This window comes from Haliotis asinina, chromosome 11 (assembly GCF_037392515.1).
Source record: "Haliotis asinina isolate JCU_RB_2024 chromosome 11, JCU_Hal_asi_v2, whole genome shotgun sequence".
In the NCBI taxonomy this organism is placed as follows: Eukaryota; Metazoa; Mollusca; class Gastropoda; order Lepetellida; family Haliotidae; genus Haliotis; species Haliotis asinina.
The window spans coordinates 34,665,253-34,798,086 of record NC_090290.1 but is presented as its reverse complement, the minus strand read 5'-3'; the positions used below and the strand labels follow the sequence as shown (position 1 = coordinate 34,798,086).

General features: G+C 42.4%; 7 protein-coding genes across 7 annotated transcripts; 2 read left to right on the top strand and 5 right to left on the bottom strand.

Annotated features, from left to right (window-relative positions):
- Nucleotides 1–29,488: 29,488 nt before the first annotated feature.
- Nucleotides 29,489–52,785, top strand: LOC137255691 (asparagine synthetase [glutamine-hydrolyzing]-like). Its single transcript, XM_067793179.1, has 9 exons — nt 29,489–29,739; nt 44,779–45,013; nt 45,857–46,027; nt 47,019–47,111; nt 47,506–47,633; nt 47,972–48,098; nt 48,415–48,622; nt 50,042–50,279; nt 51,165–52,785. Exons 1-9 carry the CDS (start codon nt 29,491–29,493, stop codon nt 51,363–51,365), a joined length of 1,650 nt encoding a protein of 549 aa, XP_067649280.1. The 5' UTR covers nt 29,489–29,490; the 3' UTR covers nt 51,366–52,785.
- An 8,222-nt stretch (nt 52,786–61,007) lies between these two features.
- Nucleotides 61,008–75,752, top strand: LOC137255773 (asparagine synthetase [glutamine-hydrolyzing]-like). The gene is made up of 9 exons (XM_067793297.1): nt 61,008–61,260; nt 61,426–61,656; nt 62,616–62,798; nt 63,284–63,376; nt 66,011–66,138; nt 67,534–67,660; nt 70,939–71,146; nt 72,908–73,145; nt 74,391–75,752. The coding sequence occupies exons 1-9, from the start codon at nt 61,008–61,010 to the stop codon at nt 74,622–74,624; spliced, it is 1,695 nt and encodes a 564-aa protein (XP_067649398.1). The 3' UTR covers nt 74,625–75,752.
- A 342-nt stretch (nt 75,753–76,094) lies between these two features.
- LOC137255857 (asparagine synthetase [glutamine-hydrolyzing]-like) lies at nt 76,095–88,783 on the bottom strand. The gene is made up of 9 exons (XM_067793433.1): nt 88,535–88,783; nt 87,110–87,344; nt 85,508–85,690; nt 84,982–85,074; nt 84,325–84,452; nt 84,019–84,145; nt 79,498–79,705; nt 77,414–77,651; nt 76,095–77,072 (listed from the first exon to the last, which is right to left on the bottom strand). The coding sequence occupies exons 1-9, from the start codon at nt 88,781–88,783 to the stop codon at nt 76,830–76,832; spliced, it is 1,704 nt and encodes a 567-aa protein (XP_067649534.1). The 3' UTR covers nt 76,095–76,829.
- A 6,710-nt stretch (nt 88,784–95,493) lies between these two features.
- Nucleotides 95,494–112,596, bottom strand: LOC137255854 (polyribonucleotide 5'-hydroxyl-kinase Clp1-like). The gene is made up of 13 exons (XM_067793428.1): nt 112,451–112,596; nt 111,132–111,209; nt 109,550–109,663; nt 108,755–108,880; nt 106,192–106,305; nt 105,292–105,319; nt 104,547–104,717; nt 103,796–103,885; nt 103,016–103,116; nt 101,251–101,389; nt 99,895–99,975; nt 98,979–99,072; nt 95,494–97,792 (listed from the first exon to the last, which is right to left on the bottom strand). Exons 1-13 carry the CDS (start codon nt 112,469–112,471, stop codon nt 97,681–97,683), a joined length of 1,269 nt encoding a protein of 422 aa, XP_067649529.1. The 5' UTR covers nt 112,472–112,596; the 3' UTR covers nt 95,494–97,680.
- Nucleotides 112,597–116,642: 4,046 nt separating this feature from the next.
- LOC137255853 (tubulin alpha-1A chain-like) lies at nt 116,643–119,017 on the bottom strand. Its single transcript, XM_067793427.1, has 3 exons — nt 118,872–119,017; nt 118,109–118,331; nt 116,643–117,954 (listed from the first exon to the last, which is right to left on the bottom strand). Exons 1-3 carry the CDS (start codon nt 118,872–118,874, stop codon nt 116,825–116,827), a joined length of 1,356 nt encoding a protein of 451 aa, XP_067649528.1. The 5' UTR covers nt 118,875–119,017; the 3' UTR covers nt 116,643–116,824.
- Nucleotides 119,018–120,937: 1,920 nt separating this feature from the next.
- LOC137255387 (uncharacterized) lies at nt 120,938–121,966 on the bottom strand. The gene has a single exon (XM_067792830.1). It carries the CDS (start codon nt 121,964–121,966, stop codon nt 120,938–120,940), a length of 1,029 nt encoding a protein of 342 aa, XP_067648931.1.
- A 2,800-nt stretch (nt 121,967–124,766) lies between these two features.
- Nucleotides 124,767–127,484, bottom strand: LOC137256189 (tubulin alpha-1A chain-like). Its single transcript, XM_067793906.1, has 3 exons — nt 127,360–127,484; nt 126,223–126,445; nt 124,767–126,062 (listed from the first exon to the last, which is right to left on the bottom strand). Exons 1-3 carry the CDS (start codon nt 127,360–127,362, stop codon nt 124,933–124,935), a joined length of 1,356 nt encoding a protein of 451 aa, XP_067650007.1. The 5' UTR covers nt 127,363–127,484; the 3' UTR covers nt 124,767–124,932.
- Between the last annotated feature and the right edge of the window lie 5,350 nt (nt 127,485–132,834).

Here is a 132,834-nt window from a genome sequence, read left to right as displayed (position 1 = left end):
GATTGTGCGTTTCCGGCAACCTAAAGCAGGGTCTGTTTGCAGTGAAAACGTACCGAAGACTTTCAACTTTAAGCGAAAAGGTAAATAGAACAAAGTGAAATTAAGATTGCGAATTATCATAATTTTACTTCAGTAGTATAGGGAATGGGGGTTCTGGCTCACTTTCAAGAAATGTCTCTACAAAGCCTTATTTACTAAATAAGGCTTTGGTTGGGTCATTAGCTCTTGCTACTATTACCCCTACTACAAAAAAGTTGGCGGTAATTACTGTGCCTTGGTAGGAGGTAACACTGTGCCGTACGGTACGATCAATAATTCTTCTCTTACAAATCCCCTACCCGGCCCATCCCTCAAGTAGTACAAGTTAGGTTCGTCGGCTTTCATATCCACTTTATCTATGTTGTAAGTTTTGACTGACCATATAGGATCGGTGGCTCGCTTACGGCTATCGCCCTCGTGTTCCCCCGGCTGGTATAGATACCTCACTAGGGCCCTATCTGGTATCTGTTTCTCCTTCCCACGCAATGGAGCGGCCGACTCTGCAACTATTGATTTTAGTTTGATAGCGTCTGCCGGTTTCTTACCGGTGAGACGGGTGACTTCATGGTTGATTGCCGACACCACCTTGGGTAACCTCGTGACCCATTCAGTCGATCGTTTTCCAGGGGTGGCCATCTCCCTAGCATACTGATAGCCGAACAAGCGCTCAGCCAAAGTCCTATTAAATCTCTCAACTATGGCTTGGCTGCGATGGGCTCCGGCCGTGCCACGCCTGACCTTTGTATCGTGTTTGGCTAGCAGTTGTGACACGGCACCCATGAACTCCCGTCCGGGGTCAACTTGCAGCTCTGTTGGCCACATCAGTGGGCTGCGTTTGTATATGCGTTCAAATCCTCTGGCTACCTGGGCCGAATCTTTCGTGGTCAAGGGTTCGGCTTCCTTGTAACGACTGGCTACATCCACTACGGTTAAGGCATACTTGTACCTCTTGTCGTGGGGTAGGAACAGTAGGTCTGCCTGGTGAACGCTATTAGGTATGTTAATACCGAACCTCCTTCTAGGCACGTAGCGTGGTGCCGGTAAATAGATCTGCCACAGGGCTTGTTTTTCAAGCCACGCTTTGGCTTCCTCCGGGGGTACTCGCGCTAGTTTAGCTAGCTTATCTACTGCGTTAGCTCCTTTCCAGTACCCACGCGGGCTGTAGTAAATAGCCTCAAATTTTTTCATGCCCATACGCGTATGTGTTTATACCATCAATAGCTATCCAACGTTTCGTGTCCATAGGCGACAGGGACGTCTTGTTTATAGTCAGTCCGTATATCTTACGCCCATCACTTCTAAGTGTGTTCATTTTATGTCTAAAGGTACGGGTCTTGAACAGGGCTTCCTTGAATCTGGCGTGTTTGATGTGTTGTTTCACCACATACTTCTTAACCCCCTTAGCCTTCCGGATCTCACTATTGTCGGCTTTCAGTATGGAGTACATCTTAGGTCTCAAACCTATGTACTCGGCTATGGGCGTGCCAGCACACTCGTCCTTCATCTTACCTAGGACCTTTTTATTTACCGTGCTGTGTAGGGTATGGGTCTTAGGGTAGTCGCTGGTGTCGTATAAATCGAGGTGTTTTTTCATGTCCTCGTACACGTCCTCGGTTCGAATCTCCATCAGCAGGGAATCCGTGTCAGTGTACAGCACTTCACACCTATCGCCGTACTGTTTCTTGAGCTCGTTGTAGTAAAAGTCGTACATCAGGTGTTTGGATAAATCGAGGATGCTCATCCCCACGTAAACAGGCCGGTTGAATTTTATGTGGCTTTTCTTCATGTGTAGGGCAACCAGGTTGTCTGTGAATATCTTACTACGGTTGAATGCCGGACTGGCTATCAATTTCCTGAGCTTGTCTTCCTCACTCGACCGAACCAGCTTCACGGTTACGCGTTTCCTCAGGTTCTCCATAGTCTTACCAAACACCGAGTTGTTCATGAGCTTGTAGAGATTTTTCTCAAAATCACTGGTGGCTTTTTTTCGTAGGTCTGTGTTCATTCTGATGTAGGGTTCCATCCATGGGCTCTGGTCGAACATGAGCACCCTGTGTATTTTGGTCAGCCTCATACCCAACGACAGGTACAGCTGTAGGTTGCGATAGTGAACGATGTACTTGGTCTTATTCATTAAGTTAGGCACGAGTTTTTCAACGTCTGTCACACGCCCACCTGACAAGTTATGTTGGTACTCAGACATCCAGTCTGGGTTAACCCTCATACGTTCGGGTGCAAGGGGATAGCTGTTGTGCGATGTGTGTAATTCCTTGGGATACTCTAAGTCAACTTCGAGGATATACCCTTTGTTCGAATCTGGTGCAACCTCTATAACATCAACGTGGGGTACCCATTCGAATCCCCCTGTAGGTAGATACTGACTCATGGCCCAGCCGTACAGGTTGTTTGCGTCGAGGTAGAGAATGTGATTGGTTGGTTTGTTAGGATCGTAACCTTTCACGTATTGATTATTTGCTTTCGCGTATCGTTTGGATGCCATGGAAATCCCACCTCGCAAGCCTTTCTCAATGAATAGGTGCATGTCGTAATCTGTGAGCAATTCCAAATTAACTCCGGTCTTTTTAAGCAAGGCGTCCCACGACAGACCTGGGCTGGTGTAATACCATGCGGGGTCGAGTTTATACTGCTTTAAACAGGTCCGCCTGAACGTTTCAAACACGTCGGCTAACAGCAGTACATCTGTCCTCAAGTATAGGTCGTGATAATCACCCAGGTTCTTACAACCCAGTTTATTCCATACGTTAGTCGCGTGCGAGTAATCATCTCGTGAGACGGACGCCTCATTCAGCTTGCTATAAAAGCAGTCAATAGGGGGTAGTCTGGTCTCGGTGAACTTGGCCCAACTATCCATGTACTCATAGGGGTACACACCCTTTCTCATAAGCAGGGGTCGAGTCTCGGCGTCTGTGTATCGATCGGTGATAGGGAAGGTATTGTTGGCCTTGACCAGACTGTCGAGTGACGACAGGAGGAACTGAAACGAGTCAATGAACCTAAGTCCGTTTAAGCTGAAGGAGATGTATCTCTCCATGTTGTTGGGGATGCACGTTATATTACCATCGACTTTCGCGATGGCCTGCATGATCAAGTGTGAGTCGTACCCTCTCAAGTTGTGAAAGACAACGGGGATGTTTATTGTCTTAGGGTTGATTTTAAGCTTGAGGTTGCACGCGTTGTGAGCGGCGCCTCTATACTTACCAGTTATGTGACAGTGATCTCTCACCGAATCACCGTTAAGTGGTGAGTCGCACACGTGACAGTTAGTGCTACTAGCGTGAGCTAGCCTGTCGGCTCGGGTCATACGCATGGGAGCGATTTTATACAATGCATTCCTAATAATTTTTTCTTCCTCCTGCAAACACTTTAGAAACTTTTCAGCCGCGTCAGGGCCCCTATACACTACCGGAGCTTTAGTTTCCCCGTCACAACGGACGACAATGTATCCAAAACCGCAGGCCTTATGTTCCTGGGTTTTGTGGGTGAAGCTACCCCCACTAGGGGGTGTGGGGGATTCCCCAACCACTAAGGCTTCGAAGTCGGCGTATATAATATAAGGTACAGACATTTGGTTCTTGTGGTTACTGAATTTTAGGATATTTTCACCTTCCTTAGGCATGTCGACTCGTATGGCCGTCTGCCCCACACCTTGACAATCATCCCGGTGGGATTCTAATAAATCAGCTCGACTGAAACCGTGTAGGCATCGTTCACAGAAGTGGGTCTTTTCTCTGTGTGCCGATTGGTCGTGCAACAACCGGCTGAGATGTTTTATCCATGTGTAGTGATACTTTTCACCTCGCTGGATCATGAATATATTGATAACTTGACGATCCTTCACCGGGCTGACCCTGTGTACTATTGTTGTGTTACCTTCGTGCCCAAAGACATTTATAGCCAGATTATTCTGTTTTTCTACTTTAGTGATCTGGGATATTGGGGTGGGTTCATCTATACCATCCCAATTAAGCCCATCATCTTGGGGATAGCTAGAAAGCCTATCTGAATTCTTGCCAGCTGGAAATAAGGCTGACCTGATAGCTAACCTCAGGCAATCGTTTCCTCTATTCTTAACGTTTACTATGGCATGTTTGTTTCTATAGTAGGGAGGCAAGGCTAGGTATGACCCGCCTCTGAACGGCACGTAGTTAGCTATGTCTAGATAGACATTATCGATTTTATCTACAGCCCACCCGGACCCCAAGTGTGTATAGCGTTCTAGGTATTCTCGTATCTGCTGGAAACTTGTATCGATTGATGCGTCAATGGTCTCTGCATGTGTGACGACCTCTTGTTGACCTCGGAAGTAAGGCTGAACATACTCAGTGGCCCCTGTGGGGCCCCCAACCTGCTTATCGAGCGACATTTTCACTGTGATCTGAAACTTGATACTTCCTAGATTATTTAGTTCCTGGTTGACCTTATCAGCTATCAGAGGCTTGATATCTATAATGTCTATGTTTCTATCAACGTGCATGCGCCAACCTCTCAAATAGTTACCTACAGCGCGCTCAGTGCTCACGAACTGTAGGTCAATAGCTCTATTCTGCCGTAATAATTCTAAAAGCTGTGGTTTTCTCATACGGGAATACCCGCCTAAACCCAAATCGTGTGCCTCGGCTTTCAGTTGTTTTACAGTGGGAGGTTTTGCTACGGGGGCATGTGATAACAATGCGGTTAACCCGGCTCTCCCCAGGTTTGAATAACCCGTGTGCCCAAGCTGTTTTGCTTGAGCTTTTAATTGTTTTACCGTAGGAGGGGCTTCTAAACCTAGTAATCTCAACAATGCTGACTTCCGCATTCTAGAATACCCGATAACACCTATCTGTTTTGCGACCCTCTTGAGCTCGCTTACAGTAGACATCGTGTTTACACCTAAGAGAACTAATGTCTAATTGGTTCACAGTAAGGGGAGGTAACTCTTAAGTGGCTATCTTGAGCAGTCGCCTACGTTCTTTTATGTAGCCTTTTTTATTCTCGTAGATGAGTTGATGTCTGACTACGTTCGCTCCGTGAGCTTTACATAGACAGTAGTGTCCTTTAACCCCGATACCACACACAGAACACGTGTAGTTAGGACTTCCCATATGGAAACAACAGAACCCCTGATTCCTGCATTTCCTACCACAGGCCTCGGTCTTCCCCATAAGTATGTATTCGCATCGGTATGGAGCGGGTCTCATGTTTACTTATATAGGTGTTTTAGTTTAATTGCTTCGCAACCAACGCAGTAGCTGCTATACCCAACACTATGAAGCCCAGTTCACGATTCATTTGTCCCTTGGATGGTGTGTAGTACTGAGCGAGTGTGGGTTTATTGAGCGGTTCCAATTGTTTACCAGTTAGTAGATAGTATTCTTTCATTGCTTCATCGACATCGTAGAATGTTTTAATGGCATGGTTTTCACGCTTGAGCTGTTCATTAATAAAATCGATCCTCTGGAGGCGTTTTTTAACGTACTCGTCCTGTGCCTTTTGTAAGTTCTCAGTAGCGAGATCGTGCCGCTTCCTTTCTTCCTGTATTTCAGCCGCGTGATCATCTCGTAGTTTCGAGAAGAGGAAATTACTCCCGGAAAATGCCAGGGCATTCACTAACGCCCCACCGACCATCATAGCTATCGTGGCCATCCCTATATTTATTTCATTATATTATCAGGTATTATTCCTTGTTTTACTAGGATGTCTTTTGTGGCCATCGCCATACCAAGGTTCATTATGAGCATACCCATATCCTGCAGGTTGAAATCTAGCTTGATAGTTGGTTGTTTAAGCACCATTTTAGTCAACCGAGCGTACCCTACAGCTAGACTGGCTACCACTGTGGCGTGGTATGCGTCGTTGACGAACGTTTTCCCCTCAGACATTATGTATATGATATAAAATATTAAAATTATAACATGATATGCGGGTCTACCGTGGGGGATACCCCCATACCCCCACTGTTGTGGGTGGGTGGTGGCTCACTGTGGGAGGCGTATAACCATGTTATAACCACGGCAGCAGTTACACCTACAGCCAACAACAGTCGGGTTGGGTTGGCCACTTTATGTTGGTTACACCACCGTTTTTTACCGGCAGCTACTCTCTTAGGATTCTTCTGTCTGGTTACTGTTGAAGTGGTCTCCACCGTCACCTCGGGACTCACTGTTTGGGGTGTGGGGGGTACCACCACTGGGGTCTCCTCCACTGGGGTTTCCTGTGCAGCATCCATCTATACTATTATTATTATTCTTTCTCTCAAATTGACAATGTTTTGCCGTGATAATCGCCGCCGTCACTGGAGCCAACAACATACCATATTTGTGGTACAACCCGCAGCTGATAGAGCTCACGGCGTGTTCGATAAAAGGGTCTTTCTCGAGGTCTTCCCACAGGTAAAGTCGGCGCTCTGGTGGAATGGGAAGGAATTGTGATACAATACCGGTGTATATCTGGGTCATAGCCGATCCTATTGTCTTTGTCATTTCTGCTCCGAGCCGGGACTCGTATCTATTGTACAGCTTATCGATTTCTTCGGCTGACATTTTGTGAATTTTATCCGGGGTGTAGTCTCCAAAGTAATGTTTGGCTTTGCCGCCAACAGCCAACGCCACCAGTTTCTCTCGTTTGGGGGAATCCCCAGTGGGGGAACCCTCCAACGACAATTGTTCGAGCAATTCCTCACACTCCATCTTATAATATAACAAGTAAGATTTAGTTTTAACTATATAATACCCGATACAGACAAAACACAGAGAAATGAAAGTTAAGTTGCACACGACAAATACTTCAAATATCATAGCTTTGCTTAGCTTTGCTTAGCTTTAGCTTAGCTTTAGCTTAGCTTTGCTTAGCTTTGCTTAGCATACTATATATGCTACTGGTTGGTCGGTCTTTAGAACGAGCTTAGCATGTTTAGTTTCAGCGAGCTGTTTCTTCACCCGTTCCCGTTCTAATTTACTCATCACATCGTTCTCTCTCAAACACTCCTCGAACGAATCCCTGTCCTTGCAGTGAAATAAGGCCACCCATCGCGTCTGCTCCCTGAGGTCTTTCAACACCGAGTTGAACTTCTGCGTTAGCACCCAGACGCTGTGATTTGCATGCCGGCCGGAGAAGGCCAGGTACGATAGCATGTCTCTCTTTTTTGTTATCTCACGATTAGCGCTGCAGTCGTCCAGTATAAACAGCGTCGGTTCCCCTTTAAATTTCTCGTGAAGAGCTTTCAACCAGTCCTGCAGGCGTGTTCCAGGGTTGATTTTATGTACGTCCGGGTCCGTCATCACCCAAGGTCGCGCGTACGTTTTATTCATGCTCAGAGTAGGGCACATGATAACGATGTTATCGAACACATCCTTGTAGTAACCCTCCAACATATCCAACACGAAAACGGTCTTCCCACAGCCAGTCTGCCCGCATATGATAGCGCAGTGTGGGTCAGTGGGTAGTTGTGGGTACCCCTGGGGGGTGTGGGGGTCTCCCCCACTAGTAGATGGCTTGCACGAATCTCCCATTGTCTATATTAAGTTGCGCGTCCATAATTACGTACAGATATAATTTCAACTTACCAGCGGTTTGAGCCTTCTTAGTAATCTGGATGGTTATCCCTTCGCTGCCGTTATCTATACGGCGCCCGCTACCGTGCAGTTTATCATCATCCGTGGATCGCATGTCCAACCATAGGGCGTACTTGGTGGTCAGGTATTCACCGATCTGCACGGAGCCGAGGTCCAGGTCCTTTGTTATGTAGTCCCCCACTGGTAGCTTTTTTATCTCATCCCACTGCTGGTGTGGCCTCATACCATGACTGAACAGCTGGTTGGGCACGCCCTCAATGGTAACTTCCACCTTTTCAATCTCGGGGTTAAAAAACTTCTCGCTGTCCCTCCGGAATGGATCATAATCCTCCACGGGTACGACCAGGATACCTTTCATCGATCGCGCCGGCACGTTCAGGTTGATATTCCACACAGTGTCGCTCTTATCTCGCACGACTGATCTATGCCTCAGTACGCGATCGTACAGGATAGCCATCTTCCCAGAGTACTGGCTTCGAACCTGCCTGGCCAGCTCCGGGCTAGTGACCATGTCGAACTCCAGAGAGATGTTGTCTATGGCATAACTGGCCTCGTCACCGTTCGGCGTACGCACTACTTTGCTATAGTCGTTAAACGTGAGCTCGTATTCGAGCCTATCACCCAGCGCGGCCTGGTAAAACGGCGCGTGTCCCGTGAGCAACTCGAAGTCGAGCGGCACGCAGAATCGATTCCCGTATGCTAGAGCGATGGCCTTTTCACCGTCCGATAGCTTGTCTTGCTGGTCTGTCGTGAAGACGTATCCTATGCGCGCCCGGGTTGATTTGCTGATACCCTGGTACACATCATTGACTCGTTCTCCCTCGCTTTTCCAGAGATCCTTGTAGCAGTGAAACACGTCGCTGTCGTCGATGCTCAGCACCTCGTTACCGCTGATCTTGACGGTCGTTTTCTTGATGATAGCTCGACCCACGTTCCGCACTAGCTCGCGTTTGTCGTTGTCGGAGGTCAACGTGATATTGAACGCCAGTCGAACAGTGCCTGGTACAATGAGGTCATTCTCACCAAGGTTTGGAAATCTAACCAGCAGAGTTTGATTCTGGTCTATCTTGCTGGGATTGTTGGTGATGGTCACCGACTGGCGCACGGCTCTGGCACCTAATGGCTCTCTCAATCTTCTGAAAGGATCTAATTTTCTACCGTACATTGTTATATAAAAGAAATATATTTTTAATACTAATGGATGAAGACATACCTATGGATGATATGTGGGACGATAGTGCCCAGGCATTCAATGATGACCAGGAGACCTCATTCTCGCAAGGTGACGAGCTCCTTAAAGGCGCCGTCGACGATTATTACAACGCAGTTGAAAATAAATCCAAACTCAAGCCGTTGGGAAGGAACTATTCCGATTTTACCCTCAGCAATGGCACGCTGCGTTTGAAGTCTCGCCCGGAGATCGATCTCATGAATAAACGCACTAGAGAACCGCTTGCTTTATCAACATTAGCTGGTAAACATGGAAGTCAGTTGGTCCAAGATGAACTAGGTTTCATAGATTACGGTGGCGCGCGACCTAAGCAGTATCCTCCGAAGTTAGTTCAAGGTCTGGAAGGTATCAGGGACGCCACATCAGATCAAAACATGACTTATGATATTAAAAAGATGTTGGCCGACTACGAGAACGAACCCTTCCCGGGGCTCGAATTTACCGTTCGGGAACTGAGGGGGTTGGACCTGTTGATGCAAACCATTCGTGGTCAGCTCTGGAAAAGCACAGCCAAAATGAGTGAGATAGACGACCACATCGCCTATGAAAAGAAAAAACTCGGTGAAACTGAGGACGAGTCTATGAAAACCACCATTGAGGAACGAATACGTAATTTGGAAGATGAAAGGCAGACCTGGTTGGAGACAGCGTCCGGCTACAAAGAAAAGCTTAGATCCCAGGTCAGCCGTATACGGGAAACCATCAATCAAGTCCTCCACCGAGACACCACGTTAGCAGACAGGATTAGGATATTGTTCCGGGAGCAAGGGATCACCATCGCCAGCATTCTGACTGCATTGGGTTTCATTATATCAACCCTGGTGGTGTCACTAACAGGGGGTACCCCTGTTAGGCCTACAGGAGGCGGTGGCGGTGGGGGTGTTAAAGACTGGATTAAAAAACTCGGGGGAAGGCCTAGCTAAACTGGCTGGTAAAGCCGCCGAAGCCCTTCCCGGCATACTGGGTAGCATCGTCTCGTGGTTGTTGAGCGCTCTGTCTAAAACTGCCATGTGGCTCAGTCAAAACCTGTGGGCAGCCATCGTCGCCGTGGCGGGTCTGGTGTACGTAGCGGCTAAGAAATCTTTAACCAAATAAGTCCCAAAGCTACCCCACCAACCACCAGGGCCGTTTTATTATCAATATGCTGCTGATTGGAGGCCTGAATATGGGGGTGTGTGGGGGGTACCCCCACATTAACTTTAGGCTCCGGGGGCGGCGCAACTATACCCGTTTGACGTGGTTGGGTGTGTGGGATATAGGTGGTGTTAATATCGGGGTTGATACCCAATTTTTGGTCCGCCGTGGCTATGACTATTTTGTTGTTATAACCCACCACTTTTTTTACTCTCAGTTGCATATCACTCGGAGCCATGTACAACCCCACGCCGAATACGTAATTGACTTTCGATCTGGCGTATTCTAACACGTTTTGGTAACGGTCGATGGCCCTCGGGAGATCAACTGGAGAATTGATAGCATCCTCAACGTTGGAAACGAATTGTGTCTGAGCGTCGTAAGCAGTTCCCTTACCGAGGATGTTGGAACGCGTCATAGACTGCGCACCCAACAGCGCCCACACGTACGTTCGAATCGAGTCGTTCAAGCGTATTGTACCAGCACGAGTGAATTCTTTCGATGTTTTTGAGATCATTTTAGTCCAGGCTGTGGCTGCATCAGGACTGGTTTGTTTTATACAGCTGACATGGATCTTTTCATTCGTTGTGGGGCCTGTAAATGTATGACGGTTTGGGTTGTATGAACCATCTTTAGAACCGGCATAATATGTTCCGGACCTGTAGAAGTACACGAGAACTATACCGAGACCATGGTTCACACCAGGAAGGCGAAAGTCTTTATTCGTTGGAATCTCAAACTCCCCACAAATACGTTCATAAGCGCGTCTATCATAGGGGTTATTCGTCATACTCCACGCTTTATCTTGGGGAAGAGGAGCACTTATTTCCTTCAATATTCGTCTCGTTTGATAATAAATATGAAACAAAATAACCGCCTTACTCAGTTCGTCTATACCGTAGTCTGGTGCCACACCCGACCCTGACGTCGCACACCACACAGCAAAGTTGAGTTGGTTCTGCCAAAACTGCATTGGGTTTTGATTCCAGTTTACCACCGCCTGCGCGTTATTAACGGACACGATATATTTTTCAAAGATATCAATAAAGGTTGTTTTAAACCCCGTACCATCTGCATTCACCACGATTTTCAAGTGTGCTAAATCCATATTATAATATATAAATTATATATTATAATATGTACATAACACTTCCTGGAATAACGAGCGGTGAGGCCGTTCAGCTGACGCACGCGATCGATAACACGTCAGGTCAACTCGAAGTCGCACTCTGCGATATCACCTACCTACCGCAATGGACTAACATTAATATCAGCAACAATAAGCTATTCGTTAGTGGAACTCGCAGTCAGATAACTGACGGTTACTACAGCGTGTGCTCTCTAAACGACGAGGTCTTCAAACCCCTGGGAGCAGAACTCAAGATGAACGACTCAAACGGCACAGTGGTGTTAATAAACAACGGAAGAACCTCCTTGAGGCTCGGCCGACCATTAGCGAGGATACTCGGTATGTCTCCTGACGAGATAAAACCAACAACAACCGTCACAGGCACGAAGTTACCCGACCTAGTACCGTACCGAGAGCTGTACATTCATCTCAGTCAGGTGAGCACAACGTACAACATTCAAGGAGGTCACCCTTCCACTATACTGAGAGCAGTGCCGGTGAAAACTGAGAAATTCAACGACGGTAGAACCGAGTCGTTTTCACCACGGCAGTATAAGAGATTAACCCAGGGCAACATACCTGAGTTGACAATATCGGTGTTAGATATAAATCATAATCCTGTAAATATAGGATACCTCAGCTTAACACTTCATGTAACATGACCAGCGCACAAGGGCCCGGAGTGAAAAAATGCGTCAATATCGGGATCTCCGACCTCGGAGACACACGCGGTTTCGACGCTCCCGGAGTAGATGGTAAATCGTATGCCTTGCAACTGAAAAACAACATTTACAAACGCGTTGAAATCCCCTCCGGTGGAACCCTAAGTGATATGATAGATACCACAAGAGCAACAGTAAACACTAAGTACTCCCTTGTCAACACCGGTGATAATAATTGGGTAATATACCCATCGTTCGGGGGTAAACTGTTCGACTTAGACGATGTTGAGAGCACTACCGTCGCCCGAAACAAGCCATATATGCTCGTCTTCACCGAAGATGACAAGTGGGTGTTGTTACCCGATAAAGACGACTGGTTTCTCAATATTAGACTCGTCTCCCCTTACGTGTTCACGGATAACAAAGACAACCACCTAAACAAAGTCGTGAACAATGGAACCCTGCTCGTGGCTTACGTCCCAACTCAGAGACGTAGCGTAGTCGTCAGCCCAGTCAAAACTGTGGCAGCCCACATGCTATCGAGTAAACCGGCCATACAAAACGTGAAATTGCAGTTGGTGTCTGAATTCGAAGGCGTGACCAAGGTACTAGATAATATAACGATAAACGGAACACTGATCATCAAAGTATACCTAGGGGAATCATCGGGGAATAATATCGAGATCGTGAAGGGGATCAAACTCGGGTGGGGCAAACAACATCAGTTTCAAATTTGTAATGTTTACGTGCTGGAGGGTGTCGGCCCCAAGACCAGTCTGCAGGGGGTCAACGTGATCGTGGAAAACAAGATATCACTAATCAATATCTTCCTGCCTGACAACATACACTTCATGGGTATGAAGTTAACCCCTGAAATATTATCAGAAAACCAGTTGGAAATTATATCATAATAGTATAATAATGACCAGTCATCATCCCAACACTACGCTTAACGACCTAGGAGACACGGAGGGATTCGATCAGCCTGGTGAGGAAGATGAATTATACATCCTGCAATTCAAAGACAACGTGTACAGACGGGTGTCGTTATCAGATTTTAAAGAACCCAAATGGCTGATCAACTTAACACTCACCTCACCTTATATCACATTAAACGAACATGGGACTGTCGCTAAGATTAGGAACAACGGCATCTGGGCCGGGGATTTCATTCCGGATAGTGTAGCCATAGGAACTAGTAATACCGAAAAAAATAGGTTAAGGAGTGAAGTAAAAAATAAATTAACATTTAGCAATTATCCTGCTAACTTAAGGCCTGATATATACACCCCTTTCACACTCATCATAGAAGTCTTATTTACGTTTTTACAACATGAAAACATCTCAAGAGTACACCAAATATTACCCGGGGTGTCAATACACTGGTTTGACGAACACAAAAAAAAATATTGTCGTATTGTTATACAACAGGATACCCACGGGGGTCCTATAAACCGCTTAATAAACCTCAGTGGGGTTTTTATTACAACAGGAAATTCTATTAGCCTCTCACCTATTACCCTTACTAGTAATCTAGACCTTATAGACTTCAAATTAATTGATAGAATATTAACTGAACCCCAATTAAAATATCTTTCAAAATATATATTATAGGATGGGTCTGTACCCAGTCGTAGAGGAAGTAGCGAAGACGTTGGAAACCGTAGATGGGTTCCGCTTGAGGCAGTTATGTGATGTGAAACGTCAACTAGAACAAGACCGTGACACGCGGAAAGCACTATGTAAAAAGTATAATAGAGCTTTCAATATCGTGAACGGGGCTGACACTACCCTTATGGCAACCAGCATGGGACTAGGGGCGGCAGGCGTTGGGTTGTTAACCACCATCGTGGCTGCACCTATAGTGCTAGGTATTGAAATAACGGCTGGGGTGACAGGGTTGGTAGGGTTGGCTCTTAAGTTAGTATCACGCAGACTTAATCGTAAGGCATTGAAACACGACGAGATCAGGGTTCTGGCCGAAGCAAAGCTGAACACAGTGAGTGAGCGAATTTCCACGGCACTCTCTGACAGTAAGATCTCAGAAGAGGAGTTTCGTTCAATCCTATCTGAACTCACAAAATATAACGGAATGAAACAAGATATTCGGTCCAAGTCTCGTAAGTCTGCTATCAGCGAGGATGAGAAAAAAAAGTACATAGAACAGGGGATACAAAAAGCCCAACAAGCCTTTATTACGAACACCAAAGAGATCATAGGCGGTTCACGTTAAACTGTTTCCTCGATATAAACATAACATAGGGGCGATAGCCGTAAGCGGGCCACCGATCCTATATGGTCAGTCAAAACTTACAACATAGATAAAGTGGATATGAAAGCCGACGAACCTAACTTGTACTACTTGAGGGATGGGCCGGGTAGGGGATTTGTAAGAGAAGAATTATTGATCGTACCGTACGGCACAGTGTTACCTCCTACCAAGGCACAGTAATTACCGCCAACTTTTTTGTAGTAGGGGTAATAGTAGCAAGAGCTAATGACCCAACCAAAGCCTTATTTAGTAAATAAGGCTTTGTAGAGACATTTCTTGAAAGTGAGCCAGAACCCCCATTCCCTATACTACTACTTCCACTTGGGCCTACCTTTAGAATAAAGCACCACAAACTTTAAAGACACGTCATAATACTATTTTACGTAATTGCAGGTGATTTTGTTCAAAAGCACGTTCTTGAAACAATGCCCCTCAGCGAGTGAGTATAAGCTCCGCTCGCTGATGTTTCATCTCTATCAGCCATGTCATTACAGAAACCCAACGATGTTGCGAGTTTCCAGTAGTATTTCCCGGCGGATGCGCAACTTTTCGAAAGCGCCAGTTTAAAATATTTGTTCTCTCTCTTTTTTTTGACTAACATGCTCATATTTCTTTGTATTAAGAAGGTGCCGTGATGTTATATTTTGTGTATTTATATATTTAGCAAGAATGACTTACATAGGTCACATTATGCTATATTCTATTATTCGCAGTTTTGGTCAATTTAGATAATCTAAATATATTTTATATTTCGGCTTCAGGCGTAACTATTTGGATCAAATGAATTATAAACTAATATACATATGTATTTTTGTCATTCAGTAATTTGCACCATTACACTGAAATGGTTTATTCGTAATTAGATCTATCTTTCGAAGCGGTAAGAATGCATTACACTGGACACGTCAGCCATTTTCGTGGCGGTTCGGTCAACGTATTCTATTTATTAGAATTATTTCAAGGATTTAGGGTTAGGGTTAGGTTTAGGATTAGGGTTAGGGACCGTAATCCAATATAGTAGGTATAGATGCATGAGTACCAGTTGTTTTCCTTTTCCATTTTCAATACTTTGTTCAAACACACACACACACACACATACAAAACAAAAAAACAACAACAAAAAACAAAACAAAAAACCCAAAAAAACCCCCAAAACAAACGGGAGACCAAAAACGTCAAAAGTTAAATAAACGATGAAATGTTTCAATGTAGTTGGGCAAATGGAAATCGTCCTCGAACTTGCACTCCAGTTATGTTCTAATTCGCTTCGCTCAAACGAACATAAATTATTTACCAAGTACAACATACTCGTAATACAGGGTGCTGTCTACCGCGCCTCGAGAGCGAGTAGGTTTATTTCAAAATTTACAATGTAAAAGCACATCAAACCGTATCGGAGACGACGGCATACGACAAACGCGAGTCTGCAGGCATCTTCCATATGCGATCCAACTGGATAGCCTTCAGTAGTAAACAAAACAACAGCTGTAAAGCCAGGTCTCCACATAATATATATCCTGGAATCTGCTGAAGATGAACGCACGTTATGATACAGTCCTTGAGAATAGCGAAGAAGCATTATCATATCCACCTGGTAAACGTATCAGCTTAAACCACGGCCTTCTTCACATCCAAGATGAATCAACCCAGATCTGAACTGCTTCTGAAATAAGGTGCACCAATTTTACTTGAAACTTCATCGATAACGATATTAGCTTTAAAGATGACAGACACATCCAAGTGAAAAAATAAATAAATAAATAAACCTCTTATTTACTAAGTATTCGGTAAAATAAACAATCATCACCTTAAACTTTTGCAAGTACCAACAAACGTTACGACACGTTCGAGCCTACACAAGAATTGCCTGCCTGAGCATGAAGCATACTTAACTTAAAACAGTGATCGTTCCGCTCCATAAGATTCATCGCTGTTGGGTCCTTGACTGTATGCCTGTCAGCAGTCCCTGAGTATATACGGCATTTCCTTCTTTTAACCTCTGCTCATCCTCAATGAAACAGCACCATACTTCATACACACTGTCCATAGTCGTAAATGTATAATACGACCCAGTGGCTTAACACGGCCCAGTGGCCTACATTTGCAACAGCCCAGTGGCTTAACACGGCCCAGTGGCCTACATTTGCAACACAGCCCAGTGGCCTTTTCCCCCAATAAAAACATGAAAACCAAGGCAAAGCTACTCGCCTGAGCAACGCGTAGACCTCGAGTGACGAAACAATGTCTTCGTCCCACCTTGTAACCTTCTGTCACGTGACTAAACAAGCACAACTTCTCGTGCAAAGTCTGCATCCACGGTGATCGGCTTTAACTACCGTATTTACCCTAGATAAATTTATCCACTTTCACCTCTACATCTACATATTTTCAGTAATGATTCGAAATCTAACTCACCCCCGTGCCGTCACGAGACATGCCCATGTCTCACTCATTCCTTAGCGCGATCCACATTATCCTTACTGTGTTCCCTACAACACTTTTTTTTGTACAAGCACGTCATTCATGCATGCACCGTGAAATCGACGTCTGACGCCTGCCGTCAACAACCGTTTTCAGTTCGAACCATATCGGCTCATTCCACACAACCTGTTATCTTGTAGAGTACGGACTAAATGATATCGGTGCCATTCGGCAACCGTCTTAGATTGAAATCACAAAGTCTACCCGTAACCTTCGTAATTGTCCGCAACCAATTCGACTCTTTCCGTTCATTTCCGTGACATCACAGGAAAACTAGCTAAATTCGCAAAGTGTTCAACAATGTGGACGTAGCTCAGTCGGCTAGCTGTCAGGCTATCAACCAGGAGGTCGCGGGATCGCGTCCGACGGGTTCTCACAAACTGGATGCCTGTCTCACTGACATGTGAGTTTACGAGTGAGAACAGTCTAAGTAAACTCATCCTCAGTACTTTTAGATACACACCACTACTGAGTCGAACAAAACCATATGGGAGGTCGCGTCAGGTAACCTTTGAGATTGGCCAATCAGAACACAACTTACCAAATCGCGAAAGTGGACATTCGCACATACCTTTTGACCTTTTTATCTCGAAAAGGTTCGTACCCGAACGATTCCGAATGCTATTAGCGTACGATCGCTTCCGGGTGATGCACACGGCGTACGTACAACCATAACAAGGGTGAGTAAACAGTCGCCGAAAATAATGTTTTTGGCAATATTCAAGGATGTCATCATGCGGAAATATTAGCTAATGGTAACCATGCCAACAGAAAACCAAAAGCGTATATACTGCAGGTCAAGTAATTGTGTTATATGCGGATATTTGTTTGTGGAGAGATCTGTGTCAGTGACCTGAATATTTTCAAAGTCCCTCCGATCCCTCCTAAATAGTAACCGTTGTCTGATTAGTTAAATCTATTTAACCGTCTCGCGTTTGATTGGACGGTCATTGGTCGCTCAAAGATTACATGACGCGACCTTCTACTAGGTTTCGTTAGACTCAGTGGTGGAGTGTAACGAAATACACTGAGACTAAGTTTAAGTTTAGACAGCGAGTGAGAACGTCCTCACGAGAAATTGTGGTGCTGAATTTTATAGGTGCTCCAAATTCTATTCACCGTAGGATATAATTATAAAAGTTGTTTAACAAAGGATCAAAGTTTCACATCGTTAGTGTTGGTTTGTATTACAAGGAGGTACGCTTATAAAATGAAACACCGAGAAGAAGTGGGGTTGGTCTAAGTTAATGATATCACGAATTTGTTTCACTGTTCCAACTACTGCGCTTACCCCCTTGTAATGCAAACCCATAATAGCGATGTTTTTTTGTCAAAAGTGAAATTCGTTGGTACGTTAGCACACAGACTATAGGTGTATTTGTTCCTGCAAAATATGTACCGAATCCGTGTTTTCACTGACATCAGGGATGTATACTGTTCAAAAAGTCTTTTTTACACAGGTAGATAGAGCAACAGTGTTTAAGGCTTGCGATTCATGTGTACACATGGATATCTTACTTTTCACTGTAGGGGAACGCATCAATATATCCATGAATAATGTTGTTTTTCATGTTCACTTTAACACTGCTGTAAAAGAATTTTTTGAACAGCATATTTGGCAGCTGTTGTGCAACAAACTCATACCGTGTAAAACTCTCTCGACCTCTATCTTATATACAAGGTGTTCCTTTTTAGTCGTGTAGCTCCATAACCGACCAGTGTAGCAGATACTTTCTGACCAAATGGAAGAAATCAATTTTGATTTGAAGAGAAATAACGTTTCTGGTTAGAAAGCAGTGACATATGTATGGATCGGCAGTTTCTTTGCGGGAACAAAATTTGTTTGAAATATGCTATCATTTACAAAATCCATACATAGTAGGAGCTAATTTATCTTTATTTCTCACTCTTTGCAGGAAAGGAAGAACACAAAAACTAAATTTCAACATTGAAATGGTTGCATCCACGTACTAGATATACACTCTTAAAAAGAAACGCATAGGTGATTTTGAAAATATTGAGCTCACGTTCAAAACAAATGTAGTAATTTCCTCCATAACGTCAGCTTTGTGTGATTATAAATAGCTTCAATTTCCGACTAAACTGGCATGATTCGATTGCGTGAAGTGGGGATTCGACCAACAGTGACAGTTGTCGCCCATAAGTTTTCTTCCATCGGCGCTTGCGGAGAGTCCGGAACTGGAACCTTAGAAAATGGAGCCGAGTCTGGTTCAGTGATGATTCACGGTTTCTTCTTCATCGACGAGAAGGGAGACGACGTGTTTACCTTCGGAGAAATGAACGCTTTGCCCCTAATTGCAGTTGGTAAAGTCGGTATCATAGTGTAGGGTACGATATCCACCACACAAAGATATGATTTAGTGGTAGTTCAACCAAATACACGATGCAAGATACAAATGCAAGACCCACGTAATCAGAAAATACACAAAACCATTAAGAAAGTGATCACATGTAACATATGTCATATTCAGGATTACACTTTCTTTGTGTAGTACTTTCATTGGGAGGAGTCCCATCCGGGATTCGAACTCCACCCTAAGAATCAGGCGCCCATTAGTGTTCCCCTAGGATCTTTCTATGTGTCTCTATTGTTCACCTTGCACCTGATTCTTTTGACTGGCCGCATAACATAACTACACCCATGTCGGTGATACTCAGCTGGGCAACTGTCTGTTTGTTGAGCTGTTTGTGGGACGTCATAAATACCTCAATACCACAACACTGCATACATTGGGATAGGTGAATGAGTATTACTCTGCTCTTAGCATTATCACTGCAATGTAAATGCGGAAGGCACCGGAAATGGGCTCACCCACTGTACCCTCGTGGGGAAAGGTTTGATTGGAAGCATGCATCGACGAATTCTTGATTGCCTTGCCAACAGTGAGTGAGGTTTGTTTTACGCCACACAGCAATGCTATAGCTATATGGCGGCGGTCTGCAAGTAATCGAATCTAACCAGACAATCCAGTGATCATCATCATCATGAGCATCTACTTAAGCGGTCGGGATGTTATGATTCTGAGGCAGATTCACACCACATTATTGTGTCTGATGTTTCATGGTAAATGACGTGACGGACAGTATGCAGCCTTGGACAGTCAACAAATGTACTGTCATCTGACGTTCAACAAGTAATGCAAATCTGATTCAGATGCCTCTGTTAACTATCCGCCTCATTAACGATATAAAATATCAATAGTTGTGACATGCAATTACGCAACACTTGATGTAATAAGTATGAATGAAGTGTCATAATTAATTCCGAAAAAAATTGGAAACTAATATGATTCAACGTTAAAGGTAAATGCTTCCAAATGCCTGCAACAACAATAATAATATATTCAAAGAATCAATAATTTTTAGCAGAGTCTCAAGAGTAAAAAATGTTGATTTTGTTGATGGTTGTATGCGGTATTTTATGTCTATCTGCAATAATACATTATAATGGGCACTTTTGCACACAATTCTGTGTTTGATGTTCCTTCTCTGAAGTACACCGCCTCCATATAGTTAGTGGTTAGAGCGTTCGCAAGGAGAGATCGCGGGTTCAAAGCCCAGCCACGTCGTACCCAAAATCGTTAAAATATGGTACTTGTTGTTCCCTGTCTGGCGTGAAACAGAAGGCTTACTGTCAATTTAAATCATTTATCAATGCATTCATTGAGACTTCTCAAACATCTTGTCAGTATCTTAGCGACATTAACCTAAAATTTAGTATCTAAGTCATATGAGTGAGTGAGTTTAGTTTTACGCCGCTTTTTGCATATCATGGCTAGGGGACACAAGACATGGGCTTCACAGACTGTAACCATATGGGAACCCCAGGTCTTCGGCGTGACAAGCGAACACCTTAACCACTGGGCTACCCCGCCGCCCTCTAAGCCAGATGAAGACATGGCCAATCTTTTTAACTGTGTTCGCCATGGTTGTGACTTTGACGCAGAATCCCCCCCCCCCCCCCCCCCAACACAACCACCCTACGAATATGTAGAGGTCGTTGTGGAAAATGAAAGTGATAAACTTCTTTGCAACAATCACGTATTACTCTCAGATTATCCACACATTGTAAACCAAAAGTTACTGTGTTCTGTAATCTGATTGGTTGAAAAACACAATCTATCCGTATCCCGTTCGATAAAATCAATGACATCATTCATATCATGAACTTCTCTGTTCCTTTGACACTCGTGGGATAAATATAATTCAGGGCAGATGGCAAATATACGTATCTCACGAGAGGTACGATAGTATATCGTACTATAGCCTTTGTAATATGATGCAACGTTTCAGTAGACCTATGTTTTCGTTGTCAAGCGTGGCTGGAGTACTACAGAGCAAAACAGACGCCATCTGAAAGACAGTATCTAAAACAACGTGGTGGATGAACAACAGCAATGGATATAGGTAATTAATGCAGTAACAACTGGTTGAAGCCAGCTGTGCGTGAGGTAGAATAAAATATACTTAGTTCAGGATATGAACAAGCCATGATGGCCGTTGGTTTTAGCAGGTCATTGTGGGTGAACTGGATGACTCATCTTTGATTAGATGAGATATCCTTGGTCCATGTTGAATGATCGGTTGAGCTGGCGGATTCGAACTGCCAGTTTCTATTTCTTATTGATAGTTTTTTTACCTGATGCCGTTGTTAGGACAGTTGATGGTGGGGCCTGAGATGGCTAATTTTCGGTCTGATATGGTGGTAGATATAAAGTGTTTCAGCTCTCTGGCGACCGTCTGTAAATAATCGAGTCCAGACCAGACAAACACCTGTGATCACCCGCACGAGTATCAGTCTACGCAACTGGGATACACGTGAACCAAGTAATCGAGCACCCGATCCCGTATATCACCTTTTCATTGGGTTCCCCAATTGTCAGTTCTTTTGATCTTCACGGCTTTGTCACCTTTTCAGTGGGTTCCGGAAAGATCAGTTGTAACCCAAATCTTCACGGGTTCCTTGTGTGAGTAAAACGGCAAGTTCTTAGATATGGATCGTTGAGTGTTTCCTCTCAACAAACGTTTTTTAATGGACATGGGGCACAGGTGATACATGCCGTCTCACCTGAGGCAGGTGACATTGTTTAGAATTACATCTGTCTAACCGGCAGAAAAATGGTTACCCTGTGGGATAAATCATGCAACTATTAACCTTTCGGCGTATCACTGGCAGTAAGGTTATCCAGGGTAATGATAATCAGATTGTTTTAGCGGTCCGTGCATGTATTATACACGAAATGCGCATGATGATGTACTATTATTATTATTGTTATCATAAACAAGTCAGTTTTTCAACCATTTTGTTGAATTTTCAATTTTGACTCATCAAACCTCTGGAATTCGGATCAAACAATGACACTGATCCATTTAAGAATATTTATTGTACGTTTCATTTGTTTCTAGTAATTCAACAAAATGTGATGGTGCTGTGAAAAGCCAATAAATATTCATATACTCGTAAATGTTTAACGTCACAAGCTGCTGTCTCTATGCATTTTACGTTCTAGTCTTCTGCTGTCAAGGTAGGATATTTTATCACGTCTCTGTAATATTGAAGTGCGTATGATTTAGGAATACACTGTTTTGCTTTCTCTTGCAAATACTTACTAAGAAGCAGATTTCGCAATGGGCGGCCTGGTTAAGTAATTTATAAATGATGTCGAAGGCACTGACAGATATTTGGTATGACTAGTAAAATCTTCTACAATCTTGCATTTCTACATTGAATGAAAATTTCTCAATTCAGTTAAGTGATATAGTTTCAGTTTTTCAGAACCTAGAACATTCACGCCGCGAGCGACTCTGAGATGTTAGTCGCGCCCCCTTACACCTGAGGTGAAGTGAAATGGGATATAAACCCCTTGGGTGCCAAATGACGTCCATGTCGTTCCTCTTCAACTCCCACATTGAAGTCTAATAAAATTCCAAATAGATCTCGCCCACAAATATACTTCACAGTTTTAAATTCTGTAGGAAAATTCCTGTTCCTTGATACCATTCATTATTACTTCAGACAAAGCTGTTCAAAGTGCTTAAAATAACCTGTCAAAATGGGCTTCATCGTAAATGTCACCATTGTTTACAGAACACGAAATCGCGATTCAAAGCTTTATTTGATCTATTTATTTAAATGTGACGATCGTATAAATGACTGGAATGTTGAATTGTAGAAATAGCATATTAATTATCACTGATAAAAGTGTTTCATGAAATCACTAATGCGAATTCTGAAACGTTGAACCCAGAATCGGCTGGAATGTTTACGAAAATACGCTTATTCGAACGCCGAAGTGTACTGTGCGCCATACTGGATAGTGTTTACAAATCACGTTTCGCCAAGGCCGGTATTGAGACGCCTAATACATACGTATTCAGTAGTGACAAATGCATCACCGAATTCCCTACACATTTTAGAATCAAATTACAAATGGTCTCTGTCACCAATAGCAACTGAATATTTCGCACGATGTATGTGTGTCTCCTTCTACTGACTTAAGCTGGTTTTAAAGTGCTAGCTCACTGAGATACCATGCCGCACTTAAGGGTCCATTGCCACCTAGGAAAACTGTCACCTAGGACAGGTACCACCCATGGCAATTGAGTAGCAGCCTGGGTAGCAATTGCATTGGGTGGTAGTTGTCCCATTGCCCAGGTCCAGGCAGGAACTAACAAGTACCATAACGTCTTTGACGTCTCTTAGCGTGACGCGACTGGGGAAAGATACAGCTCGAATACAGTCAGAACGTTCTGAGATCTCTTCAGATTAAGTCCTGACGTCATCAGAAAATCGCCGAATCGCCGAAAAATGTGACCAATCATCACTGAAACGTCAGACAGCATTTAGGACTACATTCTTAAAAATATTACAAAATTGTCCATCCACTGCTCAGTCAGAAGTGTTCATGACCTACTCATTGTTCAAATCAGCCCCACCACGTCTGCTCTCCCATGTTCTCACAAGTGACGTTCTTGAAGCTCTAGAGGCAACCTGTAGTTTGCAGTAGTGGGCCTTCAGCAGGATACTGTTCAATTCAAATACATTTACGAAAATGACAGACGCAACCATGCAGCTGGCATTGAAACGCTTGGGAGACAGTGTTTTGCGCAGTAGCATTGAAGTCTGTGAACTCGGTTGTTGGTGCACGATCGATGTGTTCATTCGCACAACGTCGTAAGCTGTCAAAGAAGGCATGATGTGACGACGGTTTCCTATCGGGAGGTACTAAGTACACAAAATGAAATATCTTGTCTTGGTTACAAAGGCGTGACTCTTGTAGAGTTGGTAGTACGAGAGTGTGGAGTTGTGGCTTAAGGCAAATGGTGCAGATGTTCCATGACAGAAGAGTGTTTGGGTGATGGTATATGGTGCAGATGTTCCATGACAGTAGAGCGTTATGGCTGATGGTAAATGGTTCAGATGTTCCATCTCAGTAAGTGTTGTGGCTCATGGTATATGGTGCAGATGTTCCATTACAGTACAGTGTTGTGGCAGATGTGGTAAATGTTCGGCCGTGGCAAAGATGACCATGTTGTTGTCAGGACTGGAATCTAAAAGGAAGTTATCTAGTCTTGTGAAGTCGTGGCGCCTCCAAAGTTCTCCTGAACTTGCCTGTTAAAGTGCGTCAGTGTGGTCTGTTCAGTGTTACTTTTTTCAGTATCTTAGGGGCGATTCCAGCGCGTGCAAGGTTTGCTTTCACACAGTCGTTGAAGGGTTTGTGTGACCTGCCCTAGTTGCACTTACCTGTACACAGTTCACCTAACAGCAGCTTGTTTGGGCAGCCAGTGATCGTCCATTTGAACAACGTGTCTCACCCGTCGGAGTTGGTGTTAAGTATCATAGCTTACATGCCGAAGGATTCTGCTCGTTCAAGAACATCGAGACTTGCAACTCGGTCCTGTCATCAAATGTTCTGATAGGACCTCAGACAGCGCGTATGGAACCGTTCACCGTTGTGTGAGATGTTGTCTGTACAGGATCCATCACTCACATCCGTAGGGGAGGCATTCTGAACCTTGTTTTGTGGAGAGCTTGATGTTGTGCTGGTCTAGGACCGAATACCTGGCTGGTCAAGCTGGAGTTGATCTCTTTGTCCAGGCTTCCGTTGTTGCTGATGATACTGCCAAGCTGAAACAGGACTTCGGTCTTGCCAAACAGTTGGTAAGATTCAGCAAACTTTTTCACGATAGGCTGGAGGTTATGCCTTTTGTGGGCCATGAATGCACAGTCATCAGCAAACGACGCTTCTACGTTTTTTCACAAGTTTTGTCTTTGCACTCGAACAGTGGATCCATCGAGTCTGTACCACAGGTACACTCCAAGGCCCAGGGCCCACTTGCATAGAGCAATCTTCGTTACAATCAATCTTAGGCCCCTACAATCAACTTTACAATCACCATACAATTGCCTTAATCCACTTGCACAAAGACGATCTTAAGATAGCATGGATTTAAGATCGCGATCTTAATTAAGATCGAACTTTTCAACTTTGAAGGTAGAAATTTCTTAAACTCGACTCCTGTCTACAAGTGCGCATAGAGTGCAGCGCAAATAAAACGTGGAACTGGGTACTGCACACAACTGACATTCCTTCCTTAATCGCACCTTGCAGAATTTTCATGAAAAAAAAAACCAAAGCAAAACAAACAAGCGAAAAACAAACAACACAAATCTTTGAAGGAAATGAGATAACATGGAAGAAGGAACTGAAAACGTGTAAGAGTGAAATGATAATCACTCGTACCTCGTGGGTTATTCTATAATTTTTCTACATTCTAATTTGATTTATGAACAAAGGATGTGATACTGCAACCACAGAAATATCATGTTCTATCAAAGTATTGAAATTCAAACAAATACATTAACAAATTTGGGTCTTGAGTTATTGACCTAATAATCACAGAAATTAATAGATAACAAATAAATAAAACCTAACTGTACCATGATTTGTCAATGGCTGTCAATGAAACATAGTTTGGCATCTGTTCGGTGTTATTTGGAGTAAAATCCAAAATATATCCCACAAGCATTGTAAAGATATGAAAGGGTGACATGCCTGTGGGAGTGTTGTGGAAAGTACATGACAGGGAAAAAATATGAATACGATATTATTCCGTGTGTGTTGTCTGTGTTGTTAAATGCTTATCCACAGTATGTTAATTACTTTGCGCTCTATTGTTGTTGATTATTATTATTATTATTATTATTTGTTAAAACACTTTTTTACGCAAATTTCACATACCTCAGCAAGTGTATTTTTCCTGTTGGAAGAATACTTGTATTATAATTAAAATGCATAGATTAAAACTCTTGTCTCTCGTCAGATTTAATTTTAGATTTTAGAATTAGAAGAAAAAAATGTGTACGTTATCCCACTGTAGATTACTGTAATGATAAACTAAGACAAAATCATTGACCGAAAAGAAATATATGTGGAGATCTGTGCTTTCACAACAGAACATGCAATGTATTTGGGCATGGCAGATTTTACGGCAACAGCATAATATGCAAAGGGAAACCACCCCCATCTTGCATAAGAACCAAGATTAGCTGTCCTTGAGTTATTGAAAAGTTCATGGCCACTGCTGATCCCATGCAGACACCTTTCGTTACTATCCTTTCCTTGAGTATCACAAAGGTATGGTGTTAATACTTTTTCCAACACTGAATCGGGTGAGAATTGTACTTTATGATCTCGACTGGATGATGATTATGTTCACTACCGCAAATAACGATATTTCTGACGTTAAACTGATGTTGCATTCTCCGTGTTGTTGAGGTGTCGAGGCGAATCATGACTGTAACTTATCCTACAATCGCTTTGTTCAACTGGATGTCGATTATAACCGAAATCTAAGATCGCGATCTTAAGGATTTACAATAATTGTAGCTCTAAGACCGTTTTGAACGAGTGGGCCCAGAACGTAATGGTTGAGTTCGCACGCGAAAAGCAGGTTGAAGAGGACTGGGGCAAGCACGCACCCCTGCTTCACGCCGTTGGTGACGCCGAACGCCGACGAGGAGAGAGTGGACGGTCACAGGACCGTCTCACTTAAAATTCTCAGCTGGGATTCCACCCGTATCAGGCGCTTTGCCCAATATGGCCTTCAAGACTTCCATCAGTTTATCTTGAGGTACGGTAATTGGTAAATAAATCTGAGTCAGTACAAAGTGTTAAAGCCACAGCCGAGAAACATATCCAAAGTTTACAGTGAACCAATGCCATGCAGATTTACACTGATGGATCAAAGTGATTTCACAGCGAGACTTGTGGTTACTCATGACAGCCTGAATGCTGGAAGATACCGGGATGAATGTCTGCGTCCTTTTCCACAAAGCGATCGCAGCGCACTCTTGTTAAAGTACGAGAGTTACGTTCATCTTGGCGCTTTGATCGCTCTGAGGAACGGGTCCCAGTTGTGTTGCTGTTTAATGCATCAACAATCACTTGGCATTGTCTGCCAACACGATAACGCAAGCCCTCATTGACCCAGATTGACAAGACGACGCTCTGCATAACGTTGCCGTGGGCAGCATTTTCACCCTACATGAATCCGACAGAACACGTATGGGACTACATGGATCGACACAATCAGGAGACTACCAGTGCTATCTCTCACGGCTCAACAACTGGAACAATTTCTCAATTTGTCCAACAGGAATGGCAACGGATCACGCCTTACATCATCAATGCGTCGACGTTGTTGACGTCTATTGAAGCCAATGATGCTCTCTCTCTCTCTCTCTCTCTCTCTCTCTCACACACACACACAGAGTTTGATTCAATATTTGATGACATTTTGCAGAAAAAAACGCCTTGTTGATTTGAATACTAATAAAAAATGAAACACAGCTGAAATTGTTATCAATTTATACTCCTAAGATTCAGTAATACAGGGCAGGCATGACGAAAACCTGAATGAACATTAACGGTCCAATGCTGAAAGAAACTGTACGTCACAAATGACAAGTGTTCCAAGGTTAAGGTCGCAGAGCAGTCAGTATGGGAATAAGTTGGTACTCTTCCCTCAAGGCCACAAACAGAACAGGTAATATCTGTGACTGAGGTGATCGCGAGGGCCAATCAAGAGTCTCGGCAAGGGAATCCCTGGTTATTCTTGCTGTATGCGGCCGAGAGTTATCATGCTGAAAAATGACGTTCTGTCAGTTCATGAAAGGAAGGACATGATGGTTTTATCACGGTAACGTCGAGCTGTCAAATTGCTCTGGACCTGTATGAGATCTGTCCTGCCACTGTATCACATGCGAGCCTAAACCATGACACTGTCACCACCACATCTGTCCACTTCTTGTGCACAAATTGCAGCGTAGCGTTCGTTACGACGTCGATATACACATGTTCTTCCGTCGGGACGTCACAGCGTGTACGGTGACGTATTACTGAAGGTAACAGTTCTCCACCTAGCCATGGGAGATGTTGGCGACACCACTGGCTGCGTTGTTGCCGATGTTGACGTGTAAGGGCAGGTCCTCGCAAAGGTCCTCTGGAACGAATACCAGCCTCACGTAAGCTGTTCCTCACAGTCTGATCAGAAATTGTTCTCAGTCCTTTTACAACCGATGTGGTGAAGGATGCTGTGGTGAACCTGTTCCGCAAATGTCGAAGCCGAATAAATCTGTCCTGAGCGGGCGTGGTCACACGGGGTCGACCTGACCTGGGGCGCCCAAATGACCAATCACATTGTTGCGTTGAGCATCAGTAAGTCTAGGTATGACTTTGAGACTAAATTTAAGATTGTCAACTGTCGCAAGAGCATTGAAACCCCCGACTTTTATTGGAAATGATGCATGGAATGTGCATGCAAAAGGAAACGCATGAATGTCTTCCCGTTCACAATTTATTGCATTTATTGAGGACAACAGATTTTTGTGCGTTTTGGCAAGTTGTCCTCAATGAGAATGGATTCAAACTCGGAAATGTTTGCAGACAGCGTTCACCATACATATACTGATTACATAGCCACCAATGATTCAAAATAGAAAAGTTACATGGAACTTCATAAACTGCTTCTGGAAAATTATTAGTGTTGGGATGCTGTGACACAAGATGGACAGTACCAAAACAGCCTGAATATTTAGTTCTTTAGTGGCGATACAAGTCAATATATTTTCTTAATGTGTGAAAAGTATTTACATTTTACAATATTGAACCCACTGTGAGTGTCCAAGTAATCGCAATATCACTTTATTTACACTGAATTCACCGATTTTAGTTTAGGATGCTAGGGTGCTGGTGGCGATGAGTTTTGGAGACATAGTGCAATATTCATCCTGAATTTCAGTGTCGATAGAGCTCGTGAAAAGAAGAAGATGACATCCATAACATTTTGTCGTATATTAGAATACCGACTTCTAAATGCCTCTCAAGAACCTTAAACATATTCATATATGCATGCTTTTGCATTTTTTGAAGTTTGGTCAAACACTTTGTATACTTTCTTGTGAGCACTAGTCTATATCAGACATCATGCTTGCGTCAGCAATAGTTGAGCTACGCACACAAAAATGTTGTCATGACCGTTATCGCATTTTAAGTCGTAAGCTACAAATAACACCTTTAGCATTAAACCAGGAAATGAAATTCACACACATATCGTTCCCCGAAACTAACTTAACCGTAAAAATTTGCAGTTGTTTAAAGTAGACCACTTGCAAATGAATGACAATATTACTATGCGTTCAGTTGTTAAACTCTCAGTTTTACAATCCAGCTTGAGAAAGATAGATGGCCATTTGCCTCGATAGTGCTAACGCACTATGCAACATCGCTGCGATGCGTTTCTCAGTGCTTTGTTTCAGAATTTTCTGGATCCGTTTTCAGACACCAATCAGGATTTTGTGTGTAAAACCAGAGGCAAAAATATTTTCTATCATTTTCTTGAACCCATTTTAAAATATAGAATTAATACAATTTTCAGGTTGCGCCATGTGTGGGATCTGGGCCGTATTCGGTAGTGAGGAAGATGTCTCCATGCAGTGTAAAATGTTCCACAAGGTCGCACATCGGGGACCGGATGCCTTCAGAATTGAAAACATCAACCATTTCCCAAACTGTTGTCTTGGATTCCACCGATTGGCCATTGTTGATGACGTCAGAGGGATGCAGCCAATGAGATTGTACACTCATCCTCACATATGGATGATATACAACGGGGAGATCTACAACTATAAATCAGTATGTCGGTACAATATTATTTTCCATTTGTTGATTCAAGAGCTGAAATATATAAACACTTGTCGAGAAAATCGGTATCTATAGAACGTTTTGAAATCAGAATGCACCTTCAAAGATCTCTTTACACTTATTCAAAGGCTCATGTAGACGAAAACATTTTAAAAACATGTAAGCTAGCTCGCAGTGGAGTCCTGTGACGAGCAGTTAAAATGGTCACACACGCTGTGGATGTGTGTATTTATTTGGGTCATGATCAATGATCAATATTGTACGTGCGCTTCAATCAGTTAGCTGCCATTTGCAATCATACTTATATTTCCGTCTATGTCATTGGTCTGTATGCAGCCCGCCATGATCTGATGGGGACAAAGGGGGTTTTACCATTACACATGGTAATCAGTAGTATAGGGAATAGGGGTTTTGTCTCACTTTCAAGAAATGTCTCTACAAAGCCTTATTTACTAAATAAGGCTTTGGTTGGGCCATTAGCTCTTGCTACTATTACCCCTACTACAAAAAGGTTGGGTGTCTATGAAACAGTTTACCGTGTATTGGTTGGAGGTAACACTGTGCCGTACGGTACGATCAATAATTCTTCTCTTACAAACCCCCTACCCGGCCCACCCCTCAAGTAGTACAAGTTAGGTTCGTCGGCTTTCATATCCACTTTATCTATGTTGTAAGTTTTGACTGACCATATAGGATCGGTGGCCCGCTTACGGCTATCGCCCTCGTGTTCCCCCTACTACTTAACGTCTGTGCCTATGTCACGTTTATATCGATGAAACAGTTTAACGTGAACCGCCTACGATCTCTTTGGTGTTCATAATAAAGGCTTGCTGGGCTTTTTGTATCACCTATTCTATGTACTTTTTTTTTCTCGTCCTCGCTGATAGCAGACTTACGAGACTTGGACCGAATATCTTGTTTCATTCCGTTATATTTTTTGAGTTCAGATAGGATTGAACGAAACTCCTCTTCTGAGATCTTACTGTCAGAGAGTGCCGTGGAAATTCGCTCACTCACTGTGTTCAGCTTTGCTTCGGCCAGAACCCTGATCTCGTCGTGTTTCAATGCCTTACGATTAAGTCTGCGTGATACTAACTTAAGCGCCAACCCTGCCAACCCTGCCACCCCAGCTGTTATTTCAATACCTAGCACTATAGGTGCGGCCACGATGGTAGCTAACAACCCAACGCCTGCCGCCCCTAGTCCCATGCTGGTTGCCATAAGGGTAGTGTCAGCCCCGTCCACGATATTGAAAGCTCTATTGTACTTTTTACATAGTGCTTTCCGTGTGTCACGGTCTTGTTCTAGTTGACGTTTCACATCACATAACTGCCTCAAGCGGAACCCATCTACGGTTTCCAGCGTCTTCGCTACTTCCTCTACGACTGGGTACAGACCCATCCTATAATGTATATTTTGAAAGATATTTTAATTGGGTTTCAGTTAAAAATCTATCAATGAATTTGAAGTCTACAAGTTCTAGACTACTAGTCAGGGCAATAGGTGAGAGGCTAATAGAATTTCCTGTTGTAATAGAAACCCCTTGGAGGCCAATTAAGTGGTTTATAGGACCCGTGGTATCCTGTTGTATAACAATACGACAATCTTGGCTTATGTAAGACCAGCGTATTGACACCCCGGGTAAAATTTGGTGTACTATTGGGGGGGTTCCATCGAATAAAGCCGTAAAGAAGACTTCTATGATGAGGGTGAAAGGGGAGGATATTCTATCAAGATTACTGCTAAATGTTAATTTATTGTGTGGATAAGCACTTAACCCCTTTTTTTCGTAACCAGTAGATGGCATGTGTACTAATGTATTCTCCGGAATGAAATCCCCGGCCCAGATACCGTTGTTCTTAATCTTAGAGACAACCCCATTATTTAATGTGATATAAGGTGAGGTGAATGTTAAGTTGATCAGCCATTTGGGCTCTTTTAAATCTGGTAACGGCACCCGTCTGTACACGTTGTCTTTGATTTGCAGGATGTATAATTCATCTTCCTCACCAGGCTGATCGAATCCCTCCGTATCTCCTAGGTCGTTAAGCGTAGTGTTGGGGTGATGACTGGTCATTATTATACTATTACGATATAATTTCCAACTGGTTTTTTGATAATAATTCAGGGGTTAACTTCATACCCATGAAGTGTATGTTGTCAGGCAGGAAGATCTTGGTTAGTGATATCTTGTTTTCCACGATCACGTTGACCCCCTCCATACTGGTGTCGGCTCCAACACCCACCCGCACGTAAACGTTGCAAACTTGATACTGGTGTCGTTTCACCCACCCGAGTTTGATCCCCTTCACGATCTCGACATCATTCACCGATGGTTCCCCTAGGTAGACTTTGATGATCAGTGTTGAGTTTGCCGGTAGACTCTCTAGTATCTTGACCACGCCTTCGAATTCAGACACCAACTGCAATATCACGTTTTGTATGGCCGGTTTACTCGATAGCATGTGGGCTGCTATATTGTTGACTGGGCTGACGACTACGCTACGTCTCTGAGTTGGGACGTAAGCCCCGAGCAGGGTTCCATTGTTCACGACTTTGTTTAGGTGGTTGTCTTTGTTATCCGTGAACACGTAGGGAGAGACGAGTCTAATATTGATAAACCAGTTGTTATCGGGTAACAACACCCACTTGTCATCTTCGGTGAAGACGAGCATATATGGCTTGTTTCGGGCGACGGTAGTGCTCTCAACATCGTCTAAGTCGAACAGTTTACCCCCGAACGATGGGTATATTACCCAATTATTATCACCGGTGTTGACAAGGGCGTACTTAGTGTTGACTGTTGCTCTTGTGGTATCTACTATATCACTTAGGGTTCCACCGGAGGGGATTTCAACGCGTTTGTAAATGTTGTTTTTCAGTTGCAAGGCGTACGATTTACCATCTACTCCGGGAGCGTCGAAACCGCGTGTGTCTCCGAGGTCGGAGATCCCGATATTGACGCATTTTTTCACTCCGGGTCCTTGTGCGCTGGTCATTTTATATGAAGCGTTAAGCTGAGGTATCCTATATTTACAGGATTATGATTTATATCTAACACCGATATTGTCAGCTCAGGTATGTTGCCCTGGGTTAATCTCTTATACTGCCGTGGTGAAAACGACTCAGTTCTACCGTCGTTGTATTTCTCAGTTTTCACCGGCACTGCTCTCAGTATAGTGGAAGGGTGACCTCCTTGAATGTTGTACGTTGTGCTCACCTGATCGAGATGAATGTACAGCTCTCGGTACGGTACTAGATCGGGTAACTTCGTGCCTGTGACGGTTGTTGTTGGTTTTATCTCGTCAGGAGACATACCGAGTATCCTCGCTAATGGTCGGCCGAGCCTCAAGGAGGTTCTTCCGTTGTTGATTAACACCACTGTACCGTTTGAGTCGTTCATCTTGAGTTCGGCTCCCAGGGGTTTGAAGACCTCGTCGTTTAGAGAGCACACGCTGTAGTAGCCGTCAGTTATCTGACTGCGAGCCCCACTGACGAACAGCTTATTGTTGCTGGCGTTGATGTTAGTCCATTGCGGTAGGTAGGTGATATCGCAGAGTGCGACTTCGAGTTGACCTGACGTGTTATCGATCGCGTGCGTCAGCTGAACGGCCTCACCGCTCGTTATTCCTGGAAGTGTTATGTACATGTTAGAGTATATATGCTCATTATATAATAGTTTTAAAATGTATTCCCCTGGTGTGTTTTACCCTAAACTGGACGTAGATTTCTCCACCATGAAGATCGTGGTTGCTCCTGGGTTGTATTTCAATGCCCAGCTTTTAGATGTGTTCGATAAGTATAAGCTTTCGGTGACTAACGTCAAGGCAGTCCACGCTTGGTTCAACAACCCTATGCAGTTCTGGCAGAATCAATTCAACTTTGCCGTGTGGTGCGCTACAACGGGGTGTGGTGTGACATTGACCGACACTCAGCGTGGACCGCTGAGTCAGTCTGTGTTCAAGTTCCACGTGTACTACCAGGTCAGACGTATCCTTAAAGAGATCAGCGCCCCCCTCCCACAGGACAAAGCGTGGGACGCAACAAACAACCCGTACGATAGACGGGCCTACGAACGTATTTGCAATGAATTCGAAATAAACCCGAAGACGGATTGGCGTTTACCGGGCCAGAACCACGGGTTGGGTATTCCTTATGATGGGGGGCGACCAGTGAAAGAAGTCAGTGATGATTTACTGAAACGAGATATACTACGTCAGGATTTTGCTTTGTCGAGTAATGAATGGAGGGATGATCGTATGAATTTTAAAGGTGGTGTTGCTTTCACAGTCCAGAAAGTGGAGCAGTCAACCGCAGACGGGTGGAAAATGTTCATGCTGGACACGTCGAAAGGGTTTACTAATGCCGGGGTAGTCAGGTTGAACGACTCGATTCGAACGTACGTGTGGGCGCTGTTGGGTGCGCAGTCGATGACGCGTTCCAACATCATCGGTAAGGGAACTGCTTACGACGCTCAGAAACAGTTCGGTGTCAACGTTGAGGATGCTATCAATTCTCCAGTTGATCTCCCGCGGGCCATCGACCGTTACCAAAACGTGTTAGAATACGCCAGATCGAAAGTCAATTACGTGTTTGGCGTGGGGCTGTACATGGCTCCGAGTGATATGCAACTGAGAGTAAAAAAAGTGGTGGGTTATAACAACAAAATAGTCATAGCCACGGCGGATCAAAAGTTGGGTATCAACCCCGATATTAACCCCCCCTATATCCCCCACATTCCACCACGTGAAACGGGTATAGTGGCGCCACCCCCGGAGCCTAAAGTTCATGTGGAGGTACCCCCCACACACTCTCATATTCAGGCTCAGCAGCATATTGATAGTAAAACGGCCCTGGTGGTTGGTGGGGTAACTTTGGGACTTATTTGGTTAAAGATTTCTTAGCCGCTACGTACACCAGACCCACCACGGCGACGATGGCTGCCCACATGTTTTGACTGAGCCACATGGCAGTTTTAGCCAGAGCGCCCAACAACCACGAGACGATGCTACCCAGGATGCCGGGAAGGGCTTCGGCGGCTTTACCAGCCAGTTTAGCTAGGCCTTCCCCGAGTTTTTTTATCCAGTCTTTAACACCCCCACCGCCACTTGGAGTTCCCCCGCCGCCGGCAGGCCCCACAGGGGTTCCTCCCACCAGTGACACCACCAGGGTTGATATGATGAAACCCAATGCAGTCAGAATACTGGCGATGGTGATCCCTTGCTCCCGGAACAATATCCGAATCCTGTTGGCTAAAGTTGTATCCTCGTTCAGTATTCTATCGATTGTTTCCCGAATGCGACTGATCTGGGATCGAAGCTGTTCACGATTCGAGGAAGCGGCTTCCAATCGTGTACGTCTCTCGTCTTCTAAATCACGTAGTCGTTCATTGATACGACGCTTCATATCATCGTTTTCAGTTTCGTTGAGTTTGGTTTTTTCCCTAGCGATGTGCTCGTCGATTTCGTTCAGTTTCCCCATGTTGTTCACGAGTTCTCCACGCACGCGTTTCACGGCTTCGTCTAAGCCGCGCAGTTCCCTTACCGGAAAGTCAAACCCCGGTAACGGTTTGTCCCAGTAGGTGCTCAACAGTTTTTCTATGCTGTCCGAGGCTTCTGTAGCACGCTGTGGTGTCATTTCATCTCTAGTGGTGAGGTGGGATCTGGTAGCTTGCAGATCTTCTTTAACGGCCTTAGGTATTGCACCACCGTAATCATTCATGTTTAGATTTTTACGGATAAATTCAACACCATGGCGGCTGGCTAGAGTTGACAAGGCCAGTGGTTTTTTATTGCTCTTGTTAAAGAGGTCAACCCCTGGGTCAGACTTAAGGCGTAGAACACCCTTTGTATCAATAAAAAAATTCTTATGGTATCGACCCTGTGGTTCAACGTAGTTTTTATCTCTTCTTAAACTTTCGTAATAATCATTTACCGTTGTTTCCAAGAGTTCTTGGTTCAATGGTGAACTAGTAAATGAGGTCTCCTGCTCATCATCGAATGCCTGGGCACTAGCGCCCGGCATCTCCGTCATATCTATGTCTTCATCCATTAGTATTAAAAATATATTTCTTTTATATAACAATGTACGGCAGAAAATTAGATCCTTTCAGAAGATTGAGAGAGCCACTAGGTGCCAGAGCCGTGCGACAGTCGGTGACCATCACCAACAATCCCAGCAAGATAGACCAGAATCAAACTCTGCTGGTTAGATTTCCAAACCTTGGTGAGAATGACCTCATTGTACCAGGCACTGTTCGACTGGCGTTCAATATCACGTTGACCTCCGACAACGACAAACGCGAGCTAGTGCGTAACGTGGGTCGAGCTATCATCAAGAAAACGACCGTCAAGATCAGCGGTAACGAGGTGCTGAGCATCGACGACAGCGACGTGTTTCACTGCTACAAGGATCTCTGGAAAAGCGAGGGAGAACGAGTCAATGATGTGTACCAGGGTATCAGCAAATCAACCCGGGCGCGCATAGGATACGTCTTCACGCAAGACCAGCAAGACAAGCTATCGGACGGTGAAAAGGCCATCGCTCGAGCATACGGGAATCGATTCTGCGTGCCGCTCGACTTCGAGTTGCTCACGGGACACGCACCGTTTTACCAGGCCGCGCTGGGTGATAGGCTCGAATACGAGCTCACGTTTAACGACTATAGCAAAGTAGTGCGTACGCCGAACGGTGATGAGGCCAGTTATGCCATAGACAACATCTCTCTGGAGTTCGACATGGTCACTAGCCCGGAGCTGGCCAGGCAGGTTCGAAGCCAGTACTCTGGGAAGATGGCTATCCTGTACGATCGCGTACTGAGGCATAGATCAGTCGTGCGAGATAAGAGCGACACTGTGTGGAATATCAACCTGAACGTGCCGGCGCGATCGATGAAAGGTATCCTGGTCGTCCCCGTGGAGTATTACGATCCATTCCGGAGGGACAGCGAGAAGTTTTTCAACCCCGAGATTGAAAAGGTGGAAGTTACCATCGAGGGCGTGCCCAACCAGCTGTTCAGTCATGGTATGAGACCACACCAGCAGTGGGATGAGATAAAAAAGCTACCAGTGGGGGATTACATAACAAAGGACCTGGACCTCGGCTCCGTGCAGATCGGTGAATACCTGACCACCAAGTACGCCCTATGGTTGGACATGCGATCCACGGATGATGATAAACTGCACGGTAGCGGGCGTCGTATAGATAACGGCAGCGAAGGGATAACCATCCAGATTACTAAGAAGGCTCAACCCGCTGGTAAGTTGAAATTATATCTGTACGTTATTATGGACGCGCAACTTAATATAGACAATGGGAGATTTGTGCAAGCCATCTACTGATGGGGGGTACCCCCCAACACCCCACACCCCCCAGGGGTACCCACAACTACCCACTGACCCACACTGCGCCATAGTGTGCGGGCAGACTGGCTGTGGGAAGACCGTTTTCGTGTTGGATATGTTGGAGGGTTACTACAAGGATGTGTTCGATAACATCGTTATCATGTGCCCTACTCTGAGCATGAATAAAACGTACGCGCGACCTTGGGTGATGACGGACAAGGACGTACACAAAATCGACCCTGGAACACGCCTGCAGGACTGGTTGAAAGCTCTTCACGAGAAATTTAAAGGGGAACCGACGCTGTTCATACTGGACGACTGCAGCGCTAATCGCGAGATAACAAAAAAGAGAGACATGCTATCGTACCTGGCCTTCTCCGGCCGGCATGCAAATCACAGCGTCTGGGTGCTAACGCAGAAGTTCAACTCGGTGTTGAAAGACCTCAGGGAGCAGACGCGATGGGTGGCCTTATTTCACTGCAAGGACAGGGATTCGTTCGAGGAGTGTTTGAGAGAGAACGATGTGATGAGCAAATTAGAACGGGAACGGGTGAAGAAACAGCTCGCTGAAACTAAACACGCTAAGCTCGTGCTAAAGACCGACCAACCAGTAGCATATATAGTATGCTAAGCAAAGCTAAGCAAAGCTAAGCTAAAGCTAAGCAAATGCTAAGCATAGCTATGATATTTGAAGTGTTTGTTGTATGCAACTTAACTTTCATTTCTCTGTGTTTTGTCTGCATCGGGTATTATATAGTTAAAACTAAATCTTACTTGTTATATTATAAGATGGAGTGTGAGGAATTGCTCGAACAATTGTCTGTGGAGGGTTCCCCCACGCCGCCGGCAGGCCCCACTGATGACAAGCGAGAGAAACTGGTGGCGTTGGCTGTTGGCGGCAAAGCCAAACATTACTTTGGAGACTACACTCCGGATAAAATTCACAAAATGTCAGCCGAAGAAATCGATAAGCTGTACGCTAGATACGAGTCCCGGCTCGGAGCAGAAATGACAAAGACAATAGGATCGGCTATGACCCAGATATACACCGGTATTGTGTCATACTTCTTTCCCATTCCACCAGAGCGCCGACTTTACCTGTGGGAGGACCTCGAGAAAGACCCTTTTATCGAACACGCCGTGAGTTCTATCAGCTGCGGGCTGTACCACAAATATGGTATGTTGTTGGCTCCAGTGACGGCGGCGATTATCACGGCAAAACATTGTCAATTTGAGAGAAAGAATAATAATAATAGTATAGATGGATGCTGCTCCCGAGGTGACGGAAGTGACACAGGAACCAGTGAGGGAAACCCCTCCCGAGGTGAGGGAAGTGACCCCTTCAGTGGAGGTACCCCCAACAGTAACCAGACAGAAGAATCCTAAGAGAGTAGCTGCCGGTAAAAAACGGTGGTGTAACCAACATAAAGTGACCAACCCCCGACTGTTGTTGGCTGTAGGCGTAACTGCTGCCTTGGCTATCTCGTGGTTATATACACGTGAGGGACGTGAGGTGGTACCTGAGGTGGTAACCCCCACTGTTGGGGGTGTGGGGGGTACCCCCACCGTCGGCCCGCATATCATGTTATAATTTTAATATTTTATATCATATACATAATGTCTGAGGGGAAAACGTTCGTCAACGACGCATACCACGCCACAGTGGTCGCCAGTCTAGCCGTAGGGTACGCTCGGTTGACTAAAATGGTGCTTAAACAACCAACTATCAAGCTAGATTTCAACCTGCAGGATATGGGTATGCTCATAATGAACCTTGGTATGGCGATGGCCACAAAAGACATCCTAGTAAAACAAGGAATAATACCTGATAATATAATGAAATAAATATAGGGATGGCCACGATAGCTATGATGGTCGGTGGGGCGTTAGTGAATGCCCTGGCATTTTCCGGGAGTAATTTCCTCTTCTCGAAACTACGAGATGATCACGCGGCTGAAATACAGGAAGAAAGGAGGCGACACGATCTCGCTACTGAGAAATTACAAAGAGCACAGGACGAGTACGTTAAAAAACGCCTCCAGAGGATCGATTTTATTAACGAACAACTCAAGCGTGAAAACCATGCCATTAAAACATTCTACGATGTCGATGAAGCAATGAAAGAATACTATCTACTAACTGGTAAACAATTGGAACCGCTCAATAAACCCACACTCGCTCAGTACTACACACCATCCAAGGGACAAATGAATTGTGAACTGGGCTTCATAGTGTTGGGTATAGCAGCTACTGCGTTGGTTGCGAAGCAATTAAATTAAAATACCTATATAAGTAAACATGAGACCCGCTCCATACCGATGCGAATACATACTTATGGGGAAGACCGAGGCCAGTGGTAGGAAATGCAGGAATCAGGGGTTCTGTTGTTTCCATATGGGAAGTCCTAACTACACGTGTTCTGTGTGTGGTATCGGGGTTAAAGGACACTACTGTCTATGTAAAGCTCACGGAGCGAACGTAGTCAGACATCAACTCATCTACGAGAATAAAAAAGGCTACATAAAAGAACGTAGGCGACTGCTCAAGATAGACTCCAGTGCGTGAAAGGGTTATCTCCCTTTACTGTGAAGCAATTAGACATTGGTTCTCTTAGGTGTAAACACTATGTCTACTGTACGCGAGCTGAAGAGGGTCGCAAAACAGAGAGGTGTGATCGGGTATTCTCGAATGCGGAAGTCAGCATTGTTGAGATTACTAGGTTTAGAAGTCCCTCCTTCAGTAAAACAATTAAAAGCTCAAGCAAAACAGCTTGGATACACGGGTTATTCAAACCTGGGGAGAGCCGGGTTAACCGCATTGTTATCACATGCCCCCGTAGCAAAACCTCCCACTGTAAAACAACTGAAAGCCGAGGCACACGATTTGGGTTTAGGTGGGTATTCCCGTATGAGAAAACCACAGCTTGTAGAATTATTACGACAGAATAGAGCTATTGACCTACAGTTCGTGCGCACTGAGCGCGCTGTAGGCAACTATTTGAGAGGTTGGCGCATGCACGTTGATAGAAATATAGACATTATAGATATCAAGCCTCTGATAGCTGATAAGGTCAACCAGGAACTAAATAACTTAGGAAGTATCAAGTTTCAGATCACAGTGAAAATGTCGCTCGATAAGCAGGTTGGGAGTACCACTGAGTATGTTCAGCCTTACTTCCGAGGTCAACAAGAGGTCGTCACACATACAGAGACCATTGACGCATCAATCGATACCAGTTTTCAGCAGATACGAGAATACCTAGAACGCTACACACACTTGGGGTCCGGGTGGGTTGTAGATAAAATCGATAATGTCTATCTAGACATAGCTAACTACGTGCCGTTCAGAGGCGGGTCATACCTAGCCTTGCCTCCCTACTATAGGAACAAACATGCCATAGTAAACGTTAAGAATAGAGGAAACGATTGCCTGAGGTTAGCTATCAGGTCAGCCTTATTTCCAGCTGGCGCTAATTCAGATAGGCTTTCTAGCTATCCCCAAGATGATGGGCTCAATTGGGATGGTATAGATGAACCCACCCCCATATCCCAGATCACTAAAGTAGAAAAACAGAATAATCTGGCTATAAATGTTTTTGGGCACGAAGGTAACACAACAATAGTACACAGGGTCAGCCCGGTGAAGGATCGCCAAGTTATCAATATATTCATGATCCAGCGAGGTGGCAAGTATGACTACACATGGATAAAACACTTTAGCAGGCTGTTGTATGACCAATCAGCATACAAAGGAAAGACCCACTTCTGTGAACGATGTCTACATGGCTTCACCCGAGCTGATTTATTAGAATCCCACCGGGATGATTGTCAAGGTGTGGGGCAGACGGCCATACGAGTCGACATGCCTAAGGAAGGTGATAATATCCTAAAATTCTGTAACCACAAGAACCAAATGTCTGTGCCTTATATCATATACGCCGACTTCGAAGCCTTAGTTGTGGGGGATACCCCCACACCCCCCAGTGGTGCCGCCGGCGAGGCTCCCAGTGGTAGCTTCACCCACAAGACACAAGAGCATAAAGCCTGTTCGTTTGGATACATTGTCGTCCGTTGTGACGGGGAAACGAAAGCTCCGGTAGTGTATAGGGGGCCTGACGCGGCTGAAAGGTTTCTAAAGTGTTTGCAGGAGGAAGAAAAAATTATTAGGAATGCATTGTATAAAATCGCTCCCATGCGTCTGACCCGAGTCGACAGGCTAGCCCACGCTAGTAGCACTAACTGTCACGTGTGTGAATCACCACTTAACGGTGATTCGGTGAGAGATCACTGTCACATAACTGGTAAGTATAGAGGCGCCGCTCACAACGCGTGCAACCTCAAGCTTAAAATCAACCCTAAGACAATAAACATCCCCGTTGTCTTTCACAACTTGAGAGGGTACGACTCACACTTGATCATGCAGGCCATCGCGAAAATCGATGGTAATATAACGTGCATCCCCAACAACATGGAGAGATACATCTCCTTCAGCTTAAACGGACTTAGGTTCATTGACTCGTTTCAGTTCCTCCTGTCGTCACTCGACAGTCTGGTCAAGGCCAACAATACCTTCCCTATCACCGATCGATACACAGACGCCGAGACTAGACCCCTGCTTATGAGGAAGGGTGTGTACCCCTATGAGTACATGGATAGTTGGGCCAAGTTCACCGAGACCAGACTACCCCCTATTGACTGCTTTTATAGCAAGCTGAATGAGGCGTCCGTCTCACGAGATGATTACTCGCACTCGACTAACGTATGGAATAAACTGGGTTGTAAGAACCTGGGTGATTATGACGACCTGTACTTGAGGACAGATGTACTGCTGTTAGACGACGGGTTTGAGACGTTTAGGCGGACGTGTTTCAAGCAGTATAAACTCGACCCCGCATGGTATTACACCAGCCCAGGTCTGTCGTGGGACGCCTTGCTTAAAAAGACCGGAGTTAATTTGGAATTGCTCACAGATTACGACATGCACCTATTCATTGAGAAAGGCTTGCGAGGTGGGATTTCCATGGCATTCAAACGATACGCGAAAGCAAATAATCAATACGTGAAAGGTTACGATCCTAACAAACCAACCAATCACATTCTCTACCTCGACGCAAACAACCTGTACGGCTGGGCCATGAGCCAGTATCTACCTACAGGGGGATTCGAATGGGTACCCCACGTTGATGTTATGGGGGTTGCACCAGATTCGAACAAAGGGTATATTCTCGAGGTTGACTTAGAGTACCCCAAGGAATTACACACATCGCACAACAGCTACCCCCTGGCCCCCGAACGTATGAGGGTTAACCCAGACTGGATGTCTGAGTACCAACATAACTTGTCAGGTGGGCGTGTGACAGACGTTGAAAAACTCGTTCCTAACTTAATGAATAAGACCAAGTACATCGTTCACTATCGCAACCTACAGCTGTACCTGTCGTTGGGTATGAGGCTGACCAAAATACACAGGGTGCTCATGTTCGACCAGAGCCCATGGATGGAGCCCTACATCAGAATGAACACAGACCTACGAAAAAAAGCCACCAGTGATTTTGAGAAAAATCTATACAAGCTCATGAACAACTCGGTGTTTGGTAAGACTATGGAGAACCTGAGGAAACGCGTGACCGTGAAGCTGGTTCGGTCGAGTGAGGAAGACAAGCTCAGGAGATTGATAGCCAGTCCGGCATTCAACCGTAGTAAGATATTCACAGACAACTTGGTTGCCCTACACATGAAGAAAAGCCACATAAAATTCAACCGGCCTGTTTACGTGGGGATGAGCATCCTCGATTTATCCAAACACCTGATGTACGACTTTTACTACAACGAGCTCAAGAAACAGTACGGTGACAGGTGTGAAGTGCTGTACACTGACACGGATTCCCTGCTGATGGAGATTCGAACCGAGGACGTGTACGAGGACATGAAAAAACACCTCGATTTATACGACACCAGCGACTACCCTAAGACCCATGCCATACACAGTACGGTAAATAAAAAGGTCCTAGGTAAGATGAAGGACGAGTGTGCTGGCACGCCCATAGCCGAGTACATAGGTTTGAGACCTAAGATGTACTCCATACTGAAAGCCGACAATAGTGAGATCCGGAAGGCTAAGGGGGTTAAGAAGTATGTGGTGAAACAACACATCAAACACGCCAGATTCAAGGAAGCCCTGTTCAAGACCCGTACCTTTAGGCATAAAATGAACACACTTAGAAGTGATGGACATAAGATATACGGACTGACTATAAACAAGACGTCCCTGTCGCCTATGGACACGAAACGTTGGATAGCTATTGATGGGATAAACACATACGCGTATGGACATGAAAAAATTTGAGGCTATTTACTACAGCCCGCGTGGGTACTGGAAAGGAGCTAGCGCAGTAGATAAGCTAGCTAAAATAGCGCGAGTACCCCCGGAGGAAGCCAAAGCGTGGCTTGAAAAACAAGCCCTGTGGCAGATCTATTTGCCGGCACCACGCTACGTGCCTAGAAGGAGGTTCGGTATTAACATACCTAATAGCGTTCACCAGGCAGACCTACTGTTCCTACCCCACGACAAGAGGTACAAGTATGCCTTAACCGTAGTGGACGTAGCCAGTCGTTACAAGGAAGCCGAACCCTTGACCACGAAAGATTCGGCCCAGGTAGCCAGAGGATTCGAACGCATATACAAACGCAGCCCGCTGACGTGGCCAACAGAGCTGCAAGTTGACCCCGGACGGGAGTTCATGGGTGCCGTGTCACAACTGCTAGCCAAACACAATACAAAGGTCAGGCGTGGCACAGCCGGAGCCCATCGCAGCCAAGCCATAGTTGAGAGATTTAATAGGACTTTGGCTGAGCGCTTGTTCGGCCATCAGTATGCTAGGGAGATGGCCACCCCTGGAAAACGATCGACTGAATGGGTCACGAGGTTACCCAAGGTGGTGTCGGCAATCAACCATGAAGTCACCCGTCTCACCGGTAAGAAACCGGCAGACGCTATCAAACTAAAATCAATAGTTGCAGAGTCAGCCGCTCCATTGCGTGGGAAGGAGAAACAGATACCAGATAGGGCCCTAGTGAGGTATCTATACCAGCCGGGGGAACACGAGGGCGATAGCCGTAAGCGGGCCACCGATCCTATATGGTCAGTCAAAACTTACAACATAGATAAAGTGGATATGAAAGCCGACGAACCTAACTTGTACTACTTGAGGGGTGGGCCGGGTAGGGGGTTTGTAAGAGAAGAATTATTGATCGTACCGTACGGCACAGTGTTACCTCCAACCAATACACGGTAAACTGTTTCATAGACACCCAACCTTTTTGTAGTAGGGGTAATAGTAGCAAGAGCTAATGGCCCAACCAAAGCCTTATTTAGTAAATAAGGCTTTGTAGAGACATTTCTTGAAAGTGAGCCAAAACCCCTATTCCCTATACTACTTAATCACCTACATCGAAATATTTTCTTTTCAATTAATTTAAATTTTTAGATATCTTTTTATCCTTTGTCTAAATAAACAATTCTGTTTGGTGTCCAATATCATTCTCAGAACGTGTTATGTTTGCAAGTATGTAAAGGTTTTAGGGGTAGTGAGGTTAGTCGTTTCATTGTGGCGTTAGGATAAATGGTGACGTCACGATGGTATGCAAAGGATTGTGATGCAATTTCAAATACACTTATCTTCCAAAAGGTAGCCAATCAGCATGGATTTCACCTGACCACAGACTGCGATGGAGAACCAATCATTCACCTATATGCCAAATATGGTTTTGATTTTCCCGCCCACCTGGATGGGGTGTTCGCCTTCTGTCTTTTCGACACAGCCAACAGGAAAGTTTTCATTGGTCGAGATACGTTTGGAGTTCGCTCATATTTCAAGCTTGTCACAGACAGTGGCTTCCTAGCTGTGTGCTCAGAGGCTAAAGGTAAGATTTTACAATCTCGTATTCTAATTTCAGTATCAAAAGTATTAAAGGTGTGCTTATTTGTTTGAAAGTGTCCAGCTAAATGACGGCCGTCGAAAATGATCGAACCTGAAACAAACTGTCCAGTGATCAACATAATGAGTATTCATCTAAGCAATCGAGATGCTATAACAGCGAGCCTGACCATAGTCGTCCCGTCAGTCGCCTCTTACTACAAGCATTGGTTGCCAACTCTAAACTAGATTTTCCCGGGTCTCGTATAAATGTGATCAAATGAAAAAAACCCATAAACCAAAAACATTTAACCAGGAAAAACACGCAAAATGTTCGTATGTATGGCTTCACAATGACCTACAAATATACGTTGTCTGTTGAAACACAACTAATGTCATATAATAATTATCATATCACATGTCCACATGTCACTTTTGCATAGCAAAAATTGTTTCTGTATTTCGTCGTCTGTGACGTCATTAAACAGTTGAATGTGACGCCAATAAAGAGGGCTGGCACACTTGTTTGCCGTGTTTTACTGGACAAGTGTACATGAATATAATAAATTAAACCGTAAAGAAATTATTACACTCGCAACTTATACGGAACTGCTGCAAAAGTGTGTATTGCCCTCGCTCTCGCTGGCAATACAAAATTTCAAACCCGTTTCATATAAGTCCTACGAAACGCTTGCTCGTGTAATAATCTCTGTATACGTTGTTTCACGTGAAGAAGCACACCAACACTTGCTTGCGTCAGCAATGTATCGGTGACCTGTACTGGCTGTACATTCATCCAAATCTGGATCTGCATTACTGAGTATTCTGATTGTGATTATAATATTTATAGGTTTAATTGGAGTAAGCGACAAGCCAGCTGACATCGTACCAGTTGCCCCCGGTACAGTGGAGCAGTACGACCTCGACAACAACGGACGAGCCACGTTCCGGGAAGTGAAACAGTTTCACTTTATTGGTGACACCCCCCTGTACAAAACACCCGTCCCTCCAGACTCAATTGGTAGGTGTCTCACGTGCGTGCTTGTAGTAGGCGATGGTCACGTTAGTGAAAACTCTGTGTAGTCTACAAAACGATTCACGCTCCATTCTGAAAAGTACCGTTGTAACTAATTTCCAACTTAATATTAGTTACAGTATAAAAAGAGGATATATTTGACCGTCAATAATTAAGTAAAACATATTTAACTTTTGCAAAATCTGTTACATGCAAATGTATGAGGGATATACCTCTATTCTGTATTTGAGGGTCACTTGGACTCATACTCCTGGACAACAAAATGTGGGCCCCAAATACTTGGATATTATCATCAATATTGTTACAGTATTGTGTATCATTATCATTACTTAAACCGTTTCAGTTATCAAACTGCAAATGGTATCATAAATCAGCTAATGCGCAACTAGCAAAGTGATAACTTTACACGACTGGCATTTTACAGTATTTGGGCTGTTTTCTGAAATACATTTAGTTGCGCCCATTGTCATTTTTTATGCGTTTTGGACGCATATGTTGGCATAAATTTGTTCAAAGTTGTTTTACCATAAGTTGGGAGTTTCAGTTTTATATTGGTGAAATGACTTGGTCGACTTGTTTTCAGCGAACCACATAGATGTCCAAACTGGGATCATGCAGTACTTTGCCTTTATTGACGTATACATAATAACATAACCAAACTGAATATGAGTCCGCTGGCTGATTGATTTAGCAAAGCCAGGCGATTATATTTTTAAGACAGAATTCTACCCGGAAAATAAAGATAAATATTGAAGACGAATTACTCGATCCATTTAGTCAAGTCTTTAGGATTGGTAAATATTGTCTCGGACTCTTTAATCGTACATGGAAGCTCCACGCAATTCTTACTGTTGTGGTTTGCTTATATTCAGTTAGAATTAGCCCCACTGGTATAATCTTTAAACAATGGCACAGAATACTTATGTTGCATACAGTAACATAGTCTTGTATTCCAAATAGAATCTTGTTTTTACAGGAAGTGACGTGTCAAAGAACATTCGGGTACTGTTAGACGCGGCAGTCAAAAAACGACTAATGGCCGACAGAAGGATCGGTTGTCTTTTGTCGGGTGAGCTGGCCTGCAAAATGTGCAAGAATGGTGGTTACCTATCGGGCTAAAATCCATAGTTTTGTTATTGCGTTCACACGCTAGGGTCAAACAGAGCTGCTTGAAAAAAATGTAGTTTCCAGAAAGCTGCAAACCACCCCACACCAATCCCAACCCCAGAATATTAAGCCGTTCGTCCCTTAATTAGTTTTCTCTGGATATACGAGGCTGTGTACCCAATATAAAACAATGGAAACGTTCCCATATTGTTTGCAGTAAATAAGTGTATTAAAATAATTACGAGGGACAACCTGAAACTACACGGAAAGGGAAATTTCTAGCATATCCCTCAGTGAAACTGCACTTTTGCTGGGTAGGTGAAAGAATGCAACTTTCTGGTTGTGTCATTCCTAAGGTGGTCTCGACTCGAGCCTGGTAACGGCGTTGATGGTTAAGAATGCCAAGGAACAGAAACTGTCCTACCCCATCCAGACCTTCTCCGTTGGCATGGAGGGGAGTACAGATATCATAGCAGCCAGGAAGGTGAGTGTTAGGGCATTATCTTATCTTACAAAAACCTTCTATGCTCTCATGGAGTGCAAACGGATATCATGGCAGCTAGGAAGGTGAGCCTTTGTGCCTTACATTTCCCCATTCCCCACTGGGTTAAGGAACGAATGCTGAACCAGCCACATCATTACGGCGGAGCTAAACACCTCAGCCAATACAGCTACAGGTATTCATCAAGTTATACGGACAAGCCGTGCCATGCGAATGTTTCAAAAAGTATGGCTGCTCCTTAGAGGACCTGACCTTGCTTACCTTCTACATATATTTTGAGTATTGTTAACATATCTGAGGGTTCACATGTTTCCTTGAAGGTTGCAAGACATTTGGACACTGAACATCATGAAATTTCCTTCACATGCCAAGAAGCCTGCAATGCCATTGATGAAGTCATTCGTCACACTGAGACATACGACATCACCACCATCAGATCTTCAATATGTATGTAGAAATACATGCAAGTGCTAACCAGAAAATCCTTAAGCATTTTGATATTAGAATCTTCCAATATTAGCGGATTAATCCGGATCATAACACGTGATGATGTTTTCAGGTTGACAAAGCCAATCTCTTGGCTAGTTTCCTCACTTCACTGGTTTCACACGTCTAATCCGATAGGATTACCTTTTCATTATATTATATCATAATTGAAATAAAGTTTAACCTTCCAGGTTTGAGTTTATTATCACTGCCTTATATTAAATCAACGCTCCTACATAAAATAATTGGAATGTCACGTGGTAGGTGTTATTTCCAGGTTTGTACCTTCTCAGTAAGTACATCAGCGAGAAGACGGACACAGTTGTCATCCTGTCCGGCGAGGGGTCTGACGAGTTGGCCCAGGGATACATCTACTTCCATAAAGCTCCATCACCTGAAGCTGCTGATGAGGAGAGCCGGAGACTCCTGAAGGACCTCCACGTGTATGACGTGCTGAGAGCAGACAGGGCAACAGCGGCTTGGGGGTGAGTTAACGCATGATTTGGGGTGCCACCCCAACCCATCGTACGTGATAAATCCGATAGGGATTGGGTGCACAGAGACACCAAGATCCATGAGGTGACCCCCACCCTGTCGTAGTTAATAAGCAGAACCTGGGGGCAGAGACACTTGAGGATCTCTGGGGTGAGTTGTGTCCATTTGTAGTTAATAAACAGAAGCAGAGATACTTCATGATCTCCGGTGTGTTCTCTATCTATTTGTTGTTAGTAAGCAGAACAAAATTGGGTGAAGAGAGACTTTGGGATCTCTGGGCTTCACCCATCCATTTGTAGTTAATAAACAGAGCCAGTATGGGTCAAACACTTCAGAATCTATGGGATGCGTCAATTTGTACAGAATAAACAGAACCAAAATTGTGTGAAGAGAGACTTCGGAATCTCTGGGCATCACCAGAATAACCAGAATCAGGATTGGGTGCAGAGTCCTCAGACTCCCTGGTGTGTCCCCCATCCATCTGTAATTAATTAGCAGAACCAGGACTGGGAGCAGAGTCCTCAGACTCCCTGGTGTGTCCTCCATCCATCTGTAATTAATTAGCAGAACCAGGACTGGGAGCAGAGTCCTCAGACTCTCTGGTGTGTCCCCCATCCATCTGTAATTAATTAGCAGAACCAGGACTGGGAGCAGAGTCCTCAGACTCTCTGGTGTGTCCCCCATCCATCTGTAATTAATTAGCAGAACCAGGACTGGGAGCAGAGTCCTCAGACTCCCTGGTGTGTCCCCCATCCATCTGTAATTAATTAGCAGAACCAGGAGTGGGAGCAGAGAGATTTCATGACCTCTGGGGTGAGTACATGAGACTAGATGAATGGGACTGTTGACAAGGTGTTCACAGTCACCAGCATTTCCAACTCATGGTAACCCTACAGCGAGAGTTAAGTCTAAAGGACTGACTGTGACCTGCATTCAATTGAGTGTCGTGTAGATAAATGCTTTACGGATGTATGAAATTCGGACATTAAAAATTATACTACTACGTTCCAAACAGCTCTATCGACACTGAAATTCAGGATGAATATTGCACTATGTCTCCAAAACTCATCGCCACCAGTACCCTAGCATCCTAAACTAAAATCGGTGAATTCAATGTAAAAAAAGTGATATTGCGATTACTTGGACAATCACAGTGGGTTCAATATCGTAAAATGTAAATACTTTTCACACATTAAGAAAATAGATTGACTTGTATCACCACTGAAGAACTAAATATTCAGGCTGTTTGGTACTGTTCATCTTGTGTCATAGCATCCCAACATTAATAATTTTCCAGAAGCAGTTTATGAAGTTCTCAAGACTAACGTGATTAGCACGCTCTTGCAATCGTTAACATCTGCTGCAACAAATATCTATGTCAGTCTTACACACCGTTTGCTCTCATCTAGTCTCGAGCTCCGGGTCCCCTTCCTTGACCATCAGTTCACCAGCTACTACCTGTCCCTCCCTGCTGAGGACCGCGTCCCCAGGAAAGGGATGGAGAAATACCTCCTCCGGTCCGCCTTTGATGGCATGAACCTCCTGCCCAAAGACATCCTGTGGAGGCCTAAGGAAGCATTCAGTGATGGAGTATCGCCTGTCAAGAGACCACTGTTTGAGGTCGTACAAGATTTCTGCGGTGAGCAGGTAAGCGGGAACCAGAAACAGAGTGAAGAACAAACTCATATAATCTGAAATAGTGCTTGAATCCTTACAGGGTCATTCGTATCCTGACGTTATGAGACGTGGTCATCCATTTAGATGAATCATGAAGGTTAGAGCTTTATAATGACTAACGACAAAATATTGTTCTTGTATCTTAATGTCATATTATAAGCTGTGGCTATGTGTTTACGATTCTCTCAAAATGTATTTGTGTTGAACATTACACCGTGACAAGGTCCAGTGTCTAGGCTGAAGGTGAACAGTCAGAGTTGTACAGAGAATGGGCATGATCTATAGACACATTTGACATGAACAATATACGAAGATGATGACACTGCCATCCAATGATGCGAAGCTGTGAACCAACTGTTCTCTACGAAGGACCATTATTAAAATCTAGCAGTCCGTTCCTGGAGATGAATACGAACACGTTGGAATGAACCTTCGGGACTACGACAATGGTTAATGGATCACTGTATCATTGACGTCATCACATCCTCAGGGAGAAATGACCGCCAGACCTTAGTTCACAATCGGCTCTGACAAATCATACTCACGTAGCTCATCGTGACCTGAAATGTTGAATATAAAGACAGACTGAGCTAGACATGTCAGAGGCTACTACTGCCTGAGGCAAGTACTTTCAAAGGGTACTACCACTACTGTCTGAAGCTACTACTGTCAGAGGCTACGACTCTCAGAGGGTACTAGTGTCAGAGGTTACTTCTGTCAGAAACTACTACTGTTCGGGTACTCTGTGATTTGAAAAGAACCAAACACCCAAAACATGGAAATACTAAATAAGACTCATCCTAGGCATGTGGTACCGTTGTCATGAATAAATTGCTGCAACTGAAACTGTTTCAGGTTAGTGATGAGCAGCTGGAACAGTCAGCATCCCTCTTCCCCTTCAACACACCCAGGACGAAGGAAGCGTTCTACTACAGACAGGTGTTTGAGAAGTACTACCCCTCCAAGGCAGCCTGGATTCCATACATGTGGATGCCGCGCTGGACAGATGCTACTGACCCTTCAGCAAGAACACTTTGTCTCTATACCGAAAAGTGATATGATGTGCTGAACAGACTGAACGCATCTTTGAGGCTCCTTTCCGATAGATTAGTTGGGGACTTCTTCAAAGCTATTAAGAACTATAATGTCACCTATATTAACCACGTTGTTGAACAAATTATATGATAGTTCAAATTTCCCTAAACCTTTTTTGAAAAGCATCATATGTCCTTTGTATAAACCTGATGATAAACAGATCCATATAACTACAGAGTAACTTCATGGATCAACTCCTTGTGCAATATTCTAACCTCACTAGCTGATAATAGGTTGAAACACTGGTGTCATATGCATAACAATGATGCAATTACAGGCACAAGCTGATTATTCAACAATATATCATATTTTCATCCTTCAAGCTATGGGCACGAAATATCTGTCAGAGACAAATGGAAGGTTCTTTTGTCTCTTGTAGACTTTTCTATTAACCATAAATTACTTTCCGAGAGTTTCGTAGAAAAGCATGTAAAGGGAACATTTCTTAAATTTATCAAAATGTATTCTACAATGTGTGCTTGTGTAGGAACTGGTTTAGGGTTCACCCTATTTCAAATGTTACGTCGGTGCCAGCTAGGATGCACTTTGAGTCTGCAGAATTTTATGATAGTCATAAACAAACTTGCTCCTTTGTTGGCGGAAGAAGAGGTGTCCTTATATCAACTCATATTCCTGATGTATTCTCTATTATTTACTGATGATATGTCAAACGTATCGGACACGACTTTACTGCTTAAAGAGTAATAATATTACAACTCTGTACAGGTAGAAGAATGTAAGTCAGTATGAACAAAGCCTCAAATGGTGAACAAACAGAAGCTGTTGATATTATCTTGTGTCCATTCCTAAATCTGTCATAAAGCCCAAACCTGAGCTGTAGCTCAAACAAGTAAAGCTGTTTTTCTATAATTACCCCGAAACACGTTGAATGTGTTAATCACAAAGAGATTTTTAAGATATTTGACTCCAATATTACGCCTACTCTGTGTTATCAGAGATTTGGGGAACCACTTACTGCAGACATATTGAAATTGTACATATTACGTTCTGTAAGACTGTTCTCAAAGTCAGCAAGTATACCAACAATAGCATGCTGCTTGAGGGTGTGGCAGACTGTCAATGCAATACCGACAGACAGGTTTTATTAAGCAATTTAGGCCCAGTAGCCCATAGTACAATTGAAGTTTCTCTATAACAAGTAATGGTTATGCCTTTATTCCCCAAATTAAATAATGTACTGGTGCAGGCTGATGTAGCAGCCCTAGGATTCCTTATCCGACCTACCACATGCTCAAGTCTCTTAATGATTATAATAAATCTACCTGGGCTTTACACGTAAGACAAATCCTCTTTCAGTATGATTTTGGGTCTGTATGGATCGCGCAAGAAACTGCATTAAAACATTTATATCGATCTTCAAGCAGCGATTTTATGACTGTTTCTCTCAATTTGGCGTTCCTCATTTGATTTTTCATCTAAATGTAACGTTTATTCACAATTTAAATCTTTGCATGTTCAGCACGACTTGTCATGTGACCTCCTACCATATTAACGGTGATTTATAATCATGTTCCGCTGTAACAGCTTTAGACTACCAGTGAAAACTGACCGCCACACAACTACACACCACGATCAACGTCTCTGCCTTTACTGCCACTCTGTTGGTCTAAACTATGTTTGAGACGAGCCCCACAACCACCCAAATCCACCCTCGAAACCTTTGTGCGTTTAATTACCTGTAACAGCATGAATTACATAATAGCATTACATACAAACACTAACCACAACCCTCCCCGCTGTATTAAAACTGAGAGTGAGTTTAGTTTTACGCCGCACTCCGCAATATTTCAGCTATATGGCGGCTGTCGTGTAAATAATCGAGTCTGGACCAGACAATCCAGTGATCAATAACATGAGCATCGATCTGCGCAACTGGGAACCGATGACATGTCCCAACCAAGTCAGTGAGTCTGACCACCCAGTCCCGTTAGTCGACAAGCACAGTCGCCTTTTATAGCAAGCATGGGTTGCTGAAGGCCTTTTCAACCTCGAGACCTTCACGGGTCATTAAAACTGAGAATTAAACCCAGTACTACAACTAAGTGACCCTGTATTTCAATCTTTATGCTACATCCAGCACATGCGTACTATTTATATTTGCATTGTGCTGTACAATGGACCAAGAGCCTATATTACTGAAATATAATGTCATTCTGTCCGATTAATTTGTAAATCAACTACCGTGGCAACGTGTGATACATAAACGTTCAGCTTTTGTTCGTTGATCTATGGAATAAATGCATAACTGGTCGCCATAGACTGTGTGATCAGGATATAACGAGCTCGCGGTTGCTGTAAACTGGATGATACCGTTATTCTTTGCAACGTGGAGACGTGGTCCCCAATGTACTTTCAAGCTGTCTCAAAAAGATGGGACAAGCTACAACCAAAGAAACACACATCGACAATCGATTGATTAAGCTCAAGCAGCCATAATTTAATAACCTGGCTACCATAGCGTTTTGATTCATTCATATGGGGACAAATGAACTTTTCATATTTTTCACACTTCATATTTGATTAATTACCACTAGTAAACTGGTGCAGAGCACGTGTGAAGGGTAGTGAGCAAAACCATTTGGTTTGTGACAGGTAGAAGAGATGTAGGCTAGTGCACGTGCAGTGCATGTCGATGAAATTGATTCCATCGCACTGTGCTTGACCTCAGATAACCCGGGCCCCTTCAGTCAAAATAGTAAGCACAAGTGGGATACACTCATACATGCTAATACGAGTCCATTGTCAGGTCAGTGCTCAACTTAACCTTGTTTGTCAATACTTTAAGCTAGTGTTTCCTCCAGACCACAAAAAGGTCAGGGTGAGGTTTCTACAGAAAAGGGCACCCTAGTTTGAAAAGGGCACAAACCACAATAAAAACCAAGACAAAATGACCAGATGGAGCCTCGTGCATTATTAACCTACAGTCTCCTTTGCTTTTTGTCTCAGGAAGCTTCCAAGTCGGTGTCATTGTGGCTGTCGGTGTTTAGGCTGATCATAAGATGCTTGTAACAGTTGCTGACTTTCAGTCTGTTCCTGTGGCCCGTCACAACAAGCAAGTACGGGCAGGGTGCAGTAAAAAGGGGTAGGGCGCCAGAAAAAAAGGGCAGGACGCAGCGTCCTTCTAAAACGCTCTAGAGGAAACACTAAAAGCATTTGTATAATTGACATTTCATCGGTAAATAATCGAGTCTGGACCAGACAAATCAAGTGATCGACAGTATGAACGTTGATCTAAGCAAACGGGACTTTGGTGAACAAATTATCTTTCACTTAGATCGTCATTGTATGGAACCAGTATGACACTGCGACTATCATCATTCACTGGATTTCGAATTCAAGTGACGTTGAATACTCTAACCAACAAATAATGAGTGTTTAGAATACTCATTAAGCCAATGTATTCATTTGTTTCTGGTGCCATGGAACAGTTGTATTTATATAGTCGCCTCACATACAGCATGTATTAGCCGAATGTGGGTGGTGTGGTAAGTTCCGGTGTTGTGGACATTTCAGTGTGCATACTGTTCCAGTCAAGGTAGGCAGATTCTTGTTGTACACATGAGAGTATGTGTGTACTTGCGTAAGTGTGTTTGTATGTGTTTAAATGCACGTGTGTATCCATATGTGTGATGGCGTGTCTGTGGGTTCGAAGTTGAGGTAACCTTGGCTCAAAGTCGACTGAAAACCACCCAGATCCACAGCTTTGTTTTCTGCGGGTATATATGGCCGACAGCTTTTCTAGCCGCAATAAATGACATATTCTTTTTAAGACAACTGGATCTAGACATGGATGTCCATGTGTTATAAATGAAGACTTACCACTAACTAGAGTTACATTAAACTCTTTAACTCAGTTTGTAAGGTAGTTGTCACATTTCTTGCTTGCTGGGAATTATTTATTTTGTAGGTAAAATACAGGCCCGACACATTCTGATCCGGACCCACAGGTTTTTATGGTTCTGGTCTTTACCCCTGCAGCGTTTCAGGTTTCAAGGCAAACACTGCTTCCAAGCACCCGACGTAAGTGCGAAATAAATGCAGCATAAATATCTTTTCACTGTCCATGGACAGATATGCTTAGTTTACACGTTGGTTCAAGGTTCTTGCCATCGATGACCTCATGAAGCCAGTCCAGAAACGTTATTGATTCAGAGGAAGCCAGTACGTTTCACAGGGCCCTAATGGGTATGCTGCAGGATGCTTGCCCAAATTTTGACCTTTGCGTGGTGTTACGACATCACTGATACTTACGATGTACCCGAACCGACACATTGCTGAGATTCAATCATTACACCAAACGTAAGAAGAAACGTCACAGTTCGTCCTCAATGAATTTCTTAAAATCTACTCAAGTGATTATGTGCATTCACTTCTTCGCTGTGTACAGTAATCCCAGTCCGTCTGAAGTGCTGTATAAGTCTTATAACCACGATACGGCGGCATCTGAGGGCGATGGCAACAGCATTGTATGCATCCAAACGGCGCCTTCTCTCTCTATCAGTCATTCCATATCGTGCTTGTGTATCAGATCATGCATTCTAGGCTCCCTTTATGCGCTATACAATCATTCTGGACGTGAACACTGCTGAAATATTGCTACGTTTTGGCGATTGATATTGTTATGTGTATATTTTACACCTGCACATGAATGCATTTGAGAATTTGTTTTCGCGATTTGCTCAAAGTCGTGGTGTTAAGCTTTCTTGCAAACTAATACAGTCTAACATATATTTGATAGCTGTAATTCATAAAGGTGGGAGAGTAACGGAGTTTTGGCGTTTAGTCTATTTCAAATGAGGTATAAGAGGGAATGCGCCTTCTTCGAATTATGTGATTTAAGGTTTAATCGAAATCGGTTTTGACTGACATATTCAGAATGTTTTCAATTTTGACCAAACTGTATTCTTGTGATGTTCTTGTCAACGCTTGCCTGTGTATGTATTCGTGACTTATGCCGACGCTGTGGCCACACTGGTATCATAATTATTGCACCTAGATAATGTGCATGATTATTAAAGGGTTGGTTGGTTTGTTGGCCCCCCACACAGCGATATTCCAGCTGTGTGAGGATGTTCTATAGTAATCGAGCCCGGACCGGACGACATAACCATCAACGGCATGACCATCGATCTGCGCAGCCGGATACGATGACATGTATATGTATCAACAAAGTCAACCCACCTGACCACCCCATCCCGTTAGTCGACTCTTTTGACAAGCATGTGTCACTTTAAAAAAGTGATCTACAGTTAAACGTTGTCTGCGAATACTGACCCCCCCCCCCTCCCCCTCCCTCTACCTCCCTTCCTACCCTCTATCTCCCTCACTCACTCTCTCCCTACCTACCTACACAGTGCTAGCCGTGTAACAAAGTAAGGAACGACAAAGAGGTAGGGAAGGAGTAATTCTTGTTTATTCGGCTTGGAAGCATTTCTGCCTGGTCACCTCCCTTTATATAGCCCCTTGGTTAGTCTTAATGGCTCGGCCATCTGCAGCCCCCGTGTTGTGTAAATCGCTGGGCACATGCCATAATTGTCGGTTGATTCCCCATGGATTACCTTATCATTGGTCACAGGTAGTGTTCCTCCATACAAGTGTCACTGCTGTCATGGCGGCTTACCTCCTCGTGATTCGTTGTGTATGTTGACACACATGGGGCTTACATGGACTGACCTGGGACTGACCAGAGTGGAGGTGACTAGCCACTATGTTTACTTGGTTTACTTGGAGCTGATATATAAATCAGTATCATCCACAAATTTATTAAAACGTGTTTAATACACCAGGCAATGCATATGAGTCCCGACAATCTTTTACAGAATGACGCATGTAAGAATGAACATATGCATTTACCCTTGTCCATTCCATCAGTACTATAGGACACGTTGAAATGTGTTATATTATTACTTAACACGTGTTACCAAGAATCGTCACATTCAGCGCTTCTCCGTAGGCCCGTGGCGTATAGCTATTGTGCCGGGCAACATACTTGTATGTGCCTCTGCATGCAGAAATCTACGAGTGGATTTGTTTTGTCTCAAGAAGTTGTATCCTTAAAATGTTGATTGGATTTTATTTAATACTTATTTGTGTGGATGGTTCTGTCTGTCGCCAGCGAGTACCACCTATTCTATTTTAAAACAAGTCATTTCATTGTTAGAACATCATTTATTGTTCACAAAATTTAAACTTTCAAATGTAAATAAGCAAACGAAGATCGTCAATCATGATTCACAGGACCAAACGCCGGATAGTACACCACTGAAATAAACGTAAATACACTTAGTCTAGGAAAAACCTGATATGGCCCGATTTGCGTATGTTTCTACTAGAGATTTCCCAACTTCGGGCATAAATGTCATACAAATCTACTCCTTTGAAACATATGCTCATCGTATATTTTCGTATGCACAAGCACCTCGTGTATGCCTTGACCGGACTGTCATGTATTTCCAAACATTAATTGCAAAACAGATACCCCAGTAAATGCATGATTATGCAGTATTTCCATAGCATTCTCTTGGAGTGTTTCAAAGGGTGTTGAAATTTCCGATTACGTTTTACATTTACTTGGGTTGGAAACATGTAAATTTACTTAGGTGGTGAAACGTACGTAAATGTTCCAATTTGCAAATGTTTACACATCTCAGATATTTTTGTGTCATTTTAGGGGTATGTATATGAACGGTTCATACATCTTCATGTTACCTGTGCACAAGCAAGATGATCATATGTTTCCATCATGTGACTTAGTTGATTCATGTAATTTCATTGTCACATATTTTTAGCACATTTTAGGTTCACATTCCTGGAACGGTTAGAAGAGTTCAAGTCATAACTTTATATCTATAAATCTGCCTTACTGTCATAGTGTGTGGTCAGTTCTACTCAGGTAAGACAGTCACTGGACAGTCGTGCACATGTCAGTCCCACCACTGTACAAAATGCCCGTCGTGTCATGTGCTTGTGGCGCTTGGATGACTGCGATAATATTACTTCTGTACCCAAGAGGGGAGTAGAACACGCTCAATTTCTTCTTTTCCTTCGAGCATGTCTACACCAATGCGAATCTGGACAATCGTGGGCGAACAGCGAGTCATAGTGGTTGTTCATCAGTGATCTGACCTATTATCTTACCTCACACATAAATGTCGTTTTCTGATTGGCAGAGCGTTTTCTGTTATCTTCAATGTACCCCGCTCACAAGCGAACTCACTTTGTACTTCGTAATGGTAATTATCTATCCCAGATAACACTGAATCGCGTATGATGTACGGAACTTACAGATGTTTTGCGAGTGCAACTCGATGGAAGGGAGATAACTCTAAAGCTGCTATTCTTGTCTGCAAAATCTAGCGATGGGTAAAAAAAGATTTGCACCCGTGCTTTAAACAATTCAAAATTAACATTGACATGTTCGGTAAGATAAATACGTTGTTCATTGGTCCCTCGGATCACATGGATTGATGTACATCGTGAGTACATCAACTAGTGTGCCCCTCGTGACCAGAGAAGGACTTATATTGTGAGCGTTAAACCAAATGCTGTGCTTCATTAGGATTTCCTGATTATTCATTTATGTTTGCCTATGTTGACATACAATACTCCTAACGAAAAGTTAAGCAAGTCATAATTTGGTCTCATTACATTTCTATGTAGTGAAATTGCAAATCATGGTATGATGCAACAGAAAGGTGAAAAGGTACACACGATTCACAAAATGGAATGGTACTAGTATTCAGCAATAATAAATTTACAAATCATCATCTACCTGAGAAACAGTCGTGCAAACATATGTTGCAATGATGGAGCCAGATGTTAACGCTAAAGTTCAGGTGAGTTTTGTACAGTGAAGCAGTGTTCAGTAACGCTTATGACCATAACGAGCATGAATGCAAGCTTCTACAAGTCTTTGCATTGAATAGTGGAGCCTCTAAAGCTGCTGTCATGGAATGTTCTGCCATTCTCTCTGTTACGTATGTTATTCGGTTTCAAGAAGAGTCTGCGGGTGAACAAGGAGACCGTAAACTCGACATCAAATAATGTCCCAAGCATGTTCAGTGGGATTAAAATAAGGTGACCTTGTCCATATTTGTGATGTTGGTGGTCTACACAACCATGAAAATGAAGTTGGGATCCGCTGTTGTACCAGAGGAATGATTACATTTTAACCGATCAGACTGCATGTGCAAAATGGGGATCACATTCATGTCACACATTTTGCATGTTGGTCCTGATGGTGGTTGTGTTCTGGTGATAGTATCAATGTGATCAGATAAATCAATTTGACAGCAAATGTTAATATTCATTGAATATTTACCTTTCAGTAACATGCCGTACAAAGTCGCTATCGATATGGATGAATACATCACATACCTGTTGCTTAATTTTTTATGAGGAGCGCATGATTTCATAACATAGATCTGTTGGTAGGTTAGGTTGGGTTGGGCTGCTGTTTTACATTGTATTCAACAATATTCCTGCTATATGGAGGCGGTATGTTAATAATCGACAATCCAACGATCAATAACATAGGATGTGTTAACCAAGTCAGCAACCCTGCTCACCCAATGTCGATAGTCACCTCTTACAACAAGCATGGGTTGCTGAACATGAATTCTAACCGGGATCTTCAAGGGCAGCATAGTACTGTGATAATATGTAAATATCTGTATATACAATGTTTGGTGATATCAGAAACCAAACTAATATTTATGATACTGATATTCATTTGGGTTAATGACTTTATATACGCTTGTCTGTGTTTAACCACCATGTCAGGCCTTACACAGACATGACTAGAATTATGCATACATGTACATGGCCTCGCGTAATTTGGCAATTTAACGCAGCCTGATTGATAACCATAGTGGTATAATCAGGGTGAAGCGGAATTGGAACCAAACCTCACAGTTTCCCGGCGGGCACTAACGATACAACTCTGTATAGTGAATTGCAGAACCTGAAAGAACGGCGCCACCTGTGACATCCTCTGGCTTGTTTTTAATACATTGCCTCGCTTTAAATTATTTTTTAATTAAAATGAAATATGAAAGTATGAAGCGTTAAACTACAAACAAAATATCAGTGCATGATATCAGCCCTATTACGTCAAAGTATTTACTAACAGGGTGAAGAACATGTGCTATCCAGTGAGAAAAGAGTTGCCATTTCATCAAACATCATGTTTGGTATGACCTATTGTGGACGATTATCCAACTATTTAACAGAATCGCCTTTTAAACCATTCTTTTTGCCCTAAAGCATCCAATGTCTCTCCCAAAATAATCTGTCTATCTTGGTATTAGGAAAGATGTAATAGTCACTATATTCCTCCTTCAGGACGTGTACTAAAGCATCCACCGGCTCTCCCAAAATAGTGTGAGGGAAATCATTAATCCATGTATAGCATATCAAGAGTCTGGCGGCAGCAAATGTATCAGACAAAAACATATATACTATGAATATTTATTCATTTATTATGATCTACATTTTTCACATCTATTAATTGGTATTGGGTTAAACATTAGATGTAGTAATTATATTTTTCCCTTCAGGCCATTGGAATTGTGCCGTATCACCATGTGTGGGATCTGGGCCGTGTTTGGTAGTGCTGTAGATGTCTCCGTACAGTGCAAAGTGTTCCACAAGGTCGCACATCGGGGACCAGACGCCTTCAGGTTTGAAATGATCAACCATTTCCAGAACTGCTGTCTCGGATTCCACCGACTGGCCATCGTTGATGACGTCAGAGGGATGCAGCCAATGAGATTGTACACTCATCCTCACATATGGTTGATATACAACGGGGAGATCTACAACTATGAATCAGTATGTCAGATTACAAATGCGTAATAACCACTAACCATACGATAAGTTCTAGGTATATTCATCAAGTATGAATCATCGCTACCTTCGCACTGTCAATTATACAGACGATTTCACTGATAATTCATTGTTACAGAATACTTAATCTTTTAATGTGCGTTGCAATAGGCAGCTGATCAGCATAGATTTCACCGAAGCACAAACTGCGACGGAGAATCAATCATTCACCTGTATGCCAAATATGGAATTGGTTTTCCCGCCTACTTGGATGGGGTGTTCGCCTTCTGTCTTCTCGACGCAGCCAACAGGAAAGTTTTCATTGGTCGAGACACGTTTGGAGTCCGCCCCTGTTTCAAGCTTGTCACAGATAGTGGCTTCCTAGCTGTGTGCTCAGAGGCTAAAGGTCAGTAACTGTTAGACACGTAACAGAACCCGTTTCGATCGAGTGAAAATACATAATTGAATAAACTTGCAGATCTAAATGTCAGCAACAATGACAGCTGTCCTAACAATAGGTCTGGTAAATATGCCTTTTGCAAGGTAATACCCACTAAAATTCATACCCTAGTTTAACTTCCAGACAGAGCATGAATTGAATAAGATTCCAAGTCAAGTGTGGAATGGTTTGGCAAGTCTAGATTCCTTCAGCTGAAATTCAGGACAGTTCTGGACTCCATTTTGATACTATCTAGTTAGAATAACTGCATTTCTGGTAGTTGATATCAACTTAATTATTACCCACGAGTGTACGACTGTTGATTTATGTGGCAATAATCCGTTTATATTGGTAATTCGGTTGAAAGGAATCAAAAACAAAAATACAACAAAACAAGTTTCACCCAAATACCCAGACATTAAAAATCACCAGGCATCTTCAAACCTTATGGACGTCGTAGGAAAGGTGAGTTCATGTGGATCCCAGCGCATGTTGGCATGTTTTGTACCGGACAAGCTGAGCAAGCATCTAAAGCGGCAGTATAAATCACAGAAGTCAAAACAAAAATCATTGCAAAAAGTAACTACCAAAATTCTAATTCTAAACTACACGAAGTCTACACACAGAACCCACTTCCCGAACGCCCAGGCTCTATTCCCCATACGGGTAGAATGTGTGAAGCCCATTTTCTGACTACCTCCCCACCGATCCCAATCCTCTCCCCACTGTGATATTGTTGGAATATTGCCAAAAGCGGCGTCAAACTAAACTCACTCATTCACACACAAGAATAGGACAACTACTTGAGGTATACAGGGTTTCCGTCCAAAAGTCAGGCACGCAATTATAAATTATATCTCATGTACTGTTATAAACCTACAAAAACAAAACAGAAAAAAACACTCACTCACTCACTCCACATGCAGGTTTATTTGGGTTGAGTCACAACTTAACTGACGAGGCAGCAGACATTGTCCAAGTCGATCCCGGTACTGTGGAAGAGTACGACCTCGACAACAACGGACGAGCAACGTTTCGGAAGATGAAACAATTTCACTCTATTGGAAACATCCCTCTTTATAAGACACCAGTGGATGCCGACTCACTAGGTATGGATAAGTTTGAGGATGGATAACTCTATATGGTTGATCAACTTCTGCATTACAGCGAGAACGTTTTGAAAGAAACGGTACTACACAGAAACGACGCTCAGAAACCTACACAGAAAGGCGCTCTCACTGTAAAGAAGTTGTTCATTCATATATTGTTTTCTTTCCTTACTGCTCCAACTCCGAAATGCTCTAAAAGAAGTGATGACTTTGGTTTTCTAATTGTGAGCATTTTTGCAACTGACTCGATATAAGTTTCGTAAAGGAAACATTTCTATCACTTCTGGAAGGTTCATCTTCCATTCAAACAACAGAAAAGAAGACTTTTGTGTTTAAGATATTTCTAAATACAAAATTATGAAACATGCCATAAAAAGCATATAATTAATTATGTTAACGTGGATAAAATGTTAAGTAACAAAGGTATTGACCAACATATCTTCACATATTGTCTTCAACTGAAAATGGAGGTCACTTTTCAACAGGAAGTGATGTGGCAGCGAACATCCGGGTACTGCTAGAGGCGTCTGTCAAGAAACGACTAATGGCCGACAGAAGGATAGGTTGTCTGTTGTCAGGTGAGTTTGTCTTTGTCTCCAGCATCTTAGTGCAAGAGTCCATATTATATTACCTTTACAGAAACATAATTACACAAAAAGATAAATAGTAGGAACAACCTGATGTTACAGTCAATTCACCCTGTGTATCAAAATAAGGTTGATTGGAAAACATATACCACCATTCTAACAGCCTAATCAGCCTTAAAAAATGTGAAGAGAAGACTATTGGATTCGACTGCACAAGAATGTCCTATGGATCTAATGACAAAATTGCAGACGTTGGTAGTCTTTCTAACAGAAGAAGTGACAACGTCAACATAATGAGTCTGTTTCCAGCTTCTCAAAAGACGTCGATGTAGCCATTGTCACACGTTGGGACGAAGGCCAAATGATGGATTCACTTGGAAGAGTTGTTGCCTCTCCTGCGGAAAAAATCTTTGGACTGCAGAAAGTGAGGACAAGATTATGCTCTGTCACTGAAAAAATTAAACGAGTCCACCGACTTCTGCTGACAACAAACTCCCACAATGTCGACTAGAGAGTAAAGTTGTTGATATTGCTTCAAAGCGTTTGGTGAAGCAAGAAACAGGATCACCTGAATCAGACATAGACAGCATGACCCTGAATCTGAAATTTACATACAAGGGACCTTATATATAAATATTAACAAATATTAACAATATGGTTCTCCTGTACGAACAGGATTTTGGTCCTGGCTAGCTATTCTCGAAACGTTCGTAAACCTACGAACTTCTTAAGCCCATTCTTAACACATTGGCTACGATCAAAGTTGAGAGTTCTTAGGGCTAAGAACGTTTCGAGAATAAGGGCGTGGTTGTTTAATTCTAGGAAGATGTTTCAGAACGTGCACTTGGCAAAACACGATATAAATTCCACCTCATGTGGCTGACAAGACTCAAGGTTTTGCAACCAACCTGTGAGACTAGGTGCCTTCTCCAGTGTTGACAATAGCAACCTTCGTCAACCACATAAATATGTACTTAAATATTACAGACAGTCTCCTACCAAATGGGATTACAACTTTGAAATTATTATTGATGCTGTCGAAGAATGTGCCCAAAATGGCCAAAAGAGGAGAACGCTTGGTATCAAAGAGCTTGGTATACGTGACATATGCAATAATGCCACATATTATACCAGTATTTTAACTGCAATTTGCCTAAACCAATCAAAGGTGCTATCAACGTTTGGCTTGGCTGTAAAACCAGAAGACATGTCCAGTCCTATTTCTAGTAGATTCCAAGACTATGTAAGCATCCCTACAAGGAGAGATTTATTGCTGGTTCCAGGAACTGTACCACCAAATCCTTGTCTCACAGATTATTCGAATCACTTATCTAGCAGGGACTTGCTCTATATTCACAGGCATGTTTTGGTGACAAGCTGAAGTTATACTATGTGAATTCTGAAAAACAGAGGTTTTGCATCCACTTTTAGAATCTCAAAGTTCCGTTCTGTCTAAACATTTGATTTTTCAAATGTGTATGCCACTATCCCATGTAACAAACATAAGGAAAAACATTCTCTGGTCCATTGTTTTTGTAAAGAAACGTGGAGGACAAAGGTATATCTACATATATATCTTCAGCAGGTTCAGGACAGTTTGTTAAAAAAGAAAGGAAATGACATTAGAAATGTACAGAGAAAACAACATGTGAAATGCTGGAATTTCTCATTGATAACGTAATTGTAACATTTGTGGGTAAAACATTTCGCCAAGAAGTTGGCATCCCCAAAGACACCAGTTGTGTTCCTATCCTTGCGGATCGGAATATGAAGCAGAATTTCTGTTTGGGCTGTCGAAATAAAAACAAGGTAACTTGGCCGAGAAATTTAACTTAAGGCTCCGAAACATAGATGATCTATTATCGTTCAATAACCATGACCTCTGCATTCTCTGGTTCATCCACCATTCATCTTGAAATGAAGGAGACAAAAGAGATTGCCTCAACTGTTCCATATTTAGATCTCTGCATTAAGATTCAGAGAGAATAGAACTCTCCACCTGGCTGTATAACAGCTTTCCAAAACAAGTCTTCCTTTTCATAATATTCAAACCGCTCCAGCCTTTGGTGTTTACATTTCACAACTATTGAGGTACAATCGAGCGTGCTCTTTATCAGGATTCAGATTGTGCCAGTCTTGCTTAAATGTTGCTAGATCATGGTTACAATATTCAAGCCTTGGTATGGATTTCAAGAAGTTTTATATCAGACTAAAATGATGTCAGATTCCCTATTTTGATTGATATCATACGTTCCCGAATAATTTTAAGTGAAGTTAGAATATGTTTATGACGAGTGTCACCGGTATGGCAGGATAGGCTCACCTGTTCTTGAACACCTGATGTCATCACTATTTCACAGGAATTAATAAACACATGCTCTGTCAATCCGAAGTGTCTGGTTCAGGGCCGATGTGTTGACAACTAACATCACACAGCTGTAATACTGTTGAAACAAATGTCTGCTCATGATATAGTCACAAATGTACAGTCGAGTTTTCTTGTGAATGTGGAAAGGGTTTTGTCGATTCTGTTATCCCACCGCGTCCATGTTTGAAACTGCACCTTTGCTGGGTAGGTATCACAATTAGTATATGTCATTCCGTGTGTGCGTGTGTCTTCCTAAGGTGGTGTTGACTCAAGTCTGGTAACTGCGTTGGTGGTGAAGAATGTCAAAGACCTGAAACTGCCCTACCCCATCCAGACCTTCTCTGTTGGCATGGAGGGGAGTACGGACATTATAGCAGCTAGGAAGGTGAGTATTGGTGCATTACATTACCCGATACAGGAATTCCCTACTGAAAGTACTCGGAGTACATATGTTGATGGGCAAAAGAAACTGTGATATCACTACACAACAAGAACAAGAAATCAAAGGTTTCAAGCTATTACTTATGAAGCAATGACAAAGGCTCGTGATAACTACACACGTTCGCTTGTTGATAGGAGTTTTAATTTATTGAGCATGTTATGGTCGACATGGAGTCAAACTAAGGAATTCACTACCAGAGGGTCCATACGAAAACCACAGCAAAGCGTGAACAGAAGTCTGTAATAGGAGTATGTCCACCTCTGTCTAGAATACATGCAAATATACGTCTTTTGGTTGAAGTTGTTAAGTGTCTGATGACATCAGCTGGGATACAGCTCCACTCTTCGACAAGGGCTTGAGTCATGCTGCACTGTAACAGGTGGATTCTGTCTCCATCGAATAACTCTATTATATGATAAATGATCGATTGGCGACATGTCAGGAGAGCGTGCTGACATTCTGGGCGACTCAAGCAACGGTGTCAGCAGCATCCCTAGGTACGGTCGGTAGGCCCTGATACCATAGGCCCGTAGTGTCTCCTTTCACTTTCCTTCGACTCTCTGGGTGACCGTGTCCTGGTGACGCTGATTGTAAGGTGTAACATCCTCAGGTGGTGGTCTTCCTGCGCAGTTGTCACCTGGTGTCTGCCTGCCAGGGGCCTGTTTTTGGTCTGACCATTCTGCTGGTAACGCCGGGTAAGGTTCCTGACGGTCACGATGGAGCAATTGAAGGTTCTTTCAACGTGACCTGTTGTAGCACCTATTTTACAACGTTGCGATGACCCTCTCTCGCCCTGCTGAAGTTAACATCGGCATTGCAAAGTGGTTTTCTGCCAAAGTACTATCTGTTCTTTACTGTGAGGTGCTTTTATACCATGCATGCGCGTGCATTTTACGGTTTTGGATGCAAAGTTGTCAAGCGGTGCGTTTGGGCGTCGGTGTTGGTCAGAATCGAACTCTTGTAAATCAATATTATATCATGGCAGACTGAAACGTGAATCTTTGTGCATTACATTACCCCAAACAGACCTCTAAAGGCATGGAGAGGAGTGCATGTATGATGACACAGATTAATGTTGAACTATGAAATCTTATCATATCTTCCACCATCAGCGTTGACTGACTTAGCATGACATGTGAATAACAATACGACTGGGATGACAACACCAATACCACCATATTGGAAAGAATAAGCAGATCGTTTACGTATATGCATACATGAGCCACCAAAACGCTGAACGGATGATAGCAAATGAACTCGATTAACATTGAACGTGCGTGTTGCTTCAAGTTTTTCAAATAGAGACAATACAACGTTCTCTCTCTATTTTGTATTCAGGTTGCCAAACACTTGGACACCGAACATCATGAAATTATCTTCACTCGCCAAGACGCCTGCAGTGTCATAGATGAAGTCATTCGTCACATCGAATCATACGACCCTTCAAGCATAAGATCATCAATATGTATGTTCGAATACTGACATATTAACCTTCAGCACTGTTGTCTGAGATTGATTAGAAGTCATCACGTATATAAGTACTTCATGGAGAAATGGCTATTCTGGTTTTGCTATGGACCAAAGTTGTCCCTTGTTTTATTTTCAGTTAGCATACTATATCGGGTAACTATAATACCCTATTTTCACAGATATTACTAAGCATCTGTTTTTCGAACAGGTCATGTCGTTTCGCTGTAAACTACGTCTGATTTTATACATAATAACTCATTTGGATAGCAACTCCTTAGAGCGACCTTTTTATTAAGCTCAAAGTGAACAATGAGGATAGTTGGACATACAACTTCTTTAATATATTATGAGTGACGTTTCTGTGTAACACCGTCATCAAGCAAGTTTATGTACCCAAAGAACTCTCCTCGTCGCACACCAATTTCTAAATGCCACTCCAAGAAGTCAAGCTTAAAGGACCACTAAACTCAATTGTTTGGTACTCTTTTTATCACTGCATATGAAAGACTTTTGGTTACTCATAAACGAAACACCATTTCCTTTAAAAAAACTTGTGGTTAATTAATATCAAGCGCTTAAAAGTTGCTAAAAAGCCGTCTGCTTCTCTCTCGCCCGCAAAAGAAACCGCAGTCAGGTTACGTAACTCTGTCGCCAGAGCCCCAGAGTGACGTCATAGAAGGAACGGCTTCCAGTTAAATGTATAGAAAATGTGCAGGAAGCTCGTTATTTTGCTGATTTCTCGACGTCACCAAAGACATGCCGAATTGTTGTGTTGCCGTCAATTGTTCCTTGGGGTCGGGTGATGGTGTCACTATGCACAGATTTCCACCAGACTCCGTAGTTTGTGCTTAAATTGGTTGTTAGTGTGTCCGAAGTGACCTTTGTGGAAGCCTGTGGTATACACTAAATCGGATGGTTCGCCCCCAACCACGCTCCCAGGATAGAAAATGGAGTTCAAGTTTCATCGAGTTTATAAAATCAAGACTGCTTACTATACATTGCTGACCAAAAGGATTTTGCATGGATATAACGCTTTCTTCCACAAAAGGAGGTTGTGGTCGAAGTGACAATATTATCGTAAGTTATATTATATTGACCCCTTATATTGACCGATTCAATTGTTATGATATAAGCAATGTCATGTAAAATCCTAAAGTCCATCAATAAAATACATATTTTAATACCAGAAGAAAGTAATTTTGATTTTGTAAGTCGGTGAAAACAAACTTAAATAGCATTCATCCTCAGACAGGGCGCCGCCATTTTTGAAAATCGTGAAGTCACGGGCTAAAGTCCGTTAGAATTATTGAGATTATGATTTGTTTTCATCAAGTTAGAAAATCAAAACTACTTTTACTAGTAGTTAAATATGCATTTGAATCATGGCCAAAAGGATTTTGCATGACACAACTTGTAACATAAGGACTTCTTCCAAGGAAGCAAGGTGGGGGTCGAAGTGACATTTATATTGCAAGCAATTTATATTGACCTCCACCTCACTTCCAAGAGTGAAATTGTTATGTTATAAGCAATGTCATGTAAAATCCTAATGTCCATCAATAAAATACATATTTTACTACCAGTAGAAAGTAATTGTCCTTTTGTAAGTCGGTGAAAATAAACTTAAATAGCATTCATCCCAAGACCGGGCGCCGCCACTTTTGAAAATGGTGAAGTCAAATCCATTTGAATTATTGAGATTATGTATGGTTTGTTCTCATCAAATTAGAAAATCAAAACTACATAAATATATATTTGAATCATTACCAAAACGAGTTTGCATGACACAACCTGTAACATAACCTAAGCGAGGTCTAAGTGAAAATACTGCGCTATAAATTTCTTCACTTGCTAAATTTACTTGGTTTGTAACCTTCACTCCCCAGTATGTAGACACTTGTCAAGAAACGTCTTTATACTTGGTCTCATAATCCTAATTACTTTAAAATCATACTTGTATGCATCAAACTTAACAAAAAGAAGCGATTTGCGAATGTATAACAGGAATGTAATATGTAGACATTTTATAGTTTTCCTATATGAATCCTAATACGCAAGCACGCCCTAGTGTATGTCGTCTGCATCATTGCACTTCACGACGAAAACAATGATTCTGTTGAAAGCTACGAAAACGTATTAAAAACTAAAATGCAAATATTAAAATTAAAGTTATAGGAGCAATGTTAGGCTATTACCTTCTTCAAGGAATGTATCCATCAGTATCCACAAAAACAAGTGATATATAATTCATCTGCAGATTTCACAAGTGATGTGTCTTTTAACCGTCTAATATACGAAAACGTGATGTATCGTTTCAGGTTTTTCACATTGCTGTATAGTTTCATTGGTTACCCAAGATAGCACACCTGGCAGCTAATTGCATAATGTGCGTCGTTCTTTTTAAAAAGTTATTTAGTTAGCCAATAATGAGCAATCAATCAATGTATTGGCGGTTAATCCTTTGAAAGAAGGGTGTTGTTTTACATAGACACAAACCCGACAGAGTGTATTCAGTATAGATTAGTAAATGTACATACATAAACACTACCTTTTGACGAATCCCCCATTTAAATCCCCATAAAACTAATTAATCAATCAGCGTGTTATCGGTTAATCCTTTGATCGATCCAGACAAAAGAAATTTCAAATGGGGGCCTTGTCGGGTAATCTAAGCAGCGTTACCACTAATTATACCTGTTATAAATTCATTAACTGAGCATCAAGTGAATGATAGCAAATAACGTGTAGGTTTATACCACCTAAAACGGATTACAACCTAGCGACACCAAGTGATTTTGACAGAATCGTCTATGAAAACAAGGGTTGTAACTCGAAAACTAGGCAAAGCAGGAGACAAAACTAAATGATAGTAGATTGTGAGAACATATAGCTTTCATTTTCTCTATAGCTTTCGCGATTTCAGGTTTGTACAAACCTGTAAACGAAATAGTTCAATCCCTGAAATGTAGATGAATACTGCACAGACCCTCATTTCTATACCCACTATTACGTCACGGAGACGCGCCGCTCTGATTGGTTGAAATTTCGTTTGCGGCTGAGAATTTTGCACTGTTGACAAAAAGGTCGATTTAAGGCAATTAAAGATCGAAATGAGCATTTTTAATGACGGGGTTCATTTATAACGATTTGTATCCAGTTCTACCGCCCAGATTTATCTCAGTATGTACTCTCTTACTGCCCTGATGATATCTTCATGTTGCACACAGGTACTATATTTTATGAATGAAGTCATATGTTATGTGTTATTTTCAGGTTCATACCTTGCCAGTAAGTATATCTCCGAGAAGTCGGACACAGTGGTCATTATGTCCGGCGAGGGGTCTGACGAGTTGGCCCAGGGGTACAGCTACTTCCATAAAGCTCCATCACCTGAGGCTGCGAATGTGGATAGTCGGAGACTCCTGAAGGTCATCCACATGTATGCTGTGTTGAGGGCAGACAGGACAACAGCAGCCTGGGGGTGAGCTAACTCATTATCTGGGATGCCATCCCACCCTTCCTTTTTATTTCCCGCATAGCGTTTTTTTATTATTTTTTTATTATTTTTTATTTTTTTTGTTTTTTGCCCATGTTTGCGTCTGTGCACATTCGTCTTTTCAGGAGTAGAACTTTACAACCGTGCAATATTTCTTCAGCAAACTAGGAATATGGACAGGTATGGTAGTGTACTGGTGTCGTTTAGTATTTTGGGATATGTGAATAATATATGTCTTGCGTTCCATGGCAACAAGCTTCATTTTTATGAAATTAGTGGGAGAACTTTAAAAAATGTTAATATTCTCCTCCCGCTTAGCAAGATACACGCCAAAACCTTGGACATCATCATAACTAGTAGTTATATTCATGAAGAGTAGTTTACCATTGCCAGGGATAGTGATGACTTTGTCTTCCTGTTAAGACAGCTTCAAAAATTTCATTGAGTTTAATGGACACAAATTAAATCAGTTAATGTTGTTTCATATTGGATATACCAGCGGATATACGGTGGCATGAAATTTGTTCACTGGCAGTCTTGTGGATGGTGTATTTGCGTTGGAACAGTCTGAGAAACGCAACCAAGCAGTTGTTCCAAGACACATGACATATATAGAGGACACTGTATGAGAACCCCTGTCAAACTGTTTTACGACGTCAGTGCCTAGATGTTGGTATGAGCAGGGATTACAGATATTTTGGCGCGAGTGTCGTAAACAAAGTTTTGATAATAATAATATAATGGACATGAATATAATATTCTTTTTATCACCGAAGTCGTCAAGCGAGAGCGAGTAGAATACCGATATTTTGGCGCGTGTGTTGTAAACACAGTATGATGCGGGCACGAACATAATGCTCTATATATTACTGCTTCGTCACAGAAGAACCATGGCGTCATGACATTGTTTATTACGTCATGTCACCATGACAAAGTAATATTTTGCCCTAGGGTATCGTATGAAAAATATACCTCGCGATATGTTCGCCCTCCTAGGTAATAATCCATAAACATGATCAGAATTTTAGAAGAATTTTAGCCTTCAGAAGGTTTGAGCTAGCAACCTTTAGCATACCTGGACACACACGTGTGAGATCAGTTCAACGAAGTGCGTCTACGGCATCAATGTAAGACGTTCAATCTACAAGCGCAGTAAAACATGATAGAGGGGTATATTTAGGTGTACTTCAGTCTAATACCTCGTCGTTTCAACGTCCACAGAGACACCATTTATGACCATAACAGACCGGCACTCATGGTGACGTTGTGGCCCATCAAGACATGGCGCATCTCCGACACAGGTTTCAACAATCAACCCTCATATCCCATACCATTCCGCCTTCAAGCAACCCATGCTTGCCATCAAAGGCGACTCTGCTTGTCGTAAGAAGCGACTAACGGGATCGGGTGGTCAGGCTCGCCGACTTGGTTCACACGTGTCATCGTTTCCCAATTGCGCAGATCGATGCTCATGTTGTTGATCACTGGATTGTCTGGTCCAGACTCGATTATTTACAGACCGCCGCCATATAGCTGGAATATTGCTGAGTGCGATGTAAAACTAAACTCACTCACCCATACCATTCCATACAGGAGAGTTGAACTTCATGAGGACACAAGGTGGAAACACTCGCTGCTCCCTGTGTGAACTTCTTGTAAACCATATCTTGTGTTACAGCTCATTTGCATGTGACGGGTATTTGCGATTTAACTGAATATATCAAAACATATCTGGTTGTCCTCCAGACTGGAACTCCGGACCCCCTTCCTTGACCATCAGTTCACCAGCTACTACCTGTCCCTTCCTGCCGAGGACCGCGTCCCCAGGAAGGGGGTGGAGAAGTATCTCCTCCGGTCCGCCTTTGATGGCATGAACCTCCTACCCAATGACATCCTGTGGAGGCCCAAAGAACCCATAAGTGATGGAGTGACAGATGATAAAAGTCCCCTGATTGGAATACTTCAAGAATTCTGTGATAAACAGGTGAGAAAGGACGGATAATATATGGACAATATATATCGTGACATTACCTTTTGGTAGTGAAATTAATGTACTGAGGCAGTCCTGTCTAAACGTTCTAGGTTTCATTATAACTGCACCCTCTTTACAGTATTTGTTCGACTGTCTAATTTCAAGCAACTGGGAGGTTATCACTTCATCCCGCACTAAAGATGGCTGGAAGAATCTGTTTGAATTAATTTTCTGACAACGAGATGCGGAGTCACTGTGTTACGAGGTTCGGATTGACATCACCAAAGAGGAAGGTCAGCCAGAATACAAACCGTCTCATTTCAACACAAGATGAAACTAGCTTCAGCTCTACCTTTTCTGCACTCTCTTCGAGAGCTGTAGTGAATACTGTGACTACCTGTGATGGGCAGACTGGAGCCTGATGGAGATGGATTTTGTGACCACCATGACATATTAGCAATCCATAACCCAAACAAGGAATACAAACTACTCTTATGGTTTCTCAACAAGACTACGAAAAGGGACATTCAGAAGAGTATTCGGGACTCGTCTATCCACGATCAAATGTGTGGACCGTCTAAGTTTGGGGATACTATGTATCAGTTGTAACAACCTTGCTTTTGTCGGCGTTTTTAACATATAACGATGCTTCTTCAACCAAACCTCAACTAAACACACAAACAGCTTGTTCATAATCCACACAATCTATTTTGGGTAATCAAAGTGATCCTTCAACAATACAAAGTCAGGTTCAGATGGAGTCAACTGAACGCAGCTCCAAACAATCCCCCTTCATCATTTAAGTTTTGACATCTAATACCATGAAACAATTACATGATCATTCTTTTTTAAATCATCGATTTTCTGTCTTGCATATTTTTGGTAGCGTACTGTGCAGAGATGATATTCCAATTCCTGCCTGAACCATTTGATCATAGTTGTTCCCAGTACGTTGACAAAACTTTATTAACCCATCATGACTAACCCAACCCGCAACATTTCGTCTCATCCCTCCCCCTAGCTGATGAGGGGCGTTGGGGTAGCCTGGTGGTTAAAGCGTGCGTTCACCAAGCCAAAGACCCCGGTTCGCTTGCTCACATTGGTACCTTGTGTGAAGCCCATTTCTGGTGTCCCCTTTGTGATATTTCTAAAACATTGCTAAAAGCGGCTTAAAATTAAACTTACTCACTGATCACCTTGTCAGGCAACAAAATAGTAAGTAAGACTAAGCATATAGCCTGAAATACCCTGTTTCAGGTTAGTGATGAACAGCTGGAACAGTCAGCATCCCTCTTCCCCTTCAACACACCCAGGACGAAGCAAGCGTTCTACTATAGACAGGTGTTCGAAAAGTACTACCCCTCCAAGGCAGCCTGGATTCCATACATTTGGAGGCCACAGTGGACAGATGATGCTGACCAGTCGGAAGTGAAGAAGTTGACACAGAAAGAAATTAGTAGGAATATGTATAATACAATGTATAATGAATAATATGTAGTTATAAATCTTTTGCACAGGGGACGTAACTCTGCGTAAGAGGGCGGATGTGGTATGCACTAAACACCCGTTGAACATTTTCGGTTCAACATTCACTGTAGTTAGAGCGGAAGGGAAGGATGAATTTTCCACCCGGACGAAATCTTTGATGTCTTTCAATGGAACTCGGAAGCAAAATGGTTGCTATAGTGACACATTAAGTGATACACCGATCCAAAGGTAGATAGTGTCGGTAAGAATTTTGCATTATGAACATCAGCTTTGGCATCTATTAGTTTTGCTTAAATATGGAACAGACAAGAAATGTACCCAAATGGTCTACCTGTAACAAAGGACTGATGATCCAGTTGTTGTATGTATATTTGGTCAGAGATGTCTACCTCAATAAAATGCATTATTAATATTAAGCATATCATAGATTTTTGTACTTTGCAGTATTATTTAACAAAATCTTTTCAACCAATATATAAAAAAAGTTTGCATGTCCTACCATAATTTATTAACTGAACGTGGAAGATATATAATTATAAATGTAAATGAAGTAAAATGTATCAATTGTAATTTTGACATTGAAGATGAATTCACTTTTTGATTTGTCTTGTCAGGCAAAAATATATGTCATATTGCTGGAAAAGCCCATCTGTCTTTAATTTAATAAGTTCTAAACTTAAGTTTAATAAAGAATTTACAATTGGCACATATGTTTCATCTACACAACATGGCAGAACTATGCTGATGTAAATGTGCCCAGTGGAACGGTCATTAGATTCGTTTACAGCATTGGTCCCTGTTAGATGGTCTTAATATGGAACAAAATGAAGGCAATAATGGTCTGAGCATACTATTCACACTGGTAGACGGTAAGACATCAGGTTCTCTTATTCCTGATCATTTTGATCGTAACTTCCGTGAAGAGCATGTAGGGGCTATACCTTTGACAATATTGAATTATTTCTTTTGAAAATGGAGTTCCTTCAACTAACTTTCGACAGTTAGTTTAAATGCTGCCTTGACATTACAGAATCACGTCGAAGTTCATTAATGTATTTTTCTTAATAAAGTGTATATCAAGATCGTGTACAGAAATATTTCAGTGGTGTATTTTGTATAAATAAACAATAACAAGGGTCCATCTCATGTGTTCTATCCCAGTTATGTCGATCGACCGTCCTCAACGTTTAATTGATTAGTATTGATCTAAGATATGTATGAACGTTTTAAGATGACATCCTTTTGACATAAACCTTCTTTGATCCGAACGTTGTTATAAATATTTTGCAACTAGTACATAATTGCTTTTTTGTGCACCCTGTAACAATATGAACTGTATTCAACTTCCGGGAACAAAAACTGAACTGCCTGGTTTTCCCTCAGAAGCGGTGATTCTATTGGTGTCTTTGTTAAAAACCCATGAGAATACCCGCTTCTTGCCTAAAATACTAAAATAACGACAAGACAATGGTCGATTTTCAGATGTTTTCGTACTGAACTTCAGATATTTTTCATAATTGCATCAAATTCTTTTGAACTTCAGAACAGTAACTATGGTCACGGCAGTTGACAAATTTGGAATAAAGGTTTTCCTGAGGTGTGCCATTTTCATTCTCATCCCATAGAAGTTACCTGTCACACCTTCCTACGAACCCGTGTTCTAATACATCTCTTTCACGATGCGAGCATTCAGGATTCTTGATTGGTTCCAATCAGATACAATCAGTTGCGCAATCAACGACGTTGTTTCAAAAGTGATCATTCAGAAGACCTCGTTAATTTCCGTATGCTTCGGGAAAACTAGAACCTCTTCATTTCCCGATGTGCAAATGTTACCTTTAGACAAAGGTACGTGAAGGGGACGTGACGGTCATATTCAGCGTTCGCTCAGATTGGAACTAGAACTTGTTCTTGAATATGCTTGTCACCGGAAATCTGGAAATACCGATAGCAAGCTGGGCCCTGTCTCGCATATTATGAGTTGGCGCACTCAAAGTGAGACGAGAACCAGCTTAGTTTTAATAGAAGTTACAGAGATACATTATAACAAAGAAAATCGTTATACATTTTATACCACTGCTTCTGAAATGACTCTCTAGCTAATTTACATTTTTTGAGTGAGTATGGTTTTACGCCGCTTTATAAAATATTCCAACAAAAGTAAGGCGGGAAATACCAAAAGGCGGCACAAACACTTTTACCCAGAATCTACACCGAATTATATATGGTCGGTTCTTCTGGCGAGTCCAGGCAAGATCCTTTATAATGATTAAGTGTCCTTGCTGAAGGGTCAGTAGCATCTGTCCAGCGCGGCATCCACATACACGGAACCCAGTCTGACTTGGAGGGGTAGTACTTCTCAAATACCTGTCTGTAGTAGAACGCTTCCTTCGTTTTGGGTGTGTTGAAGGGGAAGAGGGATGCTGCCTGTTTCATCTGTTCATCGCTGATCTGAAACCGGGTATTTCAGGCTATATACTTACTGGAATGGGTCGTTGGAATCTCAGCTAATGCAACATTGCCCAGTACCCATTCCATTAAAAGTAATGACATCTAGCATTCTATTTTCTAAAGGTTGAGAAGAAGTTTCAATTCGAGCCAAATAAGCCATTTTGCAAGATCTCACCCTACGTCACTGCTACCAAAACTATTGTTCCACTGTGCTAGCGGTTGAACAGATGGTGTTATTGATATGTATACTGGCGCCATGTACTTGTCACTCGTGTATTTGTTTTGTATGCCAAATAAACTATATTCAGCAAGGATCTTCAACTGACCAAATTACACCTCACCTGATTTTCACAGAAATCTGTAAGAATTACAAAGAGTGATCTTTTGATTGGTGAAACCCCGTCGCTAAATCCCTCCTTCGGTCTCCACAGGATGTCATTGGGTAGGAGGTTCATGCCATCAAAGGCAGACCGCAGGAGGTACTTCTCCACCCCCTTCCTGGGGACGCGGTCCTCGGCAGGGAGGGACAGGTAGTAGCTGGTGAACTGGTGGTCAAGGAAGGGGGTCCGGAGTTCCAGTCTGGAGGACAACAGGACCTGTATACGACTTGAACAGACATTTGTTGTGACATACGTTAGGCGTAGCAGCGCCCGACTAGCACTTCTCAGGGCACTCTGAAGACATGATGCTAAACTACGTCACTGAGGTCAAGGGAATAGAAATTCCACAATGTATTCAACGACAATACACATTTCACAATGTCAGCTCACACGCCTTGGTAATTAGGTACTGTACAAAAGGTTTCATTAAAAAAGCAGTTGTAAGTAAGGGAGGTAATCCTGCACGCACGGAAAGCAACTCTGAGTGAAGAAAGTAGTTTCATAGTCAGTCATTGTTAAAATACATATAAACTAAAATTAATTCGTCATACATGCAAATATTGGTCATATTCGGAGAGAAATAAGTAAAGGTGCACGGGATAATTCAAGCGTCCCTTTAATATTGTTCAGTTTTCATCAAAAGCTTTGAATAGCGCCGTGGAAGGAAATCTCAGAATACGTAAAGGAACACTGCCATGAAGTGGTGCTCCCCTATTTGTTTCCCTCAATATATTTTCACTAACTATTTAGAATTCCATCCGTACTTAAATGACACCGTATCTTTTCAAGGATGGCTTAAAGGTGATTACCAGCTAAACCCATTCAATGACTTGTGGAATTACGAATGGTCATCTAGGGCAGGTAGTCGAGAATTCCTTTACAGTTGAAATTAGGCTAGAGGTTAAATGATACAAGAATTTACAGTCGTAGCGTCACTTTTAAGTGAGTGAATGCAGCGAAAAGCCGCATCCGCAGGTTTCAACAGATGAAATCAACAGAACCCGATAACCAGTCATTGTGACGTGACACACAAGTTTCAGCTAGGTGAAATCAACAGAACCCGATAACCAGTCATTGTGACGTGACACACAAGTTTCAGCTAGGGGAAATCAACAGAACCCGATAACCAGTCATTGTGACGTGACACACAAGTTTCAGCTAGGGGAGATCAACAGACCGATAACCAGTCATTGTGACGTGACACACAAGTTTCAGCTAGGGGAAATCAACAGAACCCGATAACCAGTCATTGTGACGTGACACACAAGTTTTATAATATTTGTGACGGTCGCCAATGGTCAAGAATATCGATTCATGAACACAAACCTACAATAGAGAGACAATAGGACATTCTGCTTGAGAGGCTGCTTTCTAATTAGAAAGGGTTTTGCCTCTTGTCCGTTGGTATGTCTGAATGTCTGAACTCTATTTTCACTAACGACAATTATCTACCATCGACAATACCTTATTTCTAAGCCTTTTACTAAGAAGTACATTCAGGTAAACAAAGAAACATTTCTCTTTACTGTGGTGCCGAGGGGAGGAGACACACCAGAAACGGACTTCACACATTCTACCCATGTCTGGAATCGAACCCGGGTCTTCGGGGTGAGGAGCGTACTCTTGAACCAGGTTACCTCACCGACCCGGGCCCCGTTTCACAAAACTCTCGTAAGCCTAAGATCTCGTAACTACTCTCGTAGCACTGGCCCCTCCTATACTGTAAGACAGGAAGTACAAATGCCACGAGAAACGTTACGAGATCTTAGGCTTACGACAACTTTGTGAAACGGGACCCCCGGGGATAATTGAGATTAGCCTGTACTATTCACTGAAGGAGGAATATAAACCAACATTGCAAACATGTTGCAAGCATCCATAGCTTTTTTAAATGAAATGATTAAAAGAGTTTTTTTCTAGTCTAATCTGAATGACTTCAAACATTTGTGTAAACTATCTACATAAATTTGAATATTTAATGAAACATTATATGTTATTGATTATCTTAAGTCTATGATACATATACATTAATGATCAGCTCTCACCCCCAAGCCGCTGTTGCCCTGTCTGCTCTGAGTATGTCATATATAGAGATGTTGTCAAGCAGTCTCCGGCTCTCCTCATCGGCAGCTTCAGGTGATGGAGCTTTATGGAAATAGATGTACCCCTGGGCTAGCTCGTCAGACCCCTCGCCGGACAGGATGACAACTGTGTCCGTGTGAGCTTTGATGTACTTGCTGACAAGAAACAAACCTGGGAACATATACGGATTTTTGAGTATATACCATCTGCACACCAACTTGACTTGTGTTTCAATTTCAATAAAACAAACAAAACTGAAAAAATAGAGAACAAAGTACGGTTCAACCAATTTCAGCCACTCACCCAATGTAATATATCGGGTGCAACAATATTTAAATACTCATTTAAATCATTTCCACACAGACAGAAGGTGATTTTGACTCCAACTCGAGCAGTTCCGAATAAGGCGATACGTACTTGGTTGACGGCCCCTCTAATTATGCAATGAAGACATCACCAAGTTGACTACCGATTTCATTCATTCATTCATTCAAAAAAAAATATAAATAAATAAATAAAAATAAAAGAAATGCAAAAAAATATAAAAATATTTCACTGGTGCCTAGTGCTGTGAGGACATGCTTTAATATTGCTCCTAAAGAACTGTTAGTTACAGCAAAAAAAAAACTGAAGAAAATACATATATGTATTACAAGCCAGGAGAGAAAAGATGTTGTGATTCCATCCTTGTTACAATGGACTAATGCAAGACTGTTATATCCATGTGAAGTCACTACAAAGAATTCCAGCATGTGGTAGGTCAGCCCTGGGAAGGCCAACATGGCCGCCCAGCATGAAAGCCCTGCCCTGGGGGAAACAGGAGGCACTGACTGCAACCCTGACAAAAATCAGGATGATCCTGATAACAAATAATCTCTGTGTGATTTAACATGTAAAAACAATAGCAGATGCTGTAATGTTGTATTGAAGTCAGGTGTATTTGAAACATACAAAAAAGCAATTCTATCAATACTGGATACAGAGTGAAATTAAAACACAAAGGACAAAACAAAGGGACTCCACTGGTGCTATATGTGAAGAGGAAATAGAAATATCTTTTTCTCCATGCCAGAAAGACAAATTCAAAACGTTAGGTACTCTTCATACACACAGAACATCTAACAGATTGCAATTCCTAGGACAAAGAGCCAAAATATGGTATGCTCAAGAAGTCCCCAAACTTACTTCCTTGGTGCCAGAAATGAAGAAGGTGAACTACAAGATATACCCGTCCTTATGGAAGCTGAATATGAAAGAGGAAAAACCTTCGTCTTCAGTGAATTGAGTGACACAGAAAGTGACAATGATCTCAGTGACACTGCCACCCAGAAAAAAATCCCCCCAATCCAGAAAACAGTACTCAACTAAGAGTCCCAAAAGTGAAAACATTGGAAGTACTTACAACCTCCTAAAACTGTTCGATTCCTCAAAGCCTCTTTCTCAGTTTATGAATCGAAGCTGGACCAACATATGCTGTCAAATGAACAGGACCACAAAGACCATTCAGTTCAATGTGCCATTAATCACAAAGTCTCAAACAATCAGTTTTCAATGTTTCAAAATGAGATCATTCAACGATTAGGAAAAATGGAGAAAGACATCTGAAATCTACAAAGTGAAAAACTGACAAATGCAAAAAAAAAAGAAAAATAAACAGTTCTCAGATTCTGTAGGAAGACTTAGCTATCGGATAACAAAAAGCAGGAAACCTAATTTGACACCAGCATACCAACAGCCAGATGAACCAAAGGAGGTGCAAACCAGAAGAAAAATGCTCCCCCAAAGTTAGAAGACAGAGATCAACGGCCAAATATGCCAAAAAACAAATAAATAATGATCAATAAAAAAAATAAAGAAAAAAAATAAAAAAAGGAGGAAAACAACAGCACCTTTCCAACGCTCCAACTTAATTTGGAAACTCTTGGTGATTCTACTCTGACAAAGATCCTAAACGAAAGTATTATGTTTCCACGGAGCAACTACAAATAAACCCAATGATATCCTGACTCATTCAGTTTCACAACCCAACATTGAGACAGTTGTTCTACATGTCGGTGTAAATGACTGGCGCAGTGCTCCAAAATATTCACTTGAAGAATGCCAGTATGGGGATTTGGTGAAGACCTGCCACACCAAATTCCCCAAAGACACTCTTCACCTGTCACTAATCATACCCAGTGCTACTAGAGGTATGCTATTCAACAGTATATGTAAGGGGAACCGCCTCATTGAACACACTGCGCACGAAGGAACAATCAAAGTTATAGACCATTCGGATCTTTTCATCACATCCTGTGGTTCCCCGAGAAAAACAGTGTATCACGACAAGGTCCATCCCAGCAAATATAAATGTCACAAACTAGCTCAGTTTTTTTTAAACAACTGCTAGGGCAATCACAGAAACACGAATGAAATGAAGACTTCCCACCACTGCCTCAATTCCGTCAGCTTAACTCCCAGAAAGCACCAGGAATACAACTTCCAGGGGTGACTGAGTATAACCATAAGTCCCCTGGCATGTCCCCTGCTCCTACAACTAATCATCACTCACCCCTGCAGTCCAGGAGACATAATAGCAGGACATCTTTTACAAAAGGCGGTCCACAACGCTATATCCCTACTGCTGAATACCCTCAACTCACCAGACTGAATACACCAACGAATGATGATCCACAAATACACCTTCTGGACATCAAAATATTAACAATAGTGCGATGCAGTACCCCAGCTACCTGATTGGAATGCATTTACTGCACTTCAAACTGGCATGGTGAATGATCTTATCCTGAAACTGAAAATGTGTCTGCCACAACAACAAAGTTACTATAGCTAACTGCCCTCACCTACTCTGCTGGAACCTGCAACGGTGTATATATTTTCAGTATAAACTCTCTGTTTTGTTAGTATTTGTTTTTCTTCTTCCCATTTCTACTTAAGTTGTCCGCCATAATATGTGAATACGGTTGTATCAACCAATATCAATATTTCATATTGGAATGTGCAAGGAGTTAGTGACTCCAAATACCAAGCCATAGAGAAGTGTCTCAGACAATATGACTTGATTGACCTGTGTGAAACATGGGAACAGGACAGCCCATTTAACCTGTCTGGATACATTACACTCAGTGTATCAAGACAGAAACAAATTGGTTGTAGCAAAGGAGGAATGACATTGCTCCACAAACAAGAACTAAAGGGATTCCTAAAGCCTATATCAAGCAGTGTGTTTTCACTTTGGATAAAACTCGACAAAGCTATTTCCAAATCTAAGCGTGATATACATGTCCGTGTGCTGTATATTCCTCCGGAAGGACCATCTCTTTGGTCCAAAATAGAAACTAACCCATTCGACACTCTCACTGAGGAAATAGTGAAATATTCCACACTGGGAGGCACTGTTATAGGAGGAGACTTCAATGTCCGTACTGGCATGTCTGATCACTTTATGCTAAGTTTTCAAAAAGCGGTAATGTTAACTTTCCCCCTAGAAGCGTTTGAAGTAATATTCACCAAAAATACACAAGGAATACCTTCAAAGCAGAATGCATGTGCAAGTAAGGGAAAAAGCATGAGGTCTCGATCACTACAAAAGCGCAAACGTTTTAAAATTTGTCATTCGTTTTTGCCTGGAAAAGAGGAAATCAGCATGCCACTTCTGAGTGCCGGCGATCTAAACATCGCCATTGGCTTCCTCGAAGCCGGGGAATCACAGTCTGCAATTGCCCAACATTTCAACGTTCATCAGAGCAGCGTATCTTGTCTTTCGGATCGTTTCCTGCAGACCAATCCCATGGCCGTCCCAATCACCAGATCTAAACCCGAGAGAACACCTATGGGATGAACCAGAGCAAACGTATGTCAGCGTAAAACACGCCTCAGACACTTCCACAACCGGCCATCACATTGCAGGAGGAGTGTGAAAGATTCCACAAGAGCGACTTGGTCGACTTGTCCAGTCTATGCCGCAAAAGGTGCCGAGCAGCAATTACCGCCAATGGTTGCCATACAGAGTACAGATTTTAAAGCCATCTTGTGGACTTGTTTCACCTTTTCACCACTGAAATTACAAGAAATAATTGCAACACTATAATTTGCAATTACGGTGGAAGCCATCTAAACCGGCACTCTTTGCGGCTGAAGAAATATTCCAGTATAAACAATGTGCCAGATTGTGGAGCTGATGATAAATGTACAAGTCACGCATGGGACTGAGATATTGTGCCTGTCTTGACAACTTGCTGGATAAGTCACCACTGCCAACGGTAGCCGTACAAACTACTGACATTGACGCCAAACAGAAACACAACAATAAAGGCTGCTGTTGCATTGGCGGATTCTTTGTCTACAGACGTGCGTTTTTCCATTGACATATGTTTATCACTGAAATTACATGAAATAATTGCTCTTAATCTAATGCAATTAATTCTTCTAAATGACGTATGCGTGTCTTTCTTTTGAAGGGTATATGATGATGCTGTCATTACCAACTGCGGACCGGATGTTCATGATATCATATGACTCAAGATGCCGAATTATGTCCTCCAGGACGCCCAGGACGTCCTCCACTGTGAATATAACCTCATGATGTTCGGTACCCAAGAACTGCGCTACCTGACAACCAAAGGTGAACAGGATTAGCATTTGACTTACGGCGATGTGTAACATCAGACTGTAAACTGTGAAATGTAATTAAAATTAATTTTAGAATTATTGTCTGTCATGATACATGTGCTCCCATCTATGCCGATAGAGAAGGTCTCTGTAGGGTAGTGCAATGCACCGAGACTCACCTTCCTAGCTGCCATGATATCTGTACTCCCCTGCATGCCGATAGAGAACGTTTCTATTGTGTATGGCAGCCTTAATTCCTTGGCAGTCTTCACTAAAAATGTGGCCACCAGACTTGAGTCAAAACCACCTTGAAAGTAAAGGCTAGCTATTTCGAAACGTCCGTAACATTACGAACATATTAAACCCATTCTTAGCGCATTGACTACTATTAAGATTAAGAATTCTTTGTGATATGGATATTTCGAGAATAAGGGCTTTTCATAGACGTGAATGCTATGCATACTCATACAAGCCAGGGCCCTTGTTCATGAAACGTTCATTGGCTTACGAACTTCTCTGTCCCATCCGTAACACATTCGCTAAGGTCAAAGTTACGAATGCTTAGGGATACGAACCTTTTCGAGAATAAGGACCATGTCAGTACTACAAGCAATTACTAATGGACTTGGAAAGCTAATCTATATGTCCATTTTGTAATCGGCATCAGCGGTTGGAAGCTTAGGGCGGAAGTCACCGGAGGTATGGATAGATTTAGCAAATAAAATCAATATTATCTGAAATGCATGGATTGTGTTCTGTACACGGTGACTTGTGAAGACATTACAGCGCACCAACAGATACAAAGGAGAAGATAAGTCGTACTGAACACTGTTTACCTGACAACAGACAACCAAGTCTCCTGTCACCCATTACTCGCTTCCTGACGGCCGTCTCTAACAGCAGCCGGATGTTCTCGGCTACGTCACTTCCTGTATAACGTGAGGAAAATATCAGCATTGATTAGATTATAAGAAGTGTTTCAGTTCCAGCTTATGCAACAGTAGTGTGTCTTTTTAAATACGAACCAGACTTATGTTTCTGCAATGAAGATTTCTTGTACTGGTATTGGTTAGTGGTATGCCCGCAAAATGGAATATCCCGTACTTATTAATCATGATATATTTTCTTTCATAACCCATTTATATATACATATAACGATGGCAACATATCACTTTTACATATTATTCTATTTTTACTTTATGGTATAAGTAAGAATTGATTAACAATTGTCATTTATTTCTGTAGTTTTGATGGAAGAATAACATTTTTAATCATTTTGCAGACTTCATAGAGTCTGCACTAGCGTGACTAATACAAGCACTCAACTGAGACACCTTACAAGCACTCAACTGAGACACCTACCAAGTGAGTCTGGAGGGACGGGTGTTTTGTACAGGGGGAGGTCGCCAATAGCGTGAAACTGTTTCACTTCCCGCAACGTGGCTCGTCCGTTGTTGTCGAGATCGTACTGTTCCACTGTACCGGGTGCAACTGGGACGATGTCAGCTGCCTCGTCAGTGAGATTATGCCACAGACCGAATAAACCTTTGCAGGGTAAAGAACGTATAGTTCTGATACTCATGCCTGATAATGATTATCTGACAGAGCGATGTGGACACAACGCTCGTTTTAAAAAAAAGAACAGTAAACAACTGGGAGATCTTGGGATGTATATGCATGCATGCATGTATATAAATATAGCTTTGGGATACCACTGAAGATGGGTCGGAGATATTTAACAAATATTATCTATACTGTGTGTATCCTTACTTCTTTCTCTTCCCGTGAAGGTCCCGGGGTAGAATAGGCCTTTTGCAACCCATGCTTGCCATAGAAGGCGACTCTGCTTGTCGTAAGAGGCGACTAAAGGGATCGAGTGGTCAGGCTTACTGACTTGGTTGACACATGTCATCGGTTCCCAAACGCGCAGATCGATGCTCATGTTGTTGGTCACTGGATTGTCTGGTCCAGACTCGATTATTTACAGACCGACGCCATATAGCTGGAATATTGCTGTGTGCGGCGTAAAACTCACTTACTCACTCACTCACTCACTCACTTCTTTCACTATCAAACAAATAATTAAGTTACCTCCATAAACACATACTCTCATGTGCAAAAGAAACGTCCCCCAAATAAAAAATTATTATAAGTGTCGTCTAAGTGGTCATATAAGCGAATTATGGGCTGGGGTCATCTCCAAAACAGACATTAACATTATACACGAAGGAAAGACACTTGCTACATGCATTAAGCGTAAAAATGACTTTGAGCGCCACGGAAAGTACCCGTATGAAATGTGTATGTAAACATGAATTGAACTGTTCTCTGTCATCACTTACACCCGTATGACCAACAAAACATGAGTTGATATCAGAACAAAAAGAACTATCAGTTGGTATGCTGGAGGTGGAACCACGTGCTTTCATGTTGCGAGAATCACGGGCTTCGCAAAAGGACCAATTGGTCATACGCTTGTGACAAGCTGGCAGGACAGCAGATATGCCATGGAACGTAAAACCAAAGGTCACCACTCCTAAGATAGACCATTCACGGGTGCCTCATCTGAAGAACAGATTTGTAACTTGGACGTCATCAACTGCGAAGTCTTGGGCAACGTAAGCAGACGACTCCATGCACATAGTGTCCTTGCCTACCGAACGTTCAAGGGCATGACGTGGACGCGTGAACAACGACGTCGCAGATTGTTCGTCAGTAGAAGACACAAAATTGGTTTCACAAATGAAAGCAGGTTTTAAGTTAACAGACCTGATGGTCGGATACGTGTCTAGCACCTGTAGGACCAACTCTAACGTAGCATTCAAAAGCGTTTTTTTTCTCTAAAATATAGTTTTTCATTGATATAAAACCAGGTTTATACTTATTGTGTTTGTCACTGTTGTTTGGGAGAGAATAATATACATGGGGACGTTTCTTTTGCACGTGAGTGTATATCATACTGACCTTTAGCCTCTGAACACACAGCTAGGAAGCCACTATCTGTGACAAGTTTGAAACAGGGGCGAACTCCAAACGTGTCTCGACCAATGAAAACTTTCCTGTTGGTTGTGTCGAGAAGACAGAAGGCGAACACCCCATCTAGGAACGCGGGGAAATCAATACCATATTTGGCATACAGATGAATGACTGGTTCTGTGTCGCAGTTGGTGCTCAGGTGGAATCCGTGTTCTTCTGATACCTAAAGAATAAATATTACATTAGAAATAATCACGTTTCACAGTATCTATCAGGGTGTTTTTCATAGTTAACGTGCGGTAACACTATGAACACAGCTGTAGGCATTATTAAACTTCAAAGCCTTTTGCGATCAATTATAGTGACAAATTACCGTAACGTTATATTTGTAACAAGATATGCTTTCAGTTAAAAATAGTTCGACAGCTGGTGATTAAAACTGGGCGTGCATGTGTATCCGTTGATAGCGTTGTCATGGAAGCTACATGCACCGGTGATATCAATTTCTCATCTCGGTTATTGTTTTTAGAACGACTGAAACGTTCAATCATTGTGCAATTGTGTTCTGCAGGTATAAACTTCAGAATCTTGTCAGGTCAGGAAACAATATTCATGTAACGGAAGCAACTGGAGAGCGATAAATTTGACTAAAGCACTAAATAACAGATCAAAACATTTATGGCATAATCTAATCCAATCATTTATTTCAAAGTAGTAATATCACCAGCTAAACCTTCAGTCAGTTATTATACTGGACAAAGTAAGTTAAGGATATTGGTATTTTTAGGATTGATATAATATTTGTGTGTCGATGAACAAAGAGAGAATTTCAAAATTTACATAAAATTTACATACATCCATAACTATTTTGCCCAGTATATGATCGTAAGTCGTACTTTTCACTGAAATCACAAGCTTCGACCAACTGGAACAGCCAAGTTTCCTTCCTCATATACAAATTAAACTGTGTGTGCCTACATTGCAACAGAAATATGTATAAGTCGTGGCTGTGAAATAAGACTGAACACAGAAATCCTGCAAATCAACTGAACTGCTCAGTCTAAAGTATAGGACTACAGATTTAAAGGGATACTTGATGAAACTGAGGTCATGGATGACATTTATTTCGCCATCACTATAGGACAAGGTTCTTCAGGGAGTACTTTCATAAGTCACCGAGCACTGTGGACGTGATCGAGCAGTGAATTTGTGTGGTCAAAGAACTAGGCTTTGATATGCCTTTCTTGTTGGTATAATGAATTCCATCTGGACTGAACATTAACAGATGTTCTCAGTTAGCGTAATCATAGTGACGGACGGAGTACTTTACAGGAGTACCATATGTGCAGGGATGTATGCAGACATATTAACAGGAGCAGCACTAGTGTCTGAACAAGTGACTAGATGACGTACCATTTTATAATTGTATATTTCTCCATTATTTATCAGCCATATGTGAGGATGAGTGTACAATCTCATTGGCTGCATCCCTCTGACGCCATCGACGATGGCCAATCGGTGGAATCCGAGACAGCAGTTCTGGAAATGGTTGATCTTTTCAAACCTGAAGGCGTCTGGTCCCCGATGTACAACCTTGTGGAAAACTTTGCACTGCAGGGAGACATCTACAGCACTACCAAACACGGCCCAGATACCACACATGGTGATACGACACAATTCCAATGGCCTTAAGGGAAAAAATATGATTACTACATCTAATTTTCCCCCAATACCAATTAATAGATGAGAAAAATGTAGATCATAAATGAATAAATATTCATAGTATATATTGGTTTTGCCCGACACATTTGCTGCCGCCAGACTCCAGATATGCTATGCATGGATTAATGATTTCCTTCACACTAGTTTGGGAGAGACACTGGATGCTTTAGGGCCTAAACTTTGAAACGCTAGAGCATAAAGATGGTTAAAAAGACGATTCTGTTCAATAGTTAAGTGAATAAGGGATATGAGAATGTTCATAAAATCAAGGCTGGTGTGGTAGCCTATTGGTAAGGTTCACTCTACACGCCGAAGACCCGTGTTCGATTCCCTAAATGGGCACAAGGTGTGAAGCCCGCTTCTGATGTCCCCCGCCGTGCTATTCCTGGAATATTGCTCAAAGCGATGTAAAACTAAACTCGCTCATGAAATGAAGAGGTGCGCTACAACTGCAATTTGCTTTATAACATCTGTTACACGTGACGGGTTCCTGTATCGAAAATGTACAACTATGTTCTTCTTTCTTAATGGGAAATAACAGCGGCCCTTACATTTTGTAAATGATAATAATTAGCTTTGACAAAAGGTATAAGGAATCGCCTAAGCACCAGCAAAATATAACACTGACAAGTCTAAAATATTCAATAATATGTACTGACCAAAGAACAAGATACAAAGATTTACAACAGAGGTTTCTAGGCAAATGCAACTGAGTCTAATTAAAAGTAATGAGTCACAAATATAATATTAACTCACCAAAGTCTTGGTTTTCAGTGAGAGCGACAAAGAGTTCTAATAACTATAACACGCGGTCTGCCCTGGATGTAGGATGTTGACAATCAGACGAAGAGTTAGACAGATGTAGATTGGCCGAATGATGACACAACTCCAGTTTAAGTCCGTGTGTGCTTGTGTCGTCAACATAACAACCAGCCTTACATATACAAGTCACTGATTCTTGAGCATTCTAGAGAAGTATAGAAACTTCTCGATCGACTTCGTTTACCAACAATGAAAAGACACCAAAGGGAGGCAACTCTAAAGCGCTACCTTAAAGGCGTGCCGCTAAAACACTACTACCGTGACTCATAATAACAATCACTCAAAACTCTAAACATTGTGACCCAGTAATAGCTATCACCTAATCAATAACAATGCAAATTACAGACGATACACTCTCGTAACAATATTTATAGCAGATAATATCTGTAGAAGCCAGATAATACGTGATTTTCAAGGAAAAGTGTTACAGAGTAGTTCAGCCAAATCCTACATCAACGATTAATCATAATTGTCTAAACATTATAATTTTATTCTCATGACAAGGTAAAGATCTAGGGTTTCAGTTTCGAACGCCGTTTCACATATGTTCACGAGTTTACCATGGTTTTATGAGTCTGTATATTTTCAATTTATATACTCAGTGATTAAAAAGAAGGAAACATAACAAAGGACCTGATATCCGTTATCATATCTTTGGGGTTAACGTCCCAAAATGTCCCACAAATGCTCAATTGGAATCATGTCTGGACTTCCGGCTGGCCACGGTAATGTCTCGACGCACTATGTTGGAGATGCTGTCTGCCATTATCGTTCACGAAGACTTGACGTGGCGAGAGCATGGTTACCGAATTGAAGCACAGCAGCACCGCCCAGGGGCAAGTTCTGATACTCCCCCTCCCACCCCATTTCATTACATGATATATACCATATATTTCTTTTAAAACTGTGGATGTTTATGCTTTGGAAACCAAACTCCACGCATCGAAATGGTAAGTGAACATACTTTACTCTAAACGAAACTGTAGTTAAAATTTAGCAATAATATACTTGGAATCCGAGAGTATACAAAACGGAAACAGCAGGAATGCTGGAAATGAGGTCACAGGGGCCATGTTCCACAAATGGATTGTAGCGCTAAATTGATCCCATTCTTTAACATAGACTTACGACTGGCGTAGCGTAACGATCGCTTTGAGGGACGGGACCCAGAACCAATCTGACAGTTGGAATTCTGAAATAATAAATTTGTTTTTGAATTTATGAACAAACGGTGACAAGCAATCAGTATCTGATAGAGCAATCTCTCGCACGGGCAACATCTTACAGTGTCGTCCTCCTCCAACAAAGTTTCCAATTCTTGGACTTCAGTCCTGCCCCACACCGAAGCACATGTGGCACACGTGGTCTCATTCTAGGGAGGTTTGTTAATGTTCTACCAGCAGTGAATGGCTGGGATAAGTTATGTGCCTGTTAACCACAGGCAGCTGTGGTTATCCGTGGTAATTGTGCGTTAGCGGTTTGGTCGTGTCGGGTAGTGTATCAGTTCTTCTTGCGAGGAACAGCAGTGTTTCTACAAATAGGTGGTGATGGTTGGGAAGGCAAGGTCAAAAGCATATTAAATATCAGATGACTGGCAATGGGATAGTTTTCAAAATGTGGCACGACGGCGGTATCCAGTACTTCAAGTTAAGTTCAAGTTAACCATTGAGTGTCCCAGCTTGAATGTCACATGAATCCGCAACCTCCATCACAGCTACCGACAAATGGTTTCGATGCTTCCACAAATTCCTTCTGATGACGGCACGAGTAGATCCGGTTTGCAACTGGTCTTCAGCAACCCATGCTCGTCGTAAAAGGCGGTCTGTAAATATTCGCGTCTGGACCAGACAATCCAGTGAAGACATCATGATCATCGATCTAAGTTTAATCTAGTGTAACAACAATATCTAGCTGTTTCACATAAACCCGAAAAATTATCAAGGAGCTAGGTGGATTTCACCAGTGTGTCTAACGATGATTTAGTGTTAATGGACAGATTTGAACATTTTACCATACACAAGGGAATGTAGCGTTTGGTTTGTTGTTTAACGCCGCACTCAGCAATATTCCAGCTGTATGGCGGCTGTCTGTGAAAAATCCAGTCTGGACCCGACAATTCAGTGATCAACAAAATATAATAAGCATCGATCATTGGGGAAACGATGACATGTGTCAACCAAGTCAGGGAGCCTGACCACCCGATCCCGTTAGTCTCCTCTACGACAAACATGGGTTGTTGAAGATCAATACTAACCCGGATCTTCATGGGTAAGTAGGATTCTGACTATACGATGAACATAGGGTCACGCATCCCCAATGCAACACATGAAAGCAGGAGTCAAATGTTTACTTTATCATGAAAACGGAACATATCATCGGCATTTGATTTCCGAATGATTTCAATGTCACTGAAATAGGAATTCTAAGATGCTTCGGTGAAAGATCAAAGGTGCAGACAATACTTTATCAGACGATAATGTGCACTTTTTGCATTACGTCACAATGTGTTGTCGTCGCTGCGCCATTCCAGTCTTCCCCCTCGTAATCGAACTTTTTTGCATTACGTCACAATGTAACCGACGTCACGATGGATGTCAGTTGCCATTGCCTCGTACAGCCTCCCACAGTAAACTGCTTCGTCGCATCCCGTTTCTTGGTTTGCTATTGCATCAAACAGCTAACATCACCAGAGGAAACATTATGTTTCTGTTTGCTGAAGGATAAAATGCCTCAAAGTTCGACTCAAAACTTTACAGAGACACGGTCATGTAGAACGAACTGTGTTTCTTAAACACAATGTTTAGTATCCGAGATAAGCAACAGCGAACGTTATCATTATGACTGTCCTGGCGGCAGTAGGAAATTCTGATATTTTATGGAAGACATGTCATAGACGTTTATACATTTGACCCATCACTGATTCAACATACGTCCGCTGCAATTCCCCATATGTTACCAACCCTGTTCTGTGACTGAAATAGGAAATATGTTCAGCATCTGCTCTGAAAGGTACCACCAGCTATCTTACATTGAGGAGCGAGTGGATCAGCATCGTGTTACGCCTCTTTTAGCAATGTTCCAGTAAAACCACGGCTGGGGGCACCAGAAAGTGTCTCACACATTGTACCTACGTGGGCAATCGAACCCAGGTCTTCGGCGCAACGAGGCAACGTTTAAACCACCACTGGGCTAACGAAACAACCAGACCCACCCATCCACCCCACCACTAACAACCCAACTACCCCACCACTAACCACCCACCACTAACCCTCCACCCAACCCATATTGATAATGAAAGCGGGGCCATCCGGATGACGGTGAGTAAGACACTTCACTTGCTTTCTGCTGAAGTGAACTTTCTTGAAAACCCTGCGGTTAAATAGCTAGAATTTCCAGTCTCAGCTCTGGCACTACACCACCCTACAGCGACAGGTACGTACATGCACACCTTCAACTTACCCAGACTACAGGACAGAACTTCTGAGACAACCCACGGACGTTCAGTGATTTACCACGATGGCGTCTGGCGATGAGTCTGTGATGAGGCTGAATATACTTTTAAGACACAGCTATCTGTGAAGAGAGTATGTTGTAAATGTGTTATGGTAATTACAAAGTGTCATCTGTGTTATGCTTCTTCAAACATCAATAATAAACTAACGAGCTACAAAGAATATAATATATCTAAAATATCTATCATGACTAACGCGTGTAAAAGAATCTAAATTGGATACATCATGCACTATATGTGGTGCCAGATGTTCCCTTGCAGCTGCGATCGTACCTGTACAAATCGTAATCAGAGGATAGTACAGCATGTAGGTGTTAGTAACACTCTCTACAGGATTGCATAGGGGATGACTTCAGCTTTCAGATGATTTAAGTAAGTAAGTAAGTAAGTAAGTAAGTAAGTAAGTAAGTATCCGGTATAGCTGTAGAATGCGCAGTGGTATAGAGTAATTCCCTATCATCGTGTGCAGGAATCATGACCATTAGGCTTCCAGTAGGGTTATGTTCAACGGGGCGTGTCCTCTCAGATCACAAAGAAGGACGTTTAGAAAACCTCACTAAAGCTCCTAGTTTTGATATTATAATAAGTAGCTTTATCTCCTATTCACATTTATCTGTTGTCATAAATGGTTTTACATAATTTGTCTCACCTGAATACCCCGTGCTTTTGCATTACAAATACATGACCTTGCACGTGCAGTTAAAGGCCTTTACACACGGAAATCACGCATTTTGGGCTACTTTCACACAATCTGTCGCAAGCACCAAATTAAATACATCATTCCGTAGCTTCATAACCTCCAGTTTTATCACATGCCACCTGTCTGTACCTGAAATTTCTGGTCTCCAAAGACAAAACCGTCTGCAGTAATTACCGGTCTGACAGAGTTGTATCTCTTGGGTTAACGCACCAATCCACGTAATTCAATCTTTCGTTTGCATGCATTTTCGCTGGGTTCATTTCGAAATAATACTATGAACTGATTTTTGAAACTAAAATACTTTTCAAAAATTTGTTTTTGAATAAAAGAAACATACTCTCGCTCTATACTTTTGGTAAATAAATATTTGTTTGAGTAACGATAGCAATGTGTAGAAATCTGCCAACATGCACAAACAGGGCGACGCATTCTTCTCCATGAATAAAGTCACCTGTTTCTACTCAATGTCACTTATCAACTCTCTGTTGTGAATCAGTTTTGTCAAGGTGCTAATGATACCAACTACGAAGTGGGTTACACCCCAGAGCTCCAGATAATTTTTCAAGCATTTGGGTATTTACTCCCATGTCTGTGTATTCGTAATTGCATCTTCATGACGAGTTACCAGCAGTTTGTATACTCCCACTAGTGAAAAGAACTCAGTACTTTTACACAGATTTTCTTATCCTTATTGGGTACTTAACTCTTCTATATATGTAAATTGGATACTTAACTCTTCCAAACATGTAAATATAAATACATCCCAATGGTACTAAAGGTTTTTAGTAATTGTCAAATTGCCAAACATTTGGAAGCCATTTCTAAAATACTCAACATGGAAGTCATGTGACCATTAGAGTAAACCTGGACAGTGGCTTCGGCTATAACAGTATATGTTTATATAAGCATCGATTACCATCAGCTAATGCTGTTGTAGACTTTCTGAGCCACGACGAATCATACGCACGCCAACTTAGCCATTTGAGTAAAGTACGCAATTATAATAGACCAATTGGGTTTTAAGTGATTCTTACGCCTTGTTTGCTCTCCCAGATTTGTATGGAGTAAATGTGATTTTTATTGAGAAAAATGCGTAAACGCGCGCCTCATCTGGAGCTCTGGTTATACCTTTCCCTTGTTCAGAAGACAGATGTGTTTGCGTTTAACAACTGATTGTATAAGACGTACACGATGGACCACAATCTGGGAGAGCATACGCGAAGGATCACCAATACAATCTACGCCCGATCATTTCATCAATGTCATTTGTCCGCAGAGAATAACCCGTGAAGGTCCGGGTTAGAATATTGATCTTCAGTAACCCATGCTTGTCGTGTGAGGCGACTAACGTAATGGCGTGGTCAGGCTGACTGACTTCGTTGACTAATGTCACGGGTTTCCCAATAGCGTAGATCGATGCTCATGATGTTGATCACTGGACTGTCAGGTCCAGACTCGATTACTTACAGACCACCGCCATATAGCTAGAATATTGTCAAGTGCAGCCTAACAGTAAACTCACTCACTGTTATGCATTGCGACACTATCATGAATCCACTGGAAAAGTTTATTCTTATATTGTTATGGTCGCCATGTATTTTGAATAGAACAAATCCATTTTCACGTTAATTGCTTTATTGTATGAGAAAGAGAAACTCGCTCCCTTTCAGATGGTATGAATACAGTAACAGATCGGCAATGAACAAACAACATGTTTTAATACTCATTACATACGAGACGAACAGATGGTAACATCCTTACCTAAAATATATATAATACATGTACAATCAAGTTCCTAAAATGTCAAAGATCAAGTGCAAGTCTGAAAAATCACAACACATTCTCCGGGTGACCACCCTCAGCTTTTGGAGATATCCACACTAAAAGACATTATCTACGCTGCTGGTTAGCTTGCATCCCTTTGTATGAATGACGATGCTGCTCCACAATAAAACAAATGTGTTTGGGCATAATGATTACATTGAATATAACATTAAACATACTTAACAGTACTGATGTTTTAAAGAGTGTAGAATTTTGTGATATTGTGGCTGACAAACCATCAAATATTATGATTCATATATTTAGTACCACCAAGAGGAATCTACCTTTAATTATCATGAAATTATAACTTGCTTTTATTTAGACACGATATGACTGCAACATTGCAGGTGTGACTTAAAATTCAGGTCAAGATCACCCAACTACTCCCTGTGTACTGACGGACGTGAGAGAGAGAAAACATACTTTCACCGCCACCATAACATGTTTAATAATTGATTGTTGACGAGTGAAGGCGAAAACCCGAAATAATCCGTCATGTCAGTGATGACAGACAGCACCCGCTTTGAGAAAGAATTGAAATATTGTTATTTGGTAGATATGGTTCTTATTTATTCTAGACATTTCTTTAGTACACGTATCATTATAGTTATTATCAATAACAAGAAAGTATGTAAAAAAACGTAGCATTATAATACATTTTGCTTTGTTCAGAAACAACCAAATGAGGAGTGATAAATAAAGCATGACGCAGATGTACAGTATCAAACTTTGGCACGATCACGGTATCATTGTTACTTCCTTATTATGATATTGATTTAGGGATGAATAAAAGTAAAATAGAATGCATGCATTCTTCTGTTTTATAGAATGGCTGTTTTCTCTAACCACAGAGGCTGTTTTCTCTAGAAGTGGTGGCCGTTTTCTCCTGAGTGATGGCTGTTTTCTTGAATTCTACATTGGCCGTTTCCGCTGGGGTCCCTATAACCTCAACCATGACCTAGGAACATGATAATGGAACTGACCCATCCTCCAACAAAGGGACACAACTCTGCACAAGCCTCCTACCCCACCCCTCCCATCCTTGGGTTTTCCAAACAATCATTTAAAAAATAGTACAATAGTTAAAAAAAATGATTTTTTACAGATGTCTGTTCAAGACATGATCCTTATGAAATATATACACCCAATAACAGCACAATATTTACATGTTCAACAGCATGAATGAGAAATATAAAAAGACTTTTTATCCTGGATCTCAAGGTTTCTTAACTACTCCAAATCTCTGGCACTAATTTTCATAACATTGATAACTTCTGGAGATTGATTTGTTCAGTTACGTGGTTGCTAAGCCAAATGGTCCTCATCACACAAGGAATCTCCGCAACATTCAGATGAGAGTTCTGGGTTCTGTCATCAGCAGATGACCTTACACATGGACAGCTGACTGTACTGACGCTCTCAGCTATAGAGTTATAATAACTCTCCTCTTTTAAGACAGTCTCACAAGGTTGATATTCTTGAAATCATTTAGGATCTTCATAGTCAAAGTCCTCCAGAATTCAATCAACTGTTTGTTTGATTGTTTAATTGTTGTCTGATGACCTCACTGTATCTGACTGTATTGTAAACACCTGTCAGTAACTATCAGGGATGAGAATGGGTATGAGTGAAAAAATAGGAATAGGAGCTGTGGGTGTTGGGGGCCCCATGTCCCCATGCCAGAACCAACGACCCCAGATTGATCAAATCCTCAGAGGTCTGTGGATCTGCAGAAAATTCTCATCCCTGACTGGCTGATTGACTTTGGTTTTTATGCTGTTTTAATCAATATTCGAGCAATATCATGGCGGGGAACACCATAAATAGGCTTTACACATTGTACCCATGTGGGGATTTGAACCTGTGTCTTTGGAGTGACGAGTCAATGCTTTAACCACCTGGCTACTCGACCGCCCCTCATCCCTGAACTATGTTGTCGCTAAGTGATGGACTTGCTGATGTTGTGACCATGGGTACACTTCACTTGATGTCCATAAACTGGATGTCCATGACAAACAGGTTGGTGTTGGGTAGTGGTGGAGCACCAGGAGACAACACATTGAACGTCCCTTTCTCCATGTTCACTGACGTCCTACAACACAAACACTTGGTTAGACAATGGATTCATCAGGCTGACGTACTGGGTTCATGATTCAGTGTTTGTGTGAGACGCAAACTGCATTCTGTTTTTCCAGTGAAACAAGCCTAAATTTTCACTGTGTTTCCCTTATCCGCTATATAGGGGACTTTGACCATTACAAAGTTACAAAGTCATTGGGTCTGGCAAATTTTAAAATCAATTTTGTGATTACCTCGGTCAAATTTATTTATCCTTGTAAAAGATTACTAATTCACAAGGACATTGAGGTGTTGTCGAACAAATCATATCAGTTTTAGAAAGAAAAAAGGTTAAAATAGCGACAATGACACACTTGCAATACCCTCTACATTTCTGATTGGTTGATAGGGAGTAAGGTCTTGAGCAGAAAACGTGCTCACTGCAGTGGTAAAACTCAGAATGACCTGTATTTGAAATGCTAGCATGTCACAATGTCCAGCTGCGAACAATGCCAGCAGAAACACTGTTTTCACATAACTCAATATAAACAAAGACGTGATGAGGATACGTTTGAGAGGGGGTAATGACATGAAAAAACGCTACATAAACAAAATATGATACAGCTATGAGATCACTTCCCCTCTCCTATGATAAATAACTAGCAGAGCCTTACTGTGATCTTCAAGTAGGAACACTTTGCCCAAAATCTGCTGGGTGACTCTTATTTGCCACCCCATGTACTCACACAACTACAAACCCAAGAGTGTTTGCTTCAATCATGGTCTGCTCCATGGTGACTCTTATTTGCCACCCCATGTACTCACACAACTATAAACTCCAGAGTGTTTGCTTCAGTCATGGTCTGCTCCATGGTGACTCTTACTTGCCACCCCATGTACTCACACAACTATAAACCCAAGAGTGTGTGCTTCAATCATGGTCTGCTCCATGGTGACTCTTATTTGCCACCCCATGTACTCACACAACTATAAACCCAAGAGTGTTTGCTTCAATCATGGTCTGCTCCATGGTGACTCTTATTTGCCACCCCATGTACTCACACAACTACAAACCCAAGAGTGTTTGCTTCAATCATGGTCTGCTCCATGGTGACTCTTATTTGCCACCCCATGTACTCACACAACAATAAACCCAAGAGTGTTTGCTTCAATCATGGTCTGCTCCATGGTGACTCTTATTTGCCACCCCATGTACTCACACAACAATAAACCCAAGAGTGTTTGCTTCAATCATGCTTTGATCGATGGTGGTGGAGGAGTTGATACTGAGGACGTGGTGGAGGATGTTGTTACCTGTAACATACAACATGGTTGAACAGTGACAGGTGAATAGAGTGACAAGGAGACAGACACGTAAAAGGAGACCAGTCAACAGAGACACAACTGAACTGAGACACAACTGAACAGAGGCAAGTGCACAGAGACACATGAACAGTCATAACTCCAGATTAATGTTTTGCAATCTGGGTATTTCATCCATGGTGTCTGTTATAAGTGGGTAGTAAAATTTACCAATACTCACCCTATTTTTATAATGTGGGCATTTTCCATGTCAGTTATTCAAAATATGTTTAAAAAAGAAAGGTGAACAGGCACAAGGGGGAACTGAGACACGGTGGACAGGCACAAGGGGGAACTGAGACATGGTGGACAGGCACAAGGGGGGTCTGAGACACGGTGGACAGGCACAAGGGCAGGGATTTACCTTCAGTCCTATATTTGAGGATCCCTGGGACTCATATTCCTAATTCTTAGAGGACACAAGGAGCAACTGAGACAGCGGAGAGACACGAGGGGAAACTGAGACACAGTGGACAGACACAAGGGGGAAATGAGACACAGTGGACAAACACAAGGGGGAAATGAGACACAGTGGACAGAAACAAGGGGGGAAGTGAAACACAGCAAAATATAAACTTAGAAACTGAGACTGAAATGGACAAAAAGAACTGGTGAATGTACAGCAATCTAATGGTAGGAAATTACAGTAATCTACATTGTGATGTACTTATATATATTAATTCAAAGAAATGTTTTAAACATCAACACAGCTGCTCACTAAATTCCCTCATATTCTGATGAAGAAATCACGATAGTGTGTAGGGTACAACTCACTGGGAAGCAAAGGCACCAGCTTTGTCTTGTTGTCCTGGGCCTTCATCCCCAGGGGGAGGCACGACTCGGGCAGGGGCGGTGCTGGCAACACACACAACATTTCCAGTGACATCATCAACACCACACATCTACAGAACTTGCTCAACTTTTAACAGTATTTCAGTTGTACCAAAGCTAATGGTACTCACTGCCAAATGTCCCAGTCCAGTGTACTTTCCAATATTAATTATGTTGCTTGTTTAGAAAATCAACACGAAAATTGGTCAGTATAGTGAAAAACTTATCACGGCAAGTGATTTTACATGTGTTACTGAACCCTAGCTTTAATAATTTTATTACTGCAACCCATGTGGTAGTGTATACAGATAAACTCTCTCAATGGGGTCTTTGTTTCTTCAAGCGTCATATTAAAGTATACTGGATTAAGAAAACTACAGGGTTTATACTGGTTTAAAATGGTTTTTACTTGTTGATGTGTCAAATATACTTTGAGCTGCACTGCAGTTACAGAGGGAAATAGTACATAAAAAGATAATTTTTCGTCTGGGTCTTTTCATTTAGTTAAGCACCCATAAGCATATTGAACCCTGAAAACTAAAAGGTTCATATAGGTATAAAGTAGTTTTTGCTTGTTTCAGAGATGCCAGCTTGTACAATTTTGTCACAGTCACTACGAATTTTAGCCTCGAACTATGCCAGTGTGACTGCATGATAAATTCAATGAAATGTGAAGAATCTTCATTAAAATTCAGCTTTATAGTCAAAAGCACATATTTTCATTGAATAAATACCTTTTTGCCAAAAAACAGATGACAAGAAGAAATGTAATATTGAGATTTTGGAAATCTGCTGTTTGAGGTATGTGAAATTAGAGCATTACTCTTGATTAGTGTCATATCATCTTTCTCAGAGTCCATTATGATATTACGTTTTTAGCTGACTACTAATTTTATGTTCAAACTACTAATTTTGATCCATGAAACTACTATTTGCAATAATTTGGGCTTGGCATCTCTGTTATTTATGTGAAAATTAAGAATGCAGGTTGTGCACTGGGCTTAAATGCAGTCTGTAATCATTGATCATTCTATACTATGTACTTGCAAACTGCAAACCGTTTGCTACACCACACAGGGGAGCCATTTCTCTTTTGTGTAAAAAGAAGACATTCAAACACATGAAATGATACATTAGATATAGTAGTGAAAACAAGTGGGTGGTTTTTGATGGAACATGTTACTCTAGAGTGAGTGAGTTGATATTTATTGTCACATCATCAATACTGCAGCCATGTCATGACAAGATGGTGCTTTAGATATTTTGGCAATCTGTTCTAATCACAATTTCTCTGATTACCTCCAATCTTAAATATTTTGACATCTGCAAACTTGACTTCAAACGTGTGAGGGTACAGTGTATTCTTGATGCCGTAGAAGTATTCCCGCACCTTGGCGTCCCTGCTCTCGGCTCGCACGTGTGTTGAACGCTCAACTACCTAATGTGGGAAACAAAAAACATTTCGACTTAAAACGTAGTAGCCAAATATTTAACTTACATTACATAAAATTCTGTAGGGTAAATGTATAAAAAACAAAGAGCTAATGTTAGTTACTTTATCAAATAATAATGTCACTGTGCCATTCTAGTTTGCCCCTCGTAATCGAACATTTTTTATGCATTAAGTCACAATGTAACAAATGTCACGATACATGACAGATGTCATCGTCACATTGCCGCATACAGCCTCATACACTGAACTACTCCACTACATTCTGTTTCTTGGTATGCAGTTGCTTCACTCAACTAACATCACTGATGGAAACATGAAAATTATGTTTTCCAATATGTAACATGGCAACATTCGCAAAGTTTACATTCCCATAATGCATCCATGGAATGTCACATGACTTGTAAGCTTCACCTGAATGTACTGATCTAAACCTACCACGGGAGTAGAAATGGGAAGTTGACACTGCTACTCATAACGACTTACCTTAATCACAGGTGTAATTAAAATAATATAGAGAATATATTTAACCTGAACATAAACAGTCATCATGCTGTTTAACTTCTGTTTTTCTGCTAATGTTCGTGAGTTCCTGAGTCAAGATTTGAAGTCATGTAGGCACTATTTCAGCAATCTTGTCACGAACACATATAATTGTGTTTCATACACACATAGTAAGTTATGGTAAATTATGAAAACCTGTCATTAACTTGACCGACTTGAATAGCACAATATCAAGAAATAAAACCGGCATATACCTCTAAAATAAGACTTCCAATCAGGACAATACAATACAAAAAAATAATGTTTGACTCAACATAGGGAGCAGACACGTCAACATAACAGCGCGTCATTTAGCACTAAGCAACGATTCTCAATTAAGGACACGGACGCCACTGATCCCTGGATGCAACTACACATGATATGCTGTCTATATAACACAGACAGGACCAAAGAGTGAGTGAGTGAGTGATATTTGCTGATTTTTCATTTTATGTTTCAGGAAACATGGTGAGAGAGTTTAGTTCTACGTCGGACTCAGCAATATCCCAGTTATATGATGGTGGTTTGTAAATAACCGAGTCTGGACCAGACAACCCAGTGATCAATAGAAGAACATCCATCTGCACAACTGGAAACTGACAACATGTACCAACCAAGTCTGCGAGCCTGACCACCCGATCTCATTAGAAGCCTCAAGCAGAACTGCCTTAAATACATTGGAGACTGGTCCTTGGATGCAAATGAGGAGAAATGGGGTTCAATGTCATAGTTAAGAATATATCCATCATATGACGACGTGCATGCATGTATCTGTGTCTGCTTGTACTAGCCCAGACTTAAACTGGTTTCATAGTGCTAGCTCACTGAGATAGCATGCCACAGTTCAGCGTGAATATCCCACGCAGACACATTATACTGACTCTGAGCTGTCCAGTCCTTGGTGTACCCATTAATACTGAGCGCCAGACAGGGATCAACAAGTACCATATTTTAATGTCTTTGGTATGGCATGACCAGGGTTCAACCTTGAACTTCTGCTCTCTGGGCTTTAAGCACTTCGCCAAGGAGGCGGACGCTCTAACCATCGTATGAAACTGACTGGCAACTGACCCCTCCTGACTTTGGCAGCAAGATGACCTTGACAAATTCAGGCATGTCACGCTTCATCTCGTTATATAACCGCTCCTGGTCCAACACAATTACAGCATCAACTGTGGAAAAACAAGGGAGATAACTGTAGGTAAATAAGGGAGATAACTAAGATAATGAGAGTGAGTATAATTTTACACTGAATTATGTGACATTCCACAAATACGTATTTAGTCAAATCATGGGAGTAAGTGAGTGAGTATGTTTTTACGCTGCTTTTAACAATATGTGGTGGCAAGGGAGGTTCAGATTATGACACCACTTACAATATAAGGTTTTGGTGGCATATGGGTCCAGTATTATGCAAATAAAAGCAGCTATGCGATCAGTTAAAGGTGAAAGCCTACTTTGAGATGCAGATGAGGAGACTGTGAACAGGTCCTGGATATATACTGATAGTATAATTCTATAAAAGAGTTAGTGGATTTAGTTTTACGCTGCACTGATCAATATTCCAACTATATGGCAGTGGTCTGTAGATAATCAAGTCTGGATCACACAATAAAGTGTACTGCGTCAACTGCATTAGCATCAATCTGTGCAACTGGGATATGATGACATTTGTCAACCAAGTCAGTGAGCCAGACCACCGGATCCCATTAGTCGTCTCTTATGACAAGCAGGGTTACTGAAGATCAATTCTCCTTAACAGTTCTGGCATATAAAAAAGAAGATATAATGCACAAGAGAACCAGTTATGTTGTCACTCTAACAGAGAAACAATTAAGCCAGAACTCGAACCTTCAAAGGCTCCTGCAGCTTGTTTTATCGACTCATATCCTCCTCCCCGTATCCACCCACCAGTGTTGATGATAACACCACTTATATTGGCTGAAACAAACATGACAGAGTTTGTCTCGACATAATACAGATGTTTAAGAATGAAAATTAAGCAACAAGCATGAAGACAATTAAAATGTTCATCAATTGCAAGTAAATTCAGTAACCATGAGGTGCTTGTGATACTACTGGCATTGATCCGATGAACTGATTCTGGCTAATATTCAAAGCTATAAAGATTTTTGGACAGATTAGATGCAGCTCAATAAATCACATGTTTTCCTGTTCATTGTGCTCGGGTCACAAATTAGTTGAAGTTAAGCAATTTGGGGCACAAAGAGTCCTCGGATGGGTGACTGAGTTCTGCACCCTGAGAGTTTCTGGGACATAAGTACTACCCCACAATGATGTACATGTGATACATGTGGTCTCACCTTAAGCAAGCAAGTTTGTTCAAACGTGACTCTGTTCACCCAGCAGAAAATGGGTACTTAGTCAAGTGACTATGACCTTTTTATCACCTCATAGACCGCTTGGGTTATCCCGAGTAATAATGTGTTGTGCAAACGCTTAGGGCAGACACATAGTGCCTGGAGTATTCAACGCTATTAAAATATTCATTGTTACTATAATTATTAGATCAAGTTACGTCAGTCTGGAGAATCACCTTCACTTCAGTTCAATGATGGACATAAAAGAGGGGTTAGCTTACCTTTGTTGCTGGATTCACACCGGAGATTGATGACATCTGCCAACCGAGACACCAGGAGATTGAAGAGTGTGATATTCTCACTTGGAGACTTGTGGCCGAAGTGGAAACAAAGAGGCGCTGCTTCTGAAAACCCCTCCTCCACATCAGCTGGCCGCTCAACCACGATGGCACCTACAACAGTGGGGACAGTTTGCCACCTGTTAGTGAACGAATCACTAACATTCTAGCCACAAAGTCACTACAGTAAGTCACATAAGAGTCTCAGAAGAGTCAAGATTGGTGGCAGTTGGAGAGGCAAACATCTTATAACTGTATCCTGGAACACCAAAGAAAGATAGCTGTGGACATCAACTGATGAAACGTAGTTACTTGAATCTGAGTGAAACAGAATGTAATTTTGTAAGGTAAAATGTGGTTCGTGTCTGTGTCCGAAACAGTCACCGGCCTGCTAGCCTGTGGCAAGTCAAAATCCACTCAGGCCAGAGACTGTGGAGAATCTTACTTGTATGAAGAGTCAATCTGAAAATGGTCGAATCAAGGGTCCAACATCAAAAATTGTATCAAATCGAGGGTTTGGGTGAATTGTTGCAGCCCAAGTGATTTACAGAAAAACATTCATAACCTTAAGTATATGCCTTACTCTAGACAAACATTTTTGTAGAAAGGTTTGAACAGAAGAGATGTAATGTGGTTCAGAGACTTTGGGACAGGTTAGCCTTAGTGCAGTGTGTTTTTTAATACTCACCTATTGTTCCTGGGATTCCAATCTGATTCTGAAAAAACAGAACAAGTTTTGCGGTAAACACTACTTCAGTAAGAAAGTGAGTTGAGTTTTATGCCTATTTTAGCAATGTGTTGAGTGAAAACTTTAACCACTTGGCTACCCCATACATCCCCCCAGTTATGATATAACTTGAATACTGCTTACTAGTAGCGTCAAACTTTACTGTTTTTACACACATATTAGACCACTTAACATGAGCAAATGAGCGTATGAAAAAATGTTATTTGTGATTTTGTTTTAATTTATCATATCCTCTTTGTTGTAACGCAAGAAAAATGACACCATGTATATTACGTACGCTTCATACAGTCCAAGACGCAAGACGGATGTTTCGACTGAGCAATTTAGCCAGGCATCAGTTACCTCCCATTAATGACACGCTAACCCAGTCACTTCTACGTGAGACGGTTCGCGCAGTTTCAAAGAAAGTAAACATGTTTCAACACAATAACAAACACGTGTGCGTTGGTGTGCATCGAAAGCTGCATATATATTATGAATCTATGATGAATGAGCTTTCAGAAAATACTAAATGTAAGTTTCTGAAAAATATGTACATAGGTGAAATTCTCTGTTGAATATTGTCAATTTTTGCTCAAATTTTGCACATTTTTGTCATTTTTTGACAATTTAATTTCCTCTTTCCACTAACTTGACCATCAGTCAATAACTGTAGCAAATTTCGTTTAATTATTTTCATAAATAACACTTTTAGACGCGTTTTTGTGTGACATGCAGTATTTCTCTCTCTGTGATCCGGCAGTCACGTGTATGAGTGACCCCCCTCTCAGGTAGTCACTTGTACATGTAATGGGCGACCGTCTCGAGTACACGTTACGTCCTCTACTGATGAGTATTTACCTGACCAACGTCCAGATCTGCCAGTACCGGAGCGCGTCCAAGTCGCACGGCATAGTTGCAGAGGAGGCGACACAGCGTGCTCTTACCCACGTCAGTTGGGCCCACAACAAGCACCTGTACAAATGTGCTGACATCAGTGGCAAATATCAACATACGTAACATGTATCATGACAGTCTGTGCTTCAATCTTATTATTGTATCGTGATTTTCATGGTGACATTTGTGGTGAAGCAATTCACCAAACATGTGCATTGTGACACAAATCGAGCATTGTATCGCGAGATCATGTTGATGTTCATGGTGCAGCAATTCACCCAACATGTTGTGCATGTTGACACAACTTGAGTATTGTATCGTGAGATCATGTTGATGTTCATGGTGCAGCAATTCACCCAACACGTTGTGCATGTTGACACAACTCGAGTATTGTATCGTGAGATCATGTTGATGTTCATGGTGCAGCAATTCACCCAACACGTTGTGCATGTTGACACAACTTGAGTATTGTATCGTGAGATCATGTTGATGTTCATGGTGCAGCAATTCACCCAACACGTTGTGCATGTTGACACAACTCGAGTATTGTATCGTGAGTTCATGTTGATGTTCATGGTGCAGCAATTCACCCAACACGTTGTGCATGTTGACACAACTCGAGTATTGTATCGTGAGTTCATGTTGATGTTCATGGTGAAGCAATTCACCCAACACGTTGTGCATGTTGACACAACTCGAGTATTGTATCGCGAGTTCATGTTGATGTTCATGGTGCAGCAATTCACCCAACACGTTGTGCATGTTGACACAACTCGAGTATTGTATCGCGAGTTCATGTTGATGTTCATGGTGCAGCAATTCACCCAACACGTTGTGCATGTTGACACAACTTGAGTATTGTATCGCGAGTTCATGTTGATGTTCATGGTGCAGCAATTCACCCAACACGTTGTGCATGTTGACACAACTCGAGTATTGTATCGCGAGTTCATGTTGATGTTCATGGTGCAGCAATTCACCCAACACGTTGTGCATGTTGACACAACTCGAGTATTGTATCGCGAGTTCATGTTGATGTTCATGGTGCAGCAATTCACCCAACATGTTGTGCATGTTGACACAACTTGACTATTGTATCGTGAGATCATGTTGATGTTCATGGTGCAGCAATTCACCCAACACGTTGTGCATGTTGACACAACTCGAGTATTGTATCGTGAGATCATGTTGATGTTCATGGTGCAGCAATTCACCCAACACGTTGTGCATGTTGACACAACTTGAGTATTGTATCGTGAGTTCATGTTGATGTTCATGGTGCAGCAATTCACCCAACACGTTGTGCATGTTGACACAACTCGAGTATTGTATCGCGAGTTCATGTTGATGTTCATGGTGCAGCAATTCACCCAACACGTTGTGCATGTTGACACAACTCGAGTATTGTATCGCGAGTTCATGTTGATGTTCATGGTGCAGCAATTCACCCAACACGTTGTGCATGTTGACACAACTGGAGTATTGTATCGTGAGTTCATGTTGATGTTCATGGTGCAGCAATTCACCCAACACATTGTGCATGTTGACACAACTCGAGTATTGTATCGCGAGTTCATGTTGATGTTCATGGTGCAGCAATTCACCCAACACGTTGTGCATGTTGACACAACTCGAGTATTGTATCGTGAGTTCATGTTGATGTTCATGGTGCAGCAATTCACCCAACACGTTGTGCATGTTGACACAACTCGAGTATTGAATCGTGAGATCATGTTGATGTTCATGGTGCAGCAATTCACCCAACATGTTGTGCATGTTGACACAACTTGAGTATTGTATCGTGAGTTCATGTTGATGTTCATGGTGCAGCAATTCACCCAACACGTTGTGCACGTTGACACAACTTGAGTATTGTATCGCGAGTTCATGTTGATGTTCATGGTGCAGCAATTCACCCAACACGTTGTGCATGTTGACACAACTTGAGTATTGTATCGCGAGTTCATGTTGATGTTCATGGTACAGCAATTCACCCAACACGTTGTGCACGTTGACACAACTTGAGTATTGTATCGCGAGTTCATGTTGATGTTCATGGTGCAGCAATTCACCCAACACGTTGTGCATGTTGAAACAACTTGAGTATTGTATCGCGAGATCATGTTGATGTTCATGGTGCAGCAATTCACCCAACACGTTGTGCATGTTGACACAACTTGAGTATTGTATCGCGAGTTCATGTTGATGTTCCCATTATTAGTGATCCAGGAATTCACCAAACATTTTGTGCATTGTAATACACCATGTCATAACTCAAGTACTTTAACATGAGTTGATGTATCAATACAAAAACACACAAATGTCTTTGAAGATCACACATAAAACTACATGAAAACAAAGAGGAAAATAATTAAACAATTCAGTGGTAGTGACTAATTAATCTAATGACAATAATAACCAATTTACATCAATAGAGAATCGATGTTAAAAATTTACCAATAGATGAAATATGTATCATCATATATAATGACATACAGCACAGTTCCCACGGATGCTGATAACTTACCCTCGGCCCACGTGAATTTTCCGCATCAGCCTTTTCCCTCATCTGTTCCAGTGCTGCGTGAGTATTGACATACATTACCATGGGCGTTTCCTTGGAAACATATGCAACTTCTGTCTTGCCACTGAGGTAACAAGGTCAAGGCCAATGTTGTATAAACCTGGTACTATGTCGGTAACGAAATTTAAGTAAAATACTTATATCACTTATGGTCCATTTGCATTGAAAACATAACAATAAATTTCACTTTAAACAAGACATTAAATGAAATAAAGTGAAATTAAGATTCCCAGTCCTCATGATTTTACCTATGCCGCTTGAACATTTAAATCTAAGAATTTTATTTATCTTAGGAAAAAGTTGGTTAATAAACATTATATATAATAATAATCATTATATTTAGTGTTTAATCCAAGGGTGTAAGCGCAGTAGTTGGAACAATGAAACAAATGCATGTGTGGTACATGATGAGCGTTAACTCCACTTGTCCTTGGTGTTTCATTTAATGAGCATCCCCCCTCGTAATACAAACCAATAATAGTGATCAGTGGCATGAGCACTGACCTACCACCTGATCTTGTAATTTGCTTTTTCAGACAAGCATGGGTTGTGACTAATGTGATAGGGAATGTGCTTGCATATGTATCCATGTTTGTGTGGGTTATACTATTCAACCGCTTACTTATATACCTAACATCTCAGACAGAAAGAATCAGTGATAGAGATACTCATCATCAACCATTTATCATTTTGTGTTCAGACATTCTCAGAGAGTATCCAAGTATGGTGAAAGGATATTTTAATGGTGCAGCCATGCCAAGTAAACACGGCCACTTTGGAACCAGCTTGGAACACGTAGCGCTTATTTTTGGCTAATTCGGTACCAAACACCTCTGCCATTCCATTGCACAGCTGAAACACAAAACATCAACATTCACTGACATGCTGTTTGCTAGTGTTTCCTCCAGAGCGTTTTAGAAGGGCGCTGCGCCCTGCCCTTTTCTTCTGGCGCCCTGCCCTTTTCTTCTGGCGCTCTGCCCCCTTTTACTGCACCCTGCCCCATACTTGCTAGTTGTGACGGAGCACAGGAAAAGACTGAAAGTCAGCAACTCTAACAAGCATCTTACGATCAGCCTAAACACTGACAGCCACAATGACACCAACTTGGAAGCTGTTGTGAAATGCTTCCTGAGAAAAAAGCAAAGGGGACTGTAGGTTAAAAACACATGAGGCTCAATCTGATCATTTTGTTTTGGTTTTATTGTGGTTTGTGCCCTTTTCAAACTAGGGTGCCCTTTTCTGTAGAAACTTCACCCTGCCCTTTTTGTGGTCTGGAGGAAACACTATGAGCGTTATACAAAGAGCAGACTAGACGGAAATCCAAACTTCTTATTATAATAATGAAGCAGTATCCTTTACTATTGTCAAAGATGATGATTTTAATTTAAGGAGGGTCGCCAGTTTCAGTCTGAGAAGGTAGGGGGAGGATGATCAATTTTGTACACAAAGGGTCACTTACTTGATGCAGACATTTTATGGGGGAGATGTCATTTACATTGTGCATGCTTCTACACAAAACTCATCATCACCCCCTAGCAATAAATTAAGAACAAACCCTTAACACACAACAGATAACTAGATGAAACACATACATGTATATTTGTGAGCACACTTCTCTTTGGTTGTTCAACAGGTAAATTCACAAACAGAGGGACGTTTTCAAACAAACAAGAATTATCTCCCCTTCATCCCCCAATACATGCATTACCTACATAAGTAACAAGCAAAGATAATATTGTTCATGTTAATGAGGGTTATCACCAAACAATGTTTAATACTCAAGTGAAACATACTCTTTGAAAATTGATATCAAGCAGTAGAGAAAAAATAACTTTTTTGTTCAAATGTTGATGAAATTAAAACTATTTGATAAAAATTACTTATTTACTAAATGTAACTTTTCCTTGTTTTCCCTGTTAGTTCTGCAATATATCTGTGATATACACAACAAAATATGTATTGTTATGCAACTGGTAAGCCTGAGTAGAAGGAATTTTTAAAGACTACTTATAAAATGTTCTAGGAGTTGATAATGGGGATCTCTTGTGGCTAGATGCTGCCGTCTAAAGGTTTGACACTGTATATGACAATTCCACATTACAGTGAGTGTGTATGGGGTCATGCTGCATGCAGTGATATTCCAGCAATATCAATGTTATCATGGTGAGGGACACCAGAAATGATCTTCACACACTGTTCCCACACAAGGAATCAAACAAGTATAGAGTGACGATCAATCAAAACCAGTGGGCTAAAGCAGCTTATATAAAAGGTCTATTGCTAATATGACATTGTAGTTTTGTACTGATCACCTAATTACCTCTAGGTACACATTTGCTTTGGATTCCACTTCAAATCTTAATTCAGAAAACTTCTCCAGTTTGTATTCTTCTTTTCTCTGAAACATGAAGCAAAATGATCTCACCGTCTCAGCACAAAAAGTAAACATGTTTCTATACTCAATTTGACAGCAATGTGGTCAGTGGTGATTGTCATTGCACTCGGCATATTAATGACATGTGACAGTACTTTGCTATTGTTTCTCTCAGTGAGTGAGATTAGTTTTAAGCCGCACACAGCAATATTCCAGCTATATGGTGGTGGTCTGCAAATAATTGAGTCTGGACCAGACAATCCAGTGATCAACAGCATGAGCATCGATGTGCACCATTGGGAACTGATGACATGTGCCAACCAAGTCAGCAAACCTGACCACACCCGTTAGTCGCCTGTTATGACAAGCATATGGGCCCTTTTATGGCAAGCATGGTTTGCTGAAGGCCTATTCACTTAATCTTAAAGACTCTGCATCATGTAAATATTCACAATGTCAGTGGTTGGTAATAAAGCTTGTTACAGCGTAGTAAACCCTGGTCCGAAAACAAGTAATCCACCCCCTTCTTGAGTCTCCCCTCATCTGCTGATATTTAAGCAAACCCTGATGTGGCTATAGACAGATTACTTCACCTCAGAAATAAACCTAACTGAACTGAATGTGTATGTGTCATTTACTATTTTGTCCATCAAAAGAATTATGAAAATACAAACAGCAATAAGCATGATACAGCAAAAAGCATGATAATGAACATTACTAAAAAGTATCTTAAGTACAGGTTCATTCTTAGTGCAGTGATTGATCCAGCATTTACTATGCATAAGATGTAATTGGATACTTTACACAAAGTAAAAAGTGTCAATCTGATTTTTCGACAACATAGACACAGCTGTTTGGTACTTCATGGATAATACATATCTTAATAATTTTATCTGTGGCACTTATTGGCTAACTTCGCTTTCAATTCATTTGTCTAAATATTGCCATTAACGCCATTTAGTCAAACATGAGAGGTAAAACCATGATTTCTTTCCACAAGTGACCTGTGTTGTCAGTGGTTGTAACTTCAAGTTACAGGTATCCCGGTAACTACGGACGTTCTAATATGCTTCGTACTTATGTATTCTTGTATGTTTTGTGTATTGATTGGGTACCTCGATATAACATGCCTAGCTGATGCCATCTGTTGAAATATTTCATACATTGACTGGTAACTGGAAACGAACATGTATGCATATGGAGTGGAAGTCGGATCTGTGTAAATATTATTACTACGTGAAACTCTTCACTTTGTGACAACATACCTCTTCTTTATCGTCCGCCATGGTTTTGATTTAATGTTTTTCGTTTGTTTATACTCTTCCTGTTTTATTTGTTTACAGGTTGCGCCTCAAACGTGATAGTGTATGGGCGCCGCCATCTTTTATCACATGACGCCCGGTTCGGACTTCCACGGCGCTTTCCGGTAAATGGGCGACAATGTGGTATATTTTACGACACTTCAGACTCTTTCAACATGGAATCGCACAATGGGTATATGGTCTCTGATCAACGTACCAATGCTAGAAGGGCGTGTTTCCTGTATCTGCTGATCCCTTGAGAAGAACTCAAGATGCGAGTGTATCTAATACTGATTGACCAAGATTCATCAAGATTGATAAAGACGAATCTGTTCAGACAGCTATACCCTTGGCGGAAAATGTGGGCAAGTCAGTAATACAATTATTTACTAAGACAACAACAACAACAACAACAACAACAACAACAACAACAAAAAACTAAAGTGGCTTTCCCGCACACCCTGAATACAGTTGCCATTAATCTGCTAAAATGACATGGAAACTATTTTTATCGCGTCTAATACCTATTTCGATATATATCCAATGCTAAAACGTTGATCACTAAAATGTTTCATCGGCTTACAGTGTGTATTGTGTATCATTGATTCTGCTAAGTAATACTGTCAAGAAATGGATTGTCGTGTATGCATGCGGGGCGCACACTCCCACAGCGAGTGCTTCTGAATGGAACAGTAGAACACGAAACACTCCCTTGTGACACTGGCAAGGTCGCATATTACATACAATGGCGGATGCACTCGGATCCTGCAAGTCCTTATGGCCGACACCTTTTTCCATCCCCTGTAACTAATTATTATTATTTTTAGATAATATAATTCAGTAATTTCTAGTTTTTATCTCGAACTGCAGCTGTTGTTTTCACATTGCCATTAAAGGCAATATTAGGCGAAATTGGTCGTACCAATATGCTTGTTTAAGTAGACACAGACCTGTTAAATACTGGATTAAATTGGTCACAATTGGTGTAAACTCAGGCTGAAACGAATACACTATTGTAGCGAATATGATATGTATCACGAATATTGTGTAACGGATACGAATAATCAGACACGAATATATATAGTTAATTACATGTAGGTGATTGATGCACAATATGGAATCCCCATGTAGACTGTTAATTTGTCGTTGTAGTAACTAATGGTCTGACATGACACTCAAATTAGGTAATAGACTAATAGTAATACTCCACAGTGTCATGTGCAACCTTTGCAACTAACATGACTTGCACTACTGCAGTGCTAGTACACATTCCATTCTTGCATATCTCACTTTAATAAGGTCTCAAGTAAAACATAACCAGTTAAAACATCATGAATTATAAATATAATTCGGTTCTGGTGACCACGAATAACGAACTGAATTCATGAAGGGCTACAATTCGATTCACCGAGTATGCGAGTGTATCCTACCTGCCTTAGTGTAAACAGATACACAAATCAATGTCATGTAATGTTGAAAGATCTGGATGACAGAGTTGAAAGGAACTGGGTATCTGATATCCGTCTGTTACTATTTGCATGTGGGTATTCACACGTATGGTTATGCCAAAATGTTGGCGATGAAACAGTGTTTTTGTATCTGTTCCAGCAAAGATTAGTGGATAATCATGTCCAGCATGGACAAGGCAATGTACAATCTTCACATTTTAGAGTAATTATAGTCTTGTAAAATTAGTATTTTACCCTGAAGCTTATATTACATATCTGTTTCATGATAAGAGGTTACTGAAGGTATTTCGTAAATTCCAAATTTCTCTACATAGCTTGAATGTGAATGTAACGAGACGAAACGAGGATGCTTAAAAACAGAACACTTTATGTAACCATTGTAACAGCGGACAAATCCAATGTCCAGAATTTAATGGTTTGAGATTAAAGTTTCTAACATTCCTCGATTGCAAGTATGTATGTAAATCTTATATGATAAATTTGTTGTTGAATTCACAAAACAGACATACCGTTAAAGCAATAGCAAACTTTCTGAAATGTGTTTTCTGCAGAATGCCTGAAACCGTGTTTAAATGAGCCATTTCTACTTTCTTATCTCGTGACAACAAAAGTGTTGTAACAACAATTGTAACATGGACCTGTTGGACAAAATTACTGAATAAAATCGGTCTGTCTGTCTTAGACACTGGTCAAATCTAACATATGTTGTATTTTGTATTACTCTTTTTTGAAAATTAAGCAGTAAAAATTCCACCCTCCTAACTTCACTGAGCCCATAACAGGTGCCCACGATCATAATTTATCGTATTTCTTTCAATTTTCAAATTTCAAAATTGAATGTCAATATATTTTGCACCTATCTATATAGGTAAATCACTTATTTGCAAATCACAGCTTGAACACTGGATTTTACGTGTTTACCTCAATAAACCCATAAATCTTAGAAAACACTAGGTCAGCACTGATAATTCCTCTAAGAGCGGACTGAATCAAAGAGTAGTCGGTCCTCTGGTACGCCAGTGAGCTAACGCTGTAAATCAGGATTAGTGGGACAAGTACAGGCCCATACCCGTCATCTGACGTCCAGTGATTGTGATTGTGACGGTAAACCGCAATTAACCTCATCAATGCACTTTGTCAGCTATTCTTGCGAAACCCGGATTGTGAAAATCTCCTTACATAGACCCCGGGGTGCGTGGAGTTTCCATGACGCGCTCTTTGCACGGATGATTGGTCCGCTTTACATTGTATTGCTGAGCCTTGAACATTTCAAAACATCATATGATGTATTGTGTGAACATTGCTTTCACTGGCTAGTGCGAAACCGACTGTATCGTGAGCATACGTATGTAAATCAATGAATGTATTGATAATTCGAGTTATTGAGTGAGTACTATATATTTTACACCGATTTTAGCAATATTCCACCAATATCACCCGGACGACACCAGAAATGGGCCTCACACATGGTATCCATGTTGGGAATCAAACTCGTGTCTTCTGCGTGACGAGCGAACGCTTTAACCACAAATCTACACCGCCGCCCCTCGATGCGAGCTGTTAGTGATAAAATACCCCCATTATTCGGTGATGTGAATAGATGATCTTCACATGTCTTGTTCTCGGCCATGTTTACAACAAGCGCCAAACAATTCAGTCTAAGTAAACTTATCCTCAGTGCTTTTCGTTTTACTCCACCACCGAGTCTAACGAAACATTATGAGAGGTCGCGTCAGGTAACCTTTGAGATTGACCAATCAGAACACAGCTTACCAAATCGCGAAAGTGGACATTCACACATACCTTTTGAAATTTTTATCTCGAAAAGGTTCGTACCCGAACGATTCTGAATGCTATTTAGTGTACGATCCCTTCATGATGGTGATGCACACGGTGCAGGTTACAACCATGACAACGGTGAGTAAACAGTCCCTGAAAATAGTGTTTTTGGCAATATTCAAGGATGTCATCTTGCGGAAATATTGGCTAATGGTAACCATGTCAACAGAACCCCCAAAACGGTTATACAGCTGGTCAAATAACTCTGTTATATACAGATTTTTGTTTGTGGAGAGATATGTGTCGGTAACCTGAATATTTTGAAAGTCTCTCCGATCCCTAAATAGTAGCCGTTGTTTGATTGGTTAAATCTATTTAACCGTCTCGCGTTTGATTTGACGGTTATAAGTAGCTCAAAGGTTACCTGACGCGACCATCTACTAGGTTTTGTTAGACTCAGAGGTGGAGTGTAACGAAATACACTGAGACTAAATTTAGTTAGACTGCAAACAATTATGCATTCAAGACATGCTCTGCCCATTTAGAGACTTTTGATCTACGTACTCCATATAGGTGCACCAGTATGCATCGAAACTGAAAGAAGGTCTGTGGAATGTAATGAGTGACTGAGTTTAGATTTACGAGGCACTCAGCAATAGTCCAGCTGTATGGCGGCGGTCTGTAAATACTCGAGTCTGCGTGGACAGTACAGTGATGAACAGCGCTGGCATCATTCCACCTACGCAACTGGAATACAATGACGTGTGTCAACCAAGTCAGCGAGTCTGACAGCCCGGTCCTGTTTGTCGCCTCGTACGACAAGCATGGGTTACTGAAGATCAATGGTACCCCGGATCTTCACGGGTGGAATCAAACGAAGCCATATGACATAAAATACTGAAATACTGTCTACTTCAACATGTTTATTCAGTTTGGCACATTATGAAAAACAGTAACCATCGGTTTAACAACTTGGCCTAATACAGGTTTACATCTTCATGTAAAAGCCCATAAGTTATGACAGGTTTCTTCTTCGTTTGGTCAAATTGGATTTCATGTTGAATGGTTTGGAGTGCTGATGAAGTTTTGCTTAATACTCCTCACCCTCCTCCTCTCCCTCGCCCTCAACAGAGTCGACTCCAACCTCCTCGTAGTCCTTCTCCAGGGCAGCCAAGTCCTCACGGGCCTCGGAGAACTCTCCCTCCTCCATACCCTCACCCACGTACCAGTGGACGAAGGCACGCTTGGCGTACATCAGATCGAACTTGTGGTCAAGACGAGCCCAGGCCTCGGCGATGGCAGTGGTGTTGCTCAACATGCACACAGCTCTCTGGACCTTGGCCAAGTCACCGCCGGGGACAACGGTGGGTGGCTGGTAGTTGATGCCGACCTTGAAACCAGTGGGACACCAGTCGACGAACTGGATGGTCCTCTTGGTCTTGATGGTGGCGATGGCAGCGTTGACGTCCTTGGGGACGACATCACCACGGTACAACATGCAGCAGGCCATGTACTTGCCGTGACGGGGGTCACACTTGACCATCTGGTTGGCGGGCTCGAATGTGGCATTGGTGATCTCGGCAACAGACAGTTGCTCATGGTAGGCCTTCTCGGCGGAAATGACTGGGGCATAGGTAGCCAGAGGGAAGTGGATACGTGGGTAGGGCACCAAGTTGGTCTGGAACTCGGTCAGATCCACGTTCAAGGCACCGTCGAAACGGAGAGAGGCAGTGATGGAGCTGACAATTTGGCCAATCAGACGGTTGAGGTTGGTGTAGGTGGGACGCTCGATGTCGAGGTTACGTCTGCAGATGTCGTAGATGGCCTCGTTGTCGACCATGAAGGCACAGTCGGAGTGTTCCAGGGTGGTGTGGGTGGTCAGGATGGAGTTGTAGGGCTCCACGACGGCAGTGGAGATCTGGGGAGCTGGGTAGACCGCAAACTCCAACTTGGACTTCTTGCCGTAGTCGACGGACAGTCTCTCCATCAAGAGGGAGGTGAAGCCGGAGCCGGTGCCGCCACCGAAGCTGTGGAAGATGAGGAAGCCCTGGAGTCCAGTGCACTGGTCAGCCAACTTCCTGATGCGGTCAAGGACGAGGTCGACGATCTCCTTGCCGATGGTGTAGTGTCCACGGGCGTAGTTGTTGGCGGCGTCCTCCTTGCCGGTGATAAGCTGCTCGGGGTGGAACAGCTGGCGGTAGGTGCCGGTACGGACCTCATCTGAAGATGATAAGAGAGTTAATTACTCTCTGCTACATGCTTACATCTGGTAAATGCTGACGTTAATTTTACGTTTTCCACTGGACGTAGAATGAGGGTTTGTTCTAGGCAGAGAACGTTTACAAGAAGACGAATATGTGGAAAGTAGACTTACCGACAACGGTTGGCTCGAGGTCGACGAAGACGGCCCTGGGGACGTGTTTCCCAGCTCCAGTCTCGCTGAAGAAGGTGTTAAAGGAGTCGTCACCACCCCCAATGGTCTTGTCAGAGGGCATTTGACCATCAGGCTGGATTCCGTGCTCCAGACAGTACAATTCCCAGCATGCATTGCCGATCTGGACTCCGGCCTGGCCGACGTGGATAGAGATGCATTCCCTCTGGAAATGAGATAAACATGACATGAAGCACGTGTAACTTACAGTCAGGCTATACATGGGGATAGGTTAGGTGCGGGTAGGTGCGTGTAGATGCACGGGGGTAGTTGGAAAGTGTCTGGGTTGGGTCCGGAAGTATTAATTAATCGAGTAAAATTCTGAAGAATGTTTTTAAGCAATTCGATTACTAAAATACCGCCTTCATTTCCCGCTACCACACTTAATATAAACACCCCGTTGCATAGTTGGATACTGATATAATTTTACGTGAATGAAATTTAAAATGGACTTTTCAAGGAAACGACAAAGTCATTAATTCATAGAGTTGAACACAAATGGCCTCTTTCGAAAGAAATCAGTTATCTGTTAACATATCTGCCTGTAAGTTACACCTGTGCTGGGCCGTCGAGGGACTTTCTCACTACTTACTGGTTATAACATTCAACCTGCAGGAGTCGCTAAACGTGGGGTTGATATAGCATAGTTTCAGTTGTTTAAGCTGCGCTTCTACCAAGATCGAGAACCAGGAATTGGAGTACTCACCATATTGGCAGTTTGGAAGAACAAATCTCACGAGACTGACGATGAAGTCTGTAGGAGAGTTGAAGTGTTCAGCCACACCCGTCCCCGTGCTTAAATACCCAGCCGCGTGTTGTGTCTCCGTCGCCATGGTAGGATTAGATGTCAATGGTTACTGGCGACAACATGAAAGCGTCGTTTCTGTGTACCCAGCAATGTACTTCAGTTTCAAATGAACCCGTTTGTCAAATGTGGAGGTCTATATATAATTATGAAGGAGCATGCTGTTGTTTAGAGTAACTCGTATGTCGTCGGGTTCTCATTGTCAATTATGATCTTGAGTCCCCCATCACAACCCCCCCCCCCCCCCCCCCCCCGATCCCCCTTGTCGAAACTGATTGAAGACGGTGTGTAAATTAACCTGAACCGCTAATGGGGAGTACGCCCTGTGTGGTAAGACCCGTGAAGACCCATGTTAGAATTGGTGTCATCAACCCAAGTTTGTCATTACAGGCGACTAACGGGATCGGGTAGTGAGGCTCGCTGACTTGTCTGACAAATGTTATCGTATCCCAATAGTGTAGATCAATGCGCATGCTCTTGATCACTGGATTGTCTGGTCCATACTCGAATATTTACAGGCCGATGCCATATGGCTTGGATATTGCTGAGTGCGGCATAAAACAACCGACCAACCAACCTTGTGTGGTGGAACTGTGAGTCAGTAGTGTAGGTTTCCGAACTACCGTATCACACCTTTTTATCAGTTGATGTCAACAGTATCTGTGTGGTAACCTGGTCACGCTTACACCTGGATTCTTAATGTGATCTTGCACAGGCACGTGATAGATGACGACCACAGTGTTTGGCTGGCGTTACTTACACACGTGTGTTATTAAAAGGAGAGACGACGTGTAAGTAGGACTGCGCACTATTACCGGTATTCCGGTATTTTTTTAAACGATATGCATTGCAATATTTTTATCTGGGAACCGACATATTGGGTAAAGAACATATGACTTTTTGTGAAGTTTTGATGATAATCTTTGTGGTTTAAATTCAAATCTACACACATTTTCATTCACAACAATTCTACTTTGACGTTCTATTAGAATACTGTAATACTATAAGTTGTATAAAAGAGTAAAAAAAATCCATGACTGTGCATCTCAATTTTGAGACTACTCTGATCAGAACCCGTAAGATATCTCATACTTTATTTTCACCCGAATATAAATTGTCATATGACACAGTTTCAGGACAAAGGGGAGAGTGGGATGGGCTTTGCAATCCCTGCCCACCCCACCCCACTTCTGGATCAGGGTATGTTTTTGTTTGAAGGAAACCTGAAGTGAGGACTAGACCGTGATGTTAACACAACTTACGTTTCAAAATTTGTTTGCTGGAAAAAACGACGTAGGAAAACGGCAATTAAGGCAGAGCATGCGCAAGTGTTTGCACGGAAGCGTGTGTTTACCAATAAAGGCGACGTTCCATGTACTTGTATGTGATAAATGGATATTATACCCACATGAGATGAAATACTATCAACGCAAATACCTGTTTATCCCAGGATATACATATATTTAGATACAGTCATGCTTGAACGACGAATAAACACCATAAAATTGAACTCCGTTTTCTGAATGGGCACCGCACCAGTGACTGGAATGTTCCGTACCGAGGAGTAGTGGTTTATTTGAGAGGTACAATGCATTTAGCTAGAATGTTCTGTTGAAGAAAGCAAAATGAGAGCGCTGCCCATGCGATAGCCTTTTGTTAGACCTATCCCTTACCTTGCTGCAACACTCACCAGCGAAACACGCAACAGCAGGAAATATGCTCAACGTATATATTTGGCTCATCAATTTAGGTTGTAGGACCGCCGGTAAATAAGTCCAGATTTGATTGAGTTTAAAATAGGATCATATCACTGACTACCATTAAAAATGTGAAACAGGTATTATATTTAGTTTTTCAATACTGGTATACATAGAAAACCTGTATTCCTTGAAAACATCTCTTTATTACATAGAAGTATCGATTTAGTGATATTAGATGACTTATGGGGGGATTTGAAAAGCAGAGTACTAGTGTGGTGTGGCATGAGGTAGTGGCTGGACGTGGCGTCCTACCGTAGTGTGGTGTGGCGTGAGGTAGTGGGTGAACGTGGCGTAGTAGCGTAGTGTGGTATGGCGTGAGGTAGTGGGTGGATGTGGCGTAGTAGCGTAGTGTGGTATGGCGTGAGGTAGTGGGTGGATGTGGCGTAGTAGCGTAGTGTGGTAGGGGGTGAGGTAGTGGGTGGACGTGGCGTAGTAGCGTAGTGTGGTAGGGGGTGAGGTAGTGGGTGAACGTGGCGTAGTAGCGTAGTGTGGTATGGCGTGAGGTAGTGGGTGGATGTGGCGTAGTAGCGTAGTGTGGTATGGCGTGAGGTAGTGGGTGGACGTGGCGTAGTAGCGTAGTGTGGTAGGGGGTGAGGTAGTGGGTGGACGTGGCGTAGTAGCGTAGTGTGGTAGGGCGTGAGGTAGTGGCTCGATTTGGCGTAGTAGCGTAGTGTGGTAGGGGGTGAGGTAGTGGGTGGACGTGGCGTAGTAGCGTAGTGTGGTAGGGGGTGAGGTAGTGGGTGGACGTGGCGTCCTACCGTAGTGTGGTAGGGGGTGAGGTAGTGGGTGGATGTGGCGTAGTAGCGTAGTGTGGTAGGGGGTGAGGTAGTGGGTGGACGTGGCGTAGTAGCGTAGTGTGGTAGGGGGTGAGGTAGTGGGTGGACGTGGCGTAGTAGCGTAGTGTGGTAGGGGGTGAGGTAGTGGGTGGACGTGGCGTAGTAGCGTAGTGTGGTAGGGGGTGAGGTAGTGGGTGGACGTGGCGTAGTAGCGTAGTGTGGTAGGGGGTGAGGTAGTGGGTGGACGTGGCGTAGTAGCGTAGTGTGGTAGGGCGTGAGGTAGTGGGTGGACGTGGCGTAGTAGCGTAGTGTGGTAGGGGGTGAGGTAGTGGGTGGACGTGGCGTAGTAGCGTAGTGTGGTAGGGGGTGAGGTAGTGGGTGGACGTGGCGTAGTAGCGTAGTGTGGTATGGCGTGAGGTAGTGGCTCGATTTGGCGTAGTAGCGTAGTGTGGTATGGCATAAGATAATTTGCTGTTCAGTATAGGAAAAAAAGAAAGAAAATATCAAAATGAATTTAGGGTGTTCAATTTCGTCACCGTATCCGGCACGTTGCTGAACACACCAAGCCTGAACACACCTGTCATCGATTCATATAAACCGCCGTCATACGGAGGGAATATATCAAATACATGCCCCGTTAAACAACAAAAACACATTATGTCAAAAACAAGTCGACGCGACCCTCTGCTCCACTTTACCTACATTGTATGCTTTAAGTGTACCATGTTAAATCTCTGTATATTTGCGTGACAAGGTAACACCCTAACCACTGCCTCGAATCTCCTGGAAATATATCGCTTCTTCTTATCTATCAGCTGTCAAACTGGGATTGTATTGCTGTTAGGTTAGTACGACATGAATAGGTAAGAATGCACGTCATGTTCAGGGTGGATATTAGCAACGCACTGGCGTCCGTTGAGCAGGCAACACCATAATTCACAACCTTATCTGTCATACGTGAATGAGCATGACTTAAGTTGATAGGCTTACGCTTAGCCTCAGAAAGTACATAATGTAGCCACAGCGGTACAAATCCTGATTAAGGTATACTTAATATCCCTCATATTGATGTGTAAACAATTTTCCGTTTTCTCATCTTAGGCATAGATCCTGGGTCACTACAACCAAATACACTTTCGAAATACTGACATGTACTTCTGTAAGCCGGAGAGGCAGTGGACTAGTCCTGTGGTATAACGTCCGCTCCTCGCGTCGAAGACACGGGTTCGATTCCTCACGCAGGCACCATGTGTGAAACCCATTTCTTGTGTTCCTTGCCTTGATATTGCTGGAATATTGCTAAAAGCGGCGTAAAACTCAGTCCACTCACTATGTGATCCGGTCCGACTATAGTCTTGGACTTGCATTTCTGTAAACCTACAATACCTTCCTTGGATCCATTCCGTTTTTGAGATCGCAAGTTACCTGTCTTTTGGTTTTAATAAACACTTTACGTGAATCACAGTCATAAGGCGACATAAAGGAATGGGTAAGGAAGTAACTGATCTGATGGCAGATTCGTCCTTCCATCATCCATCCATCCATCCACTCCCCCATGAATCCATCCATTCAGCCACCCACCTACCCTCCAATCCATCCGTCCATCCATCCATCTAGAGACAAGGTCCAAATCCCGCCGCCGGTTTTAGGCGTCGTTTCAATCATCGCGATATTTGCAAACTTCATTGCGTGTCAAAACTCGATCATAATCAATGGATAAACCGCGACATAGTAATATATTGTTAGCATAACACTGAAATTAATTTGTAACTCGCATCCAAATTGGTAGCGTAGCCAGTGAAATCAGCAAGAGATATTTGCTGATTTTCATTTGATATTTCAGGGAACATGCTGAGTGAGTTTAGATTTACGCCGCACTCAACAATATTCCAGCTATGTGACGGCGGTCTGTAAATAATCGAGTCTGGACCAAACAATCCAGTGATCAACATCATGAGTTGATCTGTGCAATTGGGAACCGACGACATGCGTCAACCAAGACAGCAAGCCTGACCACCCGATCCCGTAGTCGCCTCTGACGACAACCACAGCCGTCTTTTATGGCAAGCATGGGTTTCCTGAAGACCTGTTCTACTCCGGACCTTCACGGGTACAGGAAACATGGTTATGGATCCTAGGGGAAGTGTAGCTTTACCGAAATGCAAGCCCTAGTGACGAATGGCAAAACCGGCCCCTGTCTAAACACATTGTCTGATACGGCACGCCTACTTCTACCTTTTGACTGGGTGACTTCAGTTTAACCTGTCCTTGAAGTTTGGTGCAGTGACATTACTGTCTGTCAGCTTCATTTTGAACGTAATGTTTGGTGAAACCTAGGAGTTCTTGGTGGTGTTGACGAACCACAAAACATAATCTGGACTAATCTAGGTTTAGAGTCCGGGATATTAGCCTCTGATGCACCTATCGTTGTAAAATGGACAGACCAAACTTTTATGCCGGTGCAAAAAAAAAAAAAAAAAAAAAATACAAAAAAAAAAGCACGGGCTGAACCGACCGAACCCGGTGTAAAATCCAACTCCTTACATCCAGCTCTTTCATCGCCCGGCATTGTTTATATGCCCACGGTATGGTATGATTATGACAGATAATAATTTCTGACACACAATTACCGTCATGGCTATGTCGGCTATGCTGATACCGAATGTATCTCTGGTTATTGTTAATCATATCACTATTGTCCTTATCGGCGCCTGTATCGAGCCAAATGTGTCGTCAATGTGGTATGCAACCAAATCCCTTGATAAATTATATCAGTTACTGTGTGACGTTTCTATCACAAAAGGGATTGTTATGTGGTTCATACATACAACCCAAGCTTAAGATACTGGGCAGTTTCACCTTGTGTGTAGCGTTTAAGGTGCAGACAAACCACGAATGCTGAAGATTGAGGGATTCGAACCAGTGTGTAAAATTGTTTGCAAAGTTTGCTCGTCGGGCAAGGTAGGCCTGAAAGTTATCAGTCCACAAAATAATTTGAAATTTTAATGTAGAAACTAAGCAAACAATAACGAAAAGATCAAGTATCATTAAAAAACAAATGACCCCTGGAAAATTCACCAGCCAGTTGGGCCAGTGTCTGTAGAGATTTACTGGCCCGGTTGGATTTTTCCTGGCTAGCGGACAAGTGGCTATGTCGCACACTGATTCAAACTAGATCCCCAAACCCATATGTACCAAAGGAACAGAAAGGTCTGTGTCATTACAAGATTTCACATGATATAAAACACATAAATACTGTCTATTTCAACATGTTTTATTCATTTTGGCACAATATGAAAAATATTAACCATCGGTATACACCTGATGTCCATTTTGGTCGAACTGCTGTTCAGTTTCTTAGTTGCTGTTTCAAATTGTTCAAACTGATTTCATGTTGAATCATAGGGAAGAAGGAAGAGGTTTTGCTTAATACTCCTCACCCTCCTCCTCTCCCTCGCCCTCAACAGAGTCGACTCCAACCTCCTCGTAGTCCTTTTCCAGAGCAGCCAAGTCCTCACGGGCCTCGGAGAACTCTCCCTCCTCCATACCCTCACCCACGTACCAGTGGACGAAGGCACGCTTGGCGTACATCAGATCGAACTTGTGGTCAAGACGAGCCCAGGCCTCGGCGATGGCCGTGGTGTTGCTCAACATGCACACAGCTCTCTGGACCTTGGCCAAGTCACCGCCGGGGACAACGGTGGGTGGCTGGTAGTTGATGCCGACCTTGAAACCAGTGGGACACCAGTCGACGAACTGGATGGTCCTCTTGGTCTTGATGGTGGCGATGGCAGCGTTGACGTCCTTGGGGACGACATCACCACGGTACAACATGCAGCAGGCCATGTATTTGCCGTGACGGGGGTCACACTTGACCATCTGGTTGGCGGGCTCGAATGTGGCATTGGTGATCTCGGCAACAGACAGTTGCTCATGGTAGGCCTTCTCGGCGGAGATGACTGGGGCATAGGTAGCCAGAGGGAAGTGGATACGTGGGTAGGGCACCAAGTTGGTCTGGAACTCGGTCAGATCCACGTTCAGGGCACCGTCGAAACGGAGAGAGGCAGTGATGGAGCTGACAATTTGGCCAATCAGACGGTTGAGGTTGGTGTAGGTGGGACGCTCGATGTCGAGGTTACGTCTGCAGATGTCGTAGATGGCCTCGTTGTCGACCATGAAGGCACAGTCGGAGTGTTCCAGGGTGGTGTGGGTGGTCAGGATGGAGTTGTAGGGCTCCACGACGGCAGTGGAGATCTGGGGAGCTGGGTAGACAGCAAACTCCAACTTGGACTTCTTGCCGTAGTCGACGGACAGTCTCTCCATCAAGAGGGAGGTGAAGCCGGAGCCGGTGCCGCCACCGAAGCTGTGGAAGATGAGGAAGCCCTGGAGTCCAGTGCACTGGTCAGCCAACTTCCTGATACGATCAAGGACAAGGTCGACGATCTCCTTGCCGATGGTGTAGTGTCCACGGGCGTAGTTGTTGGCGGCGTCCTCCTTGCCGGTGATAAGCTGCTCGGGGTGGAACAGCTGGCGGTAGGTGCCGGTACGGACCTCATCTGAAGATGATAAGAGAGTTAATCACTCTCTGCTACATGCTTACATCTGGTAAATGCTGACGCTAATTTTACGTTTTCCACTGGACGTAGGAATGAGGGTTTGTCGGGTTTTAGGTAGAGAACGTTTACAAGAAGACGAATATGTGGAACGTAAACTTACCGACAACGGTTGGCTCGAGGTCGACGAAGACGGCCCTGGGGACATGTTTCCCAGCTCCAGTCTCGCTGAAGAAGGTGTTGAAGGAGTCGTCACCACCCCCGATAGTCTTGTCAGAGGGCATCTGACCATCAGGCTGGATTCCGTGCTCCAGACAGTACAATTCCCAGCATGCATTGCCGATCTGGACTCCGGCCTGGCCGACGTGGATAGAGATGCATTCCCTCTGGAAACCAGACAGACACATTTAGGTACTATATATAATTATTTTATATATTTATAAAACAGCAAAACATTTGTTGCTTATTGTATTGCAGTGGTGATATTTCATCTCGAGAATAGCAAAATAACGGTAATATCTATGAGAGATACTAGCCATATATCGTCAACTACCGTGTTCCAAGACCAACAACCTTCTCTTTCTTCTATATTCTTATGTAAACAAATTTGGTATTTTACCCATAATTACATTAAAGATCACTAAATGGGTCATTATGCAAAATGCTTTCGAAACAGCGTTGAGGTTAGTGTGTTCAATTACCCCGGGTTCAATTACCCACATTGTGTGAAGCCCATTTCTAGTGTGCCCCGCCATGACATTGCTGGAATATTGCTAAATTCGGCTTACAACCATATTCACTTTCTCTTGGAATTTCATAATCAGTGTACATGATTACATGTGAAACTGTACCCACAAATAATAAAATAATCACGAAAAAAAATCATTTCCAACGCGTTTTATGTAAATATTCCCCTGTTTCTGGTGGGTTGTTGATCGTGATCATCTGAGCATTAAGGTTCAACTTGTCGTTCAGGTGATGTGACGGTGTTCCTGTTTCAGTAAGCCATTAATCCTCACATCGTGCCAATGTGGGAATCGAACTTGGGTTTTCGGCGAGACGAGATAACGCTTTAACCAGTAGGCTACTCCCCCTCCACCTCAATTGAAGATATGTATGTACATGATAAGTATGATTTGAAACCTATCCCTTTGTACACAATAACGAAGATAGACACACATTTTAGATATGTATTCATGTTGTAAATCACACATGTATGCTATAATACATATGCGATGAATATATACATATTAATTATACATTAATTAATATTATAATTACATGAAATACATGTACTCACCATGATTGTTTTTTGGCACTGAGCAAATCCTCACTGGACTGGCGATGAAGTCTTGTGGGGAGTTGAAGTATGCCTGTCCACCCACCTCCACCCTTATATACATGTACTCGGTCCCTTGTTGTGTTCGTCGCTAGGGTGAGGGTAATCTCATTGGTCCTTGGTGACACGGTCGCCCACTTGTTGTTTACCACAATGCGCGCGACCCTCGCGTAACTAGGTAGCGCCGTAGTCACTGGAGGTGCGTGTTCTTTCTAATCTGCCACTTTGTAAGACCTTTTTGTTCTGTGAAATCTAACCTACCTTTTAAGTTACTTATTGACAGTACGTACATGCACCTATTCCAACGAACTCGTATTTTTTTCAGCAATATATTCACATTTACATTTCACTGATTTTTTTTTTAAAAACAGGAAAAAAATAGATCGGGTGTCAAATATTGAAATAAAGAGAACGAAGTATTTGATCACGTTATAACAAAAATCAGCTGTTCTTATGTTACGGACACGGATGGTTGAGTAGACATAGATTATGGGATATGCTTGTATTTCTTTCGAACCCCTTACCATAACGCCTCATTTGTCAGTTAGACGACACTGTCAGCATCTGTGTTGATTCTGTAATACCCTTTGTGAAGACAATCTGTCTCAATCACGTAAAAGCTGTGTAGTGAGGTAAACGATATCGTTGGGTGTGGGTACCGTATTGTTTGCTCCGTCAATGCTCGTAAAGACGAGAGTCTGGTGGTCACGTTTGACGGGTGACGGGAGTATTTATGAACAAGAACTGGTCCCTACTCGATTGTCTGACAGCGGGAACGCATTGAATGAATGTTGTTATCTTCAATATCACACAAACATACTTTGGTGAATCACATAATATCAGTGCGTGATACAACCACTGGACCCCTAGCCCGTGGCTAGTAAATATCCAGTCGGACCAGTAAATCTCCACTGTCACTGGTCGACTGGCTTGTGAATTTTCATGGGGTCAATTTTGTAAACATATCACTCTCTCCGACTTGTTAAGTGACAATACACTTTTTAATCACGAAATTGGGCTTATAAAATAATAAAAAGGTCATCATATTAGCAGCTTAATGATGAAGTCAGTCTCATGCCGACAATGTCTTATTCTCATCTATTTTTAAAAATCTTTTGGATGTTTCTACATTCTGATTTCGGGCTAGTGAATTATTTTTGTGGGCTAGTAACCTTCAGGCGTAGCTTCCTCGACAGGCTATAACAATTGGAAATATAACTATTTCGTTTGTTTGTGTGTCCTTCCTTTCCTTGATCTAGTTTATAAAATTACGAATATGTGGTGAAATTTCAAATACACCCTGCTTCAATAGACAGGTAGGTAACCGCTCAGAAAGCGCTTCAGTTAAGAAATGACATCACACGATTAAAAGTCGAATTAAAATACGAATACAGAAATAATACGTATACCATGTCAAACTGCTGATTTTAACTCTCGCAGACTAGCAGCTGTCATGTATCCCCATGAAAATTTAGAATAGTTGTCAAGTTTAGATTTCTGAAAATGAAGAAATCAGCCCCCTTTCGTTATATTTTACATAGGATAATTCATCGATTGTTTTGTTTCTGCAAAATATATGTATTTCAGAGAGAAGATGCCTTACACGACCCGGTTTAAAATTGGTCTTCGGCCATCCATGATTGTTGAAGGATACGACTAACTGACTCTTAAGTGCGTGAAAGAGTATAGTTTTACGCAGCGTTTAACAATATTCCAGCAATGCCACAGCAGGGAGCACTATAAATTGGCTTCATACATTGTATCCATGTAGGGAATCGAACCCGGGTTTTCGGTGTGACGAGCTAACAGTGGCTAGGATTGGCTAGGTTTGTTGTTTCTGCTCTTCCTTTACTAAATGGTTTTGCAGATCGATGCTCGAAAATATGAGTCAGTCCGAGAATGTCAGGTACAGACATCTGGGGTTTAAAGACCGCAAATAGACAGATGGAATATTTCAGTGTACGGTTTTATATTAACAGCCACACAAACATAACAATCATTTAAACAAATCTGTGGTGAAGTCAGGAAATCACGGAAATCTATCGATCTGTACTTACGCCCTTTCCAATTTGATACCAGCCAATCAAGAAACGGTCACTACCACAGTAGCTGGCCATTAGTGGGTCATCATTAGTAGGGTTTCCACAGACTTACATGTTAATTAACTGTAAATAATAATTTTCATAAAGTGAAGTAATTTTATTTTAATATTCTGCAAACATCTTGGAAATCATCTTCAGCTGCATGTATATAATTTTCTTTCATCTTTCCGTCTATTAGTTATCGAATAGTACCTGATCAAATACCATAAGTACAACTTGATTTCAATCTTTATTCCCCACACACCCATGTTCAACCCGATTCGTAACAGTCATCGGAAAATTGAATACAGATTATGTGCATGTTGCTGAGGTGGTTTCTCAGGTGGAGTATTGAGAACAATTTGAGCAAAATTAAATGCTGAAATGAAAATTATTCTTGCAACAGTTAATCAACAGGCAAGTGTGTTTGAATTTCACTAATGATGACTCACTTGCGGCCAGCTGCTGTAGTTTGGTCGCTTGTTGGCGTACCCTTCGTCCGTTCAAGAGTATCTTTTGCTCTTCAGATGTAATGCAATCATTTGCTTTTTCAATATGGACTTGCATCAGACATTAATACAATGAACGCTTAAGTCTTAATGGGCGATATATAACCTCTTAGTGACATAAACCCAGTCAACCGAGGGGCTGGTGGGATACGAATGTATCTTACCTGGCACTTAATATGTTGCAAGTATGTTTTGTACATAATTTTGCACCAAATGAGTGAATAACTCATTCAGTTATGTTTCAACCTCGCCCATTCATCGAGCAGACGATAGATAACAAATTTAGAGTTATTTCCCTTGAATCTATTTCATTTGAAAAAAATGACTATCAGAAGAATGTTGTATTTCATCTTCAGTTCGAGGTACAAAGTTGCGGTAGGCATGTGGCAAATGCAACACCAAGAGTTCGGCAATGCAATATGTCTTACACGTCAGTAGGGTTTTATTTGTAAGTAATGAAATGAGTCAAAATCCGACATTTAATTATTAGCTAAGCGTTTATAGTTTAGGCTTGTGATGTTGATTTAATTGGGGCAACCCGTTTTGTGTTGGGAGATAGGCGAGGAACATGACTTCTGTACACAAGTACAAGTGGAGGGTGGGGGTGCGGCAATTTTATACATGAAAATATTAAAAGGCTATGTTTAAAAATTATCGGGGTTGGGGGTCTGGTTCGAATCCCAGTTTACACCGCATATATTCGTTAACACCATACCCATACTTCCAGTTTCACCTAAGTGGTAAATGTCTGACACAGTGATCCCCCTTGACCTTCCTCTTCCATTGAGCCAGTAAGAGAGTGAGTGAGTATGGTTTTACGTCAACTTTAACAATATTCCAGCAATATAATGGCGGGGGACACCAGATGTGAACTTCGCACATTGTACCCATGTGATGACTGTAACCCGCATCTTCGACGTGACGAGTAAACGCTTTAACTACTAGGCTTCACCTCACTCTCCCGTGTACCCAAGTGGTGATTGCAACCAGAGTCTTCGGCGTGACGAGCAAACGCTTTAACTACTAGGCTTCACCTCACTCCCCCGTGTACCCAAGTGGTGAATGTAACCCGCATCTTCGGCGTGACGAGTAAACGCTTTAACTACTAGGCTTCACCTCACTCTCCCGTGTACCCAAGTGGTGAATGTAACCCGCATCTTCGGCGTGACGAGTAAACGCTTTAACTACTAGGCTACACCTCACTCTCCCGTGTACCCATGTGGTGAATGTAACCCGCATCTTCGGCGTGACGAGTAAACGCTTTAACTACTAGGCTTCACCTCACTCCCGCGTGTACCCATGTGGTGAATGCAACCAGAGTCTTCGGCGTGACGAGTAAACGCTTTAACTACTAGGCTACACCTCACTCTCCCGTGTACCCATGTGGTGAATGCAACCAGAGTCTTCGGCGTGACGAGTAAACGCTTTAACTACTAGGCTACACCTCACTCTCCCGTGTACCCAAGTGGTGAATGTAACCCGCATCTTCGGCGTGACGAGTAAACGCTTTAACTACTAGGCTTCACCTCACTCTCCCGTGTACCCAAGTGGTGATTGCAACCAGAGTCTTCGGCGTGACGAGCAAACGCTTTAACTACTAGGCTTCACCTCACTCCCCCGTGTACCCAAGTGGTGAATGTAACCCGCATCTTCGGCGTGACGAGTAAACGCTTTAACTACTAGGCTTCACCTCACTCTCCCGTGTACCCAAGTGGTGAATGTAACCCGCATCTTCGGCGTGACGAGCAAACGCTTTAACTACTAGGCTTCACCTCACTCCCGCGTGTACCCATGTGGTGAATGCAACCAGAGTCTTCGGCGTGACGAGTAAACGCTTTAACTACTAGGCTACACCTCACTCTCCCGTGTACCCATGTGGTGAATGCAACCAGAGTCTTCGGCGTGACGAGTAAACGCTTTAACTACTAGGCTACACCTCACTCTCCCGTGTACCCAAGTGGTGAATGTAACCCGCATCTTCGGCGTGACGAGTAAACGCTTTAACTACTAGGCTACACCTCACTCCCGCGTGTACCCATGTGGTGAATGCAACCAGAGTCTTCGGCGTGACGAGTAAATGCTTTAACTACTAGGCTACACCTCACTCTCCCGTGTACCCATGTGGTGAATGCAACCAGAGTCTTCGGCGTGACGAGTAAACGCTTTAACTACTAGGCTACACCTCACTCTCCCGTGTACCCAAGTGGTGAATGTAACCCGCATCTTCGGCGTGACGAGTAAACGCTTTAACTACTAGGCTACACCTCACTCTCCCGTGTACCCATGTGGTGAATGCAACCAGAGTCTTCGGCGTGACGAGTAAATGCTTTAACTACTAGGCTACACCTCACTCTCCCGTGTACCCAAGTGGTGAATGTAACCCGCATCTTCGGCGTGACGAGTAAACGCTTTAACTACTAGGCTACACCTCACTCCCGCGTGTACCCATGTGGTGAATGCAACCAGAGTTTTCGGCGTGACGAGTAAACGCTTTAACTACTAGGCTACACCTCACTCTCCCGTGTACCCAAGTGGTGAATGTAACCCGCATCTTCGGCGTGACGAGTAAACGCTTTAACTACTAGGCTACACCTCACTCTCCCGTGTACCCAAGTGGTGAATGTAACCCGCATCTTCGGCGTGACGAGTAAACGCTTTAACTACTAGGCTTCACCTCACTCTCCCGTGTACCCATGTGGTGAATGTAACCCGCATCTTCGGCGTGACGAGTAAACGCTTTAACTACTAGGCTACACCTCACTCTCCCGTGTACCCAAGTGGTGAATGTAACCCGCATCTTCGGCGTGACGAGTAAACGCTTTAACTACTAGGCTACACCTCACTCT

Coding starts and splice junctions, on each gene's coding strand:
- LOC137255691 (XM_067793179.1), top strand. CDS start 29,491: ATGTGTGGGATCTGGGCCGTATTCGGTAGTGAGGAAGATGTCTCCATG. Junction 45,014..45,856: donor TGTGTGCTCAGAGGCTAAAG/GTAAGATTTTAC, acceptor TAATATTTATAG/GTTTAATTGGAGTAAGCGAC. Junction 46,028..47,018: donor CGTCCCTCCAGACTCAATTG/GTAGGTGTCTCA, acceptor TTGTTTTTACAG/GAAGTGACGTGTCAAAGAAC.
- LOC137255773 (XM_067793297.1), top strand. CDS start 61,008: ATGTGTGGGATCTGGGCCGTGTTTGGTAGTGCTGTAGATGTCTCCGTA. Junction 62,799..63,283: donor AGTGGATGCCGACTCACTAG/GTATGGATAAGT, acceptor ACTTTTCAACAG/GAAGTGATGTGGCAGCGAAC. Junction 73,146..74,390: donor AAGAATTCTGTGATAAACAG/GTGAGAAAGGAC, acceptor ACCCTGTTTCAG/GTTAGTGATGAACAGCTGGA.
- LOC137255857 (XM_067793433.1), bottom strand. CDS start 88,783: ATGTGTGGTATCTGGGCCGTGTTTGGTAGTGCTGTAGATGTCTCCCTG. Junction 85,691..87,109: donor TGTGTGTTCAGAGGCTAAAG/GTCAGTATGATA, acceptor TACCCTGCAAAG/GTTTATTCGGTCTGTGGCAT. Junction 84,453..84,981: donor ACTTGGTTGTCTGTTGTCAG/GTAAACAGTGTT, acceptor TTTACTTTCAAG/GTGGTTTTGACTCAAGTCTG.
- LOC137255854 (XM_067793428.1), bottom strand. CDS start 112,471: ATGGCGGACGATAAAGAAGAG. Junction 109,664..111,131: donor AAGCAAATGTGTACCTAGAG/GTAATTAGGTGA, acceptor TTTGTGTTTCAG/CTGTGCAATGGAATGGCAGA. Junction 101,390..103,015: donor TGCTGCCAAAGTCAGGAGGG/GTCAGTTGCCAG, acceptor TTCCCACATTAG/GTAGTTGAGCGTTCAACACA.
- LOC137255853 (XM_067793427.1), bottom strand. Junction 117,955..118,108: donor CCTCGAGCCAACCGTTGTCG/GTAAGTCTACTT, acceptor TATCATCTTCAG/ATGAGGTCCGTACCGGCACC.
- LOC137255387 (XM_067792830.1), bottom strand. CDS start 121,966: ATGCCATACCACACTACGCTACTACGCCAAATCGAGCCACTACCTCAC.
- LOC137256189 (XM_067793906.1), bottom strand. Junction 126,063..126,222: donor CCTCGAGCCAACCGTTGTCG/GTAAGTTTACGT, acceptor TATCATCTTCAG/ATGAGGTCCGTACCGGCACC.